The sequence below is a fragment of the Mercenaria mercenaria genome, chromosome 16, assembly GCF_021730395.1.
Source record: "Mercenaria mercenaria strain notata chromosome 16, MADL_Memer_1, whole genome shotgun sequence".
Taxonomy (NCBI): domain Eukaryota; kingdom Metazoa; phylum Mollusca; class Bivalvia; order Venerida; family Veneridae; genus Mercenaria; species Mercenaria mercenaria.
Genome location: NC_069376.1, coordinates 48,220,061 through 48,364,239, shown reverse-complemented (window position 1 = coordinate 48,364,239; position 144,179 = coordinate 48,220,061). Strand labels below are relative to the sequence as shown.

Here is a 144,179-nt window from a genome sequence, read left to right as displayed (position 1 = left end):
TAGCGTAACGTTATCTTTTCCGTAAAATTATTTATTTTGAATCTAGATATAAACTAATAGAATTAAAAAGCAAACATCAAGGTATTTTTCGTCATTCATTCTTTGGTCCCCTTATAGTACTGAATTTACAAATGTTATATACCTACTGTTTTACTGGTACACCTGTAATGCATTTTCTCCACTCTTTCAGTATTCTGCATACTATTTAGGAAGTGTCTAGCCGTCTGGTAACCGGACGCCTAGCCTACGATCTAACCGGGAAAATTCTCAGGTAATTTTCTAGTCAACCGGTAATCGATTCCTTAATAAATAAATATTGATTTAATATAATTGTACCAGTTATTTACTTATCTTATCAATACTTATCTGCAAACAAAATTGTGTGTGTATGTTTTTAATCCTCTCGAACGAAAGTTTACCAAAATCAATAATAGCGAAACGAATAGAAGAGGATGATTGTGTCGTTGCCATCTTGTTGTTAGAGAGCGTTCGTTACGTATATACCATCAACTTTATGTTTAGTAGGTACAAATTTGGGGTAAAGGAACCTCCTCAGGATAAAAGAAGAACCTCCTCCTCAGGGTAAAAGAACCTTCTCAGTGTAAATAAACCTCCTCCTCAGAGTCGATTGTAGCGATGGAAAAGCCCACATTTTAACATTCTGGTTTCGTCTTAAGTCCCTTTAATTGGTCGGTGGCACATTTAGAAGGACGCACAGACGTTCAAGAACCAATGCCAAGGGAGATAACACTACCCAAGTAGTCCCTGATTATTTTTAAATCAATTAGAACGGTCTGCGGCACTTTCAGGCACACTTTCAGACTTTCAGGAACCGGTGCCAAGGGAGAAAACATCGTCCCAATAGTCCTTGTTTCTTTTTGTATAATTTAAATGGTCTGTGACACTTTCAGGTGGACTCGCAGATTTTCAGGAATCAGTGCCAAGGGAGAAAACATCGCCCCATTAACCCCTGTGTCTTCTTTCAAAACATTCAAAGCTGTCTGCAACACATTCAGAAGGACTCGTATACTTTCAGGAATCGGTACCAACTAGGATTACATCATGCTAAAGGTTCTTTACTCATTCTAAATAATTTTTCTTTGTCTGCGACACTTTCAAGAGGACTCGTAGACTTTCAGGAATCGGTGCCAAGGGAGGAAACACCGTCGAAATAGCCCTTGTTTCATTTTATATCAGTAACAATGGTCTGCGACACTTTCAGGAGGACTCGCAGACTTCCAGGAATCGGTACCAAGGGAGAAAGCACCGTTCAAGTAATCGATGCTTCCTTTAAAAATATTCAGAACTGTTTGTGACACTTTCAGGAGGACTCGTAGACTATCAGAAATCGGTGCCAAGGGAGATTACATCATTCCAAAGATTCTTAACTCATCTTAAATAATTTGTCTTGGTCTGCGACACTTTCAGGAGGACTCGCAGACTTTTTGGAATCGGTGCCAAGGGAGAAAACATCGTCCCAATAGTCCTTGTTTCATTTTATATAATTTGAAACGGTCTGCGACACTTTCAGGAGGACTCGCAGACTTTAAGGAATCGGTACCAAGGGGGGAAACACCGTTCCAATATTCCTTGCTTCATTTTATATCATTTACAATTGTCTGCGACACTTTCAGGAGGACTCGCAGACTTTCAGGAATCGGTACCAAGGGAGAAAACATCGTCCAAATAGTCCTTGTTTCATTTTATATAATTTGAAACGGTCTGCGATACTTTCAGGAGGACTCGCAGACTTTCAGGAATCGATACCAAGGGAGAAAACACCGTTCCATTAGTCCTTGTTTCATTTTATATCATTTACAATTGTCTACGACATTTTAAGGAGGACTCGCAGACTTCTAGGAATCGGTACCAAGGGAGAAAGCACCGTTCTAGTAATCAATGTGTTCTTTAAAAACATTTAGAACTGTCTGCGACACTTCCAGGAGGACTGGCAGACTTTCAGAAATCGGTGCCAAGGGAGATTATATCATTCCAAAGGTTGTGAACTAATTTTAAATAAAGTTTCTTGGTCTGCGACACTTTCAGGAGGACTCGCAGATTTTCAGGAATCGGTGCCAAGGGAGAAAACACCGTCCCAATAGTCCTTGTTTCATTTTATATCATTTAAAATGGTCTGCGACACTTTTAGGAGAACTCGCAGACTTTCAGGAATCGGTACCAAGGGAGAAAGCACCGTTCCAGTAATCCCTGTGTCCTTTAAAAACATTCAGAACTGTCTGTGACACATTCAGGAGGACTCACTGACTTTTCAAAAATAGTGCCAAGGGATGATATATTGATATATAGGTAGCATTTATGATAATATTACAGAATTTGTCATGAATACTCAGATCGTACACCACCACTGCAATTGGGGTCTCATTTTTCAGCTGATTTTTCAGTTTGGATGTTTGACTGGAAATATTTTTCTTGCATCAAACATGACCCCCAGTTATATTTTGATTTTTTTTTAGCACTGACAACATTCTTCAAGAAAATGTAAGTTACAGACATTTAAAATGGGTCCTAATGTGTGCTGCAGCCAGCGGAAATATATCATTTTATATAGAATAAAGAAGAACAGTTATTTAGTGTGTTATAACCTTGATCGGCTGAAAATGCAGTAATCTATTCAAGACGATGAAAAATGTACTTTAGTATGTATTCGCACAAAATTTTGTTTGCAGATAAGTATTGATATCTTAAGTAAAAAACTGGTAAAGTTATATGAATTATTACTTATTCATTAAGAAATTGATTACATGACGGCTAAAAAATGCTCAGAGGATATACTAGCCGTCCAGTTACCGGACTGCTAGAACGCAGGCTAGTCGTCCGGTCACCGGACGGCTAGACTCTTCCTTCTATTTACCCTGACCCTTATATTCACTTTGATCTTTTAATAACAAAACCATCGATATCTTAAGTAAACAACTGGTAAAGTCATATGAATCATTACTTATTCATTAAGAAATCGGTTACAGGACGGCAAATCCCCAGACGATATGCTAGCCCTCCGGTTACTGGACGGCTAGAATGCAGGTTAGTCGTCCGACAGGACGGCTAGACACTTCCTACTATTTACCCCGACTCTTATATTCACTTGGATCTATACATAAAACAATTTATATATTATTACTAGATGTTGAAATAATATGGCTGTCTGTCAAAATGAAATGACCAAACCACAGTCTACATGTATATCTAGTAAAAAGTGCAATTAACATTTAGCTTGCTGTCGGCATGTGATTCTGCCTTTGTGAACAGTGTAGACTAAGAACAGTATGCACTTCTGTGCAGGTTGATCATGGTTTGACTGTTTGCTATTCAGTAAGTAGATTTTCGGTGAATACCCCTTTGAATAATAAATGGCACTGCCAAAAATAGACTAGAAAATGCTTTTGTAAAAAAGCGCATGTCTCCCCCAATGCAAAGTCCTATAGGCAAGAAGTCAATAGGGGTCAGGAGCGAAAGTCAAAGAGACACTGATGGTTGGCTGCAATAGGGATCATCTACTTGGCATGTCCAGTCATCCCGCTAAATTTCAACACTCGTGGCCTAGTGGTTCTCAAGTCACTGTTCAGGCTCCTATGACCTTGACCTTTGATCAAGTGACCTCAAAATAAATAGGGGTCATCTACTCTGCATGTCCAATCATCCTATTAAGTTTCAACATTGTAGGTCAAGTGGTTCTCAAGTTATTTCCAAACAAGAGTGCAAGAATGTCACAATATACGCCCGTCACAGCAAATTTCTTACTCTAGCACCTGTATTTGCAAATGGAATTTTAATTTTGTGGTTGTATAGTAATAACTGTAAGTGTTTTGTTTTTCTAAGTCCACAAAAAAATTCCTTACCAGGTAGAGATACCTTAAAATACACCTAAAATTGGAAAGTAACATCTATGTTGTACCGCAGAAAAGTGGTCTTGGTTTTTCCCTACGGTCAATTATAAAAAAGTTACAATATAAGTTATTTATAGTAACAACTAAGGGAAGTTAATCTTAAAAAAAAAAAATAAATAAATAAAATAAAAAAAAAAATTGTAAGTCCTCATAAAAATCTTTACCAGGTAGAGACTGGTCAAAATACACCTCAAAATTGGATGTAGCATGCATGTTGTACTACAGAAAAGTGGTCTTGATTTTTCCCTACGACTAGTAATGAAAAAGTTACAATATAAGCTATTTATAGTAACAACAAAGGGAAGTAATTCTAAAGAAGGGAACTGCGTATGACACTTCGTCTCATGATGGTGTATAATTGTGTCAAGTTACATCAAAATCCCTCCATGCATGAAGAAATGCTTCGGACAAAGTCATTCTTGTATCTGACCTTTGGCCTCTAAGTGTGACCTTGACCTTAGACCTAGGGACCTGGTTCTTGCGCATGACACTACGTCTCGTGGTGGTGAACATTTGTGCCAAGTTATATCAAAATCCCTCTATGCATGAAGAAGAAATGCTCCGGACAAGGTTTTCATTCTTGTATCCTTTGACCTCTAAGTGTGACCTTGACCTTAGACCTAGAGACCTGGTTCTTGCGCATGACACTCCGCCTCATGGTGGTGAACATTTGTGCCAAGTTATATCAAAATCCCTCTATGCATGAAGAAGAAATGCTCCGGACAAAGTTTTCATTCTTGTATCCTTTGACCTCAAAGTGTGACCTTGACCTTAGACCTAGGGACCTGGTTCTTGCACATGACACTCCTTCTCATGATGATGAACAATTGTGCCAACTTTCATCAAAATCCCTCAATGCATGAAGAAGATATGCTCCGGACAAAGACATTCTTGAATTTGACCTTTGACCTCTAAGTGTGACCTGGACCTTAGACCTAGGGACCTGGTTCTTGCGCATGACACTCCGTCTCATGATGGTGAACAACTGTGCCAAGTTTCATCAAAATCCCTTCATGCATGTAGAAGATATGCTCCGGACAAAGTCTGTGGACGCCGCCCGCCCGCCCGCCAGGGGCGTTCCCATAATACGTCCCGTTTTTCAAACGGGCGTATAAAAATGATTTTACATGAACAGGCCACTGTGACCTTGACCTTTAATAGACTGACCCAAAAATCGTTAGGGGTCATCTGCTCTGCCTGTTCAATCATCCTATGAAGTTTCAACATTCTGGGTCAAGTGGTTCTCAAGTTATTGATCGGAACTGGTTATCAATGTTCAGGCCCCTGTGACCTTGACCTTTAACGGAGTGACCCCAAAAACAATAAGGGTCATTTACTCTGCATGAACAATCATCCTATGAAGTTTCAACATTCTGGGTCGAGAGGTTCTCAAGTTATTGATTGGAAATGGTTTTCCATGTTCAGGCCCCTGTGGCCTTGACCTTTAACAGAGTGACCACAAAATCGTTAGGGTTCATCTACTCTGCATGACCAATCATCCTACGAAGTTTCATCATTCTGGGTCAAGTGGTTCTCAAGTTACTGACCGGAAATGGTTTTCAATGTTCGGGCCCCTGTGACCTTGACCTTTCACAGAGTGACCCAAAAATCGTTAGGGGTCATCTACTCTTTATGACCAATCGTCCTATTAAGTTTCAACATTCTGGGTCAAGTGGTTCTCAAGTTACTGACCGGAAATGGTTTTCAATGTTCAGGCCCCTGTGACCTTGACCTTTAATGGAGTGACCCCAAAATCGGTAGGGGTCATCTACTTTGCATGTACAATCATCCTATGAAGTTTCAACATTCTGGGTCAGGTGGTTCTCTAGTTATTGATTAGAAAAGGTTTTCAATGTTCAGGCCCCTGTGACCTTGACCTTTGACGGAGTGACCCCAAATTCAATAGGGGTCATCTACTCTTCATGATCAATCATCTTATGAAGTTTCAACATTCTGGGTCAAGTGGTTCTCTAGTTATTGATCGGAAATGGTTTTCAATGTTCAGGCCCCTGTGACCTTGACCTTTGATGAAGTGATCCCAAAATCAATAGGGGTCATCTACTCTTCATGACCAATCATCCTATGAAGTTTCAACATTCTGGGTCAAGTGGTTCTCCAGTTATTGATCGGAAATGGTTTTCAATGTTCAGGCCTCTGTGACCTTGACCTTTGATGGAGTGACCCCAAAAACAATAGGGGTCGTCTACTCCAGCAGCCCTACAACCCTATGAAGTTTGAAGGATCTAGGTCAAATGGTTCTCCAGTTATAGCTCGGAAATGAAGTGTGACGTACGGACGGACGGACGGACGGACAGGGCAAAAACAATATGTCTCCTGGGGGAGACATAATAATAGACCAGTCCATATATGATGTACCGAAAATGCCGATTTGGCTTTAAATAACACAATTCGATTTAGTACGACCCAGGGTCGAACATATTCTATTTAGTATGGCCCTGATTGAGAATAAGCTTAAAGCTATTTCATTTAGTACCACCCAGGGTAGGACATATTTTATTTTATGTGACCCAGGTTGGGAATTAGCTATTTAAGCTATTTCATATTTAGTATGACCCAGTGTCAGACTTATTGGAATATTTCCGACACAGGGTCATACTAATTGTAAATATGTCCGACCCAGGGTAATAATAATTGTAACTATGTCCGAACAAGGGTCATATTAAAGATGACTGCTGTGATTGGGGGTCAAACTTTTTCGGAATTGTCTTTAAGCTAATTGGAAATGTCCGACCCAGGGTCATACTAATTGGAATATGTCCGACCAGGGTCATACTAATTCGAATTGTCTTAAAGCTGAATGAATTTACCTAAATTCAGGGTCGTACTAATTCGATTTATTTCATTTAGTACCACCCAGGGTCGGACATATTTATATAGATCATGTCTGACGCTGGGTCATACTAAATATAATTAGCTAATTCCCAACCAGGGTCATACTAAATGGAATATGTCCGACTCTGGGTCGTACTAAATCGATTTGTCTAACCAAGGGTCGTTCTAAATAGAATTCGCTTAAAGCTAAATGAATTAGCTTAAAGCTGAATGATTGTTATCAATTAGTACGACCCTGAAGTTAAATACAGTAACCAAGTTGTGGCCAATCAAAAACACCTGGTACAAACGCATCACCCATCTAGCGGGTTGCTTGCATCTAAACTATCTATGGTTATAAATTATCTGAAGAACGGTTGTTATTATCAAATACCCATGCAATAAAACCTGTCAAATATGCAGTAAATTTACACTATACCCAGCTGCCTATAATAAATTTGTCATTTATTGTGGCGAAAGATGTAATTCCGTGACTTCTGCACAATATATACATTTGTATATAGATATAATAACTTCGTAGAATTCACTTAATCACTTATTTACATTAATTTTGTAATTATTCTATCTAAAAGCGAAAAAATGACTCCTGGTATCAAACTGCAATTAGACTCGGATAACATTGGCAACATTGTCATTTTAGAGCCAGAACTAAGTTTTATTGTCATTTCGAAACCATATGTTTTAGTCAATATTTTTACCAACAGAAATAGTGTGTTGTCAATGTGTATCAAGTGTGACGCAAGTATATTGCTAAACATGCTTTTCATAAAGGAAGTGGTCATATACCGAAGTATCAAATATACTCTACATAAGTGTGTTTAAGTTCTTCGAGTTTTTTTTTTCTTTTCTGTTGTTGTCATTTTAAGGTTCTTTCAATGTGTTCCCAGCATCTGAATTAGCACAATATAATTTCCTGAGTTTAACTGAAAATGTACTATAGTTTCCTGCCTCCAGTATGTTGTTTTCCGGGCCACAGTCTTAGTAATGGCTACAAATTATATTTTGCGATATTAATTATACCGTGGAAAGTTGAATTTTTCAAAAATTCACCGGAAACAATAAAATGTTCCCATGTCTTCAAGATAAGCATAGAAAGTACTTTTAATCAAATTTAAATACCTAAATTGGTCTATTACAACTTTCCTGTCATGAAAGTTTCCAGGGGGCGGCTAACTCAAATGTTTTGATATCGCTGAATTTACGAGGTTATTTATGACATTGTTACGGTAATACTAAGGTAACTGTATTTCGAAAACTCAAGCATATCAGAACCCTAGAGAGATCCACTCACAGCTTTTTAAATTCTAGGTACAAAAGTACTAAATAGGCAATCAAGCAACACTTCCGGGCTATTCGGATAATGGCGGGGAAAAACTCCTCATTTTTTTCACAGTTAAAGTGGCATTTTCGCGTTTTATGTAAGCCAGTTCCTGTTTTTAATTCATTGTTGGCCTATACTTGACATTTTGGTATCATTTTCATGGAGATTTTTTACATTGTTCGAAATTTAAACGAACCTTATTACTCATGTGTTCATACCCGCATTTTAACTGCCAGTTTGGAAGATATTCCATAGTGTTGACCTGTCAGACAAAAAAACTATCTTAGAAGATACATGACTCCTACTTTTCTTGGTGTTTTTTTGTGGTGTATACATAGGTCATTTAAGAACATAGGCTAGTAATTCTTTTTTTTTGAATGGGCCTGGCTATGAGTTAAAGCTATCAGAAGATTGTTAATTTTACATAGAACATATAGCAAATTTATTTACTAATGGTAGTTCTGCACGTTTTAAATATTTTTATTCAAACACTTAATTTGAAATAACACTTTTTATTTAATTTGCCAAAGACGGACATTAGATCGACGTACAAGTCTATTATCTGATATACATAACATTGTAATTTCTTCAAATTGGTAATTTTGAATGATAATCTGGTATTTTTTTCAAAATTGTCGGGAAGCATGTTATTCCTATTACGCAGAATATTTTTTAAATATGTATTTATTTATTTTTTTTTAGGGCAAAATATGTGTATTTCGGGTCTCCTTAAAAAATGTCTTTTCACTTTTGTAAGTTTTAAATACCATGGATCCGTGGTAAAAATGCATTTTACTTTACAATAATGTGATTTTGGATTTTGAACGGTAATATATATTATCAAAATTAATAACTTCATATCCATAATTTAGATTTTAACTTAAAAGTGTTTAGACAAGAGTCGTAATAATTGTCCCTAGCCGCGGGGCATGTCAGAAAATCAGACACTTATCCAATTAGTTGCCATAATATACAGAAATATGTCAACATTCGGTTAACTTATTGTCAAACGCGTTATTTTACGATGCTTGATTGGGGTTTATCATGTACAATTATGCAATAATTACAATAATTGCAGCCAAATAATATGTTTTCATATTTGCCCATTAGTTTTAAGTGAAATATGTGAAAAAGAGGGAATTCGAAAAAAGAGTAAACGGCAAAATTTAATGTTTAATGTGAATATTGCTTTCATTGTCCGTGTGATGTATTTACATGTACAATATTATTTTATTTTATTTATTAAATTTATTAAAATAAATCAACTTTATGTTATGTTATGTTTTAATAAAAAAGTATATTTTTATAGCTCTTTGTTTTAATGCAGTAAATAATTTCTAGGAGTGAAAATTGGTATTAAATGAATTAAAAATGATTTTTTTTATTTAGACATGTAATTTAAAATAGCATTATTTAATACACGGGATTAGATCGACACACATGTCTATCTAATTCAAACACTTGTATCAGTTTATCCGATGTCATCAGTAACACGTGTACTAAGACAGGCAAAAATTTCAAAATTAGTAAATTCAGTGATATTCAAACGTTTAGGGAAGCAAGAGGACATAAGAATAACTTACAAATAAACTCATTGAAAGAAAGATTAACTTTCTAGTTTACTTCAATAGCTTAATAAATGTTGCGAGATGAGCATAAATATGAGAATATTTCATTTAAAAAGACCATGTAAAGCTTAAAATATGTCATTTCCTACAGAAATCAATGGGACTCGGGATCAAAATTAGTTACTTATTTCAAACGCTTAGGGAAGCAAGAAGATCATAATTTATTTTATTAAAAATTATATTGAAAGAAAATGTAAATATTGCAGATTACTCCAATAACTTAATAAATATTGTCAGATAATGCTTTTGATGTCATTTGACGTGTTAAAGATTTTCTCCTTCTATATTTCAATAGACGTAAATTGACCGATAACGGCTAATCGATACACTCGATAAGCTGTTTTCAAGGGAGACAATTTCGCCAATAAGCCGGCAAATTGGCTTAGATTTCTGGGTATGGTGGTGGGGGGGGGGGGGGGGGGGGGGGGGTGCGCTCCCCTCCCCCCACCCCTGAATCTGCTAGTGAGAATTTGTGTATATGTTCATATGTTGCATTAGTTAGTTGTGCCAATTGATACCGTCATTTTCGCCAGAGTATATTTTTGTAATGAAATGGGTAAATGTATTTAATAAGCTAGTTATACACAGTACGGTAAAGTTCCCGCGACTACGAAATTTTCGACTGAATATCTATATAAAGTGTGAATTGCTACAAATCTTTTTTAACGAAAACACTTTTTGTTTTTGCGTTCAACGTGTTTTTGGTGGAATTTTCAATATAGCTATGTACTGCCCCCGTTTGTAATAGAAGTAAATGTTTCGTATACGTACTTTTTGGCGAGAAAAAAAACAAAAACATGTGTGTTTTATACCATCGAAAACGGTCTATAGATCTACCATGCCTAGCATGTGAAATAAAGACGCGAGGATTGAATTGATGAAATAGATATTATGTTATTATAAAGGATAAAGGCAATTATTAATTTGTTTAACGTATTCCCTTAAATAGGTCGTTGTCTTAAATTGAAATATGTATATTTCAAATCATTAATTGCATTGAGGAATAATGTTTTACCTAGATAAAAATAGTGAGAATATAGGTAACAGAAAGCACCAGTCAGTTTACAAACATGTATTCATGCTATTTAAAAACAACCTTTTAACAGACTGTAACCATCCGAACCTTTGATACGATTGTAAACAACAGCAATGAAAATGAGTCTCTATTATGATATATATGGCTGAAACAATGATACGCACTTGACTTGAGACATGTAGACTATTTATTTTACGTCAATGCTAACGAATATTTACCAACAAATTTTCAGAAAACAAGTTGAAAACCTGAAACGGAAATAACTGCTTAATTCGAAGCAAAATGTTAATTCAGGGCCTTCCGTACAAGTTTTGGACAAAGTTTGTTTAAATCTTCCATGTCTGTTATTCAACAATAAATATATCAGACGTCGCTAACTGTGAGTAAACCCCCAAATGACGTTTGTATGGACGCCGACATCTTGAAATGGACGTCGCGTCATTTTACAATGCAAGTCTAAGGGGAAAAACATAAAATCTTGATTTTTAACTTCATTTCACAATTTTTCTAAAAAAAAAAAAAATGAAAAAGGTGCCTAGAGATATTAACCGTCTGGTATTAACGATGACATTTATGACAATTCTATATACAGAATAAATAAATTATCGGAGGTCCAAAATTAGGTGGGACAGACTATAATCTTATAGCATTCTCGTACCTTAACAGAAGAGCCAAAAAGGTTGTGTCACGATCATTTTAGGACTTAAAAGGACCTTTGAATTAGTCACTCCAAGAAAAAAGTACATCTAAACACGCATGAGAACTGTTCCGTAAACAATGAACATCTTTAATATGAGAAAAAAATATTGCGGAAATGTCAGATTTTCATTTTATAAAAGAATTTAATTCATTTATTTGTTTCCTTCATTTCAGGACTGATATTTAATTCTAGACATTTGTATTTTTGTACAAAGTTAATGAAATAGTTGTATAAAAAGAAATAAGGATTATTCTTTAGCGAATATTTATAGAATGATTATGGGACTAACTTTATCAAAACTATTTCCTGCCCCCACTCCTCCTCCGTCCTGGCTAACTGTTAGCCAATACTTATTAGCATTTTTTAAACGGAATTTGCATAATTTGTTCGTTACCGCTACAGCATCATATTTTGAAAATAGCACTTTCTACTATCAAGCAATATATCAAATGGGCAAATTTTGATCTGATTTGATTTGGGTTTTACTGTACACCAACACAGTACAGGTTATATGGCGAAAAACAGGACTAAAAGTTTTGGTCTCACATCTCATTGATTAAAAGATATTAAAGTGGTAAATATTTCATGTGTTTTTTTCTTTGCAGTGTAGTAAAACAAAATGTTATATAATTTTACTATGATTTATAATTTCTTATTATATTGATATTTTTGATAATGTATATTTGATCTCGCTTATGTAGCTTTTTTCCTTTTTGCAACCAATGATAATATTCTTTGTTGTGAATGTTGCAGTAATCCAGGTACTGACTATTTATTTATTCAGATCTCATCGGCTTGACATAGATATGCACATTATATTAAAAACTGATAAAATACATGTATATGCATTGCCGCCACTCTAGCAGAGATATAAGAGTTCATTAATTGTATACACATAATGCAACATAAAATCACTTATCTAAATTCATAATGTACAAATCTCTAGAATGAAAACTTTCCATAATAATGTAATCTTAGAATAACCAACGTTCTCAAATGTATTAAAGTATGAAGAGATGCTGTCAAAATTATGGTTGAACTTGTCTAGAAATTCTAAGTAATGAGCTTGTTACCTTACTTCTAACACATCAAGTTATCACAATCCAGTGCAAATTTTATCAATTTCAAAATAATAGGCAAACTTTCGTTCTATTATCTGATCACATAGTCCAGCATAATAATATTTACTATACATGGGCTGAGTGAAGCAGAACCCAACCACAAGACGACCGCAACCAGCACAGGCGCAGAGTTAATCACCACACCAAAGTTCAGCCCGACCCGGACACACACTAAGAATCATATCATTTATTGATGAAAAATACATTTTCATCAAAATAGTCTTCTGGTAAAAACCTTGTATCATATTTTACAATTTTTCTGCTTGGCAAAATTCTAGCATTCTCATGTATTTCAAGCTTGCTATTAAAAATTCTTGATGTGTCCATACATGACAATAATGAGTGGTCCGGAACAATTCTATTTTCTATACCATTCACTGTCAGACTCAAAACTCTTTTACTTCGAATTCCGAGTACAGTTCCAAGTCCTCATAAGGAACTATTATGTAATCGATAACGGACATGCCCCTAGTTGATATGCACGTAAAATCATTCTGTTTACACTGTCTACCTTTAAGTACACAACAGATACTGTTTATCAAAAATTCGCAAAATAGTTCACCATATATATTTATACTAAAATCAACAACATCTCTATGTGGAATATGGTCTACACCTTCAATAAAATCAGGCATATCAGAAATTCTAGAGTTAAAGTCCCCAAGTAAACAAACTTTACCCATCTTTTGGTATTCTTTTACACCATATAATAAATGATCAAAAAAGTCAATTGCATTTACGTATCATGACAAACCATTGGAAGCAAATAGCAACAACATACAATAAAACAATCATCAGAGTTCTTTGACTTAAAAGATACCCATAAAATATCTTCATAATTTTGTTCTAAAGTTTCTATTTTAAAAACCACAATTAAAAATGTTTTAACTAAAATACACACTCCGCCTGATCCACTCCTAGCAATGACATGAATGTTTTTCCTATTATTACCATAAAATACATAATTTTTTATATCAATACGTGAGTTACTCTTTAAATGTGTTTCAGTAGTGGCAATGATATCAAATTCCTGACTATTAATACAATTTTCTCTAAAATTAGAATTATCAGAATCTGAGGAAACACACCATCCATTAACATTCCAAAGACCTATTTTAATCTAATAAAGTCCATTCCTACCATAGTGTATGTAACTGGCACGGCTGTAGTCGCCATATCTGTGGTCGTCTCTGGTTGTTCTTCTGCATTCTTCCCTGTATGGATCATCTCTTCTGTGATCAGCATCCCGACGACTGTTTCTATAATTATAGCCCCTCTCCACAGTCTATCATTTCCATATCCTCTACCCCACAGTCTATCATTTCTACACCCTGTTCCCCCAGTCTTTCACCAGAAACATCCCTTCTGTGCCATGTCCACCCCCTGACTATAGTTATCACTATTTCCCCTCACTGTCTGACCCCACTGGTCAGATATCTATCCGGCCATCCAGAGTAACCGGAGTTACCCCCTCCACCGACACGCCGGGCATCGTTCCTGGTTTCAGCTCCACGCTGCTTGGGAAAACGCCCATTGGTTCGACGATCATGATCAGACTGCACCACAGAAGGTTCGGTCTGAGACGTTGTCACAAGTTTATTTCCACGAATCCTGATATCTTTCACCCCTAGAGTGTCTATGAGCATCTTGATGTTTCTGGTGTTCATGTGTGACTTCACCGACTGATCTGTATTAATGTATACATTCTCTTACTTAGCATAATTTTGCAATTCGCTTTTCTTTTTCATTACAACACTTTTATCACCTTCACTGCGCATAGTTGCAATAACAACACCTGGCACATCATCATGACTAGTCTTTCTTTCAGCATCCTTACATGTGATACTTCCTATTCTCAGACCCTCATAGAATAAACCGTTCACAAGTTCTTTCGTATCTTCAGATTCCCGGTACGGCAAATTTCTGATACAAATATTGTTCATTTTGGGATTAATCCTCTCACCACGGATGTCGTCGATTTTTTTGCTGCAGACACTTCACATCCTCATATAGGTCTTCTTGCACTGCTGTTATGTCTTTCTTAACCTGTTCTTTCAGACGGTTAGATTCAGTTGTAACCTTTTTGTCGAAATTTTTAAACAACTTATCTGCAAGCCTTTTCTCCACATCAGAACTAACCGAATTAAGCCGATCAGTCAATTCGGTTCGCATTTTCTCCATATTGTAACTCAGTTTTTCTATATCTTCTGCAAATTTATTAAGCACTGCTAACATATTACCAGATTCCTTTTCATTTAACATATTTTCACTTTCAGTCTCTCTAAGTGTGGAATGATTCGCAACATTTATTTCATACTGTGTAATTGTCTCAGAAGTTAAATCCCTCTTTTTTCCACCCTTTCCACGTGATTCAACAGGAATCTTTTTGGCTGTATCATTTATCTTCCTAATCCTGGACCCTGTCGCAACTACTTTCTTTCGACCATTGTTTATTACATTTTTTTGACGTCCGTGGAATCACTGAGAGTATTGTCAACCACAATATTCCTCCTTAGCTCCACTTTGTGTTTCTTACTAGTGATGTCGATACCTGACTTCCCTTCCGGCAGGGAGAGATGACGTTTTCTGGATTTCCTGGAAATCGGGGGTATTTGGAGTATTTTCATGCTGCTGAATATTCAAAGTGTCAAGTATTGAAATAGAACAAGTCATATTTACTGCAGAATTGTCCAAAATATCCGCCTGGGCAGCCTGGCACTGCGACTGTGACGAGTCCAGAGGTTCCTCCATTATGAAGATGAATTAATATTAACTGGTTCTACTTGTTAATGATGAAAATTTATTTAAATCAAAGTTCCAAGTTCCCTAAACATTGCCGAAAGAAAATAGTGGCCCGACACCCGACGCAGTGAACCGGTGCCTCTATCTCAAAATCTCCTCGATCAATTAGACCCGGTAATTTCCCAGTTTATTTTCACTAATTATGTTGTCCAGACAGTTTACCGACACTATTTCCACTCTCCGTTAAACCAGTATATATCAATCTACTACACAGCATAATCTCAACTCTGAAAAACGTCTACAGACATTTTAAATAATACATTGAAATAATAACCAAGTCAAGTTCCAATGTCATAGTACCTGTACTTCTGAATAACTGGGGACATCTTGACACGGGGACCATATAATTGAATACGGCATGTTCTGATCTCTGACCTGACCTGGTCTGGCCTGGCCCGGTCGGAAATTGAAAAATCAAGCCAGATTTTATCACATTTAATTAAGCCTCATTAGCGAAAACTCAATAGATTCGTCATTTACGATGTTTTGTATTTGCGTAAGTACTCCATTTATTATATCCCTAACGCCACCAAGGAAACTTGATAGTTACATTTTAGATAACCGTTTTCAACTTGCCAATGGTGGCCTCTAAAAATAGATGATTAAGTACGAGAAAATATAACACCTGATTTCATTGGTTGGTAAATTTGGTGCATTCTGGTATTTGGTATGATCCTAGGGTCGGACTAATTCAATTGTCTTAAAGCTAAATAAGATGTATTAAAGTTAATTCAATATAGTAGGACCCAGGGTCATACATACTAATTTGAATATGTCCGACCCTGGGTCGTACTAAAGATGACTGCTGTAATTGAGAGTCATATTAAATCAGAATTGTATTGAAGCTAATTAGAATATGTCCGGCCCAGGGTCATACTAATTGAAATATGTCCAACCCAGGGTCGTACTAAAGATGGCTGCTGCAATATTGAGGGTCATACTAATTCGGGATTGTTTTAAAACTAATTGGAATATGTCCGACCCAGGGTCGTACTAATTCGAATTGTCTTAAAGCTAAATAGATTTATCTTAATTCAGGGTCGTACTTATTCTATTTAGTATGATCCTAGGATCATACTAATAGAATATGTCTGACCCAGGATCCATCGTACTAAATGAAATAGCTTAAAGCTAATTCCCAACCAGGGTAATACTAATAAGAATATGTCCGACCCAGGGTCGTACTAAATCGAATTGTCTTAAAGCTAAATCTAACGGTACGTCATAATTTTAGGAATGTTTTAGGGTAAAGGTTACTGTAAATTAAAAGCCTCTTCAGAGATGTCATTAATCAGATATTATATTGTTGTTCACTCTCTTGTTTTCTTCTTGTTTTAGATTATTCAGTCTCAGGTCTTCGTGTTGTTGCAGCTAGTTCACTTAAAGAGAAGACCAGCAATTCCAGTTACTGAATCAGCATTCAAAAGCACAGAAAACCTGAGAAAATGGAAGACAGTACAGAAATAAACTCGCATCTTCCACAACCTCAACCATTGAATAACACTGATTCTCATCCTCCCCAAACCCCAGGTGAGAAGGTGTCACTGGACAATGTAAGTGAAAAAGCAAAAACTGAACGGGACTTTAAAGGAATTGAAAAAGAAACGAAAATAGATGATGATAAAGATCGGGAACAAGAAAATGTAAAGACCCAAAGTGAAGAAAAGGTTGCCGAATTGGAACTAATGACTGTTGAAGAGATTGCAGAATTTAAACAGGAAACATTTGATAATCTAAGAAGTACAGCAAATGAAGTAGTCGCACTTCAAACTCGACAAGCAGAAGGTGGAGAATATGCCGAAAAGATTAGAAATTCTACGCGACGATTTCGTCAGAGTTATTTTGCCCTAAAAAGAACAGTGTTAGAAGAAATAATCAAATTCAGAAAAGAGATTGCAAAAATTATGATTGAAACTAAGTTTTTTAATTTGAGTTGTGAAATCATTATGAACACATACAAGAATGGATGGCAGCTAGAAGATGGAAAACAGAATGATGAGAAATATATTCCTCTTTCAAATAGCATGGTAACTCTGCTGAATTTTAGTGATTGCTCGGATGAGTATGATATTGCCATGGCAAATGAACCTGGGTTTGTAGAATTGATAAAACAGATCTTAGAAGACACACAGCAGAGGCATTTAGGAAGAGTTGAATCGCCACTAAAAGTAAGTTTACTTCAATATTATTGCAGAACCGGAGATCACTCTCATTTGTGTTTTCTGGGGTTGAAACTTCTTATTTCATGTACGAGAAAATATCGTAAATTTCCCCAAGAAATTTGGTAATTACGTATTCATAAGGAAGCTAATTACAAACAGTGACAGAAAGACTACCAGGTTTTTTTTTTGGAAAATCTCATATTATGTCATCCAGCATGCTGTAGTGTCTGTAATTTTAAGTAGACTATAGAAGAGTTCAGATGCTTTACACATTATGACAGCCTTTTTTTTCTGAAAACAGTTTTGCTTCACTGATTATTGTAACAGTGCTTATTGATGACACTTTCAGACTTTACGACTGCCTATCATGTGTGGTAAATTAAGTGTGTTTTGGTAAAAACATTGGGAAGACTTTAAAAAACGAAGCAGGAAATATTTTTAGGTTGGGTAAAGGCTGGCTGACTGGTGAAACTAATGTGCATGTTCAAATTAACTGTAAGAAGTCTTCTTAAAAAGTAGATGTTTTAACTAAGCTATGAAATACTAGTGGACGATTTCTTGTAACTCCTACACAAGTACTGAATGGCCACTTAAAAATTAAGCAATACCAATTAAATTGGAAATAAGTTTAGCCGCCCTATCGTTTTTCAAAACTGACCTGGTAGGCAGGAAAAAGCATGTTGATTAAAATCCACATTTGTTAATTACTTCCTATTTCTTGCAATATACGCATTTTCTTAAATTTTACTACTTTTTATCCCCCGCCTTGTTCATTAGACGGTGCGTATGTATGTGCTTTTGCCCATCTGTCCACCTGAAATTGTAAATGCTTATAATTTAAAAAGTATTTTAGCTAGCATCACCATATCTCACAGAATTATTAATTAGCGTATAACCTTTGCTCATATTCAGTATTTCCCCCTTGACCCTGTACAAGGTGACTTTTTCTTCTTGATCTAATAAAAAATCTGTATAGAAGTAACCTGTTGATGGATCTTCATGGAATTTGATACAAATATAGATCACTATAGGGCAGCGGTGCTTGCTTCTCTTTCATCAGCATCTCTTCAGAGTTATTGCCCTGTAATTGTTTTTAAATTCATAAATTGTCACAAAGTAACCCATGGATGTTTCCTCACAAAATTCAATACAAACATAGATCACCATTGGACAGTGGTGCAAACGCAACTTTTGTCAGGACTTCTTCAATAACTGCTAAATTATTTCTCATAACCTTTTTGGCGGAGGATATAAATTCACTTGTCTGCTCGAACACTTTCAATTTTATTGTGTGACTGACGCAGTAAAAAGATATTTCTGTAGGTTTACCAACTTACGGTATTGGACCCGTAATAGAGTACCTCCTTTTTGAAGAGTATTCAATTCAAACCATAAACCTACTTTGACTGCAACTTTCAGAGGGACGTATGTTCAAGCCCCACTGGGACCCAAAATTTTTTTGGATATTTTCTTTTTTTTTCTAGTGAGTTTTTATTTCAAGACTTATTATGGATGTATTGTACAAAAGTGGAAATTTTTCCTTTTATAAGCGATTTCTTGCTGTTCAAAGTGAATTTACCTCTGAATCAGGAGGGGTACAGTTAGACATCTTTAAAAATACTGGGTTACATGCGGTAAAATTTCTCTGTTTTGCCTTCATTCTTTAGATTACATATTGTGGAAGAAATGCAGGTAGGTTTTACTTCTGCCCCAAGGTTATTTTTCAATGAAGTGAGCTAAATTCAAAACAGACCTATAGGATTCGACCTTAATTTTTCAATGTTGGATTTAGAATTCTGTCTCATTACTACTGTTTGCAGATCAAATTGCCCCTTCAACATTTTTGATATCGATAGAGTTGCACGTTTACGTCACAAAAACGGTGAAGCTGAAGCTATTTTTGGAGTAATCCTGACAGGTTAACCCCGCCTCATTCATTCACCTTGTCGTGAAACTTTTTTTCTTTATCTTCACGTCATTCAAAGCGCGTGCTCTGACTCTACCTTTGAAGTATCGCCGTACTTGCATACATTGTAAAGTGCAATAAGGTGATATTAGATAAGCAGAATATAGAATATTTCAACTACGTTTAAATGAAAACAGCGTTTTTTGTTTTTTACACGCAAGGTTTTATAGAAAGATAACCTTCAAGCTGCGCAACCGTGACTTGCAGATCTAATTGTCATATCCATAATAAACTGATTTATTTGATATTCAAACTTTTGCAGTCTTCCGTAGCTTAACTATCGCAAATCTAACTTCATTATATATGTTTTTTATTTTATTTTTTGGTGGGGTTTACGTGTATGTGAATTTACCTACTATTTATTTAAAGTCGTTTAAACACTATTTCAGTTATTCACATACAGGCAGTTAATAAGCCTTGACTTTGGATGTCTTCTTTATGGAAAGAACTAGTTATGGACTCACATAAGTTAAAATAATTCGACGTTTAGTTTGTTTTATATTTTTGACGGTCACTCTAAAAGGACCAAAATAATTGAGGATAGATCGAAGTACACCGTCGTGTAAAGTTATTTGTTTTATCGCTTGAACATATGTATAACATTTATCGTGTTAACGGGAATTATGATAATTTTTACATAAATTAATGAGAAATTGAATCCCCCTTTTGATTAGTCTAAATAATGAGACCTCGGGTAGACCGAATTTTTATTTTGATATTTTACGTCGTCTACATAAAGGGGATATTGACCAGTCAAAAAGTATAACGATATTAAACTCTTGAGTACAATTATTTAGACTACCTTTAGATACATGTATGTTTTATTTTAATTTATCTCATATTCGGAACAAAATCAGCATTTATACCCAAATCTAGAGATGACAATTTCTTTCGAGTGGAGAAAATAACTCGTAACTGTTCCCTAGGATCACGTAAAATTAGTTAGACTAAGACTCACATATTTCGTAAGAAATTGCCGACATTTTTTCAACTAAAGAGGCATGGTCGGTTCCCGGAATCTAACTTATGCCCTTCAATCAATGATGGGCGAATCCAACAACTCGAGTCATTCGTGTTTTACAATTATTGTGAAAACTTAACACGAGATACATAAAAGTCTGCAGCAAAAGGTACTGAAATTTAGTCAGAAAAGGCCTGTAATGTATAAAAGGGTGTCTTTTTTCACATCCACGCTATCTAAATGTAGTGTGCATTGTGGCAAAATTTTAAATGAAGATTAGATCTAGTACATCTCTTATATTCCGGATAAACACCCGTTCCAACAGTATATAAATAGCATTTCTCGGTCATGCAGCCAATGTAAACAAGTTCATTCAGTGTATTTTTACACTTATCGGAAAGGCGGAGTTACCTGTGTGGACGAGATCCAAAAATAGCTACAGCATCGCTGCTTTTGTGACGTAAAGGTAAAAGTCTATCGATTTAAGAAAAGGCGAAATGGCAATTTGATCTGCAAACAGTAGTAAATCTGTTTACTTGAGGTACCTAGAAAAAAAATGATATTTACAGGGTTTTTTTTGTTGTTTTGTTTTGGTGTTTTATAATTGTTTAACAATAGTTGGATGTTTATTTTATCAAAATTAATGCTGTAATGAATTCTCTGCAAACGTCTTAGATAGTGGCGATCACATTGAAATGTGTCCCTACTTGTGCTTGAGAAAATACCATAAATTATACAAAATTTACAAAAAAAAAACGACAGGGTAAAAGTTGTTTAAAGTTTGCAACACAGTGCGAAACATGGTCAACTTTAAGAATATACCAAACAAATGCTATTTTTTTAAACATTACTATTAGGGGTCCAATACTTTAAATAGTAATCAAATATTGCCTCAGATTTTCTTATTGGAAATTTAATATAAACAGTGCGAGTCAGGAAGGAGTCCTTGTAAATTTCACTATATCTCTTCTCCCCCCGACCCCCTCCCCCACTGGTGGAGATATATTATTTTTGCCCTGTCCGTCCGTCCGTCACACTTTTCCCTTCAATATCTGGAGACCCATTTGACCTAGAACCTTTAAACTTCATAGGATGGAGTAGACGACGACTATTGATTTTTGGGTCACTCCATTAAAGGCCAAGGTTACAGGGGCCTGAATATGGAATATCATAATTCCCGTTCAATAATTTGTGAACTACATAACCCAGAATGTTGAAACTTCATACTATGAAAATGGACATGCAGAGTAGATGACTCTTATTTATTTTGGGGTGACTTTGGTAAAGGTCAAGGTCGCAGGGGCCAGAAAATGGAAAACAATTTCCGATCAATAACTTGAGAACCATTTGATCCAGAACTTTTAAACTTCATATGATGATAGGACTTACAAAGTAGATGATCGCAAAATTTTTTTCGGTCACTCCATCACAGGTCAAGGTCACAGGGACATCTGTCCGTTACACTTCATTTTCGACCAATAACTAAAGAACCATTTGATATAGAACATTCAAATTTCATAGGACAATAGGGCTTACGGAGTAGATGACCCCTATTGTTTATGGGTTACACAATCAAAAGTCAAGGCCACGGGGCCTGAGCATGAAAAACGGTTTCCGATCAATAACTTGCGAACCACTTGACTCAGAATGTTGAAACTTCATAGAATGATTGGACATGCAGAGGAGATAATCTCTAGTGATTTTAGGTCATTTGATTAAATGTCAAGGTCACAGGGGCCAGAACATGGAAAAGGGTTTCTGATTAATAAATTTAGAACCATTTGACCAAAACCCTTCAAAATTGATAGGGTGGATAGAGCAAAGATCAAGGTCAAAGGGGCCCTGAACATGCAAAACGTTCCCGATCAATAACCTGAGAACCACTTGACACACAATGTTTAGGATGATTGGACATGCAGTGAATAGGATCCAATTTATTTTGGGTTCACTCGATCAAAGGTCATGGTCACAGGGGCCAGATAATTGAAAACCGTTTCCATTTCAAAACTTGAGAACCACTAAACCCATAACGTTGAAACTTAATTGGATGTTTGGACATGCAGTGTAGATGATCCTTATTGCAGCCAACCATCGATGTCTCTTTGACTTTCGCTCCTGTCCCCTATTGACTTCTTGCTTATTACTACTATGCTTTTGGGGAGACATGCGTTTTTCTACAAAGGCATCTCCTAGTTATATCTTAGTTTTGCTGTACTGAATTTTTCAGCAACGTGAGGAAAAGTTAATGAAGTATTCGCTTAGTCTGATACACAACATGTCGATGAGAGAGTCAAATATTGCTCGATTGCGCAGTTTGGACATGATCAGATCATTACAGCCTTTCCTCAATTCGTCAAATGATATGTTTGCTTTGACCGCATTGGCAAGTCTAGCAGGTGAGTGACCCAAGAATGATTTTACGAAATGCATACAAGGATATTGTCATGTCTGTAATATTTCAGGTGCTACCAGTTCGAAAAATATTAAAACAAACATTTTGTCATCTTAGTTACATTTAAGATCAGACCATTCAAAAGAGCGCTTAATGGTAGATGGCGCAAACCCTGTTTAGGTTATCATTTGGGGAAGTCATTCATCTGACTTGTGGAAGGTGGATGCCTCTACCCAAGGACCAGTCGGTGCATGAAACAATTCGAGGAGAGGCATCTGGGATTTTTTTTTCAAAAGCTGGAGAGAGAGATTCTATGACATGAATTATGTTTGCGTGACTTAAAAATAACTCAAAAATTAACAATTTATCAAGGATTTGTACAAAGTCATGTTCATTACATTTCAGGTATTATCAATGAGGAAGAATGTGCAATTATAGATGGTCATAAGAATACTGTAAAGATACTGTTAGATTGTCTTCGGAAAGCTTTGAAAGACAAGATGCGAAGGTGTAAGGGATGGTCTGCTAAGGAATGTGGATTCAGTAAGTATCAAGTACTAAACAATGGATACAAATATGTGTTATAATTTTGTATGCCAGCTGTTACAAAATTGGAGAGAAATAATGAAGATACAAATATATGTGTATCATAACTCCAAGACACCTGTGTTTTTAGCCAAGTTTGAACATAACAGAGAACAAGTTTTTATCTGACTACTGATATTAGTTAAGTTTACCGGGTCTTGATATGTTCTTGATTTATTTTAAGTTTCAACATTATTTTTCATTTTACTGAGGTAAGTAATTAAGAACTATCATTCCTTTGCACAAATATTTGAGCACTACATTACCAATGCATGTGTATTAATCTTCTTAGAAAGATTGCTTATATATCATCAAGAATTACTAACAAAAAGTTCAAAAGAAAAACTATAAAGGTTTTAATAGGCAAAAGCAACTGTTAAATGCATACTTGATTTATGTGCACAATTCTAACCAGTAATTATTTTTGACTACATGGATCTTGCTATGCATTGTTCATTTTACCATTGTCGACTTTGTTAAAATGTGATAATTTCTTTACACAACATGAGTTCACAGTTTAAACTATTGATGTCCCCCACTCCCCTCCCCGCCCCCTTTCGAAGAAGGAGGGGTATATTGTTTCGCAGGTCCGTAGACCAATTGGTTTCCGGATGATAACTCAAGAACGCTTGGGCCATAAAATTATGAAAGCTGATAGGGAGGTTGGTTATGACCAGCAGATGACCCCTATTGATTTTTAGATCAGAAGGTTAAAGGTCAAGGTCACAGTGACCCGGAGCAATTAAACCATTTCTGGACGATAAGTCAAGAATGCTTCGGTCTAGGATTATGAATGTTGATAGGAAGGTTGGTCATGATCAGCAAATGACCTCTATTGATTTCGAGATTAGTAGGTAAAAGGTCAAGGTCACAGTGACTCGGAACAGTTAAACCTTTTCCGGAAGATAACTTGAGAATGCTTGGGCCTAGGATCACGAAACTTAATACGGAGGTTAATATGACCAGCAGATGACCCCTAATGATTTTGAGATCAGTAGGTAAAAGGTCAAGGTCAAAGTAAACCGGAACAGTTAAACCATTTCTGGACGATAACTCGAGAACGTTTAATCCTAGGATCTGGAAACTTAATAGGGAGGTTGGTATGACCATCAGATGCCCCCTAATGATTTTGAGATCAGTAGGTCAAAGGTCAAGGACACAGTGACCCGGAACAGTTATTATTATACCACATTTAAACCGTTTCAGGCAACAACTTGAGAACGTTTGGGCAAAGGATCACGAAGCTTTATAGGGAGGTTGATCATGACCAGCAGATGACCCCTATTGATTTTGAGATTAGTAGATCAAAGGTCAAGGTCACCGTGACACGGAACAGTTAAACCGTTTCCGGACGATAACTTGAAAAATAAAACAGATTACTGAATGCATTTTTGGGACATTTCTACGAGTTCTTGTTTATACTTGATTTTCAACAATCTGTGTTTTATGAAAATTGTTTAATTCATAAAATTTTTAGGGGTGTAGTAAAATAATCTACATGTAAATGCTATTGTATTGCATGACAGCTGTTGAATGTTGGCAAGGAATGATGCAAATATGGAGACACTAGTAGATCTTGGAGCCCTGGAACTTCTTGTGGAGTTGGGAAGAACTGGCGATCAGACTGAGCAGAATGGTAAATGTTTTACGTGTTTGTTTGTTTGTATATAGGCTTATTTACAGTCGCCACTGGTAACCTATATGGCCGACTCCTCCAGAAGACTGTTAGCAATGTTAGTGGCAGGATAGTTCAGTGTATAGAAAATGCTCCAATTCCAGGAGCTTCCCTGGTTCTTTAGCATGCAGGGTATAAAGCAGCCCTACACAGGACTCATATCCCATTTTTGTAATTTTCAGTCGGAGGAATGGGGGCTCAAACTTTCAACTGCTGGTTTCGTAGTTAGACAGTACTTCCATTAGACTGCTGTATCCGCTCCTAATGTTTTACAGTACTGGGCCCAAGATATATAAAACTGTTTTAGGCCAGTTTCAAATCTGAAAAGCTGATTGATTTTGTCTGAGAATAAATTTGAAATTGACTAAGGCTGTATTCTTAGACTGGTGTCCAAATATCAGTTTTTATAAACTTTGACACAGTCTGACTCTGTAGTGAAACACCTATTTGAAGGCTGAAATGTGTCTGTTGTGCAGTGGTTGCTGCCCCAGAAAAGTTAATTTATTAATGAATTTAACTTGATGCTAAGCCAATAACTATATATAACATACACACTTACACATACATGATGTATGTTTGTTCTATAGCCTGAGTAAAATTGAAAGTATAGACATTTTTGAACTTTTTAACCATATTTTCAAAAAAAAACAACTGGTTATTATATTGCCGAATGTCGTTGTCCTTCGGCGTCAACGTTTGGTTTCCGCTACTGTTGCTAAAAATAGAAAAATGGTTTATACTCAGTATCTTTAGTTTGGTTACATCTGTTGTTAGCAAACATTTTGTTGTGGTAGCTTTTATCGAAGAATCATTAATTACATAAGGCAATGACAAATGTACTTTTCTTATACCTGTACTTTTGAATAGCATGATTGGATGCAGTCAGATATGTATAATAGAACATGACTACTTTTTAAACAGAACCTATTGGCGTGATGCAAAGTTGAAAATCTGGTGAAAATTTCCACGTTTCGTGTTATTTAACATGCACTAGTTTATAATCTTGCAACTGTTTATCAATGTAGCTTTAGAATCATGTTTCTTACTCTCACAACTCAAAACCGTAACACCTACTTCAGACACTGAAGACGGCAGCAGATGCTACAAAATATGTCTGATGTAATGTTGGTGTTTGAATTGTGCCTGTAAGAAACAGGTTCTAAATTGTATAAATACATTTGGAATTTATTATACAAATTCTTTTTTACAGAGAGTGTTGCAGCACTTTGGGCGTTATGTTTCGATGAAGATAACCAGTCACTGATTACGGGAAAAGCGGAACTTGGTGTTGTAGATTTACTAGTAGATTTAAAGCACTCGGAAAATGATAGTATAAAGAATTCATGCAATGGTGCATTGTGGACATTGAGAGATGCTTTAAAGAAATCAGTTTGTGAAAAATACAAGAAAATTGGTAAGTTGATGAAGCTTTATTGTTTCATGCCATCCCCTGTAGCTTACGTAAAATATTTAAGGGCAAAGTAACCACCTAACAATTTTACTTAAACCATTTACCTTTTAGTAACAGGTAAATCATTTGATACAGGTAAATTGCTTTCATTGTGCACAATGCCAATATTCCTAAAATTTCTAAGTTAAAACTTTTTACATTAATTTTATAATGCTGATCGTTTGGTTTTGAATAATTTACTTGAAAAATAGACCCTGTCTTATTTACTGAAACATTTATGCCAAGTTCAAGACCATTTTTAAAATAGAAATAGGGACACAATGTCATATTCAGGAATTCCCATTTTATAGTCTTTATAACCAGTGGCTTAAATGTTTTTCGAGAATACAGGCCTTGCATTACAAGTTTACTGACATTTTTTTTTTGCTTTTTTTGTGAAGAAATATTGTTTGTAGAAACAGAGATTATGTATTTAATTTGTATGCACCATCTCGGAGAGAGAAAAGACGATTGCAATAAATCATGAATTTCTTGGAAGTCCAGAAGACTGTTCAAAAAACAAAATAACGGTAATTGTGTGCAAGTGTTTGTTTGAATGGCACATTCTCACAAATAACTTGTAAATAGTCAAGCTAAAATTGTCATCAGTTTGAAGGTTAAAACACAAAACTACAATGAGAATTGAACAAAAAATATATAGCAACTATCAAAATTCTCTTTCTGTTCATCTGTTTCAAGATTTTACGGGGGCAGTAAAATGAGAAAAGCAACATTTTGGAATTTCATAATTTTGAAATTGGAATTTAGCCAGCTTTTACAATAATTTTAGACATACATGTGACACATGAAACTGAAATTTAGCCAGGTTTTACAATAATTAGACATATAAGTTAAATATGGAATTGAAATTAAGCCACTCTTTACAAAAGAAAATAGAAATACAGATTTTAAAATAGTTTTAGACATACATGCGACATATGACACTGAAATTTAGCCATTCATTTACAATAATTTTAGACATACAGCTTTTACTATAGTTTTAGACATACATTTTACATATGGAACTGAAATTCAGCAGCTTTTACAAAAAATTTAGATCTACAATTTGACTATGTATGTTTCTTGTCATTTCTTTACACGGAAAAATGGACCTTAAAAAATTATACTATTTTGAAAATAACTCTAAAAAAATAACAGCTTACCAGAAAGCTGGCTTAACTCACTAAATAGTAAAGAACTACACAATTGTTAGTTTTCTGTGTTTTGTATAGCTATTCTCTAGGTATAGCCAAGATTTTATTAGATGAGGTGCAAAGTGCAACCTTGAAACAGTAAATGCAATTACATACAGGATATGCTGGTCCCCCCTGCTGTGTACAGTTGTAGAAGAACATCAACATCTGTTCAAAACACATAGTGATAGGGCACATAATAGATACAAACTGACAGGTTTAGCAAACCAAAAAAGTAGGACATATTTATTTCTCTTATTAAAGGAAAATTATATTAGAATATACTGTGTATATTAATAGAATAAAAATGGCAAATTCAGCATTGTATACATAGTTATTTAATATTTAGTCATGATTACTCTGATTTTGTCCCGTGTTTTTCAGTGAACTATTGGTGGTATTTTGACAGATATAAAATTCGAAATCAAAGTTGAAAACCAGTTTTTGGACTACAGGATTGTGCTTTTCCATCCTTCTGTTATTTCATCGTCATTCTGTCATTCTGTCCATCAACACTTACATGTTCGGTCCATAACTCTGTCTTCAATCGATGGATTTTAATATTACTTTTGCTAAGATGTTCCCCGTAATGAGAAGACATGCAGTGCATGAAATTTAGACCCCTAGCTCAAAGGTCAAGATCACATATGGAGGTCAAATATCATCAGGGATTTTTTATGGTCTAGTCTGTAACTCAGCCGTTGTTCAATGGATTTTGTTATTACTTGGCACAAATGTTCCCCATAAAGAGGCAATGCATTATGCACAACTTTCAGACTCCTACCTGAAAGGTCTAGGTCACACTTGGAGGTCAAAGGTTAACATGGTATTAACAGGGTCTGTTATGTGTTTAGTCCAGAACTGTCAAAGACGGGATTATAATATTACTTGGCACAAATCTTTCCAATAATCAAATAACTTGCATTTGAAACTTCCAGACCCTTAGTTTAAAGGTGAAGATCACACTTGAAGGTCAAATCTCAGTGTGTTCTTTTTTCCTTCCTGGTCCATTACTCAAGTGTGACCTTGACCTTTGAACTAGGGATATGAAACATCATGTCATTTTGGAGAAAATTTGTGTCAAGTAATATTTCTCAAAAAGAAAAGGCTGATCGAGCTAAAAATAGAAAAACAACTTCGAAAGCTATCTACTCCCCGATTATGGAATAATTTCACTGAAACATCCTTTAGTGATCTTTTACAAAATTATTAAAACCACTCGTCATTTGTCAAAAAAGTCCATGGCTATAGGAAGCCAGTTTATCATTTTTTAAAGGCTCTAAGGAAAACTTTGCAAAGTTCTCTTTTGAAACTGAAAGCCAGTTTTCGAAGTAATTTTTCAGAAAATATTTCCTTCTTGAGCTGTGAAACTCTAGTGAGCAATTTAGGGCCTTCCTGTACGCAAATAGGAACTGTTTTACAGCTATAAAACGTTCGTAAATGAACTGTATTTTTAAATTACAGTTGTAAAATACCTGTAAGTGGAAAATGACTAGAAATACAATTGAACTTTACAGGTGTAAAACATGCAGTTCTAAAAAATACAGCTGTAAAAATTTACAGTTGAAAGTAACAGCTGTAAAATGTTCATGTCTCAAAATTACAGCTGTAACTTTTTTGGAGGGAAACATGAGTACTGTCAACCATCTTTAATTAATTTTGATGGGATATAACTGAAGTTCAAAGAGACACCACCTCTTCTAAATTATTGGAATTTTAACCATTATGGAGTAAGTGCATCTTTTTAATTATGTAAGACTGTTGTAAAAGGACATGTATAAGTAAATGCATTACTATTTACACTATATTTGAAGCTGATCAGTTTAAAAATGAAACTATTACAAAATGTCGTCTGTTTTCATGACAAAGAAAGTTTTATAAACAAGATCTGATACATAGTTTCTACTTTGTACTCTTTTTGCAAATGCTATACTGTAAACATATTTCATTGATGTTTACTTACAAGATCATTTATTTTGCCATTTTGTCGTAATTGCTACACTTTCTAGACAATTACAATTCATCCTAAAACTTTTTGTACCTCTGCTTTCGTCCCTTAAAATAATGTCCTCTTTTTTCAACACCTGTAATACTTTTACAGCTGTAACTGTTTTATTTTTACAGCTGTAAGTTTTGTTTACAGCTGTATCTCTTTTGCGTAATTCGAACTGTTTTACTGTCGTTTTACAGCTGTAAATTGACATCTACAGCTATAAAATCAATTTTGTGATATGAAATCTACAGGTATTAATTTGAAATAATCATGACTGTATTTTTTTCGAACAAAAAACAGGTCTTTTACAGCTGTATTTTATACAGGTTCATGGCAGCCTTGTGCTAATACAATTATAGCTTTAAACATTTCGTTTTTGCAAACAACTGTGTTTTATATGCATTCTAACAGACATAAAACTTGCATAATTCTGTATTATTGTCTAATAGAGCTTCTTTTTTCTATTATACTAAACAATACTTGCCTATGTAGCATATAATTTAGGTTTAAATATTGAAGTTGAATTTCAATTTATATTAAAAGTAGATAACGCACCTGTCCAAATAAGAAATATGTTTAAATACATGGTTTGAAAAGCTGAAGCTGCACAAGAACTTATAATGTTTGAGTCATTAAAGGAGGTTATAAACAAGAGATGTCCGTAAGACAGCGCTCTCCACTATTTGGCGATTTGACAGTAAAAGGAATATTTGTCTCAATAAGAGACCTCTACTTTAAAAGGAAGATACACCAAGGGGCATAATTCTGTCAAGAACACAAATTAGAGTTATTGGGATTGTTACCACACATGCAGATGATGATGGTAATGATATACTTTGAGTTTCAAGTCATTACCTTACATAGTACCAAAGTTATGTCAAGAAAACGAAGTTTGTCAAAAAAAAAATAGGTATGAAAGGGGCATAATTTGGTCAAAAATACAAATCAGAGTTATGGGGATTGTTACCACACATGCAGGTGATGATGATGATAAAGATACATTTTAAGTTCCAAGTCTTTATCTTATATTGTACAGAAAGCGAAGATTGCCAAAAAAACCTAGTATGAAAGGGGCATAATTCTGTAAAAAATACAATTAGAGTTATGGGGATTGTAACCACACATGCAGGTGATGATTATCAAAAAATATTTTTAATTTCAAGTCATTAGCTTTTAAAGTACCAAAGACATGTCTATAAAAGGAAGCTTTCGAAAAAAAAAAATAACATGAAAATAATTCCAAATATAACAACTTTGTGACCTTGACTTTGGGTATAATGGGTCCAGCCACTGCACATACTTTGTTTGTATGTTGGACAATGTTTATGTGAACTAACAGTAAGATATAAGCAATAGTAACAAAGAAATGACAGAAAAACAAAGCTTGCCGAAAAGCTTTAACCTTAAAAATAACCTAAGTATAACACCTTGGTGACCTTGCCTTTATGTATAATAAGCCCAGCCCCTGCACATACTTTGTTTGTATACTGGACAATGTTTATTTGAAGTTACAGTAAGCTATAGGTGTCATAGGACGCGAAACGCGTTTTATTTCTTTTGGCCTTGTAATTATTGCCTCATTGTATTTGAATCTATTGAATAAAATATGAACTCTAAATATCAGATGTACTACCTGTTATTCATTCTTGACCTTGACCAAGAGTCCCGTTATTGCCCTATATACTTACCTCTACTTCTGCCTGTACTAACAATTACTAACCTGTCACCCGTAACTAAGTCTCCGATGTTCGAGTATATTGTGCGATGCTCCATTGCACTTGATATCTTGACATTGGATTATATAGTTACGTTTGTGTATCATAATATATATGATAATAAATATCTAGGATATTTACTTATTTGCAGTTATCTATACGGCCAGACGGCATCACGAACCCTAACAAATAATTGCCGACTGGGCTACGTCGACAATAGGCAATAGTAACAAAGATATGACAGAAAAACAAAGGTTGCCGAAAAACTTTAATCAAGAAAGCTCACAACGACGCCGATGCCGACACCGACGCCGACGCCAGGGCGAGTAGAATAGCACCCCCCCCCCCCCCCCCCCCCCCCCCCCCCGCCACTTTCCGAAAAGTTGAGCTAAAAATGAATTCATTTATACTTTATACAATATTGATTTAATATCCAATCATATGAAAAATATATGAGAAGGCAGATAACAAAAATAGGAATTTTCAAGAAATATCAAATAGATATACTGTTGAAACTCAGTATCTGGAATTCCAAGTGATTGTTTTACTTTGAGATAACCAAAATTTGACTTAAAATGATATTTTGTGCAGGTGTTTTTGGGAAGGGACTTGGAAATGTCTTCAAAGTAGTCGGAATTTTGAGATAAACAAGGTCAAGATATCAAGTTTCTACTGTATCTTATGTGACAGCCACATTATAGCATAACTCTTTATGAACCACAAAAATAGATTTAATAAGAAGTATGCAAACTTTTTTTCTGGAACTGTAAGGTTTGAATAATGTTCATATTGTTTATTTGCTATCAAACTGAAAAAAAAATGAATGACAAATTTTATTTAATACAAAATCAGAAATATTCATAAGGTTTTAATTTTCACTAATTGCTGTGTGAAAATAAGTCCCTGCAAGAAGTTAGATTTCAATTACTTGTAGGGAAATATTTTCCAATATGACACGGGCAAAGGATTGGTCTTGTGCTATTACAAAACTTTGATAACATGAATATATCTGATATCTTACAGTACAAATACATAAAACAAATATTACGATAATTTAGGCGGAAAGTTTGATACTAATTATTGTATTGTTCTACTATGGCAGGTGAAGAGTTAGCTTCAAAGAAGGAAAACGTCAATATACTAAGAAGTAGGAAAGAAGCAGAATCAAATGAAGGACATGTCATGATTTCATACCAGTGGGCTGATCAGCATGTGCTGAAAAGTGTACGAGACAACATCAAAGCTAGAGGATATAAGGTATAAACAGACCATTTTCCGGTTTATTGAAAGGGAGTTTCAGGTGAAAACCGTAGAGGAAAAATTTGAAATTCTTTTAATTTCTGTTATTCATATACATGTATTAAACACGTTTTATCTTTTATTTACGGGCATACTTATGACAAAAATGATACTGTAAACTTAGATATGTTCGCGATTGCAATAGTTTGTGTTCTTCCGTCAGCTGACAGTGATATTGTAGCAGTATATTCTGTTAGCGAAGATTTCATGACAATTTAATTTCGCAAGAATATTGTTCTTGCGAAAATGCAAGATTTACAGTAAATTGATTAAAATGATGTGAGTTGGTGATTTTGTTGTTTTGCAATTGACCTAGACACTATGAAATCGTTGATATTCCCGAGGATTAATTTTTTTGGATTTCATGAATGTGTTAATATATATAATCCTATCAAACAAATAAAATGTCCATTCATTTCATATGGAAAATTTTAAATCCACAAATACAAATTGCAACAAAATAGCTGTTCTGGCAAAAAACATGTGAAATTTAAAGCTAACTTAATTAGATGATCTTATGCCAGGCTAGGATATTACCTGAAAACTACAAAAGAATTAAGTAAAGCTCTTGTATCAATTTTGTAGGTGTGGATGGATATCGACAAGATGAGTGGGTCCATTCTCGATGCGATGGGTAATGCTGTTGAAGGTGCTGTCGTGTTCCTTATGTGTATGTCTAACAAATACAAGCATAGCTCAGCTTGTAGAGCTGGTAGGTAACTTTGTACAGCCATTATACAGTCAAACCTGTCTTTAAAGCCCACCGTTTGGAGAATGAAAAAATGTAATTGTAAATGGGTTGTCTCTGAAGATAAGTGAAATTGCACTAATAATTAACAGGAAGAGATAATATTGACCTTTGAAGCAAGGCTGATGTTTGATTTTTGTTTAAAAGCCATCTTTGGTACAGGTTTGACTCTTATTGTCATTGTATATTAACAGTAATTGTATGAAATGAATGTTTATTGCACACTGAACTGTCGTTTCTGGTGAATTTACTCATGCTGGCAAAACCCATCTAGCACCCTCATGCCAGATGACTCTTGTGCTGTTATGGACAACTGAGGATATGTGCATTGATTATATGTTGTTTATGTGAACTTCTATAAATATCAGACACCTTTATAGGTGCTCTTTATTCCTTACAGTATATTTTCAAGTTAGAATAAGTTATTTTTAGAAAAGTTAATAATGTTATGCTAAAAGTTATAAAACGAAACCAGAACATTGTTGTTCTGCCTCAGTGCGACATTATGACATCATTTCTGTTTATGTGAATTATAGTTTCCAGTGCTTTGTTTAAATACGCTATTATAAGAAAGATTGCTACAAAGGAAGTACTTAATTTTTGCTTTGTTTGTGCTATACAATACAGAATGCAAGAAAAAAATCTACCACTCATAGTAGATGCAGATGAGAGTAACGTAAATGGCTCTAGAGTAACTGTTTAGCAGTATCTCGGCAGAGCCATATTACCGCTTAAACAGGATATTCCGATCTGCATCTACTGCTAGTGTCTAGTGACAGAATATTGTAGTAAAACTTTAAGTTAAATCTTCTTAACAGTGTTTAAATAAAGTATTTATAACGACAAGTTGGAACAATAGTGCACATTTAGATTAGAAAAGTAACTGCCTTATACTAATACATTTAAGTCATTTAGTCTAGTCCAGATTTCAATAAATGTGAGAGGTACAGGCATTTTGTTAGCATTTGGTCCCATATACTTTTTTAGTATAATTTGGGTATGCTGAATTCAAAAATATATGTTGGCCATCTGACAAATGATTTTTTGTAGGTCAAAATGGCGGAAAACAAAATGGCCGCCAAATTAAGATATTTCTAATATAAATATGTAATAGTATTACAATTATCCAAAAATATGTGGGTTTTTTTTATCAAAGTTATGTGTAACATAGTAACAGATTAAATTAAGAACACTTTTTTCAAAGATAAATAACTTTTAATCCAAATGTGTGCTCCGTTAGGAGAAAAAAGCAATTAAAAACCCACTCAAACTTGCATATTTCGCCAAAAAGGTAATTATCAAATAATTCACGTTGGTTATAATTGCAAAACTATTGCTGAATACAGTACACTAATTTCATATTTGGAATCACTTTACAGGACAGAAGCTAAATCCATAAACTGTTTATCATATAATAGTTTCAAAGTAATATATATTGAAATATTTGCTTTATTTCATGTTAATTTACTGCCCCGAGTTCATACAGCTGGTAATGCTTTTATCGCATATACATTATCTATATCTGTGCATAAGAGCCCAGTCTTTTTACAATCATGTCTGAGGGTCCTACATCCAGATGTACACTTGCAAGCAATGAACTCAATACAAGCTTGAGGAATTGGATCACGGGTAATAAGAACTGGCTTTAGTGTGTCATCTGCCACTTTCCATCCCATGTCGGAAGGTGCGGGCAATTCTGAATTGAGAACAGTTGATTTGTTCCATACCAAGGCTTGATAATGAGCTCTTCTAATGTGAAATGAGCAAGCATCACTGGTTGGGGTATGTGTTCAGGACTTGTAGACCTGCCAAACATTTTGAGCACTGTCAATACTACAGCATCTTGGCCATACACTTTGCAGATAAAATATTCCTAGTTTTTCTTTACTTCATCAGACAGTTATCCATATCCAAGACCTTCTATAAGTTTTGCACTGGCTGTAAACACTTTAAATACAGATCTTTAGAGATTCCACAGAAATTTGATGTTGTGTCACAGCCAATGAGTGCATGAAAGGCAAGTAGATTTCTACGCAACTCTTATTGAGGATTTATTTAACACTGTGTCGACTTGAATGTATTTTCATTTTTTCACTGTTCCAGCCATCATCCATACTGTTGCATTTATTTCCTGCAAGTGGCATAGTAAGAGCAAATACATCAATATCTCTGGCAGAAACAACAACAGTGACACAATTTGATCGTTTACTGCTGTGAACAGCATGGAGAATGGTTCTTGTGTCAGCTTCCTCGTGTTCAGCCTTTTATTCATCCAAATTAAGTTTAATGACAGTGTTTTCAACAGTTTTTTCATCCTAAAAGCCGACACCAACAACCAACGTCCTTTCTGTAGGTGATTGCATGATCGGCTTCTGATAAAACTGTACTACGTCAAATTTATTTGCTGGAAGTGCCAAAACTTTACACCAGATTTCAAATAATTCATTGATACTTGCAATCCACCCATTCTGGGGCACTGCCCATTTCAAATCCACAAGCTTAAAGTAAAGAGCCTGATCAACAGTTATAACTGAATGTGACTGTCCCAGTCTTCCTGATATATGCATACACTTCTGAACGATAGTGTTAAATGTCTCGATATCTCATTCTAAGTAAGATTCGGCGAAAAAACATGACCATTTTCAGGATCCATTGATTCCAGGTTTTGTTTTTCAGCTAAAGATGTGTCTACTAGTATGTCATTGTAGCTCAATCTGTGTCCTGCACTATGAAATAGGTTAACTAAATGTTTTAACCTAGTCATCTAGTGCTATGTACTTGCAAGTCCTGTTTAGGGGTCCATTTTTTTTACCATCGCTCACTCCATAAACAGTATCTTGTGCTACACTTAATAATTTTGTTTGCAGATCAGATTCAGATCTTTATGGTCAAATTCTTCATCTAGAAGCTCTTGGCCACCATACGTTGAATTCAGAAACATAAACAGACACTCCAGAACAGAATTTTCAGTCACACCCAGTCCAGAATGTCCTTCCAGAGAGAACATATCAGCTCTTAATTTTAGTGCTACGTATCCAGTCAAGAAGTCGTCACTGGAATTATATTTCTGTATTGTCAGCCGTTCATCACTATTACCAGTAGTATTATAATGAGCATCTTTAAGCACTGACGCAAAACATTCATATGGAACAAGAAGTGTATTCCTTTCATTGGAATATATAATTAGTGGAGTTACAAACTAAAACATGTTTCTCAGTTTACGTTGTAGGGCTTCTTAGAATTAAATGAATGACAAAGAATTGTTGAAGAAGTCTCTTCAGTACGTATGCGGTATCTGTTTCAACTGTCTGAAAGCTGCAGTATTTGCGATTTCATTGCAGCATACCCACGTTCATGTAAAAGAAAGATCATGGCAAGACCCATATTTGAGTTGTCCGACTTGGTTTTGCGAACTCTGTATCTAAAAGAATTAAAGGTTTTTTTTATGATATTTGCCCTCCGTTGACATCAGAGAGTCATAATCGCATTGTGTCGTCATGTTTAGCATCCTTTAAAATACTATCACTGACTAGTTATGTTAAAGAGTTTTTCATGTTTCTTTTTTTTCTTGACAGAACATACACATTTCTTAATTTAGTAGGAGTATATGATAAGTTTGATGAGGATGCAGCTTAATCTGATGTTTGTTCTATATTAAACTTAGCTTTGACTGAAAAGTATGTATTAGTTCTTTGTGGACAAAATTAAAATAACACTTTCAACATTTTTTGTCATTTTCATCTATTTTTTCAATTCTATTATAGGCCAGTGCTAATGGCTTCATATTTAGAAAAAAATCTCTAAACAAGTCTTGATTCAGCACACTCTTTTAGAGATGTTATGCCTTGAGGTTGTTTAGTTTAAAGCTTTGTCAGATTTTGCCTCCTGACAAATGATGCACTTTTCTGTGCTATCTTGAAATGGTCTCTTGAGATGCAAAGTCTTGTCCATTCTTACTTTGGAATATTATAAAACCTATTAAACAAAATAATATTTATTACTTATTATTCACAAGCAATTATAGTATATATAAAGCTAGCTTTAACAGATTCTTATAAATGAACTTATCACAGATACTGAAAATTAAAATAAATACAATTTCACCAAATCTTAAAATATAACAAAGTATATAAAGCGAAGCATCTCTAAAAAAGTTTAGAAATAAAATATACATGTAGAGTTGGCCTGCCTGTAAAAACAACTTCGAAAAGTCCTGATTCCATGAAGTATTCATGACATCTCTAAAACCTTAGTCGCCATATGACCTATCATGTGTCGGTGCGACGTTAAATCCAAAAAAAAAAAAAAAAAAAAAAACCTTAATGATCATGAGAGTGTGTACTTGTCAGAGTGTGTGCTTGTCAGAGTTAATGTACATTAAATAACTCCAAAGAGTTTAGATAAAGACTTTAAAAACATGATTTGACTCAAATTGTTATTGTGATAGAGACCTGTATTGTTTATACTAATTAAGTTCACATTAGCCTTAATCTTAATCCCTGTCACACTTAATTTTCATCAATTATTATGATTCTAAGGTATTAAAAAGTTGATTATTAAATAGAATGATCTTACCAGGATAAAATACGTTCTACACGGTATTCGGTTCATTACAACAATGTCATGTTAATTAAGTTTTAACTTCCCCATTGTTTATTTTTTCTTAAATGACTATTTTAGAACTGCAAAACCATTTCATCAAAATATTTTCTTTTTTGACATAAAATTCCGGCGGAAGTTTTCAATCATATACTTATTCTCATTTTTCTATTCTATAAATGTATATTTTTTTTTAAATTGTCTTCAAATTCCCCTTTCTGAACCCCGTAAAGTTCACATTTTTAACTTGTGATATATTTTATTGATAAATATTTACTCAGTTATACTAATAACATGAAATAATTTGTTGAAACATATCTAAAGATAAAGGTTTGTATCATAAAGTAATATTGATGGAAAAGTTTTTGTTAAAAACAGTGGTCATTATTGCCCCCATTTTTAACCCTTTCAGAGGCATTTCCCAGATGGCCAACATATATTTTTGGATTCAGCATAACCAAATTATGTTAAAAAAGTATGTTGGACCAAATACTAACAAAATGCTTGTAACTTCTTAAATAAGCTTATATCTGCAAAATCGGACTAGACTAATTTTATCTCACTTGGGTCCGAAGTGCTCATGTTGAGCTATTGTGATCATGCTGTGTCAGTCGTCCATTGTGCATGCGTCCTTCGTTAACAATTTCTTTAAATGACATCTCCTCTAAAACTACCAAATGGATTTTGATGAAGCTTGGCGTGTGATTGTTCAAACAGTTCTACTTGGTTGCACTTGTGGGGCCACCAGAGCGAAGTATAGAAAAATCTCCTCCTTAACCTCTGGTCCGATTTTGAAATGATTTCACACAAATAGTCCTTATGTAACCTTCTACCAAGACTGTTCAAATTATTTCAATTAATCAAAAAACATGGCCATAAGAGCCGTAGTTACTTTTCCCAATATATATGTAGTGAAAACTTTAAAAATCATTGTGTGACTCTCTACTAAGACTGTTCAAACTAATCCGATTCATTTAAACACATGGCTGCCAGAGGTCGTGGTCTCCATCCTATGTATAAAGTGGAAACTTAAAAAGTTTTCTTGTATTACACTGCTGGCCCGATTTTAAAATACTTTCACACAAATGGGCTTTGTGTGACTATCCACCAAGATTGTTCAGATTAATTTGATTCCTCACAGACATGGCCAACAGAATGCGTGGTCACTTTCCCCTGTATGTATATATTGAAAACTTTAAAAAATCTTCTTGTATGAAAATGCAGGCCCGATTTTGAAACATTTTTGGTCAAATTGTCCTTCTGTGACCTTCTACAAAGATTGTTCAAAATTATCCTGATTTGTCAAAAAACAAGGAGGGTGTAGTCACTTTTCTTTATATGTATGTAGTGAAAAAACCTCCTTGTTTGATATGTAGTGGAAAAATCTTTTTGTTTGACATTGTTATATCACATCATTTTCTAAACTTCTTACTTACGATACCTCCCCCACACCAACCACCCCCTGCAACCTACACAAACATTAACTGCCCATATTTATTTAGCAGAAACTTTAAAAATATTCTTTTCAGAAAACACTCGCACTATATAACTATACTAGTAAATTCACAGATATTTTCGTTGCATAACCATCTACCGAAACTATTCATACAAGCAGCGTAACTCAGGTGAGCGATCTAGGGCCATCATTGACTTTTGTTTATACAAAATAACGACTACAGCATTATTCGTCATATTGTATAAGTCAATATGTTAAACATCGAGTGTTTGGTATTTCAGGATCTTGGAACAGATTGCAAGCTATAAAAATATGTTTGCAGACCAGTCTAAATATTCTAATGCTTGATGGGTTCATTTTGAGATCAGTCTTGAAATTGACCAATCACAAAGATATATTCTGAGACTGGTTTTCTAACTCAGTTTTACAGTCTCTAACCTTGTCCAATGGCTGAAGTTGATTTTCAGATTGTAATATATTTAAAGGTTTTTCTACAACCAAGCTAATCTGAAATCATTATACTTTGCAGAGGCTGAATATGCGTTCCAGCTTCGCAAGAAAATCATACCCCTGAAGATGGAACCTGGTTACAAACCAGATGGGTGGCTAGGAGTTTTATGTGGTGCAAAGTTATACTTTGAGTTTAGCCCAAAATATGCATTTAAAGACAAGATGAAAGCATTGCTCAAAGAACTTAATCAAGTCTTTGGTGAAACTGCAGACACACCTGATTCAGGGGAGATAATTAAACCTCAAACTGCAGTAGTAAGTCTGTATTACTTTGCACATATTTTATTTATTGTATGAAGGATATTTTTACAGGTATAACTATACTAAAAAAACTTGTGCTGGAACATTTCAAAATAAATGCAGACTGTTATCGCTTTGAAGATGGGTATGTCGTAGTTAATTGCTCGATCGCTTAGCTCAATAGGGAGAGCGTTGGTCTTGAGTTCGATTCACGGGCGGGGCGTATGTTCTCTGTGACGATTTGATGAAAGACATTGTGTCTAATATCATTCGTCCTCCACCTCCGATTCATGTGGGAAAGTTGGCAGTTACTTGCGGAGAACAGGTTTGTACTGGTACATAATCCAGGAGCACTGGTTAGGTTAACTGTCTGCCGTTGCATAACTGAAATACCGTTGAAAAAAGCCGTTAAGCCCAAAACAAACAAACGATCGTTCATGTAGGTTAGTCATACAGTTGCAAAGATATGAGCAAATACTCAAGATAGCTAGGGGTCCAAGGGATCCAAACAGAAAATAAAAGGAAAATGACAAGGGACTACATTTATTACTTATATGTGCCCAGAAGCTGGAGCTGTTAATGTGATATTTTGCTGGAATAACTTAAGAATATTTCGACCTCTGGATAAATCCAAATACTTCATAGGATGATTGTTTGTTATAGACAGACAACACTGTTGCTTTGAGGATCAGTCTTGTAACCTTGACCTGTTTACACATACAGATATATCCGAAATGAACATAAAGCTATGGAACATATGAATTTTTGCAAAATATACCTATACATTTTGAAAAGGGAAAAGAACTCACACTAGTTTTTACAAATATTTAATACTGCTTTTCACTTGTCTTGTTTCTAAGCGAAAGAAAAATAAAAACAATCAAAATTTCATCCCTACTGCGAGCAATATTACTATTTATTATTATATACCTTTGTCCTAGGTTACCCAGCCAGCTGGAGCACATGTAGTGGAACATCCAGACACTGCCTCCACTTTGAGTGGAACAGTTGCTAGGATAACTGTTTCCAAGACAACCATTGATAAAGTAAGGAAATGGTCCAACACTGATTTAAAAAATTGGATTGAAAGGAATGGTTTGCAAACGTAAGTACTAGTAAATAGAAATTGGATACATTTCATCCACATTGTTAAGAACTGACACTTTGTAACTTTTTATAATGTTTTTGGACATAAAATTGATTCATAATCACCCTATTTTAGGTTTACAGACACAAAATGGTGCAAAAAATTGTAATTGCATAATGGCGGATACCATTATTCTCTTTATTGCAGCCCTTGGATGTTTTATAGGATAAAGTTGACCAGCTATTGAGTGTATTGTTGCCTTTGAATGGGTATGTTGCACCATTTGTAAAATGAATGTTTTTAACTCACCTGTCACATATTGACAGGCTGAGCTTTTGTGATCGCCCTTCGTTCGTCGTCCGTCGTCCGTCCGTCCACAATTTCTGGTGAACAAGGTAGAGACCACATTTTGCAGGCAATTTTGATCAAACTTGTACAAAACTTGTATTGGCATGATATCTCAGTTCCTTTCGAAAATTGGCCAGATCCCATCATGGGTTCTAGAGTTATTGCCCCTTAAAGGGCCAGAATTTGCTATTTTTGTGCGTCAACAATTTCTTGTCTGCACGATAGTGGTTTTATTTATGATTTTATTTTAACCAAACTTGCACACAACTTGTATTACCATAAGATCTTGGTTTCTTTCTCGAACTGGCCAGATCCCATTATGGGTTCCAGAGTTATGGCCCCTGAAGGGCCAAAATCAGCTTTTTTGACCTTGTCTGCACAATAGCAGCTTTATTTATGATTTGATTTTTACCAAACTTGCACACAACTTGTATCACCACAAGATCTTGGTTCCTTTCCAGAACTGGCCAGATTCCATTATGGGTTCCAGAGTTATGGCCCCTGAAACGGCCAGAATTGGCTATTTTGACCTTATCTGCACAATAGCAGATTCATTTATGATTTGAATTTAATCAAACTTACACACAACTTGTGTCACCATAATATCTTGGTTCCTTTCTTGAACTGGTCAGATTCCATTATGGGTTCCAGAGTTATGGCCCTTGAAAGGGCTAGAATTAACTATTTTGACCTTGTCTGCACAATAGCAGCTTCATTTATGATTTGAATTTAATCAAACTTGCACAAAACTTGTGTCACCATAAGATCTCGGTTCCTTTCGTGAACCAACCAGATCCCTTAATGGGTTCAAGAGTTACGGCCCCTGAAAGGGCCAAAATCAGCTTTTTTGACCTTGTCTGCAGAATAGCAGCTTCATTTATGATTTGATTTTAACCAAACTTGCACACAACTTGTATCACTACAAGATCTTGGTTCCTTTCTTAAACTAGCCAGATTCTTTTATTGGTTCCAGTGTTATGACCCCTGATAGGGCCAGAATTAGCTATTTTGACCTTGTCTGCACAATAACAGCTTCATTTATGATTTGAATTTAATCAAACTTGCACAAAACTTATGTCACCATAAGGTCTTGGTTCCTTTCTTGAACTGGCCAGATTCCTTTATGGGTTCCAGAGTTATGGCCCCTGAAAGGGCCAAAATTAGCTATTTTCACCTTGTCTGCATAATAGCAGCTTCATTTATGATTTGATTTTAACCAGACTTGCACACAACTTGGCAGATCCTTCTTTTGTTCACTTACAATATTTTTTTTAATTACTTCCCTTTTATGTTACTATAAATAGCTTATTTAGTAACTTTTTTATTATTGGCCGTAGGGAAAAACCGAGACCACTTTTCTATGGTACAACATGGATGGTACCTCCAATTTTAGGTGTATTTTGACATATCTGTACCTTGTAAGATTTTTTTTCTTTTTGGTTAAATTTTTCCCTTTGTCGTTCCTGTCCTTTGAACTTAGACATTTTTTCTGAGGAGTTAGATTTATTTTTAATTTCTTCCCTTTGTTGTTCCTGTCCTTTGGGCTTCATCAGTCAGAATTTTGCTCCTAACCTCCTCTGATGTAATCCTTCGGGCATGAAACTACTGGCCTGATTTATTTGAAGTAACTTTAAGAAAATTTCAACTATATTTTCTCATAATTTTTTTGATTGATATTGATTATGATTTTTTTACCTTCTTGTTCTTAAGTGCAATGATAACAGGTGAGCGATATAGAGCCATTTTGGCCCTCTTGTCATTAACTTTTCTGTTCCATTTCAGATGTGGCATCAATGGCCTGACAGGGGGAGAGATAGCACTTTTAGCAAGTATGCGTGTGGAGTGCCCAGAATTCTTCTACAAATGCCTACAAGATATGCTCAAAGTGAAAGACTTGCTTACAATGTCCAAGATAGTTTGGGCTTTACATGATCTATCTTAGAAAATAGTTCACTACTGACCATTCCTAGCCAACGTGAGGCTTAAGACAAAGCTAGCGCAGACAGACTAGCTCGACTTAGGCACTGTACAATTTTACTAATTTACAATCAAGTCCCTGAATGACTTAGCTTAGTTGATTGTGTGCTGGTGCACTATGTATCAGGGAAAGCTTTTGAAAATATGTTAGCTTTTTACTTATTTACAAACAAGATCACTAAATGGCGCAGCCGAACTGATGTTGCGCAAATGCACGACATAGGCTTAGGCACTGCATAATTTTACTAATTTACAAACAAGATCTCTGAATGACTTGGACTTCTCGAATGTATTCTTGTGCGCTAGGTATCCGTGAAAGATAATAATATCTTTGGTCATGACAATGATCATGTAGATATATGTTTTTGCATTTATTTGTAAAACTTTTATCTTTCCTTCTCTCAAATGTGTTGTAAGTCTGTATTTCAAATAAAATGTTATCGAAAAAATGCTGAAGGTTCTCTGAAACTGTCATTATGGTTATGTTATTCTTTAAGGTAGTTCTGCACGTTTGATAGACCGGAAGTGATGGCGTAACGTCGTTTATCCGGAAAACGTAGAATAAAGCCTGGATTCGGCGTATGGAAATGAAAATCATTTCATGAATTAATGACAACCTGTTTGCAAATTTATTAAAATGACACTGTTACTATATTTCTAAAGTAAAAGAAATGATATTAAAACATATGACACGTTAAATAATTCAAATAATGTCTCAAAATTAGCGTGGAATATTTGGTGCACTTTAATCATGGTCAAATATCTCAAAAATAAGCACACGGACCTATACATTTTATTTTGCCATATTTAAGGCCATATGATTATTTAAAAGTGTGAGAAGTTTCATCAAAATCTACATTGTAAAAAAATTTCTATTCGCGAAAATGTTATTAAAGTTATGATTTTCCCATAGACTCCTATTATGAAAAATTCCGTGAGGTCCAAAATTTTCAAATCAGTCTAGCAAAAAATCAAGCACACGACCCTATCCTTTTTATTTGCTGTATTTTCTACATACATTCTGAAGTTTTGAAAAATTGGAGTTTAATCAAATTCTACATTGTAGAAAAAATTTCGATCCAAACGTGCAGAACTACCTTAATTGTTTTTATTGTTGAATATTCTATATAAAGGTACTCACTTCAGCTATTTTTACCAGAACAGGTGAAAAGTATGCAGACAGTTCTGATATGTTTCTGTGTACATCTGATATATCTATCCCAAATTGTCAATTTGTTTTTTCTTGTTGAAACAAAATCATTGTAGTTAAATTAATTTTAATCTTTTGGTAATATTTTCAGACCTCTTATTTAGCCCGCCCGCTTAGCTCAGTAGGTAGAGCGTCGGTCTACGGATCACGGATCGCGAGTTCGATCCCCGGGCGGGGCGTGTGTTCTCTGTGACTATTTGATAAAAGACATTGTGTCTGAAATCATTAGTCCTCCACCTCTGATTCATGTGGGGAAGTTGGCAGTTACTTGCGGAGAACAGGTTTGTACCGGTACAGAATCCAGGAACACTGGTTAGGATGACTGCCCGCGGTTACATGACTGAAATACTGTTGGAAAACGGCGTTAAACCGAAAACAAACAAAACAGACCTCTTATTTGATATCCTGCAGGTCAATTTCACAATACAAATGTACCTGTGCTCAGTTGAAAATAATGTTTCTTTTCTTCACGTAACTGTTAGTTTTTCAAAGATCTCATGCAGTGATACTATAACAATTGTTATAGAAACAAGATTAAGAATAATTTATATCTGCTGTCTAATTTTATAATGTACATTTTTTTAGTTATACCACTTAGAATTATATCTCTAGTGTTGCTTGCTTGTAACAATTTCAATATGTTTAGTTATCCCCCGCCAAAGGTGGAGGGAAATAGTTTTGGCATTGTCCATCCTTCCGTCCGTCCGGAGCCATATCTAGAAAGTGGTTTGGAATATTTTAATAAAACTTCATATACATGTTTACCACTATAGGGAAATACGGCCTCTCAAGTTTAAGTCACATTGCCCAAGTAACACCAGAGTTATCGCCCTTAGTAGTTTCTAGTGTGAACTATATAGTGTACTATAAATATGGCAGTTTCTGCTTAATAACTTGTGACATGTTTGACCTAGAACTATGAAACTTAAACTGAATTTAGATCACCGCAGTGTGGTAGTGCACACACACCTTTGTCAGGATCTCTGCAGTAATTTAAGAGTTATTGCCCTTTAATTGTTTAAAAATCCACATATTTGTTCATAACAAACTAGCCAGTTGGTAGAATTTCAGGAAACATCTTTAATTTTTTTCCATGAACGTTTATCATCAACATGTGTGTACCACCCCCCCCCCCACCCCTGCCAATTTAAAACTGGAATGACAAAATTGGGTTTTTTTGTTGGGTTTTGTTTTCATTTTTTATTTTCTATCAATATTTATTATCAATATGTGAAGTTTTGTACCCTCACCCCCATGTCACCACCTATGTTCCAGTACTTTCTTAAGGATTTCTGTTCTTTAAGTTAAAATGTAATTAAATTATTTGATTCTTAGTAACATCCTTAACTTTTTGCTTGGTATATTTCTTTGCCATTCATCAACACAAACCCATTTGGCAGGTGATACCAATTCATCGAATTTGCTTGTTTATATTTTTTGGCGTTACAAACAAATGAGCCTGGAAACATTGTCAGTTTTACGATTTGATTTGGCTTAATAGTTTTCAGTCACTAGTATTTAATTATTGACAGAAAATAGTGTATTCACATGATTATGATTAAGAATTCACACTACATTGCTCATTGTGTTGTTATGGTCATTAACTTGAATTTACAAGAGCCGAAGTTTGATTTTGCCGTGAAGCATTCTAAATAGTACATCTATACTGCTGACAGTTTGCATATTTACAGTGTATTGCAACATACCGCTTATATATTCGCTGGTGCTGGTCGCTGCCAGAGCTGGTATGAAGTCAGCTTGGCTTTTACATGGGCACTAGTCTTAATGTTTATTCAGTGATGTTGACCTAGCATTTGATTGAGGTCACTAGTTTACAATCGGAATGTTTTCAGTTATGTTGACCTAGCGTTTGATTGAAGTCACTAGTTTACAATCAGAATACTTTTCAGCGATGTTGACGAAATCATTTGATTGAGGTCGCTAGTTTATAATCCGAATGTTTTTCAGCAATTTTGATCAATCATTTGATATTTTACAATCAGAATGTTTATAATTTTATTGAATACACATTTGATGAAGGGTAATATCAGAAGTTTACAAGCAGAATCTCTGCATGTGGCATATAAATCTGTTTTAAAAACATTATTACTTTCACAAGTACATTTTCTAAATGTTATCTTGGTCTAATACAAACCTCTCTTGGTTCATTATTCTGTCATATTGTTTGCTGCAGCTAGTTGTTTTGTTTTTTTTTGTTTTAAAGAAGAGTACTCAGTATATTAGGAGTTTACTCCAATTCACTTAAATGATATTATGTGATATGTATGTTGTATGTACATGTATTTATTTTTCTCAGCTCTAATCCTTTTTTTCAAGGAATTTTATTGTTACTGTTAGATTATATTTTGATACACAGTTAATTTATTTTGTTAACTTTTTTTAAAGCCATAATCAAAGACCATATATGTTTATTTATGATATATAGAGGATCCAAGTTTTCCAGCTTTCACAGTATTTCAGAGCGGAATGCATGTTCTACAATACCTTACTGAGTATACATGCATGTATTCTATTAGAAACCTTGGTACAAATTGTGATATATATTAAAGCTACTCCCCCATTCCAACCAAGTTTGGCATAGAATGTATATAATTATGACACTGATGTTGACCGAAGTAGGTGAAAGAAAGTGTTAGATATTGTTAAAAAATCATTTTCTCCATTATTTTAAAAGCCATTTATTCCCTTCTGCACAGTATTTTTGGTATTTTTTTTAAGATAACTTTCAAAATTCATATGTCATTCCGGTAATTTTGTAGCATTGGTCAATTTCCCAGCGCACATCTTTTATCGATTTTTGAGAGAAAAACTGACGAAAGTGTAAATGAGTGACTGTCGCTTAATCAACAAAGTGTGGAAAGTAATGTTTGGATTCACGATTGTTGAAAAAATGATTTTTTGTCCGAAATTATTTAAGATATTTTTTAAATGAGAGGCTTTGAGCCCCCCCCCCAAAAACTATTGTTGGGTGCATTTAGATTTACCCTTGTCTGTATGTCATTGTGTGCTTCCGTACATGTGTCTGTTGGAATTGTGTCAGTAAGTCATCAACATAGGATTGTTATTCAGCATATGAAGTAATGCATCTGGTGTTTTGTTTGGTATTTCATTTAGTAAGGTTAGAATTATGGTCCTTGAAGTCAAAAATATAAATAAAGGGTAAAAAGTTTGTGTTGCAAATATCTCAAAATTTAATTGTTTTACGTAAAGTTATGAAACAGGATTGTTATTCACCATGTCAAGTTGTGCACCAGCAGTTTTGTTTTAGATTTCAGAGTTATGACCCAAGGCAGTCAAAAATATGCATAAAGGGCCTAAAAGTTTGTCACATGTATATCAAAAAGTATTTGACCTACGGTTATGAAACATTACTAATTTATTATATAGCATGTAAATTTGTACTCCTGGAAGTTTTGTTTGGGACTTCACAGAGGGCATGTGTCACGCAGTGTTGACACTGCTCTGATTTGTTTTGTAGTATCCATACCCAAATCCCAGCTTATGACATGCACCCCCAACCCAAGGTAATATGAAAGTTTACTTACTTTTGCATTGTCAACATGTAATGTATAACCATATAGTGTCAGAATGTTTGGGCACGAGTGTCCTATGTGCACACATCTTGTATTTTATTGTTACTGTTATATGTTTTTGCTAGATATTTTTAGATTGTATTTTACACCTTCTTACAGACAGATTTTCTTTTTGATGATATAGGTTTATACACCAGTGTAGATATTCTTTCAGTACCAGTGAAAATAAAATATATACTTACAAAATTTCATTGTTTTACTTCAAATCCTTCATAGGGTGTATTTTCTTAATGGTTTGCATCAACAGTAACTTCAGTTAGGAATGAGGCAATCTGAACAAACCTGGGAAATAGGTGGCTTTCACAAAACTGAATAAACTTATTCCAAATACTTCTTTGCTTTGTGTGTCGTCAACAATTTGACTTAACACTGTAGAGGTCACAATGTTAGCCCAGTCTTAATGAAACTTGGTCAGAACGTTACACTAAATAAAATCTTGGATGAGTTCTTTGATCAAACACTAGGTCAAATCATAGAAACACCTCGTTAACACCCTGAAGGCCACATTTTCCGATTACCCTTCTTAAAACTTTGTCAGAATATTTGTCTTTATTTAATGTTATGAATCTAGGTATGCCACTAGATCAAATTACGGAAAGACCTTATTAACACTTTAGAGGCTGCAATTTTCGTTTGATCTTATAAAAACTTTGTCAGAATGTATGTCTCTATGAAGTCAAGATCGTATCTTAGAAAGATATTGTTAACACTGGAAACGCCACATGTTCTACCTGATCTAGTTAGACTTGGATTATTTGTCTGATTAACATCTAGGTTAAATTGTAACTGGGTCACTTGGGAAAGAACTATGTCATTAGGTCAAATCATAGAAATACTTTGCTAACACTAAAGGCCACATTTTAGGTTTGATTTTCTTAAAACTTTGTCTGATCGTTTGTATGGAATCTAGGTCAAGTTCTAAAGTTTGGTACCGGAGGTCAAAAACCATGTCACTTGGTCAAATCACTGAAACTTGGTTAATGATCTACCTGATTTACATAAAACATGGTCAAAATGTTTGTCTCTATGAAATCTGGGCCAATTAGATTCTAGGTTATATAGTGTAAGAACTACATGTAGGTCAGGTGAGCGATACAGGGTCTTTTTGTTTTACTTTGTACATTGTGCGTACAACAATACAGACATGTAAATGCGTTCTTCATATTCGATTTTTTGTTTTCGAGACATCCAGTAAGATTTATAAATCTGATAATGACCTGCAACTTTATAAACCGGGTTTGTAAATAAGTATTAATAACAATAATAATATAAAACAGTTCTGTCGCAAGAAAAGAATTTTATTTCTCTTAAATTGAATACCGGTACAATTTATGGTGGAGTTGCCAGTAATATGTGAAACTAGTCTTGGTATGAACCTTCCTGAAGGTTATCAAACCTATAATGTAATTGTAAGAAGGTGTACTTATTTCAATTTCCAAGGCCTATTACTCCATCATCATTCAATCCAAATATGCAACCAGGCTTTGTGCTGGGGATTCCTATGAGGTTTCATTTCCATCTCACTAGTATAGTACCGGTAGTCAAGAATTTTTTCAAAGTTTTAAAACTGGCAATTGGCCATAATTCTATTTTTTATCATTCTACTAGAAAACAAGATAAAACAATGTATACCAAAATAAGCTTTGGTACTGAATCTTCCTACAAAAGTTTAGATGAAATTCCATGATTCCAAAGAAACAAAAGCTGTAACAACGCTTAGACCAAATACAGCAAAACTTTAACATTTTAAGACTAGCATTTTGATAGTCAATGAAATAATCTGTAATAATCTTTGGAAGCATAGAACGCAACTGAGCAAAATAATAACAGAAACGATTTCATCGAGTCTGTTCCTCAAATATCTTTATGACTTGTTCTGATAAAGCCCGCTGCAGTTCAGAATACGAGGGTGATGATGATGAGTTTCATAGCTCAGATAGATATAAAATTGAAAACATTTCTTCCACATTACTTTAAAAGCTGGACTGCAGGTTTAGCCGAGAAGATCTTGTGTTTCCAATAAAGAGAAAAATAAAGCAACATCTGTCAACCATGCTTTGTTTTGACATATGAAAATGGCAAAATTCTGAGATGTTGTTCGGGTATTATTTTATATTTAGCTCTGACAGCCACGTCATTTTGACAAGTTAGAATAATTTGATCAGTCTTAGTAAATAAAGTGTTACCCAAGAAACATTTGTGTAAAATTATTTTAAAATCTGGCAAACAGTTCCTCACAAGAAGATCGTAACAGTTGCCACTATAAACATACAGGCAAATGTGATCATGTCCTTTGGTGGTCATGCTTTTTGATGAGTAAGAATTATTTAAACAAACTTGATCTTGAGTCCTCTAAGGATCATTCATGTGAAATAATTTTAGAATTGGACCAGCAGTTTCTGACAGGAAAATTCTTCAAGATTCTAAGTTTAAAAGTTTCCACTATATAGTATATACACTATAGGGAAAAGTGACCACACCCTCTAGTGGCCATGTTTCTTTAGAAATCGGAATAATTTGAAAAATATTGGTAGACGGTTTTATCCAAAGAACATTTGTGCGAAAGTGTTAACTTTAAAAATCGAACTAGGGTTTACATGAAGAAGTTGTTTGAAGATTTTTCTATTTTTTATCCTTAGAGTCCCTTAAGTATAATCAAGTGAAACTGTTTTAACAATTTAGAAGAGGACCACCTATCGAACATCCAGGCCTAATTTCATGAACTTCCACCAAATGGTTTCAGGGAAGATATTGTTGGAAACAAGAAAGGTGTGGAAGGATGGATAAGATAGATGTTGAGTGATCTCAATCGTTCACTCTAAACACTTGGTGCTCAGATGAGCTACAAAATAGATGAATTGGGTAGAAAACAGATTTCTTCAAGTTTAAAATTACTGGCAAAAGATTTCGTCATTAGCTATGTACTGTTTATCTAGCCAGCTGTCCGACAACTGCAGGGATAAGTTCAGTTAAATTTGGTGATCACTTCAAGACTGCATGCATGTTAACAAATTATTACATTATGAGGCCTCATTGTTTTTCAATTAGACCATTATACGAGGGTTGATCTAAAAGTAATGTCACTGTAGCTGTAAGATCGTGTATAATGAAAGGAAATAAACAAAAACGCATACCGAAGTACCTTTATCTATTTGCGATATTGTCTAAAATATCGATAAGATATGTTGCATAGTTTTAACAATATCGACATATAAGTAAGGAATACTTGCAGTGATCGCCGCAAGTTATTGACGTGCGAGACGACGTTTCTTACTGACAGCTATCAATATTCATTCCTTTTCAAAGTATCGTCCTTGATTTTCTATACAGCGCTCATGTCTGTTCACCCATTTACGGAAAGCAGCAACATACCAGTCCTTTGAAAGAGATGAAAATACATTTTCACAAACATTTTCAAATGATCAAGGTCCTAGAAATGGACCCCTCGGATTTTATCTTTCAGATGAGGAACATGAGCAGTCACAGGAGACAGCACGCTCGACTATTTTGATGCTGGATATTGAAAATGGGCACATCTGAGGAAGCTGGAGCTGTCACTAGAGTGTTTATTGACTCCAATATAAATGAAGATATTGGACAATAACTGGAGTCTGTATCAAAAGTATTAAGTAATAAGAGAGATAAAGAACATTAAATAAGTATAATTCTAAGCAAAAAGGGGGATAATTCATGAAATATTGGTGCAAGAGTGATTTTTGCACCTTGTGTCATATGGTGTGGGTGATGATGTGGAATAACAACTTCAAGTTTGAATCAAATCCATTTAGTAATAACTAAGATCTAGTGAAAATGCATCAAAATTAACCTGAATGTCTAAGTAAAAGGGGGCATAATTCATAAAATATTGAAACCAGAGTGATGGATCTTGTTTCATATGATGTAGGTAATAAAGTTGAACAAATACTTTAAGTTTGAATCAAATCCATTTAGTAATAACTGAGATAGAGTGAAAGTGCATCAAAACTTAAACCTGAAATTCTAAGTAAAAAGGGGGGATACCGGTAATTCATGAAATATCGGTACAAGAGTTATGGCCCTTGTGTCATATGATGTGAGTGATGATGTTGAATAACTATTTTATGTTTGAATCAAAACCATTTAGTAATAACTGAGATAGAGTGAAAGTGCACCAAAACTTTAACCTGAAATTCTAAGTAAAAAGGGGGATAATTATGAAATATTGGTGCAAGAGTTATAAACCTTGTGTCTATTTTAAGTTTGAATCAAATCAATTCAGTTATAACTGAGATAAGAGTGAAAGTGCATGAAAACTTTAACATAACATTCTAAGTAAAAGGGGGAGGGGGGCATAATTCATGAAATATTGGTGTGAGAGTGCATGCCATATGATGTGGATGATGATGAGGAACTTCTATGTTAAGTTTGAAACAAATCCATCAAGTAATTACAGAGAAAATGGGAAAGTGCATCAAAACTTTAACCAAAGTGCGGACGCGGAAGGACGCCGACGCTGGGTCTAGTAGGACAGCTCTCCATACTTCTTACAGACGGGCTAAAAAGCGCAAAATCAAACGGCGCCAAAATCACAGGTCTTCCGATTCTCTGGCGATCCTCTAGTAACTCATCGCCGTCCCTGAAACGCACATACCACCTGTATTCTAGTTTTTGGTCCATAAGTGTTATTTATCGTTTGACAGTTTTATTAATGAACGATACTATTTTAGCGTGCGTTGACATAGCGTCAGTGGTATTTCTTTGATTTGTGTGCATCAGTGTAGGGAATCACGTGACCCAAAATGGTACGGAACACGGAAATCAATATGGCGGATTTTTTTTTACCAGTTTTCAAAGGTAAGTAAAACTACAGCATCTATTTCACTCTATTTTAATGCTCTTTCCAGCGATGTATGTCTCTTGTCTACATTCCCTCTAGTTTAAACCTTCGAGGTTTTGACCGAACCGGTGATGATTTTCTGTAAAAATGTACGATACACGAAATCACTCTTTGAATACAAACATCTATATAATTTGCAGCTTTTCGTGCTTGTTTCAATCTGTAACTGTTAGGTATTTGTCATATAGTAACAATGCAAAGTGTTTGTTTATGATTTTTCGCGAATTCATGCAACAAATGGACAAACTATTGAAATGGTACGCGACACGTGCTATGATACGCAACACGTACTAAATGTTGGCAGTCTGATACGCAATAAGTGCGTGTGTTTTTCAGTTTTTAAAATTGTTCGGAAGCACTGCAATCATTATTTAAGAACAAGAATATCAATATTAAAGTAACTTTCCAATTGCCGCATTCCGCGAAGAAATCACCAGGGAGAAAACAAAAAGGCTGCTTACGCCATCTGAAACCCCTCTGTACAACATGTCTCCAGCAAATAAAAGAATAAAGTCATTTAGGTCACCTGTCGTTTCCAAAAAACAAACTTACAATAATTCCCGATTAAAGTTCACGTCTTCAAGATCTCGTTTTGGACCTGTAGAGGAAAACAGTGATATTAAAGACGATGTACGAGAACACTTCTTAAACACTGAAATACAGTGTGAAGAAACCACAGGCAGAAAGAGAATTCCTGGGAGAAGGAACGAGGGAACTATTAGTACATCAAGGAACGCAGTTCAGAAAGGAGCTCTGGGTTTAATGTGAGAGAAGGCTAGGACGAATGAACCGACGAAGAGGTTGGGACTGGACTGAGAAGTGCATATAAACAAGAAAAAATATAGTTACGATATTAGTACCGAAAATAAAAGGAAGATGATATAAATACAATGTGACGATTGAAATGTTATTTGAATACTTAATGGGAATGGGAATGTGATAATAATATATACTAAATTAGACGAGAAATTTTATGCAAATACGGGAAGTGATATAAATACTGAGTGAGAAAGAACTGTTTTTTAAAGAAAATTTGATATATTCAGTAAACAATATGAAAACTGTAATTAAAATCATGGGGCTAAATGCAAAAGAACGTTATGTGATATAAATAAACATACTGAATGAGAATAGAAATGTGTTTTAAATACTCAATGAGAAAAAAATTCTATTGACAAGTGTTCTTCTTACATTTTGTTTTAATTTATTCTTGGAAACTTGCTGTATAAATTTTGCATGAATAATGCAAATGAGCTTAACTAATGGCTGTTATAGTTCTTTTTTTTTTCAATTAAAAAATGATATAGATTTTTTTTGCAAATGAATTTGTGACATAGTTTTGTTCAATTATGTGTTTAATTGCAATAAAAAAGTAACCGAACTATTACTCGAGCTTTAATCATTGTGAAATTTAAATGATAGAGGGTTTAGGTTCGAGTCCCACTAATACCAGCCTCTTTATATGAGAAATTAGGTAGTAGGATCTTGTGCTGGTTCTTCCAAGACCTCTATCCGCCTGCAAGTATCTCGAATACTGTTTCAATGGATAATGTAGCCAACAAAAACAAAATCAGTTTAAATTATCATAATTATTTATTAATTGTTCATTTTTTGTACATAAATATTTTATCATGGTTAAATCACACTTTAATCACACTTTAATCACAGATAAATAATACTTGAGCAAATTGCAAGTACCTGAATAAACAAAATTGAGACTAGAAACAATGTCAAAATGGTGATACCATCACATAAAAAAAATAAACGTTTGAAATGCCAATAGCACATTTTACAATAAACATAGAAACAAAAAATCCATAAAATCGCGAGTAGAATATTATAAAACAATTACAAGTATTAAATTACCGATATACCAAGACGATTTATTCGCTCCAAAAATATCCCACAGATATATGGGTTTCGGAACACCCACTTGGCCAGGCCCCCATATTAGCTAGGCCCTTATTCACTATTGTACAATCGTACAAAATATAAAAGTTCACCCAGTTCGCACACGTCGGCTTAAATATACGTTGAGGTTGGTGAACTTTTAAAACGTGATCCGATGACGACTATATATTTTGTATGATCGTTTTGTGTCTCGGGATGTACCATAAATTCCATAATGTTAAAAAATACTGTACAGGGGCGTAGCAGATACGTGGGCCTGGCCAAGGGGGATAAGTTTTCCATGAGACGACGTGTCATGCGCAAGACCCAGAACCCTAGCTCCAAGGTCAAGGTCACACTTAGAGGTCAAATTTTATCATGGTCTGTTTCGTGTCCGGTCCATAACTCTGCCATCCATGAAGAGATTTTCAAATAACTTGGCATAAATGTTTACCATAATGAGACAATGTGTCATGCGCAAGATCCAGACCCCTACCTCCAAGGTAAAGGTCACACTTAGAAGTCAAAGATTAACGGGGTCTGTTTCGTGTCCGGTCCGTAACTCTGCCATTCATCAAGGGATTTTGAAATTACTTGTCAAAATGTTCCTCATAAGGAGACGACGTGTCATGCGCAAGATTCAGACCCATAGCTCTAAGGTCAATGTCATACTTAGAGGCTAAATGTTAACAGGGTCTGTTTCTTGTACGATCCATAACTCTGTCATTGATGAAGGGATTTTGAAATCACTTGGTATATTTCCTATAAGGAGATGAGGTTTCATGCACAAGACCCAGACCCATAGCTCCAAGGTCAAAGTCACACTGAGAAGTCTTAGGTTTTTCTTGTCTGTTTCATAACTCTGCAATTTATCAGGGGATTTAAAAATAATTTGAAACAAATGTTATCTATATTGCCGCGCTTATAACCCGGGCCTCTAAGGTCAAGGTCGCGAAATGAGGTGTGATTATTTTACGTATACAGCTGTAGCATTCTTGGGTATGCTTCGGGGGCATTTGTCACCAATAGTGACAGCTGTTGTTTTTTTTAAACGACCGGTGACCTGAATGACTTTATTCTTTTATTTGCTGGAGATATGTTGTACAAAGGGGATTCAGATGGCGTAAGCAGCCTTTTTGTTTGTTTTCTCCCTGGTAATTTCTTGGTGGATTGCGGCAATTGGAAAGTTACTATAATATTGTTATTCTTGTTTTGCTTCTTTATCCACTTTTTCCCCAAGAATCATTCTCTGTTTCTTCTTAGGTTTTGACAATACTGTAGAAGAAAAGTATACAAGATTAGAAAACTAAACAACTGTGCCATTCTGAAATAAAATTAACATTTTATGTAATTTTGAAACATGAAAGTCTTAGCGTGCTGACCTCTTTAAACATAATGATTGCAGTGCTTCCGAACAATTTTAAAAACTGAAAAACACATGCACTTGTTGCGTATCAGAATGCCAACATTTAGTACGTGTTGCGTATCATAGCACATGTCGCGTACCATTTCAATAGTTTGTCCATTTGTTGCAAGAATTCGCGAAAAATCATAAACAAACACTGTGCATGGTTACTATATGATAAAGACCTAACAGTTACAGATTGAAACAAGTACGAAAAGCTGCAAATTACATACATTTTTGTATGCAAAGAGTGATTACGTGTATCATACCATTGCGTTTTTACAGAAAATCATCCCCAGTTCGGTCAAAACCTCGAAGGTAACTCAGAAACTAGAGGGAATGTAGACAAGGGACATACATCGCTGGAAAGAGCATTAAAATGCGCATAGACTGCGCTATAATACGAGTGAAATAGATGCTGTAGTTTTACTAGCCTTTGAAAATTGGTAAAAAAATAAAAATCCGCCATGTTGATTACCGTGTTCCGTACCATTCTGGGTAACGTGATTTCCCGCACTGTGTATAGTGAATTCACGTTATTATATTAGAAAAAAATTGTTGTTGATAGGTATAACATGAAATCATTCCATGTTTTATATTTGTTTATGAGGTAACTATCGCTACGTTTTGGTGTGCTCAATTTTTTAGGGAGTCTTTTTGTACATTTTTAGTTTGTATTCTGGACTAGTTGTTTTATGGATCGTATATGGTATTGTTTCTAAATGCTCACTATAAAATTTGCATTTTAGAATTTTATACTTCATCTATAAATTTGCATTCATTGTCGGTTTACATATTCTTTATGTACAACATTAAATACTTTCTGCAGATAAGTTTTACTTAGAAAATATAAATCTAAAATTAAATTAACATTTATATTTATAACAGATATGTTTTTAACATTCTATGCCTGTTACCAACAGAAAATTTCAATGAAAACAAATGAGCATTTCAATTTCAGTAGTTGTTTTAATAATTTGTCACCACCGTAACTAAGTAAAAACTCGATAACAACTTGCAATACAGTCTCTCCTGCAACAATAACACCACTAAATGCTTCTCTGTACTTTACAAATATATTTTGAATGTTTTGTGCTGTCGTACAAATAACATTTATATTCTTTGCCAGATAAGTAACACAAAGCAGCATATCCCTAACACTTTTTTAAAGAAAAACTTATGACAGTCGCCGCAAAACTTAATATGGAAAAACTTGAAGCTGAGAAAGCTTTTGGCTGGAGTAAACATTTCACAGAAGTGGCTCTTTTCACTTTTAAATTGTCTGAATGTATGTAGATTTCTAGTTGTAACTCGCACGGAAAAGGAGGGGACAGAAGTCTACAGAGCTTCAGCACACCTCATCCCATTTTCGGGGGTATAGATTATTGTGTGATTCTCGTGTTGTTAGTTATATTATTTGATAAACATTGCCAGCTTTTCTTACTATTTATGTTCAATGGAATTGTCTGTGTAAAGCTGACAAAATGTCTAAATAGTAGAACTAATGTACAAAAGTGACTTGTATATAAGCCAACTCTGCTATTTTTTGCTGGGTTTCATTCTATGATTCCAAAGGATCTTATAGCTTTTATTGTTTTTATAGTAAACCTCGACTGCTTCAATAATAGCAACAAACGTCTTTTCCAAAAATTTTCTTTTCACTACTTTTATAATGATTTGTGTCTAACATATTCTCAGGGATGTACCAGCTGTGTAATTGATACACATATCAGTCGAAGTGTCAAAAGCAACTTCGTGACTCTAGTGACGGACTAAGCATCTGCTATGCTACTACAATTACATGATGTTTTCAATCCATAAATAGATTTAAATGAAGGATAGGGAATTCAACATTTCTGCAACTTGTCGAAAAGTTTCTTCTTATTCTTAATCCTCTCCGTACCGGAGAGCACATAAGGCCTTCACCGTAGAACGTCATCTCTGTCGGCTGATATTTGTTATACCTGGTCCCAAGTGAATCCTAGGTCTTTCGTCTCCTTTTCAACTGATCGTCTCCAGGTATCCTTTGGTCACCCTCTGCCTCTTTTACCTGCTGGTGTCCATCGCATGGCGACCTTTTGAATTGCTGTTGTTTCCATTCTGTTTACACGGCCAATCCAGGTCCATCTTCTTCCTTTGATCAAAGATCATTTTTGTTTATAGTGTTGGGCCAAAAGACCTTTAGGATTCTCCAGAGGCATCTTGTCTGGAATACATCCAGTTTCTGTGTGATGTTCTTCGTCACTTTCCAGGACTCATAATCATATAGCAGGACTCCAATGACGCTACTCTTGAAGATCCTGATTTTGGTTTTGGTGCTGATTTTGGTTGATCTCCAGATAATCCTTAATTTTGCGCCGGCTTTTGCAATTTTGCTTTCCACATCAGCGGTAGAATCTCGAAATGTTTCTTACCAAATACAAATTAGCTCAGATATAAAGGATACTGTTTATGTTCAACAGATCTTTTTTTCTGTGCGTGTTCGAAATTCAGCGACGACAATTAATATTATTCTCATTTTGGCGTGAAAATTTTCTCTATGACACAATGACAGAGAAAAATCTAACGCCGATTTGGCAGATGAGAAAGGTTTAGTTTCATGTCAAAGATAACGTTAGTTCAATGTATGCACTAAAGCGAATAATGAACAGAACATTATATTATATAAAGACAAACATATGCAAATACAAACCATCAAAGACAAAACGAAGAACACGGGAACAGAATAGGAAAACAAAATAAAATATCGGAAAAATATCCTCAGCAGGATTCGAACCTCATACAAAACGATTAACTGATTTCCTATTTCTTATCTGCATATTACCATATTAGGACGGATTACACCAAACCGGAAGTGACTACTCAGTGTTACATGTGAAGTAGTCCAAAATGGAAAATTACCGCATGACGTTTTGATATCTTTACGATTCGCGGGTAAATTCCAGTCAATCCGGTAGCGACTGAACCATCTCAAAGTTTGTTGACGTTTTGTAGATGTAATTTCTGAATTTTGGTGAAGTAAGGACGTAAAAAAACCACTCGCCCGATCGTCCGAGTACACAGCGAGGTCCACTCGTCCTACTCAGACTTAAATCGCCAATGCGAGCAGGCGAGTGGAATTTTACACCCTGTTAATGCCGATAAATGTGCGGCAAAACACGATATTTTGCACGCGTTAAACTCCCTTCCTGTGAAATTACGTCCAGGTGAATACACTAATTTTATTTTCTTTGGGGCTGTAAACAGCCGACCGGCGGAAAAAATAAAATAAAACTCGGGAAAATGAATTTTAATTTTATTCCACTTTTGCAATATTTAGGACCGGCGCTCCCGTAAAACGAAAAATAAAAAAACTCTGGCCTAACAGTTCTGCTTTTTCTGATAAGAAAATTTTATTTGTTGGACAGAAATTTTGTATCTAACTTTTTATTGAATTTAATTACTTAAATGATAAATGTTTTGACAGATTCCATATTAATTTTAGTTCGAAAATAGGACAGATGCTAACTCTACCTAAGACATTTGTTTACATCTGGTTTAGAATCTAAAAATGCATAGTCGTCTTAGATGTGCAAGAAAATTCATTGAAGACGTTTAATGTGGCTTTAGTTTAGTTTTATTGATAGAATTTTACAAATTGCATGTATTAATGAAAAAGATCGCGGTCCAACGATCTTGACAATGACGAATATCCGTACTCGAACTTTTTGTCAAACTCGTGGATATCCGAGTACTCGGATACTCGTTACAGCCCTAGCATTTTGGTTCAGATTGTTCAATAGTTGATATGTCTATCAAATGCAAATGTAAAACTAGACATTGTATCGAAATAAAAAGAAATACCCAGCTTTTTATATACTTTCATAATAAAGGGGAGTAATTACAAAATTTTATAAAAATAATAAAATATACATTTCAAATAGGAATCTAACTCTTTGTAATCGGTCTTTTTGTTCCTTAAATAATTCTCTACCAGAATATACAAAAAGTAAAAAATGTCATTAAATGTGATTGACCACCTTTAAAGAAACCAATCATAATGATTAAATTCAACGCTTCAAATGTAGGAAAATCCTCATAGATTTCACATATCTAGTTACATTAGCAAGTAATACAGCTTCTACATAAAAATGGAAAAGGCCAGTCAACCTCGCAATTTTTCCTTTCTAAGGTGATCATTCATCATAACTGTACTTTTTTTCCTAGCTTTACATATATGTTGTACATTGTGTGCGATACATTATGTAATGAAAATAAAATAAATTAACATACAAGTATATACATGTACCGTAATTAGTGCTTATTTCAGAAAGAAAAATGTGAGTTGTGTTTTACCTTTATAATGCCATTTAATGACTAAAATGCCATAAGGATGGGATTACCCCTTTAAGTCAGGGTCTTGTGCTGGATCCCCTACTTTGACATTACTGGTTCTACCCTGGCAAAACATTGACGGTATCTAACATTGTACCGTTGCAGTAAACTCTAAGTAGGATTGAAAACTCAAAAAAATGAATATGTTCAACAGCTACTGAGCAGTCTTAGAAATCGCCAGATTGCACCATTTACTCTCGATATATGCAAAATTTTCCTGGAGCTTCCACGTACTCCGTTGATAGGAGGGGTAAACCACCTCCCAAACCCACCCCCTCCACTGCACCAATGCTCTAATCGTCCCTACGCCCCTGATATAAAACATTTTCTATCATAAATTGAGAAGAGTTTTTTGTATAAATGGTAAAACACATCTAGAAAGCATTCAAAGCTCAGGTTGGCGTAATGATGTCCCGTAAGACAGGTAGAAGCTTTAGTGTATGTGTAAATTTAATACCAGTGATAAAATACTTCCACAATGACATCTTTATGGAAAACAAATCTTTATCTTTCATAAATCGATGACATATAATATTTAATAAATGGTAAAACACATTACTTAAGGATGTACGATCGAATTTTTTCTAACCTTAAGAATTTTTTCATACTCTGTGAGCTTGAAGAACATTAGTTTTCAAGTCAAACAAGAGAAGAAAAAACATAGGTCACCAAACTCGTTTCAATTTTATAGGGCATTTTCTACACCCACTGTTTAAGTATTTCTGAAATTTTGTAAAATTGAAGAAATGGTTGTACTTTATAAAACATATAATATCCCATTTAATGTTATAGAGATTTCATGTCTTACAGGTTAATATGAAAACAAGGTGATGTCAGTATTATATAAGCATAAATGTCACAAACAAATCTCTTTCATTTTTACATGTTGACATAATTACCCCACCCACTTTATTTTCAATGGAAAAAATGTATTTAGATCTAAAAAAAAATTCTGACGCTAAGATTTTTAGCTCATCTGATTTTTTGAAAAAAAATGATGAGTTATTGTCATCACTTGAGCGGTTGTCGGCGTCGGCGTTGCCTGGTTAAGTTTTATGTTTAGGTCAGCTTTTCTCCTAAACTATCAAAGCTATTGCTTTGAAACTTGGAAGACTTGTTCACCATCATAAGCTGACCCTGTATAGCAAGAAACATAACTCCATCTTGCTTTTTGCAAGATTTATGGCCCCTTTTGTACTTAGAAAATATCAGATTTCTTGGTTAAGTTTTATGTTTAGGTCAACTTTTCTCCTAAACTATCAAAGCTATTGCTTTGGAACTTGGAATACTTGTTCACCATCATAAGCAGACCCTGTACATCAAGAAACATAACTCCATCTTGCTTTTTGCAAGAATTATTGCCCCTTTTGGACTTAGAAAATCAGTTTTCTTGGTTAAGTTTTATGTTTAGGTCAGCTTTTATCCTAAACTATCAAAGCTATTGCTTTAAAACTTGCAACACTTGTTCACCATCATAAGCTGACCCTGTACAGCAAGAAACATAACTCCATCCTGCTTTTTGCAAGATTTATGGCCCCTTTTGGACTTAGAAAATATCAGATTTCTTGGTTAAGTTTTATGTTTAGGTCAACTTTTTCTCTTAAACTATCAAAGCTATTGCTTTGAAACTTGCAACACTTGTTCACCATCATAAGCTGACCCTGTACAGCAAGCAACATAACTCCATCCTGCTTTTTGCAATAATTATTGCCCCTTTTGGACTTAGAAAATCATTTTCTTGGTTGAGTATTATGTTTAAGGCAGCTTTTCTCATAAACTATCAAAGCTATTGCTTTAAAACTTGCAACAGTTTTTCACAATCATAAGTGGACACTGTACATCAAGAAACATAACTCTATCCTGCTTTTTGCAAGAATGATGGCCCTTTTTAGACTAAGAAAATCATGGGTAGGACAATATTTCTATTATACAAAAAAAATCAGATGAGCGTCAGCACCCCCAAGGCGGTGCTCTTGTTAAAATATTTTGCAGCTTTAATGATGCACAAAAATGCTTTAAAATGGAAAGAAAAAAAAGTAGGGGTCACCGTGCATCTAAGAGATTTATTAAGAAAAAATTGTCAAAAACTGGTGAATTTTGATATTTTGTGTTCTTTTTTATTTAATTTATATTTTCCAGATCAGATAAAGAGATATCTTGAAATTTTTTATTTCAATTATAGCTTATCATTATATGTATCAGTCAGGAAAATATCAAAACGAAACCTGATCTACTTTCATAGATATTTGAAATTACCTACCTCTACCCTGTTGTAAAACTTACATCAATTTTAGGCAAATTCCAGCCAAGAATCAGGGTTAAAAAAAATTTTTCGCAAAAAAGCAGAATCTATTTGCTTAAATAGTACTTTATTAGCCATATTTTAATGATTTAGCATTAATTTTCGGCAAAACTTTTGTTTGAAGGCAATAGGAGAGATCGTGTTTGTATACAAATCCGGTGTATTTTCTATTTTTAGAACTGATAAGACAGTGATCGGTTGGGCAGAAGCCGATCGTCCATGTTTTTTGTAAACAGTGATGCTTTTCTAACGGTCTAAACTTTCTTAAAACACAAATTACATAAATAATTTTTTGATCAATGGAAAGGTTATAAAACAAGCAATTTATTGATTACTTTTAATTGTTATTTCGAAATAAAATGGATTAATTATGAACGCTTAACTTACACTGTTTTACTAAAGGTTGTGAAAATCACTACGCCGCTTTTAAAATTATATGTCATTTAAAACAGTTATTCATTGAAAAAAGATATTTGGATACAAAAATATGAAGATTGTTAGTATTTCAAATCTTTTTGAATTTTTAAAATCCATAAATGAGCAAAAAAGTTATTAAAAATTAAAAATTCTGATTCATTATGCAAATGGTGTTAAAAACATTTGTTTTGCCAACCACCAGATAAACAGGTGTTAACGCGTGACGTCACGGCGATTTCTCCTATATTTGAAGAAACATTTTTCAAAATGGCGGATATCCTGAAAAAAAACGCTCGTACATCCTTAAATAGCATTCAAAACTCGTAATGATGCCCTGTAAGACTGGTAAAAGCGTTATGTGTGTATAAAATTATTACAAATGATAAAATTCTTGCACAATGACATTTTTTATGGAATATAAACTTTTATCTTTCAAAAACTGGTGACAAATATTATTTTATAAATGGTAAAAGACATTATCCAGATAGTAGGTATTCAAAGCTTGCATCTGCGTAATGATGACCAGTAAGACTGGTAGAAGTGTAATGTATATTAAAGGTTTAATACCAGTGTTAAAATACTTGCACAGTGACATTTTCTATTGAATATTTATCATTATCTTTCATAACATTCAAAGCTTCTAAAGATCGGTGCAATGATGCCCTGTGTGACTGGTAGAAGTGAAATGTATGTATAAATTTAATACCAGCACAGTGATTCTTTTATGGAATATAATTAATTATCTTTCATAAATTAATGAGAAATATTATTTTATATGCGACAAAACACATTTTATAGATCACACTCAGAACTAAGTGATGATCATCAGTAAAGCTTGTAGAGGCATAATATATAGATTTTATATCAAAGGCTAAAATACTCGCTAAATGACATGTTTTATTGAGTATAAAAGGTTTTATATAGTAAATTGATATTTTATATCATTTTATGTTTGGTAAAACACATTATCAAGATAGCACACATAGCTGAGTATGATGCTGAGAAAGTAGTACCGGTATATAGAGGCGTAATATATTTAATACAGTCGACATTGTATTAAGAGACCGCCCGAGGGACTGCTAAAAAGTGGTCTCTTAATAGAGTGGTCTCTTAATGAATTTCAATCAGGTGAAGAGAAAAGATATTTTTAACTGTTAATATAACTGTATATATCATGAACATACATATATGTATATAAATTTCACAAACTGAAAATAATAACTTGATTGTTCGTCAGTTGGACTGTTACAAAGGTTTATTGCATCCAGGCAGGTGCAAAATGTACTCGCTAATTACAGAGGTGAAGAAATACCCGGCAGGAATTTGGTACCAGGCTGCTTAATAGATACTTTTGTTAAATATTTTACCTGTCGGGACGCCATTAAAGTGGTCGCTAGTCGTTTAATAAAAAAGTCGTTAAATGGAATAAATTTATGTACTGAAAACGTTTGGGAGGGATTTTGACCGGTAGTTTAATACAAAAATCGCTTAATAGAGGTGGTCGCAAGTACGATGTCGACTGTACGTATTATTTTTTTCTCTACAGCATTGATTTGTTCAAACATAAGCAATGAAATGATTGCAATATTTATTAACTAAATCAATTTAATAGATCAAAAGGATTTAAAATTACCAAGACAACACATTCTTTACTGGTTTTGACTTTTATGTCTTCGTCAGAAATAACAATGAATTTTAAGGTAAACACAAAATCTATGAAATATCGAAAATGTTTTATCAGTGTTAACTAACATTCATAAGTAGTTGATATTTTCGGTGTGATTAACGCTGTATATTTTTCTTACGTATTTGAAGGTTTAATTACGTATGCATTTGACTTTGAATCATTACTGTCGTATCTTCATGAACTAGATTGAAAATATCTGAGATCTTCCCCAAAATCTTAGAAGGTTACATGAAATAAATCAAACGCGGCTGTATAACACCTAGACTATTAATAATAAATTTTCGAAAAAATATTATATGGTCTACAATTATATCAATATCAACTCAAATTACTAAATGTTATACAATTACCAGTGTGAAAGGTTCACACCATATTATTTCAATAATTAACACATTCGCGGTATCGTATTTCAAGGTAACCTGACGCAATTTTTATACGCCCGTTTGAAAAACGGGACTTTTTATGGGAACGCCCCTGTTGGGCGGGCTGGCGTCGTGCACAGACTTTATCCAGAGCAGATCTTCTTCATGTATGGAGGGATTTTGATGAAACTTGGCACAGTTGTTCATCATTATGAGATGGAGTGTCATGCGCAAGAACCAGGTCCCTAGGTCTAAGGTCAAGGTCACACTTAGAGGTCAAAAGTCAAATTCAAGAATGACTTTGTCCGGAGCATATCTTCTTCATGCATGGAGGGATTTTGATGAAACTTGGCACAATTGTTCACCATCATGAGACGGAATGTCATGTGCAAGAACCAGGTCCCTAGGTCTAAGGTCAAGGTCACACTTAGAGGTAAAAGGATACAAGAATGAAAACATTGTCCGGAGCATTTCTCCTTCAGGCATTGAGGGATTTTGATATAACTTGGCACAAATGTTCACAACCATGGGATGGAGTGTCGTGCTCAAGAACCAGGTCTCTAGGTCTAAGGTCAAGGTCACACTTGGAGGCCAAAGGTCAGATACAAGAATGACTTTGTCAGAAGCATTTCTTCTTCATGCATGGAGGGACTTTGGTATAACTTGGCACAATTGTACACCATCATGAGATGAAGTGTCATGCGCAGGTCCCTTCTTTAGAATTACTTCCCTTTGTTGTTACTATAAATAGCTTAGATTGTAACTTTTTCATTACTAGTCGTAGGGAAAAATCGAGACCACTTTTCTGTAGTACAACATGCATGTTACATCCAATTTTGAGGTGTATTTTGACCAGTCTCTGCCTGGTAAGGATTTTTTTGTGGACTTAAAATTTTTTTTTTTTTTTTTTTTAAGATTAACTTTCCTTAGTTGTAACTATAAATAACTTATATTGTAACTTTTTTTTATAATTGACCGTAGGGAAAAACCAAGACCACTTTTCTGTGGTACAACAAAGATGTTAGTTTCAAATTTTAGGTGTATTTTAAGGTATCTCTACCTGGTAAAGAGTTTTTATGTGGATTTAGAAAAACAAAAGAATTACAATAATTACTAAACAACCACAAAATTAAAATTCCATTTGCAAATACAGGTGCTAGAGTAAAGAAATTTGCTGTGACGGGTGTATATTGTGACATTCTGGCACTCTTGTTTTTTAAACCAATATGACACGTGTGATATATACACGGTAATAGCAGGTTAATGTCCCTGCGTTTGCTTAATAAACATTCCTCTGTGATGCGATTTAATTTTGATTTAATCAAATGTGATGATTTTTAAGAATTTGAACTGTGGCATGCTTTGAAAATATAATGACAGACTCAGAACTTAGGAAATAAAAGGACAGGGTTCGTTTTTAGCGAAAAACGGCCCATCATTATTTTTTTCTAATTTTTTTTAATTGACAATCCAGTATCTCCCTTGACCGAAAATAAAGTTTTTTATTGTTTTAAAATGACAATTAAATAAAAATAGTACATTTTGCACGACTATGTAATAACAGAAAACCTCATTTTTCTTGCGACGTCATGACGTCGCCACAATGTAAATCACGTTGATTTTATTTTCGCTCCGTCATTAATGATGTGTAACCATATAAATACAAGTATGCGATATGATAATATTTCATTTAAATAAGGTTAAGATAGGATGCCGTTTCATCAAATTATACTGAGAACAAAATGTAAATGATATTCACCTTTGTCTATAAATGCCGACAGAGACACGTATTTGCATTGTTTTGCTTCTAAAAGTAATCCTGTATATGGTTTTAATACTTCTTTGCATTCATTATTTCACTAAATGAATGTAGACATATACGTGAAAAAAAAATCCGACATCCATCTTCATATTTTATTTCGCCAAAATACTATTTCAAAGTTTGATCAACCAGTTTAACTTACATTTTGATATTCCCGCGGTTATACACAATGTACATGTACGATGCATTTGAATCAACTTTCCGACTTACTTTGATGTTTATATCAAAGGAGGTGCCGACTAGTGTATTTATCGACCATTAAATATACGTGTTTTGTTTACTATATGACTCGAGCATCATTTAGTAACAGATAAACAATAACTTACTTATTGGTAAGGTAATAACCATCGTTTTTGTGTGTGTGTTTTGTTTTTGATTTCTTTAATGGATTTTATATCAACATATTTAAGTCAGCAATAGTTTGCATGTTTTAGACAGAAACCAAGTGTAGCCTTAAAGCGCGGTACTCTTTACCCCGCATGGGGGTGGGGGAGAGGGGGAAATTAGACTATGACCATCACAATTCCTCGCTTAAGCAAGTTTTTAACTCAAGAAACGGTCGTGGAGAGAAGTACACGAAACTAAGAAGTAAAGAAGAACTGTGGGTGCAGAAATTTTAATCTCGCACAAATATGAAAAATATATAGAACAGAATATATTATGATCGTATTTTCACTATATATTAAAAATAATTACACCGTCATAGTAATTTATACATTACATTTGTATCATCTATGACCATATGACCTTTTTCCTTAAATACAAAGTCATTTTACATATAATTGTAGCTGTGCACATCTTTCAATTCCTATCTGTAGACAGATGGATACAAATGTCAAATTATGCAGAACAATATTAAACTTATAACTATCGTATTTCAGTATGTTATTAGAAATTAATATATTTTTGACTTGTAACATTTTATTCGCTTGAAGAACTGCAAAATAAATAATAAATAACATCAGATTTTAATCTTCTGATTTTTTTTCTACTTTTCAAATATCAAACTCCGGTTTTTATGAAGTATAATCATGAATAATTGATAAATTATTATGATATTATGAATTCAGCAAATCGGCATAATAACTATAAATTTATAACATCAGAATAGCTCTAACCATGTTTTTACAAAATATGTTTTACTATCAAATGTAAAATACTCTTCAAGATACTTTTTCAGAGACCAACTACAGAATACTGCTTTAAAAACTATGTTAATGTAACAATTCAGCTGCTACATTTTCACTCACTCTCTGTGTTCGTCTAAGCACGGAAATTCAACATCTAATTCAGCGGACTTCCAACAGATTTTCATTCTAAACAGTGATTTTCAATTTAAGTTTTAAGGTCGTTATTACACTTTGACAAATATAACATTTTCCTTCCAAGTGCGGTGTGATCATCATTGTTTTTCATCGCACTCAATGGAGGAAAGTATTTGTTGGATATCTCGCATACTATTCTTACGAAATCCCCGATGAATGGAACCTGCGTTGTTGATAAAACATGATCTAAGTACTTCCAACGCTTGTTTTTCCTATGTTTATAAGCATTTTTTTATATTTAGACATTCCTTCCCCTTTATCTTTTTTCAGTGATAATAATGAAAAATACTATTCTATTTTAGATATAATCTGACATTCAAAAGCAGTTAAAAATCCAAAATGCTTATGAACATAGGAAAAACATTGCCTTTCTCTTTATAGAATCGCTGCAAGTTATGGAAATTCTAATAATGAAAGAAATTTACCTTTAGAGGGTAATATCCTAACATATTTAGAGAATTAGGTTTCGATGCAATATTATAGAAAAGGATCCCTTCTTCATGTCTGTTGATACTTCTTTGTACTTAGACATTTTGATAAATTTCCTAATTGTATTTAAACACATAACATTATAATACTTATCCCTTTTTTATCAAATCATATATAACCCTAACCTTTAGTCAGTATATAGTACACTCAATACGTGCGTACATCCAATAGGGGCGATTTAATGTTGATAGTAGATGAATTGGAATCGTATATACTTGCTTGTACAACTAATAGGCGAAAGCTAGCTATCACTGGACAAGACAAAACACCATCAGACATTAATTTGAATGTTAAGATACCACGTGCAGATTTAAATACGACACACAAAGAGGCTAATAATATTTTGGTACAACAAATAGTTTCCATAGCTGTCAAGGCTTTAAGGTGTGTAAGAGTGAGGTGGGGGTTGCAAGGAGCGGTTGCCTGGAGGTCTGGGGGCCCAGAAACTTTACACGCCCGGAGATTGATTTTGGTGGTTTTTTTTTTTTCATAAAAAACTAGCACAACATTTGGACTTCAAAGATACTAATTTTAGGTCACGAAGATGTAGAGAATGACGACGGATCTGGATTTTCATTTCTTTCCTCTTTATTAACCTTTTTATTTTGGTCGCACTTGATTATTAACTTCATGCAAAAATCGGAGATACCCGGGGATGTTTCATAGAGGCTCTTGGTTCAAAATTTGATGCTACTTGTCAATATTACGAGGAAATATTCAAGAACATCTTGAAATGCTGTTTATTAGGTCTGTGCAGATAGTAATTGTTAAAAGTTTTGCTGAGATGATCATGTTAACGTCACAACAAAAAAGTGAATTGGCCATCCGGCATATACCGACTTAGGGCAAACATGTTTGTTTGTTCGTTTTGTCCTCGTGTGTTGGCTTTGTGTGTGTGCGCGTGTATGTGTGTGTGTTCCTTCGTTCGTTTTGTCCTCGTGTGTTGGCTTTGTGTGTGTGCACGTGTGTGTGTATATGTGTGTGTTTGTGGTGTGCACGTCTGCGTGCTGTAGGTTTCGTTTTGGGGAGGCTGCGATTTTGGTACGTGGCATTCCCTGTTTGATATTTGTCTTTGTTTTTTTTTTTGTTTGGAACAGCATACACTAAGTGTCATTGATTCCACACTGGAGTTACTTCCCTTCTACTACCTCTACCTATAGGTAAGGGAGATCACTGTGTAGGAGATTGTACTTCTGCTTGTAAACAGGGCATTAACCATGATCACGCATGAAAACCGCAAAATTTGGCTGTTTTAGGTTAGTTTTGATCATTACAGGTACTGCTCTTAATTAAGTAAATATTTCAAACATTCACAGATAAATAAACAAAAATGAAAAATTAGATGCAGTACCGAATATTCACATAGGATAATTCAACTAGGCGAGTACCGGTATTATTAATTTAATCAACCGTGCCTTGAAAAGAATATTTGATATCCTTTTACCTGTATACAGAGTATCACGCTTACGAAACGATGACTGATCGACACTCTACTACAAAGCTACCAAGGCGCTTATTTTTTGCAGTATTTAAGTTAAAACCAACAATACGAAATTAGTTTTTGTTTGAGAGAATCTTCTTTTAGTAGAAGATAGCAGAATCTCAGACATTTCCTGCAATAAACCATGAAAAACATTTCTGTCAGTTTTGTACAATGTTTGTTTGTATATTTTCAGGTATTCAACATCGGTGCCACAGCTGTATGGTATATATGCTAAATTTCAGTAAGCATCCATGGCCCTACATGGCCCAACTTCTGTGCTAGATAGAACTGAAATTAAATGAAGACTCAAGTTGATACACATTATCCAGGATCGCATAACTCGTCATCAATGTCCTACTCGATTTTCTAATTGTTACAGCAAAACAAGTGAGGAGCCTTCGTTACTTCGTATGAAGAAGATCTGATCAAGCCAAAAATTCCTTAGCCGTATAGAGCTAGTTTAGTGTTATTGCAGGATAAAACAGTATCAGTGTTGGTTAGCAAGCCCATGTACATCATGTAAATTAAGTTTAAAGGGAAGTAATAGAAAAATGTAAAAAGGTCCAAGAAGTAGAAAATCTAATAAGCACGCAACAAATGATGAAAAGGTTGTGTTTCATGATTCAGAAACAAGTGATTGTTGGATGACTAATCTTAGTAAAGGACACTTCTGGCCATTTCTCTGCCGACGGTTCAATGATGGAGTTGGATATGTAGAATTCTAGTTAAAGAGATATTTCAGTTGTTGCAGCAGATTGTGAAAGAGGTTTTTGTTTAGATACTGGTGATAATAATAGTCTTGATATTTCAAATAAAAAAAAAAAAAATCAAAAACAAAGAGCAGCCTGTTAAGTTATGAAAGACATTTCACCAAGGTTAGAGGTTGAACCTGTGAAACGACTGCAGGTCAATGAAACCAAAGATTCAAAATGAAGAGAAAGTCTTATTTCTATTCCGAGTGAGAAAGGTAAGATACAGAGTAGCCTTCTGTCACAAGCTAACCATTCAGTAAGTAGCAGTATAGGAAATTTTTTAAGCAGCATGTCTTCCAATGTCCGCAGAAGAAACAAAAAAGGTAATCTTTCAATGGCAAGTTTGTCCGCTAGTGATGAACTTGATGGATCATTTCAATGACCTAATGGTTAACGAGGTCACTGATGAAATTAATGGACAAGTCTTAAAAAAAAAGGCAGTAAGTCAGCAATTAAATCAGATTCATCATTTGAGGATTTAAACCAGTCAGTAGTAGTCATTAAGTTAACTCGAAACATTCGCCTATACATTTTTTATCAGCATTATAATTCTTATTAATTCTTATTATGTCTCCCCCCCCCCCCTCTGGGGGAGACATATTGTTTTTGCCCTGTCCGTCCGTACATCACACTTCATTTCCGAGCAATAACTGGAGAACCATTTGACCTAAAACCTTCAAACTTCATAGGGTTGTAGGGCTGCTGGAGTAGACGACCCCTATTGTTTTTGGGGTCACTCTGTCAAAGGTCAAGGCCACAGGGGCCTGAACATTGAAAACCATTTCCGATCAATAACTTGAGAACCACTTGACCCAGAATGTTGAAACTTAATAGGATGATTGATCATGAAGAGTAGATGACCCCTATTGATTTTGGGGTCACTCCGTCAAAGGTCAAGGTCACAGGGGCCTGAACATTGAAAACCATTTCCGATCAATAACTTGAGAACCACTTGACCCAGAATGTTGAAACTTCATTGGATGATTGGTCATGAAGAGTAGAATACCCCTATTGATTTTGGGGTCACTCCGTCAAAGGTCAAGGTCACAGGGGCCTGAACATTGAAAACCATTTCCGATCAATAACTAGAGAACCACTTGACCCAGAATGTTGAAACTTCATTGGATGATTGGTCATGAACAGTAGATGACCCATGTTGTTTTTGGGGTCACTCCGTCAAAGGTCAAGGTCACAGGGGCCTGAACATTGAAAACCATTTCCAATCAATAACTAGAGAACCACTTGACCCTGAATGTTGAAACTTCATAGGATGATTGGTCATGTAGAGTAAATGACCCGTATTGTTTTTGGGATCACTCTGTCAAAGGTCAAGGTCACAGGGGCCTGAACATTGAAAACCATTTCCTAACAATAACTTTAGTACCACTTGACCCAGAATGTTGAAACTTCATAGGATGATTGTACATGCAAAGTAGATGACCCCTATTGATTTTGGAGTCACTCTGTTAAAGGTCAAGGTCACAGGGGCCTGAACATTGAAAACCATTTCCGGTCAGTAACTTGAGAACCACTCGACCCAGCATGTTGAAACTTCATAGGATGATTGTTTATGCAGAATAAATGACCCCTATTGTTTTTGGGGTCACTCTGTTAAAGGTCAAGGTCACAGGGGCCTGAACATTGATAACCATTTCCGATCAATAACTTCAGAACCTCTTGATCCAGAATGTTGAAACTTCATAGGATGATTGAACATGCAGAGTAGATGACCCCTATCAATTTCGGGGTCACTCTGTTAAAGGTCAAAGTCACAGGAGCCTGAACATGAAAAACAATTTCCGATCAATAACTTGAGAACACTTGACCCAGAATGTTGAAACTTTATAGGATGATTGAACATGCAGAGTAGATGACTCCTATTGATTTTGGGGTCAGTCTGTTAAAGGTCAAGGTCACAGGGGCCTGGTCATGTAAAATCATTTCTAGAAAATAACTTGAGAACCACTTGACCTAGAATGTTGAAACTTAATATGATGATTGGACATGCAGAGTAGATGACCCCTATTTATTTTGAGGTCACTTCATCAAAGGTCAAGGACACAGGAGCCTGAACAGTGACTTGAGAACCACTAGGCCAGTAGTGTTGAAATTTAGCGGGATGACTGGACATGCGAAGTAGATAATCCCTATTGCAGCCAACCATCAGTGTCTCTTTGACTTTCGCTCCTGACCCCTATTGACTTCTTGCCTGTAGGACTTTGCATTGGGGGAGACGTGCTTTTTAGCCCACCATCATGGTTTATATAGACTTATATAGGGAAAAACTTTGAATAACCTCTTGTCCAAAACCACAGGGCCTAGGGCTTTGATATTTTGTATGTGACATCATCTAGTGGTCTTCAACTACGATTGTTCAAATTATACCCCTAGGGTCAAATATGGCCTCGCCCTGGGGGTCATATGGTTTACATAAACTTATATAGGGAAAAACTTTGAAAATCTTCTTGTCCAAACCACAAAGCCTAGGGCTTTGATACTTGTAATGTAGCATCATCTAGAGGTTCTCTACCAAGTATGTTCAAATTATCCTCCTAGGGTTAAATATGGCCCCGCCCCGGGGGTCACATGGTTCATATAGACTTATATAGGGAAAAGCTTTGAAAATGTTCTTGTCAGTAACTACAACATTCAAACTTGGACCACATGTATATTTTTGAGTGGCAAGATGAACCTTGACATGAGTTGACCTTGATTTTGACCTAGTGACCTACTTTCACATTTCTGTAGCTACAGCCTTCAAATTTGGACCACATGCATAATTTTGTGCACTGGAAAAAACTTTGACCTTTATTTTGACCTAGTGACCTACTTCCACATTTTTGAAGGTACAGGCATCAAATTTGGACCATATGCATAGTTTCGTGTTTCAAAATGAAATTTGACATTGATTTTGACCTAGTGACCTACTTTCACATTTCTCAAGCTACAGTCTTCAAATTTGGACTACATGCATAGTTTTGTGTACCGAAAAAAACTTTGACCTTGACATTGACCTAGTGACCTACTTTCACATTTTTGAAGGTACAGGCTTCAAATTTGGACCACATGCATAGTTTTGTATTCTGAAATAAAATTTGACCTTGATTTTGACCTAGTGACCTACTTTTACATTTCTCAAGCTACAGCCTTCAAATTTGGACCACTTGCATAGTTTTGTGTACGGAAATGACCTTTGACCTTTACATTGACCTAGTGACCTACTTTCACATTTTTAAGGTACAGGCTTCAAATTTGGACCACATGCATAGTTTTGTATTCCGAAATAAAATTTGACCTTGATTTTGACCTAGTGACCTACTTTTACATTTCTCAAGCTACAGCCTTCAGATTTGGACCACATGCATAGTTTTGTGTACCGAAACAAACTGACCTTTACATTGACCTAGTGACCTACTTTCACATTTTTGAAGGTACAGGCTTCAAATTTGGACCACATGCATAGTTTTTTATTCCGAAGTAAAATTTGACCTGGATTTTGACCTAGTGACCTACTTTTACATTTCTCAAGCTACAGCCTTCAAATTTGGACCACTTGCATAGATTTGTGTTGTGTACGGAAATGAAATTTGACCTTGAGCTAGTCAGTAAGTCTTGAAATTTGGAACACTCAAAAATGGCACATTGGTGGGCGCCAAGATCACTCTGTGATCTCTTGTTTACAAAAGCAATTTCTAGTTTTATTATATGAAATCTGTAGGACAGCCATTAAAAATAGGACAAAGACCTTTATGACAGAAAGAATCAAAGTACTGAGAGGACTGATGGGGGCAAAGTGTTGCAGTTTCAAGGCTTGATGTAACCCATTTATGTCTGGGAAGTACATGCAGGCATTATATAATGCACTTGTGTGTGGCAAGAAATGGAGTGATCACAACTTTAACAGTGCACAACAATAAAAATTATTAACTTTGTGTTCAATACACTTCTATATTTTGTTCAAAAGATAAAGATAAAAAAAATCTAGTCTTATCCAACAGCAGTTGTTCATCACAAACAAAAACCTTTCATTGCCAGGTTTGATAAAATGAAAAAGATAAAGCTAAACAATGTATTTCAATTTCTTCAATACTTCTGTTTGTACTCTATGTCCTGACATCATGTGTTCTTGACAGTCTAACAGAAACAGGTAAACTTTGTAACACTTTATGAAAGTTTGGAAAGAAAGTCAAAATATTCCAATATGTGAAAGTTTAAAGGAACAGGATTTCCATGAACTGACATTGAAAAAATCTAGGCTATGTTTTCTAATGTGTACAATACTTATCAATTAAAAAAGTCAGGAATATTTTTTGTTACAAATAAGCATCATTTTAATAAGGAGTCGTCATTAGTTAACACACAAACACCTGTAAAAATATTTTTATAGATTTTTTTTTCCATTCCAGCTATTGCTAAAATTCAGTAACTGTTTTCTTAAAAATACACATGATATCTGATGATATTATCCATATTGTTTGTTATGTTTGTTGATCAAAATAACATTGTCTGTTTCAATTTTAGGTTATTTAATATACACTTGTATTTCAAACTATCATTATCATAATATAAGAAATACATTAAACACTATGAAAACGGCGATTCGTCATATCAATGAACCTACCGAACTGGCGTATACAGTTAGGTTCCAGTAAATTAGGATACGAAACGCCCGTGGAAAAAGAACAAGATTTCTGGTGGTTCTGCCTTCGAATATCACCATCAGAAACCATTTGCACCCTCAGATAGATGAAATACATTAAACTGGTAACATAAATGTACATCTGCAGGGATGATTACCAACAAAATGAGGCCAAAATATAACGGGCACTTGTGGCAAGTTATCATCGCGGAATGGTGGATTACCTCCCATAGCAAAAATTACTCGGTCTGAAAAATGATGAAAACGTGTGTGTACGCGCAGTTGTAATATATTCAGGATGCTCTCTCCAATTCACAGTACATATCCATATCGACGCACTCTGCGAAATCTGCTATATCGGTGGTTTCTTTGCGTCGGCACCAGCTATTTTTTGCTATAAACAGTGCCCAGGTAGGTACGGGAGGCGAAAAATGAGCTGCCATCCATGATCATAGGAATGCTGCTCAAACATAAATAGAGCACGGTACATAACATTGTCTTTTCTATGTTTTATAGTGACCTTACTTTTTAATTATCAGCGATTTTGTTCGCAACTCGATGAAATTTGTTGATGGTGTACTGACATGGAACACTAGCCCGACTTTTTCCACAGTCTTTAACCAGTTTTTGCTTTGATATCATACATACCAAGCACACTATTTGTATTCATTTATCAATAGTCTTCCAATTAATAAAGATAAATAGGCCGAAATGTAAATGGATTTTTTAAAAAAACCACTTACTTTTGGTTTTGTCGTGGCACCGGCTGTTTTTTTTTTCTTCTACTTTTTTGCACAGGCAGGCTCTCTGCATTACGCACAGAGAGGCTCTAGGGCTAATGACTTTTTGGAAACATTATAGCTTAATTAATTTGGTGTGTTTATCTGACTTTTTATAACTGCCAACCTGTTTATAGCATAGCAAAGAATCGCCGGCGCCAACGCAAGAAACCGCCGATAAAGCATATTTCGCAAAGGGTCTGCCGATATGGATATGCACCGTGCAATTGTGTATTAAATTTTAGTAACTATTTGAAATTCAATTCATGTTTATGCAACTTCTGTGGACAAGACATTTTGATTAACGATTTACAGTTGATTTTGAAATCAAAATCTATAATTATACATAATATAAAATCACGAATAAGGACAGTCCAACCAAGTACATAAATACGCCTTTAAGCTTTAAAATGTTCTTAATAGTTGGTGTAAAACAGAAGTAATATGTTCATAGTTGATTTTACGAATTCGAACAATGAGAGAAAAAATCTACTGACGATTATTAGATTAGATAATAATTACAAAAAATCAAACTGTCAAATTAATTCCCCCTCCATCTTCCCCCGAACCAAATAAGTCATAAATTCAAACTGACGAATAAGTATTGATTTTTCTACCTATTCTATTTCAAGTAAAACACTGTTTTTTTTTTATTTTATTTTTTATTATTACCTTTTATATAGTATTAATGTTTATAAATAACATATCTCTTGAAAATACTTTCTTAGACATGCGAAAAGTATTTCATTTCAGCTCTGTATTTTCTGAAATAATATTTTAGAAAAAAAAACACCAGCACAGAAAAGATATTTTAACAGATTGCGAATCGGGATCTATAGGATGTTGCCACATATTTATAGATTCGCCTACTGATAAACGGTACTGACCGCCGCAAACTGATAAAGTTTCTCAATACACATCCACAACAGTATCGAGGCATGGCGATGAAAAAAATCAATAATCTATCGGCTTATCAGTGGTGTTGCAATGCCATAGTAGTTGCTATTTTCACGCAGAATCATGAACACTTTTTTTGAGCATATTGAAACTAGTTATTGGATTTCAGAATAGGTCACATGATCAAAACAGGTGTCGGTTTTAGAATCGATCATGTGATCAAATCAAGCGTCTTTATTATTCTTACGCATAAGAAGAGCTATTATAATTTATATTTATAATGCAATTTAGTTTTCTTCACATACTGTTGTTAATATAAAATGTGTAGATCTATTTAATCATGTCTGGATCAAAAATATAGCTCTCTAATTGCAAAATGCAATATGAAAGTTATGTTTGGTAAATACTTTGGAACTTGTTTTCTGTGTTGTCAGGTTGGTCATAAGCTTGACAAGAAAGTTGAAAGACGGTTTGTTAAATCTGGGGTCATTGCCCCCAAAAATCAGGCGAGGGTACTATTACAGAACAAGCAGTAAATGCATCACCAAAGTTACTCTGACTCAGATGAAACCAAGCACCACAGAGACCAGTATTAGTTTCATTAATATCTGCAGAAAGCATAAAGAATGATTGTCCCGCATAGGTCCTGCCTCCTGATACCTTTGATATGAAGCTTGTACCAAAGTTGATCCAGGCACTTCAAGCCTCTCAGATCAGCACAGTTTCTGTGGATGATTCCAAAGGAGAGAGCTCCATCGATTCGAATCTTGCAGGTCAGTAACAAATACTTAGATTAATTTTCTGCTTTTCAGTGAAAGATTAAATTTATCAGTGAAAAAATGATACTTTCACTGTCTCAAAAAGTGAAAATATCATTTTTAGCTTGTCTGATTTTTAAAAAAAAATCTATGAGGTAATTTTGTCATTTGATCATCGGCGTCGGTGTTGGTTAAAATTTTTGTTCAGGTCCACTTTTTCTCAAACACTGTAAGAGCTACAGCTTTGAAACTTTGCGCACTTGTTTACCATTATTAGGGGACTATGTAGGCCAAGAACCATAACTCTGATATGCATTTTGTTAGAGTTAGGGTCCTTTTTGTACTTAGAAAATTTGAGTTTCTTGGTTAAAATTTTTGTTTAGATCTACCTTTTCTCAAACACTGTAAGAGCTACAGCTTTGAAATTTTGCACACTCGTTCATCACCATTATGGGACAATGTAGGTCAAGACCCATAACTCTTACCTGCATTTTGTTAGAATTTTGGCCCTTTTTGTACTTAGAAAATCTGAACTTTAACTCTTTTGTTACATAATTTTGTCCAGCACTTGGAGAAAAGCAATGGCACCCATAGGTGGTACTCTTGTTATTTTTCTGTGGTACAGAACAAAGAACATGCATTATAAATAATAGAAAATTCCTTGCAAAATATACTTTAGTAAAACTATAGATGTATGAATATACTGATAGAAGGCTATACATTCTTCGTAATAACAATTCAAATGGTAATAAAATGTAAATCGGGAAACGTCACAGAACTATTTCACAGTTTTTCAACATAGATAATAAAATAAAAAATTTATCCTGATGTCACATTATGAAGTCATGTCCTGACGTCACATTAATGCGACACACGTTACAGGTAAACTTGATAATTTGGTTAAAACCACTGAAAATACATCAAAGAAAATTTAATTTTTTCAGTGTAAGTTAAAATAATACATCACTTGCGAACACCATAATTTACATTTTCACTTGTGGCTTCACCACTCTTGAAAATATTGCATTACAGTGTTCACACTGGGGAAATATATTTCGATTTTACACTAAAACAATCAAAAATCCTCTATTTATGAGATTTTTCAGCTGTATTTGAATGAAATAAAGGTAGTCTGCTAACCCTTTATTTGTTTCTTCCTTTTGTCAAAGAAGTCAGGGTAAGAATATTATTGTAATTTGTATGTATCTTCTAAAAGAGTGAAGTTAATATTGAAATATTTAAATCATTACATATCAATATTCTTGCACTAGAAATTTGGTGATTCATACTTACTTTGCCTACTACTGCTTGCTTGTGATTGACAGAAGATAGAACTTACCGGTAAAAGCCTGATGAGTTGCTCCCCTTAGTGAATTCTGTATTTTTATCTCTGCTGCTGGATGACATTGGGGAATGTAGTTATGGTCCCCTTTCATGTGTGCCTCAGTCGGTCTGACTGTAACATTTCTGGAGCAAATCTCCGAAACTATTAAAGGGATTTTGTTAGACAGAAATCTGCCATTGAGAAGAAGAGCTGTGTGCAAGAACCATAACTACGATGTACACTGGAACCCCTTTAAGGCCCAGTCACACTGACCGAACTTTGTTGGAGCGTTCCTGGAGCGGTGAAAAAATTTCATCACCGCTCGTTACCGTTCACCACCGTTTAACAGAAGTTGGCCCCCGTTAAGGCAACGCCGTAGACGCTCGACCACCGCTGATGGTCCCTCCTACCGCTCCGAAAGTTCTGAGCTGCACAAAATATTGCGAGCGGTGAGGAGCGGGCAATTTTCCGCTCTGGCAAAGTTCACCACCGCTCTAACAACGCCCAGTCAAGTTTGGCACCGCTAGACGCAAGTTCGTGGACGCTTGGGTCCGCTAGGCCAACGCAGAAATCTTGAACGCTGGACCACCGCTGCTTCGCCAGCTTTGCCCGGGCGGTGATTAAACGTTGCACAAACTTCGGTGGAGCGGTTGAAAGCATTTTACGAGCGGACACGGGATTGCTGGAACGGTGTCGGGCGTTGAAGCAGCGATCCATTGCGGTGATGAACTTTGGTTTGGCGTTGGTATGGAGGTGTCGGAGCGGGACCAGAATTTGGCACTCGCGTCACCGCTAAACCAACGCTCACTACCGTTAAACCAACGCTAAAGCAACGCCGGCTTCAGCGGTGCACCTCTAAGGCAACGCCCGTGTTTTCGATTTTTTTCTCATTTTGTGCGCGGTGACGAGCGTTGTCTAAATTCCGCCCCCTCTCCCTACTGTTGAAGGAACGCTCCAACAAAGTTCGGTCGGTGTGACCGGGCCTTTATTATGCTGTCGTCGGGGTCCAAAGTTCAAGACCCGCGGATCTAGCGGGGTTAAATTTATAACGTGGATTGGCCATATATGCTGATTGCGCAATACCCCACCCACCTGTAATGCATTAGACGTATTTTTAACGCTGCTTTCTTTTGAATAACAAATTCTAAACGTATAAACAGGACATTGATTTATGTCATATCTGTTATGATACTCATAATGGATACTCCTAACCAACCACTAAATTTCAAATTTCCAAAACGCACTTTTGGAATAAAAAATCCTGAACAGCGCTCATTCAATGTTCAGTAGTTCAAAATTCATCCTTGGATTCACTATGATGAGGTACATTTTCTCTCTGATTTTTTTCGATCTGATTTTACATATTTTCCATAATGAAAAACTTTTTAAATCATTGCTTAAATTTGTAACATATGAACATAAGTCCAATTACACCACTGTAAATAGCAGTTGACGTAAAACTGGTTTCACATTGAACTGACTGTTGAGTGAAATGACTTGAGCTTCCATACGTTTATTGAATGTAACATGAAAGATTATTGTTCAGTATATTAAATACAAAAAAAACAACATAGATGTATTCATTGTATTGCGTTACACATAATTAATTATTAAAGAGTTTATTTTGCTTATAGTCATGTAAATAGTAAGAAAATACTGGAAACCTGAGATGCGATTTAGTACCCCTAAAATGCACCAGAACTCGCAATTTAAGATCCTGTTTTTTTTTATTTCAGAGGGAGACCCCCGTACTTCCCTTACGGCAGGGGGATACCCCCTCCCGTACCTGCCCCTCCCCCCCCCACCTCTCCCCCTCGCGGCCCCAATATCAAACACCTTCCGACGCCCCTGTTGATTCCAGGAAAATAATGGCACGTTTTTCGCACGTTGTATATATATTTTGACCAGTAGCTCAGTTTGTAAAACAGTAATCTGGCCGATTTCTTACGTGAAATATAATTGTAAATATATATGTTCTGAAACTCGTATTTTTGCACGAAATATAACTTTTTGTTAAACAAAAAAATCTCCTTTCTTGACTTTGTTTATGGCGTGTGTTTATTGTGCTTACGTATATCCCATTTTTTGTCTTTTTATGGCGTCTTTTGTGCGTACTTGAAGAATGCCAAGTGTGGTATCGTAGACGTCATGTAAATGTGACTTGAGTGAACGATATTAAGAACAGAACAGAACAGAACATAGTTCATTCAACTTGTATACATATACAGGTACCTCGTTGTACAAAACAGTCATACACTATTCATAATGTACATGGTCATTTCAAAATATATGTTATATCGATAAGTCTTTACAAACAATATTTTTTCTATTACACATACAATCTTACATTATATCAGTACTTGTTTAAATAGTTAATGTCTCTTGTTGTCACAGGCACAGTGGAAAGAAAAATAATCAATTTGCAAACTAAAAATAAAGTAGTTAGGATTTGGAGAATGAACTGTAAGGTCAAAAATTTAATAGAGCGTATTTTCTCGTTTTAAGAGCTATTTTACTGACTCGTGTAGTTATAAAACACATACACATGCAAACATACTATTTATGCTAAGCTTCGGGATTCAATAATTCATTTCTTTTCTTATTAGCTTGAAGAATGTATTTAGCGAGATTTCTAATAACAACTTTATTTTCTGACTTGAGTAACTGAATGAATTTGTGCATACTGGGACGTCTATAAAAATACGATTTTATGAATTGGTGTCGTAACTGCTCATATACTTTCCATTTAATGACAAAGTGATACTCGTCTTCTATGTCACGCGACTCACATAGCTGACAGATTCGTTCGACCCTTTCGAAACGATTTCTACCGTGCCTACCTGTTTCAATTCGCAAGTTATGGGCTGAAACACGCAATTTAGCTAGTGCCTGACGTAAGGTTTTTGTATTAAGAACGTGGGGATAGTCACTTGGGACAAAGTCGTCTTTTACATAAAAACATAAGTTGTTAAGAACATTGTTACTTTGTAAATATGCCCGCCATTGTTGGACGTAACAGTCTATAAGCCTTTGTTTTTTTAAAAATGGGCAAAAATGTCTTGGAATCAACACTGTCCTGATAATTCCAGACGTCAAGAAAGCCATACTGACATAGCAAGTGCTTATCTTTACTGGCCCAGTTAGCTTTACCATTTAAGCATTTGTTAAACGAATCATTATAAATGTATTTTAGTAGTATGTTATTGGACGATAGAAGTTGTAACCAGTATTTGAAAATTTGAAAATGTCTCGAGATAAATAACGGATACTGTGCCAATTCGCCGTATACGACCGCATTACTAGTGCTTTGTCTGACTCCCAAAATTGCCTTACAATATTTTAAGTGCACGCGTTCTAATTGTTTGGACTTAGAGAATCCCCAAATTAGACAGGCGTATTGAAGAATTGAACCAACGAACGAATCAAATAGTTGTAGAGATATAGATTAAGGACGAATGGATTGTGCCGTTGGGCTATTAAAGATTCAGCTGCAGACACGCCTTGGCCGGTGACTGCTATGTTAAAAAATAAAAGCACGTCAGAAAATGTGCTTTGAGTTAAATAAGTACTATTCTCTTGCCTTGTTGATATATTTACAAACTCACAATTCAGCATTTCCATCTAATAGCCTATGTTTAAAGAAAACTCATTGGAAGACCCCCGAACCCCCTCACAGTTATAGACAAAGACTTATGTCATAAGCAGAAGACCTGTAAGCTAAAGCTGTGCTTTAGAACCCCTTATCAAGCAAAAAAATCACAGTATGTGTGCAGCAGGAAATCTCTGGAGTGGACCCCGCCCATTCCCCACACCCATATTCACACGTCTCACTGTATGAATTCGCCATAAATATACATTTCACCAAAGAGAAAACTTAGTTTACCATGCGATATTCAGAATTCACTCCAGAAACTCCCCGTACTTTTAGACGTGGAAAACTCATGCTAGACAACTCACTTTCATGCTTGCCCTGTTTTCAAAACATATCTAGGGGGACAACCATCGATAGTCTCTCGCATTTGATGACCGAAAGTTAAATATGCTCTCGAAAAAAACGCGTGTTAATGTGGATATTTTTCTGCAACTCAAACTTTACTTTTTTGTGAGATGTTTAAAAAAACGGATGGTTACTCCCAAACCCTGATCACTTTCACAGTGCAAAATATATATTTTTTTAATCGGAAACCTAAGACCCGCTATGAATTCAACTTTTATGTGGCATTATTTCTATCTAAAAGGTAGAACCAGATATATCTCCCAACTTGCATCGTAACAAACCATTCTTTCCTGTCAACTCCACCGTTTGTGCGTATTATTAAAATCATCGCTAGAAACAATTTGAACGCACATTACACACTAATGTTTTTAACAAACGGAAGCTTGAACATTTTGTAAATCCGTTATACACTTGAAGTATGTATGCATTTTTCTCAACAATTTATGACAAAATTTAATTTACATTAAGGTTTTAATGTTAAAGGCACATCTGAAAATTTTCCTACGGACAGAATTTCTTTAATTTTTGTATACTGACTGAGAATTATGTTTAAAACAGAAATTTCAGTTAAAATTTACACTTTCAAAATCGAATTTAGAAATAATTTTAAAAAGAGTTCACAAAGTTCACGGACAAACGAATAAATGGGGTAAAATATAAAGTAGTCTGTATATGTTACATATTGCATTTTATCCATACACAAGGTTTCGTGAAAAAAAAACTGTTGTACTTTTTAAATTCTTGCTGAAACCACTTTTTGGTATATTTTTGACTATTTGTTGTCATAGCTACTAACATTGATTAATGTCATAATAAAAAATAAAAGGACGCACGAATTCTCCATGTTGCGTTCTATCCATGCACCAAGTTTTATGAAAAAAGCAGTTTGCTTTTTCATAGAATAATTTAACGCCAGTTGTTGTTGTTTTTGTTTTGTTTTTCGTTTTTGGACTTAGCCATTTCTGTTTCAATTTTATATGCAGGCTGGCATTTTGGGGTGAATTTAAACTTCACACACTTGTTCACTGTCAATGATCTGACATGCATCACATTCACAGTTACGCGTCCTTTGTTAAATATAGTGGTCTTATACCTTATCGTCACTTGTGGTCTAAGGGAAGCAACTGTAATCCAACTTAGTGCTTTCCCTTTAGTAGCCAGAATGGTTTTCAGAATTTGTAACTTTCGATACTACAAGGAGACCAAACAGGTGAAAAGACGATTTGCAGTCTAGTGTTTACAAACATGTTTACTGAGTAACTATGTTTATTTCCTTATAATTTAAAGTTGATTTTCTGGAATAATTAACACTGACACATAATTTGATGCATAATTTTGAATGCCAGATAATCAAAACAGTTTTCTCCTCAGATTATTTTTCAAATGGTAAACGTCCAGAGAGAAATTGCGGAATTTATTCTTTAATTTCTTACATGGACCATGATGGGGTACACGTACAGTGCTTTAGGGTGTAGCGGATTTTAGTGTATAGAGGATAGGATGATAAATTTTATGTTTAGACTTGAATTATTGTATAAATTTTCATATAATTCTTTTACTGGCACGCATGCAGTATGCAGACAGACATTCGGACAAACATTTTAAATTTTGTGGCTATTCTTACGGTCCCGTAGGAATAGCCTCACAGGCTATTTGTACGGCTCTCCCGTAAGAATAGTGAAAAGCCCGCAGCTAGTTATTCCTACGGCAGTTTTGTATTACAAGTCATTAACTAATATATTTTCAACGGAATTACAAGTCATTAACTAATATATTTTCAACGGAATTCGGAAATGACACATACAGTAATCATATGTCAAGTATAAATCTAAATTAAGGAGGTAGGTTACCTTAATATATGTATGTGCGCATGTCCAACCGGAAGCTAACCTGACGATTTACGACGATGTTTATGACAAACTAAATATGTTTGTATATACATTCTTCTGAAAACAAATCATGAAACCGTTTCCGATCTGATGCTTTATGGTTTAATAATGCAGAAATGATGAATAAATTGCTGCAGAAACGCTTCAAAACAATGTTGCCTTAAAATGACGTCATTGACGTCATGACGTAACGTGTCAGTTACCGCGCAAAATTAATAGCTTTTATTCTGAAAGTACGTAATTCTGTGCATTTTCTTTATCTGAACTACTTTTAAATAACCATTATTTGCTGAAATATTTTTATGAGTCTTTTGCTCTGAATTATAATCAAAATGTTGCTTCTTTTATGTAGTTATATTGAAATGTTATGCGGAATGTAAGAAAATGGATGATGGTAACCAATGTTATTTGGAATATAGTCGGGTGAACGGTTACTTGTTACAGCCATTTTCAAATAAAAAAAACTAGCAGTTTGATTTGTAATACCTATTTTTCGGTTTCCGTTGATAATTTGTTACTTAACACTAAAACTAATATCTAAAATTGTTCATATTTCAGTAGAAAAGTATGGTTTCTTGAATTGAATTGATGTTACCATGGAAACGAAGCCTGTGAGCTCTATATCTGAATGTAAAATTCAAAAGCGTTGACACTGGTCTATTTAAGGAACACAGCTTCGGCTTTTTATTTTCATTTTAACAAAATCCATGAGAACAATAGCAGCATGCTGAACGATTTTTCCATGAAAAATGCCAGACGAAGGGTACTGCTGTAAGTATTTTAAGCTGTGAAATTTGTTTGAATAAATGCAAATAACACGAAAATATAACTTACGCTAGAAATAATATGTTTTAAAGCTACATTAACAAGAAAGATAATTTTATTCAATATTTATATAAGAAATTACTACAAAAAAGCAAGATATAAGCTATTTTAAACATCTCTGTTGCCATGGTTACTTTAAACTTTAAGAAAAATAGGGTACCATGTAAAGTGCTTGGTATTTTGCTAATAATATTATTCAAATATTCCATGTTGGTCATTAACGGAATGGCACTGAAGCCGTCAAAAAACCCCGTTCTTATACATAGTTGTTTAAAAATGGGAGAAAATGCATTACCATACAAACACGAGCCCCGCGACATATACATTTTAAGCTTATATTAGAAAGCTAACGCGCATACTAGTAAAATTATCAATTATGCAGACTTCTACGGATATCAATGAGACTAAAATACACTGAAAAGTGTTAAATATCCGTATTTTCCTTCTTCTTTCAATATAAAATACCTTTGGAGGGTCATGTTTTTCAGACCTGGATAAAAATTTAACTTGAAGGGACAGAGATAAACGAAATTGAGATTATAGCAGTTAAAACATCATATTACACGAAATACAAAAAATTGCTGCGGTTCGCCTAATTTGAATTTACCCTGGTAACAAGGTAACCTACCTCCTTAAAGGACAATAAACATGTTTAGAGTGGTAAGAGATTTGTAATGTTGTGAAAAATTTGCATGTAATTTTCCAACTGGTTTAGGTGAAAACACTTGGTGAATATTTTAGTGTTTCAGTATTAATAACGTATGTATTTACATCTACATCTGTACAACCAACAATCGTTTCCCAATTTATCTAAAAGACAAATTTCAGTTAAATAAGTATTTTATACTTACGATAAATTCATTGTATTAAAATTGTTTGTTTATGTAAAAAATGGAAGTAATAAAATGTGTTATACTAGGGGAAATCACTTCCCTTTTTGTTTTCTCTGGATTTCCTTACCGGAAAAGTAAAGAAGTTGGATGATTCAAGTTATATCAGTCAAATGAATTCAGTATGATGTGTAACACAAAACTGCTGTGGGCTTTTCATAATAAGTATGGGAGAGCCGTAGGAATAGACACCTGCTGGCTTTTCACTATTCTTATGGGATAGCCGTAAGAATAGCCTGCAAGGCTATTCCTACAGGACCGTAAGAGTAGCCACTTCTTTAAATTTTGCTTTTTGTGTTATTTTTCATATGTCATCAAATGAAAATTGAAGCTATCCTCTACTGACTAAATCAGTGTGTATGTAAAAACGTCAATGAATGAAAAGTATTTGATAGAAATTAAAAAAGCTTAATGTTTTTGAAAAGGGAACACATTAGTATCCTGATTTATAGTAAAAAAATCTTGTGGAGTTTGTTTAGATGTGGATTTTAAGTTAGTAATGGAAAAAAATGACCAAAGCTATCCTGTACACCCTAAATCAGCACGTATGTAAACAATGGCATGGAGAGAAAAAACACATGAGTTTCTATTAAAAGCTGAAAGTTTTGAAAAATATAGCAGTTTTCTGTGTGTTATACAGAAAAAACGTTACTAAATTTCATTTCTTTGAATTGGAATACAGGGATAATTAGTTAGCTGTCTGCTATACCCTAAAACACTGTACTTTTTTGCACGAGACTGAAGGAGGTCAAACTCCACATCATTTTAAAACTTTCTCATTGTTTTGAGCCCTTTGTTTGGTAGGTCAATAAGTGTTAATGCTTGCACAGTCTATTTCCATAAAGCAAATTTCTATCAAGATTGACTTCTTGTTCAATTGTTACAACAGTGGAAATATGCTCAGGATGTTTTTAATATGAAATTTGGCTCACGATATTACCCACTGTGTAACAGTGTACGAAATTCAGATTTGAATCCAATAGCCCGTTCGGGCTACCAGATGAAAAAATTTCGGTTATTAATAAAACCCGGCCCAGCCCGGCCCAAACCACGGAAATAGCCGATTCTGATTGTACGGAAACCACCGGAAACTTACGGACGGAAGGCTAATATAATTACGAATGATATCGTGTCGATATCATTTTACATATTTAGAATTTAGTAAAAGAAAACACTGAACTTTATGATGCCCGCGAGGAACTTCTTTGATGAATGGATTAAAACTGCGTGTTCTTTCTGGTTGCAAAAACGTCTAAATATAATTTGTAAACTTGTACACAGGAAGTCATAGCGTTGTTTTGACGAGCCTTCTAATTAGTTCCCGATATTTTGTATCGTTATCATTATATACTATTTTATAATCACGTTTTGTCCAAAAAGTTGTTATATTTCGAAGAAAGGAATTCCTCTAAGGCCTCAAAGAGTTTTTGTTTCACCTGTGCATTCCCAAAGCCTAAATAATTCTTTGTGTCCGGTAACATGCCTAAAAAATAGGTAGTAAAAAGACAGGATTTTTTATACTTTTTTGTTCAATGAGACTTTACGGAAATTATTTTTATGTCAAAAAAAAATGAATACCAATAATTTCTAATATCACTGACAATTTTTAAAGAATAGAATGACCATAAAACATTTAGGGTCATGTAAAAAAAAAATAGGATAGGTCGGGATACCGGTTACGCACGAAGAATGCAGCGTTGAATATTGAAAAGTTTTACACACGGTACCCCATATTTTTAAAATATTCCTGTATAAATATATAGAAACAAATACTGAAATAGGTTTGTTCACACAGTATTCTGAGTATCTCTTGAACTTAGTCGACTGAATTGACGTACGATGAAAGTCACAAATTGAATATATTGTGGTACATTGCAGTTTGTGGCATAGCCTTTGCACTTTCGATAATCGGTTTCATATTCGGCAGGTTGCTATAATGTTTTAACATACTTTTTTTTTTTTTTTTTTTTTAAGTTTGCAAGTAATCTCTGAATAAACTGACTTACTTAAGTTATATTCAAATTAGTTCAAAACTATATAGAGTAGAATCGAGATACAAATTTTACCTTTTTCATTTTTGTACAGATGTCTCGTAAACCGGAGGTCGCGGGGTCGAATCCTGTCAGCAGATTTTGACCGTGACTCCAACAGTCCCTTCTTTCGGTGCGAGTACTGGTTAGTTTCCAGGAAGCAGTCATCGCATGTATTTCACATTAGTTGGTGAACCAAAACTCGACGCGAAAAAGAAATCTTTTAAATGGGAACAAAATTACCATTTAACTGCACTCAATATACAGAACGATTCACACTGTTTCGTGGAAAAAGACCAAGTAAAAACTTGTTAAGGTTCGTTTGGATATTTACCAATGCTCTACACTTTCAGATTATGAATTTAGATACTTAAAAATGAAACTGCAATGATTGGACATATCTTGCAAAACTTTGCAATTTATTAAGGCTGATTTGATATATTATTGTATACAGAATGCCTTTTCAGTCAGTTTGCTAGTGCTCGGCATTTTTGATACATAACAACTGAAGAATCGTTTGAGCCCGCTAATCATAATTTACAAATAAGTCTCGAAAAAGCAAAATAAAACTTTGGATGGATGTTGTTTCTTCAAATCTCACAAATTTCTTCATTAAGATTTTTTTGTAAATTTATCAGTATCACAATGTACTGCAGACGATTTACTCTAACACTGCTTACTTTACTATGGTTACGTGACCACACCGGAAGTGAACTGTACTTGAATCTATATTGAGCAGCTTTAATGCTGTCGCATTCTGAGACCTTACGTTTTGTGAGTTTTTCATTGGTAGAACCAAACCTATTGTAATTATGCAAATAAAACCGTTGCTCTTCTTTTGTATACCGAGTAATTGTACGATAGTTTGCAGATTTACGAAAGATCTGAGTGTAATTCTTTAGCTATAATTGGTTTGTTAAACTGCCCATGGGTGGCCAAATCCATAAAGCATCTCAGAAAAGTTTTAACCTTACAATTTTTTTTCAACTTTACGGTAAAGAAAGTGTAATGAGCGGGATTTTCCAAAAACAAGTTGCATCCTCCATAACTTAAATAATAGTAAAAGTTGATCTTCACCCGATATTACATTGTATTGAAAAAGAAAAATTCGTACTCCTTACGCAAATCGCGTCGAGAAATCACATTTTAGCTCAACCCTAAATATATATAGTTGTGACGTTTCTGTTTTACGGAGATTAATTTATTTTTTGGGTTTCCATTATATCCAAAAAGTAATTATGTTTCATTTGGTATAACAGGCCCGTTGAAACCTATATATTTTCAAACGGAATGACTAAGTAGTGTGTTCTTTTTTCACAAATACAATTATGATAAAAAAAAATTGAATTGTAATATGAGCGAAAAATACACAGGCATCTCCTTCTTCGTTTTCGCGGCATTGTCTTAATTTTCTCCTACCCTATTTTCACACGCAGCTATTACACACTCAATTTTTACAAACAAATGATTGTATCTAAGGGAAAAATAAGTTAATCACCACAAAAAAGTTTACAACAGCATAAATTTCATTTAATTATATTCTTATTTTGTTAGCCATTTTCGATTTCTTTCCGATCTTTATTGTTACGCGTGTATCCCTGAATACAGAACAGAACAGAACAGAACAGATAATTTATTCAGACTTGTACATGTGTACATCGTCAAATATACATTGAACATAATAAAACATGAATAAATAAAATCACAATGATCGAAGTTATACAGGATGTTCACATTTAACAGATACAGAGGATGAATTATTCTGTAATAATTGTTGATAAAGATAATCTATGTGACAATGCAGTTCTAAGATATAGACATAGATTAATTAACATATTTCTATTTTCTGTCTTTAACATCTCAATAAACTTATACATACTGGGTCTTATGTAATAACATCGTTTTATATATTTTTTCTTATATCAGTGCAACATGGACATATTAAAATAAAATGATACTCGTCCTCAACGTCATGGACATTACAGTATGTACAGTATCGTTCACCTCTAACAGTTCTATTTACACCATATCTGCCAGTTTGAACATGTAGCGAATGAGATGATACTCTAATTTTAGTAAGATATATTCTTAGATTACTTGGCAGTATATCAAGGTAACTATCGTATATAAATGAATCTGTTACATGGTTGTATAAATTCAATACAGCACTGTTCTCTTTATCATTATGCCAGTTCTGTATAAAACAGTCTATAACTCTTTTCTTAAATAAAGGTACAAAAACTTTATCGTTTACAGATTCGGGATATTCCCACACATAATTAAAACCGTAGTTACAAAGTAAACTTTTAATATTTGACAGCCAATTTTTCTTTCCAAGACTACAATCAGCAAATGCAATGTTATAAACTTCTTTTAAAATAACATTATCAGTCGCTAACAATTTAAACCAGTATTTAACGATTTTTACATATCTTGATATATACAAAGGGTAACGTGCAAGTTCCCCGTATACAGCAGTATTACATGTATTTTGTTTAACATTAAGTATCTTTTTACAAAATTTGAGATGGACTCTTTCTATTCTTTTTGACTTACTATTACCCCATATTTCAGCAGCATAGCTTAATATTGATCCAACATGTTACACACAAAAGCGGCGTAATGAAAAACATAATATAGTACTTCTTATTAAACATTTTACTGATCGTTCGCCACTTAGTATGTATCTTTTATTTTCTGAAAATGTTCCTGAAATGTTTTTGAATGAAATAAAATTATAAAATGACAATCAGGTTCATTTTTATGCTGTGGTGCTAGGAAAATTTTGATTGTGCATATCAAAGTCCCGACCAACTTAAAAGTCAGAATTAGCCGGGAAGAATTATTTCCTGTTGTGGCCTTTTAGGATTTTAAGCCCATTTTCGTCAACATTTTATTATACATTTACATTTTAAATACTAAATTCTTTCTCTAAAGTAACTTACAATTGTAGCATTGAAAAATATTATATATAGTCACGGATAGAGTTATTTTGAGGGATCACTCTCTCAGGAATACATTATTTATTTTATTATACCGAAAAAATAATGAAATGATTTATTTAACATTAAAAAAGGTATTATTTACCAAATAATGAAGACAGAATTAAGGAGGCTTTACTAGTAAGCACTTAGAAATTGTCGCGACTTTGCTGTATAAAAATCATTACTTTTTGATAGGTATCTATAGTCTTGAGGTTACATAACGCTGTATTTATGGGCATACTTCAACAAAATCAGCAGCAATAACATTCAAAAAGCGGCGATAACTACGAAACATATAATGAGAGCACTCATTTTCTTAGTAGTTAGTAGTTCAAGGGCAAATAATGCGGATCTCCCTGTCGATCTCATTTTAAAACTTTTCGACCATACAGTTTTACCAATACTGACATACGGATCGGAAATATTTGGTTTTGAAAATATTGATTTACTTGAAAGAGTTCATAATGATTTCCTTCGAAGGATAACAAATGCGCGCAAAAGTACTCCAATGTAGATCTATATGCTCTATGGCGAATTGGGTAGATATCCAATATCTATAATAGTTAAAACAAAAATGATCTCTTATTGGGCTAAACTGTTACTAGGCAAAGATACAAAATTGTCTTCTAAAATTTACAAATATATGGTATCTCAGGACCAGTTCGACTATAAATGGATAAGTAAAATCAAGGAAATTCTAAATTCTGTTGGAAGACCTGACCTATGGTTACACCAGAATACTTCTGTCATAAAAACATTTGCATAAGCAAATTAAACAAACTCTCATTGACCAATTTCAACAAGAATGGCACACCCAGATGCAACAGTCTAATAAAGGAATGATATATAATAGTTTTAAAGATAACTTAGAGTATGAAAATTATTTCCGAATTCTTCAGAAGAATGATTACCTTACTTTTTTCAAATTCCGTACATGTAATCACAGACTGCCGGTTGAAACCGGGAGGTACGATGGCATATCTTTTCTGGATCGAACATGTTCAAAATGCAATAGCGGAGCTGTAGGCACTGAGCAGCACTATTTGCTCAAATGTAACTTCTTTGAGCAACAACGAAACCATTTCTTAGCGAATATCAATGTTACTGATTCTGAACGTTGCTTTCGAAATTTACTTAACTCAAATTCACCATGTATTTTGTCAGAAACGTGCAAAATGATTAGAGCAATAATAACTCAGTTCTAATTGAATTAACTGACCTACTTTTACCTTAGTTTATAATCCGCCCACACATGTTTACTCCATTATGAATGAATAATATGCTTGAGTAAATATTATAACCGCATTGCTATCATAGTAAAACTTAGTGCTTGTTAAAACATAGTGCGATGTAGCCGCTATTATTAGAATAAATCCCACGCGTAAGTGACTCACCTTTGACCACATTACCCAAACAGAATTTAAAGCGTCCGCATGATATTCATGACGACCTTTTTTTTTGTAGATTCGTTCTTTAATAACTACATTACTTGCTAGGATTCCTTTTATTTATTATTTTTTTTACCTACAACTTAAATTAATGTTTGTAAACTATAAATACAACTTGTAGTCTCTATAATTTTTGAAATACTGATTTTTACTAGATGTATAAAATTTCTGATACATTCATGTTTTCCCCCAACAACAAAATAATATTTGCCTGTCGGAAGTTCATGTAAACATGTTATTACATACTGTCATTATGTTTAATCCCCATATTGTACAATGTATAATTACTTGGGTGTAATAAAGATCATGTTCTGTTCTGTTCTGTTCAGTTAGTTAATTTCCAATCTGATGGTGATAGTTTCAGTTTGATATTTAATGAAAAATTGTTTTTAAAATGTTGCATGTAGAACAAATCATTCAAAAGCAGAAAAGAAAAATAGGCCGGGTTCACCCTATGTATAAATAAGCGCATCGTCTTTTAATCAGTACGAAAGTACAGGGGTGTAAAATTCCACTCGCCCGCTCGCATTGGCGAGTTAAAGTCTGAGTAGGACGAGCGGACCTCGCTGTATACTCGACCGATCGGGCGAGTGGTTTTTTACGTCCTTACTTCACCAAAATTCAGAAATTACAACTCCAAAACGTCAACAAACTTTGAGATGGTTCAGTCGCTACCTGGATTGACTGAAATTCACCCGCGAATCGTAAAGATACCAAAATGTCATGCCGGTAATGTTCCATTCCACAAGCACGTGCGACCTATCGTATTAAATATCTAATTTACATCGACACGTACACAAAAACCGTGCGTAGTGCATTCATTTTTTAACATTTTCGCTTTAAGTTTTCAACACCTCTTGAGAAATAATACTATTTGAATTCTATAATGATCTTAATAAGATATCGACCGAAATGTAGGCAACATTCTATAAAAACGGTCGAATTTTCATATAATCATTTGTAAAAATTCAAACAGCGCGATCTTAGTTACTTATTTCTTTCTAAAAGTAAATAAATGATGAATACTCTGGGCATAAAATGCAGACTTTTGACCAGAAAGAACAAAAACAGAATAAAAAAATCTTAAATAATGAAAAAGCGGCAGCAATTACAATACATGGAGTAAAACGATTTTTGGCAAACCGATTTCTGTTAGTGCGGCAGAATAGGTCACGTGACCTCGTGAACGTAAATAGAAATGCGATTTTAAAATAAAGCAATGTGATGTCATGCGGTTTTTAATAAGTTTTAAAATGAATCTTTGTACATGTATTTTTGACCAACAATTTAAAAGGTTTTTTTGTCAAACAATAATGTTAATTCCTTGAGGGCAAATAGGTCACAGAGGTAGGATATCCACTATAGTAACTGTCGTTTGAGACATTTACCTTTTAATACGGGATATAGCACATTCGCTTTTGATAACAAATTAAAGAAGAAACTTTTTATTGATTTCTATTTCTCAGCAATTTTAAGAACTGATGCCGTACGATCAGACAGTGATGTGCCACATGGCGCGAAAACATGACGTAATACCATGACAATCTCGAGCAAAAATACCGCTTTGATCTCCACTTCAGATGTCAAGATACTGACACACTTCTTTTAGCTCTTTGAGGGGTGTAAATTGATCATGAAAACAAGGTCAATTACTTAGTTTATCAACTGAATAATTACCGATAATCTTTAACGTTTTTTTCCCTCTCTTTCAACACGGGTGGATGGACGATGATTATTGTGTCCAAAATTTTTAGACACTTTTCAAAATAAATATTTTTCGGGAAATAATACTGTTGTACATAATACTCCTATCATAAAAGTGACAGTATTAAAAGTGCCAATTATTAGGGCGAGTGGCTGTTCACTAAGGGCGAGTAGATATTACTGGCTACTAGTCCTGCAGGGCGAGTGGTGTGAAAAAAATTTTTACACCCCTGAAGTATCGATCTCTCATAGGGAGACATGAAAATGTAATATCACATGCGCAGAAAAACAAAATAGCGTTGTTGCGCATGTGATATGAAATTATTGTTTTTATCATTAAATCTATATTTATAGTCATTTTCATTGTTCTAGATGTAGTCACATGTTCAACGATAAAAAATCGTATTTTCTCGAAGGCGGAGCCAAACACACATATTGACCTCCAGCTGTGACGTCCACACGTTATTACGTTAAAACAATGCCACGTCGTATACAATTCACCACAAAAGATGACCTAAGGCTGCAGACATTTGTATCTAATGTTTATACTTATGAGTAGGCTGGATTTGATAATAAAACAATTGTCGTTTTTATGTGTGGCCGATATGTGGATTTATCAACCTTTTAAAGCGATATCAAGTCGATAAATTCGCCCGAGGTTGATATCAGGCCGATAAATCCACATATGAGCCAAGCCATGAGAAAACCAACATTGTCTATTGCGGTTAGTTTTTAGTTTATACAAATTTGTTTTAGCTCGATTGTGATGAAAGCTTCAAGCTTATTGTAACCACTCTCGAGTCCGCTTCCTGGAAAAACCAGTACTGGTGTCATATGAGAAGTCTTGGTCGTGACCCCAGTGGGGCTCGAACCCACGACCTCTGGATTGAGCGGCCAACACCTTATCCACTAGACCACCGCTCCCTATTGCGATCAGAGAAACCGTTAGCAAACAGCATGGATCCTGACCAGACTGGGCGGATGTTGGTTTTCTCATGGCGCGGCTCATATCGACCTCAACAAAAGGCAATTATTGTATAATATCTCATGCGCAGAAATTGAAAATAACGATTTTGCGCACGAGATATAAAAACGCTTATGATATATATTATTCAAGTTAAACTAATGGGAAAAGTGCATTGGACATTGTGTGGGGTATAATAATTTAACATCTGAATTGCACACATTTGTAATCCATGCTTTAAAATGTTCATTTTAAAAACAAAAAAGTTAACATTGTGTGAATAGTTGTATAAGCATATAGCAAAAGCATAGTTCGTAGTCCGACCTGACCGTTTTTTTTAATTACGTGTTAAAAAGATATGCTAGTATTATTTCAAATATAAAAGAAAGAGAAATAAAAAAAATAGATAATCTAAAAACAAAAATAACGTTAGCAGTAAATTGTTAAAACATGAAAGTTCATTGCTATCACTAACCCCCCCCCCCACCCCCCATTTATCCATATTAGATATTTACCGTTTTTATTGTTTTGTTTTAAACAGACTGAGCGGACATGTTTCGGGGGAGGGGGTGGGGGGGGGGTTGGGTTCGAAACTTTGCAACAGATCTTTCATATTTTATACTCCAGTTCATTCATTTCTACAACTTACTGTAACTCCGGGTATCATCTCCATACAAAATCACCCGGTTTTGTTTAAAGCTAAATCATATGATTTATCATTTGAGCAACATTTTATGATATTTTTTTTTCAGTTTTCTTGTATTTCAGGAACAAAGACCTATTACATAGAATTATACCTCTTCTGGAAATGTTTACTTTGATATTTTTTATAAAATTTTGTAATTGCCTCCCTTTAGTATGAAAAAAAATGTAAAAAGTGGACTATATTTTTAGATTTTGATATAATTTATTAGTTTATTTAGTTTTATATTCAAATTTGAATACTTCAACAACCTGAAACAAATGGCAAGTATGAAAACAGCGCATAGCTTCGTAGTTCATCTATTTTCGATCTGTCTTGGTTGCGCAACCGAGAGAGGCAAAAGGAGTATAATAATAATTTCATAAACTTACATTTCTAGTTAATTTTCGCAAAATGTGTACTTATCAATGCAAATCTTTGACAACCTTAATATAAGAGTGTTTATATTCATATGTTCCCTAAGACAAGATATTTTCATTAAATTAATACTTAATATGCTAAAACGCATTCTTGGTCGGGCAACCAAATTTTATAAATACTTCCAGTGCACGGTATAGACCCCTTCGCCTTACTAACTAGTGTCACATCGTTAGGTGTGAAATAACGACGCACATTTAACTAGTCTGTCCAGTTCTGTTGAAAGTATCCTGCAAACTGCTATCTCGTGTCTGTCCGGTACACAAAATGACACATCGACTGCCGAACATATTACATCTTTGACTTGTTATTTTAGGTCTTTGCTTATGTCAAGTGCAATACTTCATCAAACATACGTATCATCAATATTAAATACTTTGCTTCTACTTTTGTAATAATGAAATAAAATACACATAATTGCCTTGATTAAGATGACGGTATCACCATTCGTAATTATATTAGCCTTCGGTCCGTAAGTTTCCGGTGGTTTCCGTACAATCGGAATCGGCTATTTCCGTGGTTTCGGCCGGGCCGGGCCGGGCCGGGTTTTATTAATAACCAAAAATTTCCAAGCCCGACACCAATTTCACTAGCCCGAACTTTAACACCTTAAAATACATAATTTTTGCACCATATAACATTTTGTTTTACAGACATCTCTATTCATGTTTGAAGTAATAAAAAAGACATACAGTACATGTTTGCCATGTTTTTGAAAAATTTTAACTCTAAATACTCCAGTCCAGATCAGCATCGTCAGAGTCCAAAAACATCGGACATGACACTCCTTGCCAAAACGAAATCTAAACTGTTATGCCCGATTTTTTAGGATCCGCACTCGCCAATTACTGCAACTCGGACTGTTGACAATTTGTAAGATGTAATACCGAGTGCTGAATACACATTTACACACACGCTGATAACATAATTTAAGCTCCGCCTACTGCAGGTAGTTGTGAGATTTTCGCGAGAAGTGTGAAAGCTAATCAAATTACCCGTTACGCTAGAGGTGATTGTATTCAGCCAATTAGCGCTGCGGTTATGTCTTTGACCTGTGTTTGATTCTCAACACGTGAGAGTGCAAAAACCAATAACATTCCATAAGCGTTTCTCAGTCTGGAAAATCACGATGCAGTACTCGTTTAATTAGCATGTTTTTTTAAACAAATGAGGAAAATTCGGTAGCCCAGTCGGGCTTGTACCTGTGGAAAATCGGTAGTCCGAGCTGAAATTTGGTAGCCACGGACTGTCGGACTACCGTGAATTTCGAACACTGGTGTAATTTCCTTTTGAAATAAGCAATTTTTGATGCAAAATACTAAAACAAGTATTTACTCAATTTTTCAGTGGTTTCATGACAAATATTTTCCAAGACATTTTAAAATGTAAATGACAAAAGTTTCTGATGGAAGAACATGTTACATGAGCATGAATGAGAAAGCTCGAATCAACGAGAAACAGTATGCTATGAATATATCTAAAGCATGCGAAAAGTAATAGTGAAAAACACCATTTTTACACATCCCCTTGAATTTAATTAATTTTTAACTTTGACAGCTGTAACAGGTACCTTATATATACCAAGTACAGGTCTGCAAGTTCCAGTGATTATATCATTCATGACCTGAAGGTAAAATAAACAGAGTAGAAGTTTAGGGTTTGAAAACAGGTACGTTGACGATATGATCCCAGACCTGCATACTAATTACCCCGACTCCTATATATCATAGCAAACCATTATATGAAAGAAGGTGAAAGTGTAAAACAATTATAATTTATATAATTACTAAATGTTGAGATAATATGTCTGTCTGGTGTCAAAATGAAGTGACCACACCACAGTCTACACGTATATCCAGTAAAAAGTGTAATTGTCATTTAGCCTGCTGCCATTGTGCTAGCTTTACTCATTTGGCTCATTTGGATAACTTATTTTATGATCTGATATTTTTTAGTTGGCAGCCTGGAAAACCTGGGATGGGATGGGATGGGCTGAAGGTCATGGGATCGTGGGCCCAAGGTCAGAGAAATATATAGTGAGAAACATGAATTAAAAGTTCAACTGGGCAATTAAGAGGTCAGCTAAGCATAACAGGGACACAGCCTGTAATTACAATTCCCAGATGTGAGACTCACACTGTATTGGCTGCCAAGAAGGGAAACAAACAAAAAAAATACCAACACTTAGTCTTCTAACTTGTTAGAATGTACTTCTACGGGTCCAATATAAGTGATGAAAAACTTATGGACTGTATTTTTTATCATAAGTAAAGCGAAAAAGCAATTATTTTGAACAAAATATAATCATTTATTGTCCACTTGGTGTTAATGTAAACATCTTTTTTTTATAAGTAAAGCAAAAAGAAAAAAGCAATTATTTTGAACAAAATATAATCATTTATTGTCCACTTGGTGTTAATGTAAACATCTTTTTTTTTGTGATAAGTAGAACTAAAAAGTAATTATTTGGAACAAAATATGGTCATTTATTGTCCACTTTGTGTTAATGTAAACATCAAAATCTATTACCAATAAATTGAAAATTGCCATATGTTTGAGAATCCCCCTTTTCATATGTTATAATATGTCTAATATATTAAATTCATTTCTGTCATCTTTTTATTCTGAAATTTGTCAATAATTGTTTTCTTTTTATTTTCAGTAACTTTTTTTTCAGAATTGATTTATTATAAGTTCAATTTCATATTTTCTCTCAGAATTAATTTTCATCAAACAAATTAATGTTGTAGGTTCATTCTCTGACTTGGGTTAGAGGTCAACTGCTGAATTCATCATTTTTCTCCCTGTGACATATATACATGTAATTCTACCCTTTATCTTCATAATTCTTCATTATACCAAAATATCTTCCGCTATATAAGTCTACTTTTATTTCATAAAGGTATCACTTATAAATACACATGCAAGAAGTATATATTTTTTAATTTTCATAATATTACTTTAAAATTATTACTGTTCTACGTGATTTTTATTTTTCATAATATTACGTTAAAATTAATACTGTTTTATTAAGTGTACTACTGACTGGAATAAGAGAATTAACAATAATAATGATAACAATAATAAGAAAATGTAGTTACTGTTATTAACCTAGAGAATAAGACATTACCCCATTTTGTTACTCTCGACCAGATCTTATTGACAGTACGGCATGAATTCCCAGGAGTATCATTTATTTTATAGAGAACTGTTCACCTTAAGAAACCTTCGAGAATCTGAGAAAATTTTAGGGGCAAATAAGTTCAGCCCATGTCCTTGAGCCCATCCCATCCCATCCCATGAGCCCATCCCATGAGCCCATCCCAGGTTTTCCAGGATCCCTTTTTAGTTGTCTTCCCTCTAAGCCTTACCTGTATCTGCATTTTACTGTTAGGAAAACAAAGACATTAAAAAATCAAAAAAAGTCTTAATATACTATTCAGACTTACTTGCTGTCATAAATTAGACATTAATATTCATGTAGAAACTTCAAATGGGTTGAATATAACTCATAATTTGAAATATAAGAGACTTAAATCTTCGAAAATATGATGTGACAGGTGCAGTTATATATCTGCCCTGATGTGACAGGTGTGAGGAGACATCTACCCTGACACTGATTTCTGCCCGCTTAGCTCAGTAGGGAGATTATTGGTCTATGGAGGGCGGGGTCGTGATTTTGATCCCCGGGGCAGGGTGTATGTTTTCCTTAATGATTTGATAAAAGACTTTAAGTCTGAAATCAATCATCCTCCACCTCTGATAATTCATGTGGGGAAGTTGGCAGTTACTTGGGGAGAACAGGTTTGTACTGATACAGAATTCAGGAACACTAGTTAGGTTAACTGCCAGCTAGGACTGAAATACTGTTGAAAAACGGTATTAAACCCGAAACAAACAAAACAAAAAACACCAGTTTCAGTATACAGCAGACTGCCGATAACACTGAATTGCAAAAACAAAACACAAAATATGCATTCATAAAATGTCAGAAAGGTAAGTTTATGCTTTAATGTCAACAAAAAATCATTATCAGAGAATTAATCATTCACAAATACTTTGTACATATACCAGAAAATGTTCCCAACAGATTTCATTGGGGATTTCCTAACAGAAATATGCAGAATAAGTTTGGACGTGATGGGACAGTGACAGTCAAAAGCTATCACGCTGTCCTGAAACATCCTGTTATTTGGACTACCGTCATGTGATTCTGCTTTTGCAACCAGTGTAGACCAAGATCAGCCTGCACAACACTGTTCGCTAATCAGTCACTAAATTTTCAATGAACACCCCTTCAAATAATAAATGGTACTGCTCAAATTGAATAATAGACCAATCCATTTGGGTAAAGGGTAAATTTAAAACCACTTCAGATATGTCATTAAACAGAGATTCTATTGTTGTTCAATTTCTTGTTTTCTTGTTGTTTTAGATTATTCAGCTGCAGGGTTTCTTGTCGTTGCAGATAGTTTAATTTGAGAGTACTGCAGTAGATTTCTATGGGATCAGCAGTGTCATGTACCAGCAAGTCCAAAGTTACTGAATCAGCATTCGAAAAGCACAGTAAACCTAAGAATATGGAAGACAATACAGAAATAAACTCACATCCACCTCAGCCTCCACCATTGAATAACACTGATTCTCATCCTCCCCAAGCACCAGGTGCTATAGTGTCCCTGGAAAATGAAAGTGAAAAATCAAAAACTGAACAGGACTCTAGAGGAATTGAAAACGAAAAGAAAATAGATGATGATGATAAAGATGCGGGAACAGAGAAAAATCAAGGAAATGCAAAGACTCAAAGTGAAGAAAAGGTTGCTGAATTGGAACTAATGACTGATGAAGAGATTGCAGAATTTAAACAGAAGACATTTGATCATCTGAGAAGTACAGCAAATGAAGTAGTCGCACTTGAAACTCGACAAGCAGAAGGTGGAGAATATGTTGTAAAGATTAGAAATTCTACGATACGATTTCTTCAGAGTTATTTCGCCCTAAAAAGAACAGTGTTAGAAGAAATAAGCAAATTCAGAGAAGAGATTGCAAAAATTATGATTGAAACTAAGTTTTTTAATTTGAGTTGTGAAATCATTATGAAAACATACAAGAATGGATGGCAGTTAGAAGATGGAAAACAGAATGATAAGAAATATATTCCTCTTTCAAATAGCATGGTAACTCTGCTGAATTTTAGTGACGGCTCGGATGAGTTAGCTGTTGCCATGGCAAATGAGCCTGGGTTTGTAGAGTTGATAAAGCAGATCCTAGACGACACGCAGCAGAGGCATTTAGGAAAAGTTGAACCACCACTAAAAGTAAGTTTACTTACAATATTATTGCAGAACCAGAGATCACTCTCATTTGTGTTTTCTGGGGTGGAAATTTCTCATTACAGGTACTAGGAAATATGGTAAATTTCTCTCAGAAATTCGATAATTACGTATTCATGAGGAAACTAATTACAGACAATGACAGAGAGACTACCGGTATTTTTGGGGGAAATCTCATGTCAGTGTCTGTAATTTGAAGTAGACTATAGAAGGATTCAGGAGCCTTGCACATTGTGACAGCCTTTTTTCTGAAAACAATTTTGCTCCTCTGATTTGGAGATTATTGCATCAGTGCTTAGTGATCACAGTTTTAGACTTTACCTGTTGTATCAGACTGCCTATCATATGTGTTTTGGTAAAAAACATTGGGAAGATTTTAAAAAGCAAAGCAGGAAATAATTTTTTAAGTTCAGCAAAGGCTTGCTGACTGGTGAAACTAAAGTGCATGTTCAAATAAATTGTCAGAAGTCTTCTTAGGTGTTTTAACTAAGCTATGAAATACTAGTGGATGATTTCTTGTGGACTGTATCATTTATTCTTTTTTCTTAAGTCACTAATTCCAGTCATTTAATTCCTACACAAGTGCTGAATGGCCACTAAAAATTTAAGCAATACCAAATTGGAAATATGTTTAGCTGCCTTACCATTTTTCTAAACTGACCTGGCAGGCAGGAAAAAGCATGTTGATTAAAATCCACATTTGTTGAGTACTACCTGTTGTTTTGCAATATACATATTTTCTTAAATCCTACTGCTTTTTTTAGCTCGACTATTCGAAGAATAGGGGAGCTATCCTACTCGCCCCGGCGTCGGCGTGAGCGTCACACAAATGTAAAAGTTTGCGTACCACCCCAAATATTTTCAAAGTCCATTGAGATATTGCTTTCATATTTTGCATACTTGTTAACCATCATGACCCCAGTCTGTAAAAAGGAGGAGGCAACTCTATCAATCATTTTTACTGAATTATGGCCCCTTTTCGACTTAGAATAAATGTTAAAGTTTGCGTACCACCCCAAATATTTTCAAAGTCCATTGAGACATTGCTTTCATATTTTGCATACTTGTTTACCATCATGACCCCAGTCTGTAAAAAGGAGGAGGCAACTCTATCAAGCATTTTTACTGAATTATGGCCCCTTTTCGACTTAGAATAAATGTTAAAGTTTGCGTACCAACCCAAATATTTTCAAAGTCCATTGAGACATTGCTTTCATATTTTGCATACTTGTTTACCATCATGACCCCAGTCTGTAAAAAGGAGAAGGCAACTCTATCAAGCATTTTGACTGACTTATGGCCCCTTTTCGACTTAGAATATGCTTATTGTAATGTTAAAGTTTAACTCATTGCTTATATTATACTATCAAGCACTGAGAATAGTCAAGCTTGCTGTCCACTGACAGCTCTTGTTTATCCCCCACCTTGTTCATTAGTCCATGCAAATTCTAAATTCTTATAATTCAAAAAGTATTTTAGCTAGAATCACTAAATCTCACAGAATCATTAATTAGCACATAACCTTTGCTCACATTCAGTATTACTCCCCTTGACCCTGTAAAAAGAGACTTTTCCTCTTGATTTGGTTAAAAAAATCTGTATAGAAGTAACCTGTTGATGGATCTTCATGGAATTTAATACAAATATAGATCACTATAGGGCAGTGGTGCTTGCTTATCTTTCATCAGCATCTCTTCAGTAACTGCAGAGTTATTGCCCTTTAATTGTTTTTGTTTTTATAAATAAATTCCCACAAAACAAAGTAACCCATGGATGTTTCTTCACAAAATTTAATACAAACTAATAGAGATCACCATTGGGCAGTGGTGCAAAAGCAACTTTTGTCAGCCTGTGTCCGGACCTCTTCACTAACTTCTTAGTTATTTGCCTTTAATTATTATATCTTTCAAAATATTGTCTCCTTATTCACAATATAACCTATTTGGTGAGGGATATAAATTCACTGAATCTGCTCGAACACTTTCAATTTTATTGTGTGACTGATGCAGTAAAAAGAAAGAGATTTACTGTAGATTTTCCAACTGTGAGTTAGAAAGAAAATTTTCGTCATATCTTAATTTTGCTGCATAAAATGTTTTACTGAATTTTTCAGCAAAATGAAGAAAGATTAATGAAGCATTCGCTTAGTCTGATTCACAACATGTCAATGAGAGAGTCAAATATTGCCCGATTACGCAGTTTGGACATGATCAGTTCATTACAGCCTTTTCTCAGTTCGTCAAATGATATGTTTGCTTTGAACGCACTGGCAAGTCTAGCAGGTGAGTGACTGAAAGATTTTCTGTAATAAGTACAAGGATATTGTCATGCCTGTAACATGATTTCAGGTGTTACCAATTTGAAAAAGGGTTAAACAAAAAATTTTGTCATATATTAGTTACATTTAAGATCAGACCATTTAAAAGAATGCTTAATATCATAAATGGCACAAACCCTGCTTTGGTCGTCATTTGAGGAAGCCATCCAGCTGACTTGTGGAAGATTGATGGTTCTACTCTGGGTCCAGTCGGTGCCTGAAACAATGCCCGGACGGGCACCTTTGATCTTCCTGCACCATTTCAAGTTGGGGAGTGATCATATGACCAGGATTGTGTTGGTGTGACTTAACCCTTTCCCTACTAAATTTCTATAATGGACTTGTCCATTTTCCAATTTGGACAATACCATTAACTGTCAAAAGGGGTGTTTAGCAAAAAGGTACAGATTGAATGGCGAACAGTGCAGATTATGATCAGACTGCATGGATGTGAAGGCTGATCATGATTTACACTCGTCCCAAAGCCAGGACCAGTCATGTCCAGCATGATAAGGGTTAAAAGACTGAAGGCTTATTTATCAAGGATATTTTTATACATGTTCATTACATTTCAGGTATTATCAATGAGGAAGAGTGTGAAATTATAAACGGTCATAAGAATACTGTGATGATACTGTTAGATTGTCTTCGGAAAGGTTTGAAAGACAAGATGCGAAGGTGTAAGGGATGGTCTGCTAAGGAATGCGGATACAGTAAGTATCAAGTACTATACAATGGATACAAATTGTCACTTCAACGCAAGAAGTGGATAACTGCATTGACTTAACGAAGGACGTATTCACTTCTTGCGCTAAGGTTTAATTTAAAATTTGATTTGATTTAGTATGTGTTATTGTTTTGTATGCCAGCTGTTTGATAAAGGGTGAGAAATAATGAAGATACAAATATATATGTATCATAACCACATAATCACAAGACACCTGTATTTGTCTTAACCAGAAAAACACTCTAAACATAATAGGACCACAATACTTCTGCGAAAACAAGTGCACACAGGATGACCCACGTCGGAGCGTAACATAGAACAGATTCTTATCTGACTAGTGACAGTATTTAAAATTACCGAGCTTTCTTGACATATTTTAAGTTTAAATGTGTTCATTTCGTTTAGAAAAGTAATTTAGAAGTATTTTTCTTTGCACTCATATTTAGGCACTACATTACCACTGTGATAATATAATAATCAAGATTGCTCACATATTTTCAAGAATAACCTTGAAAAAAGTTCAAAAGAAATGGTATATATAATATTGTTAAAGGTTTTAATAGGCAAAAAACCACTGTTAAATGCAAAGTTGATTTATGTGTACAATTCTAACGAGTTATTATTTTTGACTGCATAGGTCTTGTTATGGATTGTTCATTCTACCATTGTCAACTTTGTGAAATGACATAATTTCTTTACACAACATGAGTTCACTGTTTTATGCTTGATTTTCAACAATCTGTACACTTTAAAATTTGTTTAATTCCTAATAACTTTAGGGGTGTAGTTTGAAAAAATCCACACGTATATGTTATTGTATTATATGACAGCTGTTAGAATGTTGGCAAGAAATGATGCAAACATGAAGACACTAGTAGATCTTGGAGCCCTGGAACTACTTGTCGAGTTGGGAAGAACTGGGGATAATGCTGAGCAGTATGGTAAATGTTTTACATGTTTGTTTGTATGTAAGCTTATTTATAGTCACCACTGGTAACCCAAATTGGCGACTCCTCTAGAAGACTATTAGTAATGGTAGTTGGAGGATACTGCAAGATACAGAAGATGCTCCAATTCCAGAAGCTTCCCTGGTTCTTTAGCATGCCAGATACACAGGACTCTTATCCCAGTGTTTGTAATTTTTAGTTGCACTGTCAGGGGTGTAACTGTTAAGTTATGTAATCTATTTCAGTTACTTTTTCAAGCATTTTATAACCTGTATTAGTTATAAAATATAGTTAATTTGGGTAAGTTATTAAAATAAAATCTTTTTTCTGTTCTCACAAAGTGACCTTTAAAGTGAAATTAGTAGCAAACTGTGGTTAATCAAGTTCTCTTTTAGTCTGAGCATGACCTGATAAGCATTATGGGATATTAAGAGTTTTATAGCTTTAAAACTTTTGTGTAAAACTTTATCAGCCTTGCGTAAAATTTTTTACTGCATAGCTTGAAAGATAAAAGGTCAAGGATTCAGGAAATAATTGCAATTTGTCTCATTCAAAATGAGGAATTGGCACAGGAGGGCTTTGTAATATTTTATGATAACTGAAACAAGTTATTAAAGTTTTAGCAAAAAATCAAATGGGTTATAAACTGCAATAACTTGAAACAGTTACACCCCTGACTGTTGGAGAAGTGGGGGCTCTAACTCACAACTGCCAGTTTCGTAGTTATGTCTCCCCCCCCACCCCCTCTGGGGGAGACGTATTGTTTTTTCCCTGTCTGTCCGTCACACTTCATTTCCGAGCAATAACTGGAGAACCATTTGACCTAGAACCTTCAAACTTCATAGGATGGCAGGGCTTATGGAGGAGACGACCCCTATTGTTTTTGGGGTCACTCCATCAAAGGTCAAGGTCACAGGGGCTTGAACATGGAAAACCATTTCCGATCAATAACTTGAGAACGACTTGACTCAGAATGTTGAAACTTCATAGGCTGATTGTTCATGCAGAGTAGATGACCGCTATTGATTTTGGGGTCATTCCGTTGAAGGTCAAGGTCACAGGGGCCTGAACATGGAAAACCATTTCCGATCAATAACTTGAGAACGACCTGACCCAGAATGTTGAAATTTCATAGGATGATTGGTCTTGCAGAGTAGATGACCCCTATTGATTTTGGGGTCACTCTGTTGAAGGTCAAGGTCACAGGGGCCTGAACATGGAAAACCATTTCCGATCAATAACTTGAGAACGACTTGACCCAGAATGTTGAAATTTCATAGGATGATTGGTCATGCAGAGTAGATGACCCCTATTGATTTTGGGGTCACTCTGTTAAAGGTCAAGGTCACAGGGGCCTGAACATGGAAAACCATTTCCGATCAATAACTTGAGAACCACTTGATTCAGAATGTTAAAACTTCATAGGATGATTGGATATGCATAATAGATGACCCCTATTGATTTTGGGGTCACTCTATTAAAGGTCAAGGTCACAGGGGCCTGAACATGGAAAAACATTTCCAGTCAGTAACTTGAGAATGACTTGACCCAGAATTTTGAAACTTCATAGGGTGATTGGACATGCAGAGTAGGTGACCCCTACTGATTTTGGGGTCACCCGATCATAGGTCAAGGTCACAGGGGCTTGAACATGGAAAACAGTTTCCAATTTGTAACTTGAGAACCACTTAGCCCAGAATGTTGAAACTTTGTGAAATGATTGGACATGCCAAATAGATGATTCCTATTGCATCCAGCCACCAGTGTTGCTTAGACTTGCTCCTGTCCCCTATTTACTTCCTGCCTATATGACTATGCATTGGGGGAGACATGCGCTACAAAAGCATCTTCTAGTTAGACATTGTTTCCACTTGACTACTGCGTCCACTCTAAATGTTTTACAGTACTGGGCCCAAGGTATATAAAACTGAATTTTTACACCAGTCTTAAAACTGGAAAGCTGATTGGTTGTATCTGAGCACAAATTTGAAATTGACCAATGACAAGGCAGTATTCTTAGACTGGTCCCCAGATCTCAGTTTTATAATCTTTGACACAGTCTGACTCTGAAATGTAAGTGAATACTAAAATGTGTCTGTTCTGAGAGGTTGTTGCCCCAGACAGATTAATTTACTGATTAATTTGTCTCTTTGTATGACTTGATGTTAAGTCAGTAATTATTGTTTATAAGATTTGTATAGAGAAATATGCATGAGTTCTGCAGCGGTAATATTGCACATCTTTAGGTGCTCAATATTATTCCGCAAAAGAAAGAGTTCATATTTTTCAATGCAAATCTAATAATCTTCTTTATTACATATGCATCTACACTTAAAATCATTTTATAAATGATTCAAATTTGTTTTTAAGCTTGAGTGAAATTGAAAATATCTTCATTAAAGAACTTTTAACATGATGGCACACAGGAAACTGACGTCACAGTTGACGTCACACACCTGATATGAAATTTGAACATCAGTATGGATAAATATTGACATTTCAGGTTCCATTGAAACTTAACAGAGTTTTTGAATGAGTATGTAATTACTTTTTTTGAATACATACACATTTACGCTAAGTAAAATTGAAAGTATGGACATTTTTGAACTCTTTAATAAACACTTACTTGTTTTAGTTCTCGAAGCTGTCCATCAAGATGGAGATAAATCCATCTGGAATCATGTTTCTTACTGCCTCAACTCAAAACCATAATCTGTACTTCATGCAGTTTCACGTTGATGGAAAGTACCTTGTGATCAGTCAGTCAGCAGTTCACTGAAGATAGTAGTAGATAGTGCCAAAAACTATCTAAAGTAAGTGTTGTTGCATGAAATGTGACTATAAGAAACAGGGTCTAAATTGTATAGATAATTTTTATGTTTGGATTTTATGATACAAATTCTTCTTTTACAGAGAGTGTGGCAGCACTTTGGGCGTTGTGTTTTGATGAAGATAACCAGTCACTGATTACGGGAAAAGCGGAACTTGGTGTTGTAGATTTACTAGTAGATTTAAAGCACTCAGAAAATGATAGTATAAAAAAATCATGCAATGGTGCATTGTGGACGTTGAGAGATGCATTAAAGAAAACAGTTTGTGAAAAATACAAGAAAATTGGTAAGTTGATGAAGCTTTATTGTTTCATGCCATCCCCTGTAGCTTAGGGAAAATTTTGCAGAGCAAAGTTATCTGCCAAGTCATCCATGGGCAGTTGCTGAATATGTTGACATACAACTTTGAGTGTACTTAAATGACACCAGGATTTGTGTCCCTCTTAGACATTATTTTAGTTTAGGGTTAAGGGATTTGTTAAGCCAGCCAGATAGTTTGCTTGACATTGATGAGTCAATTCTTGCTGAGACTCAAGCCTAAAATGGCAAGATGAAATGATTCTGAGCCAGTTATCTTAACCACTTGATCACAGAGACCGCAAGTAAATCTAAGATTTATTGCATAGTATAATGTATATTAATACAATACTATGCATTGATATATCGTAACACTGGCTGCAAAAGGAACTTGGCTCGATTACCTTTAAGAATAGTAATTACATCTTTCTATAATAATGCCTGGAAAATGTCACTTTTCTTCCCATATTTTCAGTGAAAACAGCATTGAGTTCATACAAGCTTTAAACTAGGATAACCAGGGAAAACACTTGCCATTAATGAGTTGACAGACACTGATAAATCTATGGTGGCTGATTTCTGCCATTTCATTCCAGCGTGTTGGTGTGATTGAAGAGCGCCAACATTTCAGTACCACAATTTATTGACATGTTAATTTGTCTTATTGGTGCTCTTCGAATGCACCAACATGCCAGAACAAAATGGCAGAAATCAGCCATCACACAAATTTACTTTAACCATTTGCTTTTTTTGCAACAGGCAAATCATTTGATACAGGTAAATTGCTTTCATTGTGCACAAGGTCAGTATTCCTAAACAGTCTTAAGTTAAAAATTTTGACATTAATTTTATAATGCAGATTGTTTGGTTTTGAATAATTTACCTGAAAAATAGACCCTGCCTTATTTGCTGAAACACTAATGACAAATTCCAGACCATTTTTAACACAATGCCATATTCAGGAATTTCCATATTATAGTCTTTATAACCAGTGGCTTAGATGTTTAGAGAATACAGGCCTTGTATTACAAGCTTACTGACATTTCTCTTTGCTTTTTTTGTGAAGAAATATTGTTTGTAGAAACAGAGATTATGTATTTGATTTTTTTGTGCACAATCTTGGAGAAAGGAAAAAAAAACATTGACAGCAAACATGGCTAAATTGCAATAACTAATGAACTTCTTGGAAGTCCAGAATTTTGTGTTTAAAAAATAAAATACTGGTAATTGACTGCAACTGTTTGTTTGAATGGCACATTCTCACATGGAAATTTTTAAAGAGATCTTGTAAATAGTTAGGCTCAAATTTTCATTAGTGTTGAAGGTTAAAACACAAAACTGCTATGAGATCTGAACCAAAAAAAAATATAGTAGCTATCAAAATTCTCTTTCTGTTCATCTGGTTCAAGGTTTCCTTATTTTACTGGGGCAGTAAAATGAGAATAACAACATTTTGGAATTCGTCATTTTGAAATTGGAATTTATCCACTTTTTACAATAATTTTAGAGATACATGTGACACATGAAGGTGAAATTTAACCAGTTTTTACAATAATAAGACATATATGTTAGATATGGGCCTGAAATTAAGGCATTTTTTTTACAAAATTTTTAGACATATATCGTACGTCGCACGCTATTTTGCACAAATGCGTAACGTCATTTTGACGTCAGTTCGACGTACAAATTACTAATTGAGAAAATAGATAGCAAAAATGCATTGAGATAAATCTGCATATTCTTTAATGGTATCATAATTTACGTAATTTACAGTTATTGCTTTGAACACATTGTTATTGTTTTTTATCATTAATTATTACCGCCCGTTTCTTCAAATTAAATAATATATATGCATTTTAATCTGCAATTAATTTTATCATGTTGTACCGTGTTGATCGCAAACATTTATATCAACCTCCTGACGTTAACAAACCTAGCATCAACAGTGATCAGGATGATTATAACCCACAAAGAGGCAGTGCTGTCGCACGAAAATATTTAAAAAAAATTTTCATTAAACCGTAAAGCAGTTAATTTTAGAAAAAAATTATGCATTTAAGAATATAACAGGTCCTGTGGATTTAAAACTTTTTTCATGCTAAATTCAGTTTTGTACTCTGACTTTTGTTTAAAACAACACCAAAAATTTAATTCTAACATGACCAAGAAATAAGCCTACAAATAGAAGAAAATCAGACAACGGTTATTTTGCGATAATCCTGCGCGTGCAGTGATGTCATCCGATCCTGGTGCGTAGCACGGTCGTAAAACGTAGCTACCATTTTTTTCTAACACTGTTAATACTAGTATGTCTTATTAGAATCGAAATAACAAATTCGCAAGTGTGATTTATCATAGAATAACCCTAATTTTTCTTTCTTATGCGAAACAATATATCAATCAGTATGAACTGTGCCATGAGAAAACCAGCATAGTGCGTTTGTGACCAGCATGGATCCAGACCAGCCTGCACCTCCGCTCAGTCTGGTCGGGATCCATACGCTGCGCTTTCAAGGCCTATTGAAATTAGAGAAACTGTTAGCGAACAGAATGGATCTTGATGCGCAGGCTGGTCTGGATCCATGCTGGTTGCAACCGCACTATGTTTGTTTTTCTCGTGGCGCGGCTCATATATTCTTATGCATACGAAATCAAAAGACGTGTTATCCTACATTAAACAACGATTGGGAAGTTATTATTTCATAAAGAAATTATTTAGGCCCTATAACCAGTTCTCAACCAGCTTAAGTACCGTTTAAATAACACCTTTTTTATTCACATCATGTGCGACACTACAAATGAAAAATGTTTCGTGCTCAAAATGAAATAAAATGTTAAAAAAAAGTTTAATAATCTCAGTGCTTTGGACAAACTTACCTAGATCTAAAGACATTGTGTGCACTATCATAATAAATTAATAAATAACGGCGTTATCGATTAAATTTTGTTTATTGTCTTTATTAAAGACCGCGTATTATAAGCAGGAAAAAAACATAGTTCGGTATCAAAGTTTGATGATTTCTTTATATCTATTCAAAATACATGTAAAGCATCAAAATGTCAGATCAGCTTTTTATATTTTATATTTGTGCGGAAAGCCTTGAAACTTCACATCCGATACTAGTCACAGTTCTGCATTTAGCGTTCACGTTTCTGTTCAAGTGGCCGTTTGTTTCTGTGCTTTTTTTTTTCTTTTGGCGGTACCACTCTCGCCTCTCCGCAATGCTCAGACAAGGGTGGGGTGGGGGATGTGGGGAGGGGGTATCACACTTCATTTGTGTAAATATCAATAAGATAGAGTAATCATTGACAAAATTCATAACATTTGTATATCAACTACGTATAGATACTGACCGACATAATCTCTAGTAAGACAGACAGATAAACGGACATACTGAAGAAACAAATCTTTCAGGCTGACTAAATGAATGATCGAGTAAATAATTACCAACTGGTCATGAATTCTTGCATACTCATCGGCTATTCGACTGCAAAAAGACACGCGGATGGATTGAATGGTCGATTGAATGTTGCGTTTCATTATTTGTTATGTATATTCATTTATACCTATTATTATTACCGCAGTAAATAATACACAACTTGCATATTTATTCGGAAAAAATAGAGCGAAAATAAACGAAACACTAAAAATTGGACGGCTATAGTTAAAATTCGGACACTAAGCTGTGTACGAACTTTTTCGAATTTTATATTAGCAAACGAAATAAACAACAATGGAATGATATATAAAGATAAGTATGTCAAAGCATACATTAATCTAGGTTATATACTTATGAAAGAAATTTAATATACAATTCAGCTGCTTCAGGTCCTTTTTGATACAGTTTCTAGTTTTTCACTCCGTTATAGACCTATTTCCAAAAAGACATTTATGAATATGCTTTAAGAAAACGAAAAAGAAAAAAGGGTGTTGATAAGTTTGCAGTTGAATACAAGTCAGCTGAAGATAAGTACCCTCATATTGCCGCATTTCAGAAAGCGATCCGCAGAATAAACACCGTACTTTCGTTTTTAGAGTAATAAAAAGTTTAAAAAAAAAAAAAACAATAATGAAAGGTATCTTTTTCCCGGGATTACGCGCAAATGCGCTAAAATGAAAAAAAAAAAACTCCATTTATTAGGGATCTTAACGACTACGCTACACTGCGGAAGCATATTTTTGACCGAATTACTGCTGTATAACATCAAAAACCAGCAAAATGACCTACGTGAGGGAGCGAGGGAGCAGTTATTGTGTGACCATGTGAGTGAGGGACTGCGGACGAAGCAGACTTCTTTTCATTTGAAATTTATCAATTAAGACACCATGACTGTGCCTAATGATTTTTATTCTTTTTGTGTGCTCATTAGAACATAAAAGTATAATTTTCCCCTCTTTGATTTATTATATTAGAAAAGTATCCAAGAGTGACTGTTCTACTTTTGAAAGCTGTATAATTATGATACATAAATGCATATGCGTATATGATATGATAAAATCATGTAAAATCGACTCCGAGCGAAAATGCAAAATGAAATTGTCCTAACTTAAGTGTAGATAAAAAGTATTACATTTATTTATTTCAACTTCGTAGGCTAACTGATCGCCTTAATTTTATCACGGTATTACAATGCCTCGAATGTAATGCATTCATATAGACCTGTAAATTACCACTTAAAACACTGGGTTTTATGAAAAACTAAACGGGAAACAGAGCATTTAATTAGTTCATAGATGGTAGGTCTGTAGGAATATGTAATATAAATTCGTTGAGAAAGTAATTTAAAAATACTTCCATTTTCTTGGCACATCAAATAAAATGACGCTTGCCATGCAATTTTCTCTTTCTTTATAGGTCCAGTACAATTTTCTTACAGAACATTATTTTTTTGGACTGGACCTTAGATTTAAATGTAAAAATGATTTGTTCAAATTATCATAGATGAGACGTTCATACTTTAAGTTTACTTCTAGGCACAATGTTCAGAATAAATTATTTCGAAGATACTGAAAATATAGAAGAAAGATAATAAAGATCTATAATATGCGTCACAAATTTGTAAAATTAACCAAATACTTTAAAGTTATTTAATGGAAATCGAGCTAATAAAATCATCAAAGACGTTGCGTTTTTATGTACAGCAAAGTGAAATTATACGACGTAACGTTATGCAATGTAATATTTGCTTTACTGTAAACGATGTAATATTTTCACAGAATGATGGTTCATGAAAGTTTTATACTAACAAGATAAGTCAGATATCTTTAGAAAGTTCATACAATGCACTTTTAGCCATCTATAAAGATCAATGCCAACTTTCAATAATAACTCGCATAAAATGGGGAAACACTTTTGAAATGGACTTTTTGACGTAACATTTTCAGTATGCAATTTTTTAAAATATACCGTAGTCGTTTAATACTTGTTAATGATTATTGATTTAAACATGTACATAATTGTTAATCTATGCATTTTATGATAGTATAAGTTTTGGTATTTTTTCCGATAAATTATTACAGTATAATTGAATAAATACGCACCAGGATGACGAGCGTAACGCTTGTAGAAAAAGCCGTCAAGGTTTTGTTAAAGCGAGTAAATACGGAAATGACGTAAAATAAACGCATTGAATGATGCGCGGCAAAATTCACTGTCGTCTGCTGGTTATTTTGTCCAGATATCTTTAAAATTGACAGATTTATCGTCAAAAAACCGACTGCCATACTAACATCTTGTTACGCGTAACGTTACATTTTTCGTCATTTTTGTTGATGATAATTCGATTTTTTATGTATTTTACGATTATAAATTCTCTAAAAATTAAACGGGGAAAAATGTAATTTAAATCTTTTAATCACTGTAGTAAAAACATACATGGACGTCAGTTACTCATAATTTAAATAGCTGCATGCACATCAACATGTATCTCGAAATCGCCTATGTGTAAAATAGCGTCCGACGTACGTTATGCGACATATGAAACTGAAATTTAGCCATTTATTTACAATTTTTAGACATACATATTCATATGGAACGGAAATTCAGCAATTTGTACAGTAATTTTAGAGCTACAATTTGACTGTGTAATTTTATAGTCATTGCTGTACAAGGAAAAATGAACTTATTCCTTTTTAGCTCGACTGTACGAAGTATGGAGAGCTGTCCTACTCCACCTGGCGTCGGCGTCCTTCCCCGTCCCCACTTTAAAGTTAAAATTTTGATGCACTTTCACTTCATGTCTGTAATTACTTGATTTATTTGTTTCAAACTTAAAATGTTTATTCCTCATCATCACTCACATCAAATGGCACAAGGGCCATAACTCCTGCGCCAATATTTTATGAATTATACCCCCTTTTGACTTAGAATTTCAAATTAAAGTTTTTGTGCACTTTCACTCTATTTCAGTTATTACCATAAGGTTTCAATTCAAATTTAAAATAGTTGTTTCACATCATCATCCACATCATATGACACAAGGTCCATAACTCTGGAATCAATTTTCCATGAATTATGCCCCCTTTTTACATAGAATTTCAGGTTAAAGTTTTGGTGCACTTTCTATCTCTGTTATTAGTAAATGGATTTTATTCAAACTTAAGATAGTTGTTCCACATCATCACTCACATCATATGACACAAGGGCCATAACTGTTGCACCAATATTTAATAAATTACCCCCCTTTTTACTTAGAATTTCATGTTAAAGTTTTGGTGCAGTTTCACTCTATCCCAGTTATTACTAAATGGATTTGATTCAAACTTAAAACAGTTGTTCAACCTTATCACTCACATCATATGACACAAGGTCCATAACTCTGGCACCAATTTGTCATGAATAATGCCCTCTTTTACTTAGAATTTAAGGTTAATTTTGATGCATTTTCACTATATCTCTTGTTATTACAGAGAGGATTTGATTCAAACTTAAAATAGTTGTTTGACATCATCATTCACATCATATAACACAAGGACCATAACTCTAGCACTAGTATTTCATGAATTATCTCCCCTTTTTACTTTTCAGAATTTCAGGTTAAAGTTTTGGTGCATTTTCAATCGGTTATTACTAAATGGATTTGATTCAGACTTAAAGTAATTGTTACACATCATCACCCAGGTCATATGACACAAGGTGCATCACTCTTGCACCAATATTTCATGAATTATGCCCCCTTTTTGCTTAGAATTATATATATTTAATGTTTTGATAGCTTTATCTTTATCTATCTTATTACTTAATTCTTTTGACACAAATGGAAGCTATTGTAAATGTCAATACCTTCATCCACATTGAAGTCATTAAACACTCAAGTGACTGCTTCCTCAGATGTGCCAATTTTCACTATCCAGCTCCGAAATAGTCTAGCATGTTGTCTCCCGTGACAGCTCTTGTTAAAATAACTGACAAAATGATAGCTAACTAGACAGCTGGCTTAACTCACTAAACAGTAAAGAACTGCATAATTGTTTGTTTTCTGTGAGATCTAGTTGGATGTGTTAAACTATTGTCTTGTATAGCTGTTCTCTAGGCACGGGCAAGATTTTTTTAAATGAGGTGCAAAGTGCAACTTTGAAATGGTAAGTGCAATTACATACAGGATATGCTGGTCCCTCCTGCTGTGTTCAGTTGTAGAAGAACATCAAAATTTAATTCTATTCAAAACACATAGTGATAGGACACATTATAGATATATATATATACAAAATGACAAGTTTAGCAAACCAAAAAAGTAGGAATGATTAATTTCTCTTATTAAAGGAAAATTATATTAGAATATACTGTGTGTACACGTATATTAGTAGAATAGAAATGGCAAATTTCACTCAAAAAGGTGAGGGGCCATGGGGCCTTTGCACATGTTGCACTTGCCTTGTTGTATCCCATCTACATGCTTTCATAGTCACTGTTTTAAATAAAGAAATAACATTTTATTGTCTTTGATATACTCATTTCACATAAATGTCTTTATATAAACTTATTTCATTTCTGTATTTTATACATAGTTATTTAGGAGTTGATTATTCTGATTTTGTCTCATATTTTTCAGTGAATTATTGATGATATTTTGACAGATATCAAATTTAAAATAAAAAATGAAAACTGGTTTTGGGACTACAGGATTGTGCTTTTCCATCCTTTGTCATTCCATCTGTCATTCTATCCATCTGCACTTTCATGTTTGGTCCATAACTTGTGTCTTCCATCAATGGATTTTAATATTACTTTGCTAAATTGTTTCAAAAATGAGAGGACATGTTGTGCAATAAATTTAGACCCCTAGCTCAGAGGTCAAGGTCACACATGGAGGTCAAATGTCATCAGGATTTTTATTCAGTCTGGTCTGTAATTCAGCCATCCATCAAGGGATTTTGATATAACTTGGCATAAATGTTCCCCATAAAGAGATAATGTGTCCTGCACAACTTTCAGACTCTTACTTTAAAGATCTAGGTCACACTAGCAGGTCAAAGGTTAACATAGTATTAACAGGGTCTGTTATGTGTTTAGTCCAGAACTGTACTATCCATGAAGCGATTATAATATTACTAGGCACAAATCTTTCCCATATTATCAGACAGCTTGTCATTTGCAACTTCCAGACACTTAGCTTAAAGGTGAAAGTCACACTTGAAGGTCAAAGGTCAGTATGGATATTTTTCCTTTCTGGTCCATAACTCAAGTGTGACCTTGACCTTTGAACTAGGAATATTAAACATCATGTCATGACGGAGAAGATTTGTGTCAAGTAATATTTCTCAAAAGACTAGAAAAAAACAACATAAAAAGCTATCTTCTCCGTGATTTTGGAATAATTCTACTGAAACATCCTTTAGTGACCTTCTACAAAAAATGTTAAATTGTCTTCATTTGTCAAAAAAGTCCGTGGCTATTAGGAGCGGGTCTATTTCTTAATTTTTTGATGGCTCTAAGAAAAACTTTGAAAAGTTCTCCTTGACTCTGCAAACCAGTATTTTGGCAGGTAATGTTTCTTGCTTGAGCTGTGAAACTCTAGCGAGCAATATAGGGCCTTCAAGGCCATCTTGTTTATATGATTAAATATATAGCTTTAAACATTTTCTTTTTGCAAACAATAGTGTTTTTTATTTGCATTTTAACAGACATAAAGACTTGCACAATTCTATATTATTATCTAATAGAACTTCTTTTTATGCAAGTAATGTGTTTTTTATGTTTAAACCATGTATAACTCAATATACCAGTCACTTCCATTTACCAAAATTTTAATCATGCTAGATTATATTTGCCTGATAGAATATTATTTGTCTTAAAGTATTCAAGTTGCATTTTATTTTTTGATTTGATTGCATTTCATTTTATGTTAAAACAGAAGTATAATTACATGGTTTGAAAAACCCTCATTTCTATGTTGCACAAGAACTTCAACTGTTAGAGCCATAAAGGGAGGTAATAAAAACAGTCGATTCAGTAATACTTAATACAATATTAATCAAATATCCAATTCTATGACAAATGTATGAGATAGTAATTACAAAAATGTAGGAGATATCAAGAAATATCAAATAGACATACTGTTGAGACTCAGTATCACAAAGTCCAAGTGATTGTTTTGTAACTCTGAGATAACTGAAATTTGACTTAAGTGGTACAAATCAATATATCAGTCACTTCCATTTACCATAATTGTTCTCATGGTAAAAAATGAATTTGATGAGAAATATGCAAACTCATATTTTTTTTTCTGAAATGCTGTAAGGTTTAAATAATGTAAAATGACCATTTCATAGAATTGTTTATTTGCTATCAAACTAAAAAAAAATGAAAAACAAGTTATATGTTACTACAAAATCAGAAATATTCATAAGGTATTAATTTTCACTAACGGCTGTTTTTGATTTGTTTTATGAAGATTTCAGTTACTTGTAGGGAAATATTTCCCAGTTTGAAACATGTTGTGCTATTAAGACTGTTTTTAAATTTCACAAATATTTGGTAGCATGAATATATCTGATATGTACAGTATAAATACATAAAAAAAATATTATGATAATTTAGGCGGAATGTTTGATATTGATTATTGTATTGTTTAATAATGGCAGGTGAAGAGTTGGCTTCAAATGATGTAAAGAAACCAAGACGTAAGAAAAAAGCAGTGGATGAAAACGCAGTATCAAGTAAAGGACAAGTAATGATCTCATACCAGTGGGCTGATCAGCAAGTACTGAAAAATGTACGAGACAACATCAAAGCTAGAGGATATAAGGTATAAACTGACCGATCTTGTTTTTAGCTCGACTGTTCAAAGAATAGTCTAGCTGTTCTACTTACCTTGGTGTCGGCATCTGCGTCAAACCTTGGTTAAAGTTTTGCATGCAAGTACATATGGCTATCATTTAAAGGCATATAGCTTTGAAACTTATTTTTTTCTTTTTCTAGGTCAATTACCAACCTCACTAGGTCAAGTCCTAAAACTCTGACATCTATTTTGACCAAATTATGCCCCCTTTTAGACTTAGAAAATCCTGGTTAAAGTTGTACTTGCAAGTTACTATCTCCAAAACTAATGCAGTATTGCATTGAAACGTCACATGTGTCTTTGGGGTTATAAAACTAGGTGATAGCATCAAGTCCCATAACTCTGACATGCATTTTGGCAAAATTAACGCTCCCTTTTGGACTTAGAAAATCCTGGTAAGTTTTCCATGCAAGTACATATAGCTATTACTTTGAGGCAAATAGCTTTGAAAATAACTTTTTCTTTTCCTAGGTCAATTACCAACATCACTGGATCAAGTCCATAACTCTGACATGTATTTTGGCAAAACTATGCCCCCTTTTGGACTCAGAAAATCCTGGTTAAAGTTTTGTGTGCAAGTTACTATCTCCAAAACTGATGCAGATATTGAATTAAAACTTGACACGTGTCTTTGGGGTTATAAAACTAGGTGACAGCATCAATTCCCATAACTCTTACATGCATTTTGGCCCTGTTATGCCCCCTTTTGGACTTAGAAAATCCTGGTTGAAGTTTTGCATACAAGTACATATAGCTATTACTTTAAGGCATATAGCTTTGAAACTTATGTTTTCTTTTCCTGTGTCAATTACCATCCTTACTTGGTCAAGTCCCATAACTCTGACATGTATTTTGGCCAAATAATGCCCCCTTTTTGACTTAGAAAATCCTGGTTAAAGTTTTGCGTGCAAAACTGATGCAGCTATTGAATTGAAACTTCACATTTGTCTTAGGGGTTATAAAACTAGGTGATAGCATCAAGTCCCATAACTCTGACTTGCATTTTGGCGAAATTAATGCCCCCTTTTGGACTTGGAAAATCCTGCTTTAAAGTTTTGCATGCAAGTTACTATCTCGAAAAATAATGCAGATACTGGATTAAAACTCTATAGACATTTTAACTTTAAGGGTGATATTCCTGCTTCTGGGACAACAATTCAAATAGTCGAGCATTTGCTGTCTTACGGACAGCTCTTGTTATTGAAAGTGAGTTTCAGGTGAAACCATAGAGGAAAGAAGAGAAATTCTTCAAGTTCTTATTATTTATTTAATATATATGTTACTATAAATAGTAACAAAAAAGCTGTTAAAAACGGTCATTATGACCTCTGTTGACGAATCGATATTGGCGCAGTGCGCCTCACACATCATAATCATAATGGCCACGGGTAACCAGAATGTCAGCGTGTTCTGACGTTGACGTCATGTAGCAACGTCATTATGGCGGGTGAAAGGAAGCTGATTAATTTTCAGATTGATTGATTGTCAAATATTGATGGCACTGTTGATGAAAAAAAAAAATCAATACAAATGATGCTTAGGCCCTATAAGTTTGTAGTAAAATATTATGTAAGATGAATATGAAGCGAAGGTATATAATAAAAAGGTCAATAAATGGCTGGTTGTGCCTTCTAGCCATAATGGCAAGAAGGCGCAACCAAGCCGTATACTAACCTCTAAAAAAAATAGTATTAAACATTTTTTGTCTTTTATTTACAGGCATACTTATAACAAAAAATGATACTGTAAACTTACATATGTTTGTGATCGCTTCTGCCAGTTAACACTTTCAAGACTATTAATGTTCATGTCTCAGCAGTGAAATTACTGCAGTATGTTTAGTTTGCGATGATTTCATGACAATTTAAATTTGTAAGAAGAATGTTCTTGCAATTTGCACTGTTTACAGTATCTCTTATTGAAATGATGTGAGTGGGTTATTTTCGTTGTTTTGCTATTGACCAATATGATGTGAAATTGTTAAACCGTACCATGCTGGACACGACTAATTCTGCCTTTGTGACCAGTGTAGATCATGATCAACCAGCACATCCATGCAGTCTGCTCATAATCTGCACTGTTTGCTATTTAGCCAGTATCTTATTGGTAAGCACCCTTTTTAACAGTTACTGGTACTGTCTAAATTGGAAGATGGACAAGTTCAGTACCAATATAGAAATTTAGCAAGATAAGGGTTAATATTCCTGGGGATGATTTTTTCTGTGGATTTCATGAATGTGCTCACAAAAACAAGCAAAATTCCCATTTATTACATATGGAAAATTTTTAATCCACAAATTCAAATTCTAACAAAATAGCTGTTACGGCAAAATACAAATTTTGAGTATGTTTGCAAGGTTTAATATTCACAAAATTGTAAAAATGGTATACTACTTGAATTTGAATTATACTAATGGTGAATATTTGCGCGAGGATTAAATTTTGTAAGATGTTTGGCCTTGCAAATGTTGCGAAAATTAAACCATCACAAAAATTTCTGCTTTTACAGCAATTTAACGATTTAACAGTATGCCAGGCTGGGATATTACCTGCAAACTCCTAAAGAATTAGGTAAAGCTCTTGTTTTGTTTTAATTTTGTAGGTGTGGATGGATATTGACCAGATGGGCGGGTCCACTCTTCAGGCGATGGCTGAAGGTGTTGAAGGTGCTGACGTGTTCCTCATGTGTATGTCTAGCAAATACAAGCATAGCCCAGCTTGTAGAGCTGGTAGGTAACTTTATACAGCCATTATACGGTCAAACTTGTCTTTAACCTTTAGACTGCTGGTGGCAAGTGTTTCTTCCTTTGCAAGCTCTGCACTGGTTGCTATTCAGTCACTTAATTTTCAGTGAACACCCTTTGAATGATAAATGGTACTGCTCATATTGAATGATTGACCAGGCCATTATAGATAGCAGGATAAAGGTTAAGGCCCACTATTGGGAAATGAAAAAATGTCAGTGTAAATGGGTTGTCTGTGAAAATAGGTAAAATTGCACTATTAGTTTAAACAGGAAAAGAATATCATGACCTTTTGAAGCGAGGTTGATAAGTAGTTTTTGTTAAGAAGCCGTCTTTCGTACTGGTTCGACGCTTCTTGTCATTGTATGTTAACAGTAATTGTATGAAATGAATGTTTCTTGCACACTGGACTGTCGTTTCTGGTGAATTTACTCATGCTGGCAAAACCCATCTAGCACCCTCATGCCAGATGACTCTTGTGCTGTTATGGACAACTAAGGATATGTGCATTGATTATATGTTGTTAATGTGAACTTCTATAAAAATCAGATACCTTTATCGGTGCTCTTTATTCCTTACGGTATATTTTCAGGTTAGAATAAGTTATTTTTAGAAAAGTTAATAATGTTCTGCTAAAAGTTATAAAACTAAACCAGTACATTGTTGTTCTGCCTGATTGAGACATTATTTCTATTTATGGGTATTAGTTTCCAGCGCTGTTATAAGAAAGGTTGCTACTCAGGAAATATCTCATTTTTGCTTTTTTTGTTCTATACAATACAGCATGCAAGGGAAAAAAATCTACCACTGATAGCAAATACAGATGAGATACTAAATGGCTCTAGAGTAACTGTTTGGCAGTAACTTGGCAAAACCATATTAACGCTCAAACCAGATATTCCCATCTGCAGATATTCCCATCTGCAATATTCCCATCTGCAGATATTCCCATCTGCAATATTCCCATCTGCAGATATTCCCATCTGCGTCTACTGCTAGTGACAGAATATTGTAGTAAAACTTTTAGTTAAATGCTCTTAATTATGTGTAAAAAAGTATAATGATAGGTTGGAACAGTAGTGGACTTTAAAATTACAAAAGTAATTGCCTTATAACTGATATAAAATAATGACTACAGCATTATTCATCATATTGTATAAGTCAGTATGCTAAACATCGTGTGTTTGGTATTTCAGGATCGTTGAACAGATTACATGCTTATAAAAATTTGTTTGGAGACCAGTCTAAAAATTCCAGTACCGGTTCTTGATTGGTTCATTTCGAGATCAGTCTTTAGATTGACCAATGACAAAGATATATTCTGAGACTGGCCTTCTAACTTTCTCTACAGCCAAGCTAACCTGGAATCATTTAATTTTGCAGAGGCAGAATATGCTTTCCAGCTTCGCAAGAAAATCATTCCACTGAAGATGGAACGTGGTTACACTCCGGATGGGTGGCTTGGATTTATAGTTGGTGCTAAGTTATTCTTTGAGTTTAGCCCAAAATATCCATTTGAAGACAAGATGAAAGCATTGCTCAAAGAACTTAATCAAGTCTTTGGTGAAACTGCAGACACCCCTGATTCAGGGGAGATAATTAAACCTCAAACTGCAGCAGTAAGTCTGTATTACTTTGCACAGATTTTATTCACTGTATAAAGGATATCCTCACAGGAATAACTATACTAAAAAAAACTGATGCTGGAACATTTCAAAATAAATGCAGGCTATTAATAGGTATCGCTTTGAAAAAGAGGGGTATGTTGTTTCGTTCATGTAGGTTAGTTGGACAGTTGCAAGGATATGAGCATAATACTCAAGATATCCAGGGTTCGAAGTGATCCAAACAGAAAATATAAGGAAAATGACAAGGGACTACATTTATTGCTCATATGAGCCCAGAAATTGGAGCTGTTGAAGTGATATTTCGCTATATTAACTTAAGAACAATTTGACCTCTGGATACTGTGAAATCATTTAAATTCATGGGCATGGATTTTCGTGGTTCTGACCAAAACGGCTATTTCGTGGATTTCATCTTTTGAAGGTGAAATGAATGGGAATTTTATTTGTTTGTTTGTTTGGACTTTGTTTTGTGGATTGATGCAACCGCGAAAATTAGTCCGCCACAAAAATTAATGATTTCACAGTAAATCCAAATACTTCATAGGATGATTGTCTGTTATAGATAGATAATACTGTTGTTTTTAGGATCAGTATTCTGTAACCTTGACCTGTTTACACATAATGATATATCCAAAATAAACATATATTTACTGAGTACATGAATTTCTGCAAAATAAACCTGCATGTTTTGAAAAGGGAAAAGAGCACATTAGGTTTTACATTTATTTAATAGATGTACTACGTTTTACTTCTTTTGTTTCTAAGTGAAAAGAACAAAGAAGAAATTCAACATTTTCATCCGGACTTTGAGTGATATCACTATTTATTATCATATACCTTTGTCCTAGGTTACCCAGGCAGCTGGAGCACATGTAGTGGAACATCCAGACACTGCTTCCTCTTTGAGTGGAACAGTTGCTAGGATAACTGTTTCCAAGGCAACCATTGATAATGTAAGGAAATGGTCCAACACTGATTTAAAAAATTGGATTGAAAGGAATGGTTTGCAAACGTAAGTACAAGTAAATAGAAATTGGATACATTTCATCCACATTGTTAAGAATTGACAACTTGTAACTTTTTATAATGTTTTTGGACATAAACTTGATTCATAATCACCCTATTTTAGGTTTACAGACAAATGGTGCAAAAAATCGTAGTTGCATAATGGCGGATACCATTATTCTCTTTATTGCAGCCTTTGGAAGTTTTGTAGAATAAAGTTGACCAAGTATTTAGTGTATTGTTGCCTTTAAATGGGCATGTTGCACTATTTGTAAAATGAATGTTTTCATTAACTTTTCTGTTCCATTTCAGATGTGGCATCAATGGCCTGACAGGGGGAGAGATAGCACTTTTAGCAAGTATGCGTGTGGAGTGCCCAGAGTTCTTCTACAAATGCCTACAAGATATGCTCAAAGTGAAAGACTTGCTTACAATGTCCAAGATAGTTTGGGCTTTACATGATCTGTCTTAGAAAATAGTTCACTACTTCCCTTTCCTAGCCGGTGTGAGACTTAAGACAAAGCTAGTGCAGTTGGACTAGCTCGGCTTAGGCATGGTACAATTTTGCTAATTTACAAGCAAGTCACTGAATGAGTTAGCTTAGTCGATTGTGTGCTGGCGCACTATGTATCAGGGAAAGCTTTTGAGAATATGTTAGCTTTTTACTTATTTACAAACAAGATCACTGAATGGCGCAGCCGAACTGATGTTGCGCAAATGCACGACATAAGCTTAGGCACTGCATAATTTTACTAATTTACAAACAAGGTCTCTGAATGACTTGGACTTCTCGATTGTATTCTTGTGCACTAGGTATCCGTGAAAGATAATCTTTGGTCATGACAAATGATCATGTAGATGTATGTTTTTGCATTTATTCGTAAAACTTTTATCTTTCCTTCTCTCAAATGTGTTGTAAGTCTGTATTTCAAATAAAATGTTATCGAAAAAATGCTGAAGGTTCTCTGAAACTGTCATTATGGTTAAGTTATTCTTTAATTGTTTTTATTGTTGAATATTTTATATAAAGGTACTCACTTCAGCTACTTTTTCAAAGTACAAAATATCATATTGAGAAAAATGTCTGAATTAATTATATCAAACATGTTTTGATGTAAGCTGTAATGGGCTTAATCGATGTTGGGCATATTTTGTGACAGTCTGGCACTCTTGTTTGATGTTATATATATATATTATAGAAGTGTTTTCTGGATTTAAAACAGCTGATGTTACGCTGACTTTACCAGAACAGGTGAAAAGTATTGAGACAGTTCTGATATGTTTCTGTGTACATCTGATATATATATCCCAAATTGTCAATTTGTTTTTTCTTGTTGAAACAAAATCATTGTAGTTAAATTAATTTTAATCTTTTGGTAATATTTTCAGACCTCTTATTTAGCCCGCCCGCTTAGCTCAGTAGGTAGAGCGTCGGTCTATGGATCGCGGATCACGGGGTCATGAGTTAGATCCTCGGGCGGGGCGTGTGTTCTCTGTGACTATTTGATGAAAGACATTGTGTCTGAAATCATTAGTCCTCCACCTCTGATTTATGTGGGGAAGTTGGCAGTTACTTGCGGAGAACATGTTTGTACTGGTACAGAATCCAGGAACACTGTTAGGTTAACTGCCCGCGATTACATGACTGAAATACTGTTGAAAAACGGCGTTAAACCCAAAACAAACAAAGCAAACAAATCAGACCTCTTATTTGATATCCTTCTGGTCAATTTCACAATGCAAAGGTACCTGTGCTCAGTTGAAAATAATTTTTTTTTCTTCATGTAACTGTTAGTTTTTCAAAGATTTCATGCTGATATGCAATAACAATTGTTATAGAAACAAGATTAAGAATAATTTATGTCTGCTGTCTAGTTTTATAATGTACATTTTTTTGAGGCATGTTTTATGTTATACCACTTAAAATTATATCTCTAATTTTGCTTGCTTGTAACAATTTCAGTATGTTTAGTTATCCCCCGCCAAAGGTGGAGGGATATAGTTTTGGCATTGTCCATCCTTCCATCTGTCCGGAGGCATATCTAGAAAGTGGTTTGGATTATTTTAATAAAACTACATATACATGTTTACCACTATAGGGAAATACGGCCTGTCAAGTTTCAGTCAGATTGCCCAAGTAACACCAGAGTTATCGCCCTTAGTAGTTTCTAGTGTTAACTATATAGTGTCCTATAAATATGGCAGTTTCTGCTTAATAACTTGTGACATGCTTGACCTAGAACTATGAAACTTAAACTGAATTTAGATCACCGCAATGTGGTAGTGCACACACAATTTTGTCAGGATCTCTGCAGTAACTTAAGAGTTATTGCCCTTTAATTGTTTAAAAATCCACATATTTGTTCATAACAAACTAGCCAATTGGTAGAATTTCATGAAACATCTTTCATTTCTTTTCCATGAACATTTATCATCAACATGTGTGTAACCTTTCTTAAGGACTTCTGTTCTTTTAAGTTAAAATGTTATGAAATTATTTGCTTCTTAGTAACATCCTTAACTTTTTGCTTGGTATATTTCTTTGCCATTCCTCAACACAAACCCATTCGGCAGGGGATACCGATTCATCGAATTTGCTTGTTTATATTTTTTGGCATTACAAACAAATGAGCCTGGAAACATTGTCAGTTTTACGATTTGATTTGGCTTAATAGTTTTCAGTCACTAGTATTTAATTATTGACAGAAAATAGTGTATTCACATGATTATGATTAAGAATTCACACTACATTGCTCATTGTGCTGTTATGGTTCATTAACTGGAATTTGCAAGAGCCGAAGTTTGATTTTGCCGTGAAGCATTCTAAATAGTACATACGTCTATACTGCTGATAGTTTGCATATTCACAGTGTATTGCAGCATACCGCTTATATATTTGCTGGTGCTGGTCGCTGGTATGAAGTCAGCTTGGCTTTTACATGGGCACTAGTTCACAGTCTTAATGTTTATTGAGTGATGCTGACCTAGCATTTGATTGAGGTCACTAGTTTACAATCGGAATGTTTTCAGTTATGTTGACCTAGCGTTTGATTGAGGTCACTAGTTTACAATCGGAATGTTTTCAGTTATGTTGACCTAGCGTTTGATTGAGGTCACTAGTTTACAATCAGAATACTTTCAGCGATGTTGACGAAATCATTTGATTGAGTCGTTAGTTTATAATCAGAATTTTGATCAATCATTTGATTTTTTACAATCAGAATGTTTATAACGTTATTGAATACACATTTGATGAAGGGTAATATCAGAAGTTTACAATCAGAATGTTTATAATGTTATTGAATACACATTTGATGAAGGGTAATATCAGAAGTTTACAATCAGAATGTTTGTAACATTATTGAATACACATTTGATGAAGGTAATATCAGAAATTTACAATCAGAATGTTTATAACGTTATTGAATACACATTTGATGAAGGGTAATATCAGAAGTTTACAATCAGAATGTTTATAACGTTATTGAATACACATTTGATGAAGGGTAATATCAGAAGTTTACAAGCAGAATCTCTGCATGTGCCATATCAATCTGTTTTAAAAACATTATTACTTTCACAAGTACATTTTCAAAATGTTACCTTGGTCTAATACAAACCCCTCTTGGTTCATTATTTTGTCATATTTTTGCTGCAGCTAGGTGGGTTTTTTTTGTTTGTTTTGTTTTAAAGAAGAGTACTCAATATATTTGGAGTTTACTCCAATTCACTTAAATGATATTATGTGATATGTATGTTGTATGTATTTATTTTTCTCAGATCTAATCCTTTTTTCAAGGAATTTTATTGTTACTGTTAGATTATATTTTGATACACAGTTAATTTATTTTGTTAACTCCTTTTTAAAGCCATAATCAAAGGCCATATATGTTTATTTATGATATATAGAGGATCCAAGTTTTCCAGCTTTCATAGTATTTCAGAGCAGAATGCATGTTCTACAATACCTTGCTGAGAATCCATGTATTCTATGAGAAACCTTTGTACAAATTGTGATACTGTATATATTAAAACTACTCCCCCATTTCCACCAAGTTTGGCATAGAATGTATATAATTATTACACTGATGTTAAAGTGAGTGAAAGAAAGTGTTAGATATTGTTAAAAATTCATTTTCTTCGTTATTTTAAAAGCCATTTATTCCCTTCTGCATAGTACTTTTGGTATGTTTTTTTAAGATAACTTGCAAAATTCATATGTCATACTGGTAATTTTGTAGCATTGGTCAGTTTCTCAGCGCACATCTTTTATCGATTTTTGAGAGAGAACAAGAGCTGTCACTAATGGTGACAAATGCCCCCGCAGCGCCTTGACCTTTGACCTGGTGACCTTGACCTTTGACCTGATGACCCCAAAGTCAATAGCAGTCGTGTACTCAATAAGTACTTTTAGCATGTGAAGTCTGAAGGTCCTGGGTGCAGTGGTTCGCGGGTAAAGTGCCTTCATGCAAAAAGTTAATGTTGTGACGAACGAACGAACGAACGGACGGACAGTTGAAAACTAATATGCCTCCTTTCGGGGGCATAAAAACTGCGGACAAAAGTGTAAATGAGTCGCTTAATCAACAAGCGGCGGAAAGTAATGTTTGGATTCACGATTGTTGAAAAAAATAATTTTTTGTCCGAAATTATTTAAGAGATTTTTAAATGAGAGGCTTTGAGCCCAAAAAACTATTGTGGGGTGCATTTAGATTTACCCTTGTCGGTATGCCAGTGTGTGCATCCGTACATGTGTCTGTTGGAATTGTGTTATGTATACCTCAGTAAGTCATCAACCATTTTGTGTTGCACATATCTCAAAATTTAAGTGTTTTACGTAGTTATGAAACAGGATTGTTATTCACCATGTCAAGTTGTTTAAGATTCCAGAGTTATGGCCCAAGGCGGTCTAAAATATGCATAAAGGGCCTAAAAGTTTCACATGTATGTCAAAAAGTATTTGACCTACAGTCCTGAAACATTACAGAATTATTATATAGCATGTGAAGTACTCCTGGAAGTTTTGTCTGCTCTGATTTGTTTTGTAGTATCCATACCCAAATCACAGCTTATGACATGCACCCCCAACCCAAGATAATATGAAAGTTTACTTAAGTTTTGCATTGTCAGCATTTAATATATAACCATATAGTGTCAGAATGTTGGGGCACGAGTGTCCTGTGTGCACACATCTAGTATTTTATTGTTACTGTTATATGTTTTTGCTAGATATTTTTAGATTGTATTTTACACCTTCTTACAGACAGATTTTCTTTTTGATGATATAGGTTTATACAACAGTGTAGATATTCTTTCAGTGCCAGTGAAAATAAAATATATACTTACAAAATTTCATTGTTTTACTTCAAATCCTTCATAGGGTGTATTTTCTTAGTGGTTTGCATCAACAATAACTTCAGTTAGGAATGAGGCAAGCTGAACAAACCTGGGAAATAGGTGGCTTTCACAAAACTGAATAAACATTCCAAATACTACATTGTTTTGTGTGTCGTCAACAATTTGACTTAACACTGTAGAGGTCACAATGTTAGCCCAGTCTTAATGAAACTTGGTCAGAACATTACCCTTAATAAAATCTTGGATGAGTTCTTTAATGGGTCATCTGCGATCAAACACTAGGTCAAAATTAATCATAGAAACACCTCGTTAACATTCTGAAGGCCACATTTTCCGATTACCCTTCTAAAACTTTGTCAGAATATTTGTCTTTATTTAATGTTATGAAACTATGTATGCCGCTAGATCAAATTATGGAAAGACCTTATTAACACTTTAGAGACTGCAATTTTCGTTTGATCTTATAAAAACTTTGTCAGAATGTATGTCTAAATGAAATCAAGGTCATATCTTAGAAAGATACTGTCAACACTGAAAAGGCCATATGTTCTACCTGATCTGGATAAGACTTGGATTGTTTGTCCGATTAATATCTAGGTTAAATTTGTAACTGGGTCACTTGGGAAAGAACTATGTCATTAGGTCAAATCATAGAAAAACTGCTAAAACACTAAAGGCCAGATTTCAGGATCTTTTTTGTTTTACTTTGTACATTGTGCATACAACAATACAGACATGTAAATGCGTTCTTCATATTCGATTTTTTTGTTTTCGAGACATCCAGTAAGATTTATAAATCTGATAATGACCTGAAACTTAAAAACGGGGTTTGTAAGTAAGTATTAATAACAATATTAATATATAACAGTTCTGTCGAAAAAGAATGTTATGTCTCTTAAATTGAATATCGGTACAATATATGGTGAAGTTGCCAGTAATATGTGAAACTAGTCTTAGTACTGAACCTTCAGGAAGGTTGGGTTGAAATCAAACCATTCTTTTCAAAAAAAGTGTAATGTAGTTGTAACAAGGTGTATTTATTTCAATTTCCAAGGCCTATTACTCCATCATCATTCAATCCAAATATGCAACCAGGCATTGTAATAGGGATTCCTATGAGGTTTCATTCCAGTCCCATAGTATAGTACCGGTAGTCGAGAAGTTTTAAAACTGACAATTGGTCATAATTCCATTTTTATTATTCTACTAGAAAACAAGATAATACAATGCATACTAAAATAAGCTTTGGTACTGAATCTTCCTACAAATGTTTAGATGAAATGCAACCAGTAATTTTCAGAGCATACCAGAAAACCTTATCATAAACAGACGGACGGATCAAGGTAACAATTCAAAATATACCGACATATGCTAAGACTTAAGTTGTGACTGGATGGACTCCATGATTCCAAAGAACCAAAAGCTATAACAACGCTTAGACCAAGTACAGCCAGACTTTAACATTTTAAGACTGGCCTTTTGATAGTCAATAAAATCTGTAAAAATCTTTGGAAGCATAGAACGCAACTGAGCAAAAAAATAACAGAAACGATTTCATCGAGTCTGCACTCGCAGTACCTTTATGACTTGTTCTCGGCGATATATGACCATTTTGTGTCGATTCGCCGTAAAACTCAACTCACTCACTTATGACTTGTGCTGATAAAGTCTGATTGCAGTTCAGAATACGATGATGAGGATGATGAGTTTCATAGCTCAGATAGATATAAAATTGAAAACATTTCTTCCAAATTACTTTGAAAACTGGACTGCAGGTTTAGCAGAGAAGATTTTATGTTTCCAATAAAGCCGTTCAGGGAAAAATAAACCCACCCCTGTCAACCATTCTTTGTTTTGACATAAGAAGATGGCTAAATTCAGAGATGTTGTTTGGATATTATTTTATATTTACCTCTGGCAGCCACGTCATTTTGACAAATTAGAATAATTTGATTAATCTTAGTAGTGTAACCCAAGGAACATTTGTGTAAAATTATTTTAAAATCTGGCAAACAGTTTCTGACAAGAAGATCTTAACAGTCGCCACTATATACATACAGGCAAATGTGATCATGCCCTTTGGTGGCCATGCTTTTTGATGAGTAAGAATGATTTAAACAAGAGGGCCAAGATGACTTTAAGACTTAAGTCGCTCACCTGAGTAACACACAATAACAGTGTAGACATGTTTTACCTAGTGATTTCATGGAGACAAATATTCTGACCAATTTTGATTGGACCAAAAAACGTGGCCCCTTGTGTGTAAACAAGCTTATTCTTTGATTTAACCTGATGACCTAGTTTTTGACCTTACCCAGATAAAATTCCATCCAATATTCCATGCACACAAACATTCTACCCAAGTTTTATGCACATCAAATGAACAAGAGTATTAACAAGCTTTACCTTTGGTTGACCAGGTGACCTAGTTTTTGACCATATGACCCAGTTTCAATCTTAACCTAGGAATCATCAAGATAAACATTCAGACCAAGTTTCATGAAGATAAGATCATAAATGTGGCCTCAGGAGTGTTAACAAGTTTTTCATTTGATTTGACCGGGTGACCTAGTTTTTGACCCCATATGACCCAGTTTCGAATTTGGCATAGAAATCATCAAGATTAACATTCTGACCAAGTTTCATGAAGATATGATCATACATGTGGCCTCTAGGTTGTTAACAAGCTTTTCCTTTGATTTGATCTGATGACCTAGTTTTTGACCCGACATTACCCAGTTTCGATCCAGGCCTAGAAATCATCAAGATAATCATTCTCTGCAAGTTTGTATCAAATCAGCCTCTATATGGCTGAAAGGACCAAACCAGAAAATTTTGCCCAATTCAGGAGCAGTGACTCCAGAAACCATGAGGAATCTAGCCGGTTTTCGAAAGGAACTGAGATCTTATTGTGACTCAAGTTGTGTGTAAGTGTGGATAAAATCAAATATAAAATGCCACTTCTATTGTGTTCACAAGGTAAAAATTAGCAGATTTTGGCTCTTATAGGGGTAAATCAGGGGCCATAACTCCAGCACCTATGATTGGACCTGACAGATTCATCATAGAATCCGAGATTTATTTTTGTTGAAACATTTGCAAGTTTGTATCAAACCAAAGCATAAATGAAGTCTCTATGTGGCTGCAAAAGTCAAAATAGCAAATTTTGGCCCTTTAAGGGGCCATAACTCTCGAACCCATGATGGGATCTGGCCAGTTTTTCGAAAGGAACTAAGATATTATGACAATACAAGTTGTGTGCAAGTTTGATTAAAGTTGATTGCAAAATGTGGTCTCGTATCGTGTTCTCAAGCCAAAAATAGAAAATTTTGGCCGTTAAAGGGGCCATAACTCTGGAACCCATGATGGGATCTGGACAGTTTTCGACAGGAACCGAGATATTATACCAATACAAGTTGTGTACAAGTTTCATTAAAATTGATTGCAAAATGTGGTCTCTATCATGTTCAAAAGAAACTGTTAATGGACAACGGACGGACGACGGACAAAATGCGATCACAAAAGCTCACCCTGTCACTACGTGACAGGTGAGCTAATAAACTTGATGATGAGTCCTCTAAGGATCATTCATGTGAAATTATTTTAAAATTGAACCAGCAGTTTCTGACTGGAAAATTCTTAAAGATTCCAAGTTTAAAAGTTTCCACTTTATACACTTTAGGGAAAAGTGACCACACCCTCTGGTGGCCATGTTTCTTTAGAAATCGGAATAACTTGAAAAATATTGGTAGAGGGTTTTATCCAAAGAACATTTGTGCGAAAGTGTTAAATTTAAAAACAAGAGGGCCATAAAGGCGCTGTATCGCTCACCCTACTGACCTAAAGATCATCAAGATTAACATTCTGACCAAGTTTCATTAAGATATAGTCATAAATGTGGCCTCTAGAGTGTTAACAAGCTTTTCCTTTGATTTCACCTAGTTACCTAGTTTTTGACCCCACATGACCCAGATTCGAACTTGACCTAAAGATCAACACGATTAATATTCTGACTAAGTTTCATGAAAATATAGTCATAAATGTGGCCTTTAGAGTGTTAACAAGCTTTTCCTTTGATTTCACCTAGTGACCTAGTTTTTGACCCCAACTAACCTAGATTTGAATGTGACTTATAGATCATCAAGTTTAACATTCTGACCAAGTTACAGTGTAAACTAGCTTTTCCTTTGATTTGACCTGGTGACCTAATTTTTGACCCCACATGATCCGGATTAGAACTTGACCTAAAGATGATCAACGTTCACATTCTGACTAATTTTCATTAAGATACAGTCATAAATGAGGTCTCTATGGTGTTAATAATCTATTCCTTTGATTTGACTTGGTGACATAGTTTTTGACCCCACCTGACCTAGATTTAATCTTGACCTAAAGATCCTCAAGAATAATATTCTAACCAAGTTTCATTGAGATATGATTATAAATGTGGCCTGTACAGTACAGTGTTAACTAGCTTTTCCTTTGATTTGACCTGGTGACCTAGGCTTTTATTCTACATGACCAAGATTCGAACTGGATCTAATGATCATCAAGATTAACATTCTGGCCAAGCTTCCTGAAGATACAGTCAAAAATGTGGCCTCTAGAGTGTTAACAAACTTTTCCTTTGAATTGACCCGGTGACCTAGTTTTTGATCCCACATGACCCAGATTCAAACTTGACCTAAAGATTAACAAGATTAACATTCTGACTAGGTTTCATAAAGATATAGTCATAAATGTGGCCTCTAGAGTGTTAACAAGCTTTTCCTTTGATTTCACATAGTGACCTAGTTTCTGATCCCATTTGCCCCAGATTTGAATGTGACCTATAAATTATCAAGTTTAACATTCTGACCAAGTTTCGTAAAGGTATGATCATAATCATGGCCTCTACAGTGTTAACTAGCTTTTCATTTGATTTGACCTGGTGACCTAGTTTTTGATTCCATTTGAGCCAGATTAAAACTTGACCTAAAGATGATCAACATTCACATTCTGACTAAGTTTCATGGAGATACAGTCTTAAATGTGGCCTCTACGGGGTTAACAAGCTTTTTCTTGGATTTGACGTGGTGACCTAGTTTTTGATCCCACCTGACCCAGCCTTAATCGTGTCCTAAAAATCCTCAAGATTAACATTCTGACCAAGTTTCATTAAGATATGATCATAGTTGTGGCCTCTAGAGTGTTAACAAGCTTTTCCTTTGATTTGATCTGGTGATCTAGTTTTTGACCGCACATGACCAAGATTCGATCTTGACCTAAAGATGATCAACATTCACATTCTGACTAAGTTTCATGAAGATACAGTCATAAATGTGGCCTTTAATGGTGTTAACAAGCTTTTTATTTTATTTGACTTGGTGACCTAGCTTTTGAACCCACCTGATCCAGATTTAGTCTTGACATAAACATCGTCAAAATTAACATTCTGACCAAGTTTCATTAAGATATAATCATAAATGTGGCCTCTACAGTGTTAACTAGCTTTTGCTTTGATTTGATCTGGTGTCCTAGTTTTTGACCCTACATAACCCAGATTCAAACTGGACCTTGAAATCATCAAGATTAACATTCTTCCCAAGTTTCATGAAGATACAGTCAAAAATATGGCCTCTACAGTGTTAAGAAGCTTTTCCTTTGATTTGACCTAGTGACCTAGTTTTAGACCCCAGATGACCCAATATCAAACTCGTCCAAGATTTTATTGAGGGTAACATTCTGACTAAGTTTCATTAAGATCAGGCCAAAATTGTGATCTCTAAAGTGTTAACAAGCTTTTCCTTTGATTTGACCTGGTGACCTAGTTTTTGACCCAAGATAACCCAATATCGAACTCATCCAAGATTTTATTAAGGATAACATTCTGACCAGGTTTCATTTAGATTGGGCCAAATTGTGACATCTTGAGTGTTAACAAGCGTTTCCTTTGATTTGACCTGGTGACCTATTTCTTGACCCCAGATGACCCAATATTTTATTGAGAGTAACATTCTGAACAAGTTTCATTAAGATTGGGCCAAAATTGTGACCTCTAGAGTGTTAATAGTCAAATTGTTGACGACGATGACGCCGACGCACGGACGACGGACACAGGGCGATCACAAAAGCTCACCTTTGAGCACTTCGTACTCAGGTGAGCTAAAAATTGAACTAGGGGTTTATTTGGAGATGTTGTTTGAAGTTTTTCTATTGTTTATCCCTAGAGAACCTTAAGTATAATTAAGTGAAACTGTTTTTACAATTTAGAAGAGGACCACCTAACGAACATCCAGGCCTAATTTCATGAACTTCCACCAAATGGTTTCAGAGGAGATAAGAAAGGTGTGGAAGGATAAATAAAATAGATGTTGAGTGATCTCAATCGCTCACCCTAAGCACTTGGTGCTCAGATGAGCTAGAAACTAGATGAATTGGGTAGAAAACAGATTTATTCAAGTTTAAAATTGCTGGCAAAAGATTATACTGTTTATCTAGCCAGTTGTCCGTCAACTGCAGGGATAAGTTCAGTTAAATTTGGTGATCACTTCAAGACTGCATGCATGTTAACAAATTATTACATTATGAGGCTTCATTGTTTTTGAATTAGACCATTATACGAGAGTTGATCCAAAAGTAATGTCACTGTAGCTGTAAGATCGTGTATAATGAAAGGAAATAAACAAAAATGCATACCGAAGTACCTTTATCTATTTGCGATATTGTCTAAAATATCGATAAGATATGTTGCATAGTTTTAACAATATCGACATATAAGGAAGGAATACTTGCAGTGATCGCCGCACGTCACTGAAGTTATTGACGTCCGAGACGACGTTTCTTACTGACAACTATCGTCCTTGATTTTCTATACAGTGCTCATGTCTGTTCACCCATTACGGAAAGCAGCAACATACCAGTCCTTTGAAAGAGATGAAAATACATTTTCACAAAAATTTTCAAATGATCAAGGTCCTGGAAATGGACCCCTCGGATTTTATCTTTCAGATGAGGAACAAGATCTGTCACAGGAGACAGCATGCTCGACTATTTTGATGCTGGATAGTGAAAATGGGCACATCTGAGGAAGCTGGAGCTGTCACTAGAGTGTTTATTGACTCCGATATGAATGAAGATATTGGACACTAACTGGAATATGTATCAAAAGTATTAAGTAATAAGAGAGATAAAGAACATTAAATAAGTATAATTCTAAGCAAAAAGGGGGATAATTCATGAAATATTGGTGCAATAGTGATTTTTGCACCTTGTGTCATATGATTTGGGTGATGATGTGAAATATCAACTTCAAGTTTGAATCAAATCCATTTAGTAATAACTGAGATATAGAAATGCATCAAAATTAACCTGAAAGTCTAAGTAAAAGGGGGCATAATTCATTAAATATTAGTACCGGAGTGATGGACCTTGTTTCATATGATGTAGGTAATAAGGTGGAACAAATACTTCAAGTTTGAATCAAATCCATTTAGTAATAACTGAGATAGAATGAAAGTGCATCAAAACTTATGAAATTCTAAGTAGAAAAAAGGGAGGGGTGGTACCGGTAATTCATGACATATTGGTGTAAGAGTTATGGCTCTTGTGTCATATGATGTGAGCGATGATGTTGAATAACTATTTTATGTTTGAATCAAATCAATTTAGTAATAACTGAGATAGAGTGAAAGTGCACCAAAACTTTAACATGAAATTCTAAGTAAAAAGGGGGATAATTCATGAAATATTGGAGTTATGGACCTTGTGTCATATGATGTGAGTGATGATGATAAATAAATAGTTCAAGTTTGAATCAAATCCATTCAGTAATAACTGAGATAAGAGTGAAAGTGCATGAAAACTTTAACATGAAATTCTAAGTAAAAGGTGTGTGTGTGTGGGGGGGGGGGGGACGTAATTCGTGAAATATTGGCGTGAGAGTTATGGCCCTTGTGCCATATGATGTGGATGATGATGAGAAATAACTATGTAAAGTTTGAAACAAATCCATCAAGTAATTACAGAGATAATGGGAAAGTGCATCAAAAGTGCGGACGCGGAAGGACGCCGAGTAGAACAGCTCTCTATACTTCGTACAGTCGGGTTAAAAAGCGCAAAATCAAACGGCGCCACAATCACAGGTCTTCCGGTTCTCTGGCGATCCTCTAGTGACTCATCGCCGTCCCTGAAACGCACATACCACCTGTATACTAGCTTTTGGTCCATATGTATTATTTATCGTTTGACAGTTTTGTTAATTAACCGATACTATTTTAGCGTGCGTTGACATAGCGTCAGTGGTATCTTTTAAATTTGTGTCCATCAGTGTGGGGAATCACGTGACCCAAAATGGTACGGAACACGACAATCAATATGGCGGATTTTTTTTTACATTTTTTACCAATTTTCAAAGGTTAGTAAAACTACAGCATCGTTTTCACTCGTATTATAGCGCGGTCTATGCGCATTTTAATGCTCTTTCTTTCCAGCGATGTATGTCTCTTGTCTACATTCCCTCTAGTTTAAACCTTCGAGGTTTTGACCGAACTGAGGATGATTTTCTGTAAAAACGCAATGGTACGATACACGTAATCACTCTTTGAATACAAACATCTATATAGTTTGCAGCATTTCGTACTTGTTTCAATCTGTAACTGTTAGGTCTTTATCATATAGTAACCATGCACAGTGTTTGTTTATGATTTTTCACGAATTCTTGCAACAAATGGACAAACTATTGAAATGGTACGCGAGACGTGCTATGATACGCAACACGTACTAACTGTTGGCAGTCTGATACGCAATAAATGCATGTGTATTTCAGTTTTTAAAATTGTTCGGAAGCACTGCAATCATTATTTATGTTTAAAGAGGTCAGCACTCTAAGACTTTCATGTTTCAAAATTACATAAAATGTTAATTTTATTTCAGAATGGCACAGTTGTTTAGTTTTCTAATCCTTCTACAGAAATAGCAAAACCTAAGGAGAAACAGAGTCTGATTCTTGGGGGAAAAAGTGGATAAAGTTGCAAAACAAGAATATCAATATTAAAGTAACTTTCCAATTGCCGCATTCCGCCAAGAAATCACCAGCGAGAAAACAAACAAAAAGGCTGCTTACGACATCTAAATCCCCTCTGTACAACATATCTCCAGCAAATAAAAGAATAAAGTAATTTAGGTCACCTGTCGTTCCAAAAAAAAAAAAGAAGAAAAACTTACAATGACTCCCGATTAAAGTTCAAGTCTTCAAGCTGTAGAGGAAAACAGCGATATTAAAGACGATGTAGAACACTTCTTAAACACTGAAATGCAGTGTGAAGAAACCACAGGCAGAAGGAAAGAGGGAACTGTTAGTACATCAAGGAACGCAGTTCAGAAAGGAGCTCTGGGTTTAATGTGAGAGAAGGCTAGGACGAATGAACCGACGAAGAGGATGGGACTGGACTGAGAAGTGCATATAAACAAGAAAAGAAATAGTTACGATATTAGTACCGAAAATAAAAGGAAGATGATATAAATACAATGTGACGATTGAAATGTTATTTGAGTACTTAATGTGAATGGGAATGTGATAATAATATATACTAAATAAGACGAGAAATTTTATGCAAATACGGGTTCCAAGTGATATAAATACTGAGTGAGAAAGAACTTTTTTTTTAAATAGTAAATGGAAAAGAAAATTTGATATATTCTGTAAACAATATGAAAACTGTTATTAAAATCGTGGGGCTCAATTCAAAAGAACGTTATGTGATATAAATAGACATACGGAATGAGAATAGAAATGTGTTTTAAATACTCAATGAGAAAAAAATTCTATTGACAAGTGTTCTTTTTTCATTTTGTTTTAATTTATTCTTGGAAACTTGCTGCATAGATTTTGCATAAATAATGCAAATGAGCTTAACTAATGGCTTTGATAATTCTTTTTTTTTTCAATTACAAAATGATATAGATTTTTTGCATATGAATTTGTGACATAGTTTTGTTCAATTATGTGTTTAATTGCAATAAAAAAGTAACCGAACTATTACTCGAGCTTCTAATCACTGTGAAATTGAAATGATAGAGGGTTTAGGTTCGAGTCCCACTAATACCAGTCTCTTTATATGAGAAATTAGGTAGTTGGATCTTGTGCTGGTTCTTCCAAGGCCCCTATCCGCCTGTAAGTATCTCGAATACTGTTTCAATGGACAATGTAGCCAACAAAAACAAAATCAGTTTAAATTATCATAATTATTTATTAATTGTTCATCTTTTGTACATAAATATTTTATCATGGTTAAATCACACTTTAATCACAGATAAATGATACTTGAGCAAATTGCAAGTACCTGAATAAACAAAATTGAGACTAGAAACAATGTCAAAATGGTGATAGAGTCACATAAAAAAGTAAACGTTTGAAATGCCAATAGCACATTTTACAATAAACATAGTAACAAAAAATCCATAAAATCGCGAGTAGAATATTATGAAACAATTACAAGTATTAAATTACCGGTATAACAAGACGATTTATTCGCTCCAAAAATATCCCACAGACATGGGTTTTGGAAAACCCACTTGGCCAGGCCCCCATATTAGCTAGGCCCTTATTCACTATTGTACATTCCCAGACACAAAACAATCGTACAAAATATAAAAGTTCACCCAGTTCGCACACATCGGCTTAAATATACGTTGAGGTAGGTGAACTTTTAAACGACTATATGTTTTGTATGATTGTTTTGTGTCTCGGGATGTACTATAATGTTAAAAAATACTGTACAGGGGCGTAGCAGATATTTGGGCCTGGCCAAGGGGGATAAGTTTTCCAGACCCCATATACAAAATGTAGTGTAGTATTTTTTCAATGATACTGCAAAAAATAAGAAACGTTTTCTGTTAATTGTTTCAACGAAGAAACTATCGACTTAAATGCGACAGAAAGGTATGTGGTAACATTTATTCAAAAATTAGTTCAAACTTCAGATGATTTTAGCACGATACGTGACTTAAAGGGAGAGGCAATGTTGTTTTGATGTTACTTCCATCTGCTGGGATTTCTTTAATCATTTAAAGAAGTGAAAGAATTTTCAAAATCGACTTAAAAATGAGAAAGTTATGAGCACTTAAATATTTGATAAAAATGGCGGCCATTTTGTTTCAATGGCAACAAAAAAAAACAAAACGGCGGATTTATTAAATTTCAAGACACATATTTGAACTATATTTACTTATTTCTGTAAAATAATTTCTCTATTTTTTTCCAGCTGTAATGAAAGAAGTTATCCTGTTTTTCTGTTAAATGTTTCCAAGAAGAAACTATCGACTAAAATGCTACAGAAAAATATATGGTAACATTTATTTAGTGTTCAATGATTAGTTCAAACTCTTTAGATGATTTTAGCATGATACGTGACTTAATTTCTATAAAAAAAAAGTCAGCTTTGTAAAACTTGTTATGTGTTACTAAATGTTATGAACACTAGCAATCTGGTGCGGCGAAGTTTATCAAAGACTTTTGGGGTGACGCCAGCCCTGGATCTAACATTCCCAAAATGTATCCGTTCATAAAATGAATAAACCGTCCTCCAAACATTCTATTCATTTTATCCGAGTATCTCATTTGTGTTGTATTTCTGCACCCAAACAACGAACAACTTCCATCCACAAAAGAAATTGATATATTGTTCAGTGGGAATTTTTTTTCTTTAACCAATTTTAGAAATTTTATCATTACTTCATCAAGTCCATCTTCCTCTGATAATTCCGGCAAAACTTCTGACAATAAATTTTCATTAAATGCTTTAGTGCTACTTTCATCATTCACATCAACGGGGCCTACATTGTCTGTATTATGCAGTTCTTCAAACTGTAATTGTTTTACTTCGTCTTTAATATCGCTACAGGTCCAAAAAGTGATCTTGAAGACTTGAACTTTAATCGGGAGTTATTGTAAGTTTTTTATGCCCCCGAAGGTGGGCATATTAAAATCGCACTGTCCGCCCGTCCGTCTGTGCGTGCATGCTTGAGTTAGTGCGTCCGTGCGTCCAGTTAATTCTTGTCCGTGCTGTTACTCTTACATCCATCAAGGGATTCTGAAATCACTTAGTATAAATGTTCACCATAATGAGACGACGTGTCACTCGCAAGACCAGACCCCTAGCTCTAAGGTCAAGGTCACACTTAGAGGTCAAAGGTTATCATGGTCTGTTTCGTGTCCGGTCCATAACTCTGCCATCCATGAAGGGATTTTCAAATAACTTGGCATACATGTTTACCATAATGAGACAATGTGTCATGCGCAAGATCCAGACCCCTACCTCCAAGGTAAAGGTCACACTTAGAAGTCAAATGTTAACGGGGTCTGTTTCGTGTCCGGTCCATAACTCTGCCATCCATGAAGGGATTTTCAAATAACTTGGCATACATGTTTACCATAATGAGACAATGTGTCATGCGCAAGATCCAGACCCCTACCTCCAAGGTAAAGGTCACACTTAGAAGTCAAAGGTTAAAAGGGTCTGTTTCGTGTCCGGTCCATAACTCTGCCATTCATCAAGGGATTTTGAAATTACTTGTCATAAATGTTCCTCATAAGAAGACGACGTGTCAAGCGCAAGATCAAGACCCATAGCTCTAAGGTCAAGGTCACACTTAGAGGCTAAAGGTTAACAGGGTCTGTTTCTTTTACGGTCCATAACTCTGCCATTGATGAAGGGATTTTGAAATTACTTGGCATAAATATTTCCTATAAGGA

General features: G+C 34.6%; 3 protein-coding genes across 7 annotated transcripts; all 3 read left to right on the top strand.

The window, feature by feature from the left end:
- The first annotated feature begins 16,708 nt into the window (after positions 1-16,708).
- On the top strand, positions 16,709-24,917 carry LOC123539906 (uncharacterized). Its single transcript, XM_053525928.1, has 4 exons — positions 16,709-17,534; positions 22,683-22,851; positions 23,253-23,390; positions 24,910-24,917. Exons 1-4 carry the CDS (start codon positions 16,812-16,814, stop codon positions 24,915-24,917), a joined length of 1,038 nt encoding a protein of 345 aa, XP_053381903.1. The 5' UTR covers positions 16,709-16,811.
- A 52-nt stretch (positions 24,918-24,969) lies between these two features.
- LOC128549332 (uncharacterized) lies at positions 24,970-43,687 on the top strand. The gene is made up of 7 exons (XM_053525927.1): positions 24,970-25,068; positions 26,318-26,521; positions 32,561-32,715; positions 33,343-33,469; positions 40,090-40,325; positions 41,252-41,415; positions 43,528-43,687. Exons 1-7 carry the CDS (start codon positions 24,990-24,992, stop codon positions 43,685-43,687), a joined length of 1,125 nt encoding a protein of 374 aa, XP_053381902.1. The 5' UTR covers positions 24,970-24,989.
- A 41,620-nt stretch (positions 43,688-85,307) lies between these two features.
- LOC123539905 (uncharacterized) lies at positions 85,308-131,438 on the top strand. 5 transcript variants are annotated; one of them, XR_008367866.1, is made up of 13 exons: positions 99,092-99,256; positions 102,447-103,296; positions 105,425-105,593; positions 106,204-106,341; positions 107,186-107,296; positions 110,216-110,419; positions 111,190-111,207; positions 120,515-120,678; positions 123,314-123,440; positions 124,839-125,074; positions 125,932-126,095; positions 126,401-129,144; positions 129,201-131,438. XR_008367866.1 is itself a non-coding variant. In XM_053526985.1 (12 exons), the coding sequence occupies exons 2-12, from the start codon at positions 102,481-102,483 to the stop codon at positions 126,558-126,560; spliced, it is 2,307 nt and encodes a 768-aa protein (XP_053382960.1). In that variant the 5' UTR covers positions 85,308-85,380; positions 102,447-102,480; the 3' UTR covers positions 126,561-131,438. The 5 variants fall into 5 exon arrangements, 4 of the variants coding, with proteins under 4 accessions (XP_053382960.1, XP_053382961.1, XP_053382959.1 ...); XM_053526985.1 differs by lacking the exon at positions 99,092-99,256 and adding an exon at positions 85,308-85,380 and having other exon boundaries at positions 126,401-131,438; XM_053526986.1 differs by lacking the exon at positions 99,092-99,256 and adding an exon at positions 85,389-85,510 and having other exon boundaries at positions 126,401-131,438.
- Positions 131,439-144,179: the final 12,741 nt, after the last annotated feature.

Coding starts and splice junctions, on each gene's coding strand:
- LOC123539906 (XM_053525928.1), top strand. CDS start 16,812: ATGGAAGACAGTACAGAAATAAACTCGCATCTTCCACAACCTCAACCA. Junction 17,535..22,682: donor GAGTTGAATCGCCACTAAAA/GTAAGTTTACTT, acceptor TGAATTTTTCAG/CAACGTGAGGAAAAGTTAAT. Junction 22,852..23,252: donor CGCATTGGCAAGTCTAGCAG/GTGAGTGACCCA, acceptor ATTACATTTCAG/GTATTATCAATGAGGAAGAA.
- LOC123539905 (XM_053526985.1), top strand. CDS start 102,481: ATGGGATCAGCAGTGTCATGTACCAGCAAGTCCAAAGTTACTGAATCA. Junction 106,342..107,185: donor TGCTAAGGAATGCGGATACA/GTAAGTATCAAG, acceptor ATTATATGACAG/CTGTTAGAATGTTGGCAAGA. Junction 120,679..123,313: donor TCAAAGCTAGAGGATATAAG/GTATAAACTGAC, acceptor TTAATTTTGTAG/GTGTGGATGGATATTGACCA.
- LOC128549332 (XM_053525927.1), top strand. CDS start 24,990: ATGGAGACACTAGTAGATCTTGGAGCCCTGGAACTTCTTGTGGAGTTG. Junction 33,470..40,089: donor TAGCTCAGCTTGTAGAGCTG/GTAGGTAACTTT, acceptor TATACTTTGCAG/AGGCTGAATATGCGTTCCAG. Junction 41,416..43,527: donor GAAAGGAATGGTTTGCAAAC/GTAAGTACTAGT, acceptor GTTCCATTTCAG/ATGTGGCATCAATGGCCTGA.